At 35.3% G+C, this 101,319-nt stretch overlaps 5 protein-coding genes across 7 annotated transcripts; 3 read left to right on the top strand and 2 right to left on the bottom strand.

Moving 5' to 3' along the window:
- Positions 1-22,020: 22,020 nt before the first annotated feature.
- Positions 22,021-45,798, bottom strand: LOC117316867. The gene is made up of 11 exons (XM_033871653.1): positions 45,691-45,798; positions 40,261-40,302; positions 38,900-38,989; positions 37,238-37,285; positions 36,546-36,612; positions 34,949-35,008; positions 33,561-33,638; positions 27,698-27,928; positions 26,617-26,783; positions 25,146-25,271; positions 22,021-24,263 (listed from the first exon to the last, which is right to left on the bottom strand). Exons 3-11 carry the CDS (start codon positions 38,951-38,953, stop codon positions 24,159-24,161), a joined length of 936 nt encoding a protein of 311 aa, XP_033727544.1. The 5' UTR covers positions 38,954-38,989; positions 40,261-40,302; positions 45,691-45,798; the 3' UTR covers positions 22,021-24,158.
- A 2,237-nt stretch (positions 45,799-48,035) lies between these two features.
- On the top strand, positions 48,036-52,616 carry LOC117316865 (tubulin alpha chain-like). The gene is made up of 3 exons (XM_033871649.1): positions 48,036-48,147; positions 48,617-48,839; positions 50,851-52,616. The coding sequence occupies exons 1-3, from the start codon at positions 48,145-48,147 to the stop codon at positions 51,966-51,968; spliced, it is 1,344 nt and encodes a 447-aa protein (XP_033727540.1). The 5' UTR covers positions 48,036-48,144; the 3' UTR covers positions 51,969-52,616.
- A 529-nt stretch (positions 52,617-53,145) lies between these two features.
- Positions 53,146-67,768, top strand: LOC117316866. 2 transcript variants are annotated; one of them, XM_033871651.1, is made up of 3 exons: positions 53,146-54,384; positions 64,987-65,148; positions 66,027-67,768. In XM_033871651.1, the coding sequence occupies exons 1-3, from the start codon at positions 54,135-54,137 to the stop codon at positions 66,293-66,295; spliced, it is 681 nt and encodes a 226-aa protein (XP_033727542.1). In that variant the 5' UTR covers positions 53,146-54,134; the 3' UTR covers positions 66,296-67,768. The 2 variants fall into 2 exon arrangements, with proteins under 2 accessions (XP_033727542.1, XP_033727541.1); XM_033871650.1 differs by having other exon boundaries at positions 66,024-67,768.
- Positions 67,769-71,168: 3,400 nt separating this feature from the next.
- LOC117316863 (signal transducing adapter molecule 1-like) lies at positions 71,169-92,594 on the bottom strand. 2 transcript variants are annotated; one of them, XM_033871647.1, is made up of 17 exons: positions 92,501-92,594; positions 90,141-90,225; positions 89,609-89,684; positions 87,248-87,346; positions 85,506-85,591; positions 84,641-84,707; positions 83,388-83,399; positions 81,841-81,913; positions 81,407-81,540; positions 80,862-80,947; positions 80,602-80,696; positions 78,727-78,812; positions 77,698-77,788; positions 76,532-76,586; positions 75,966-76,140; positions 75,573-75,778; positions 71,169-75,167 (listed from the first exon to the last, which is right to left on the bottom strand). In XM_033871647.1, exons 1-17 carry the CDS (start codon positions 92,541-92,543, stop codon positions 74,951-74,953), a joined length of 1,686 nt encoding a protein of 561 aa, XP_033727538.1. In that variant the 5' UTR covers positions 92,544-92,594; the 3' UTR covers positions 71,169-74,950. The 2 variants fall into 2 exon arrangements, with proteins under 2 accessions (XP_033727538.1, XP_033727539.1); XM_033871648.1 differs by lacking the exon at positions 83,388-83,399.
- A 5,925-nt stretch (positions 92,595-98,519) lies between these two features.
- Positions 98,520-101,173, top strand: LOC117316240 (mucin-2-like). The gene is made up of 2 exons (XM_033870778.1): positions 98,520-98,733; positions 99,339-101,173. The coding sequence occupies exons 1-2, from the start codon at positions 98,520-98,522 to the stop codon at positions 101,171-101,173; spliced, it is 2,049 nt and encodes a 682-aa protein (XP_033726669.1).
- The last annotated feature ends 146 nt before the right edge of the window (positions 101,174-101,319 follow it).

Below are 101,319 nucleotides of genomic sequence, written 5' to 3'. Positions count from 1 at the left end.
ACGTAGACGAATTAACACAGTCATACTTATATCAACCTTTGCTCTTTCAATCCTAGAAGTAAACAGGCTCTCTACCATCAAGATTTGTCTCGGAAATGCTGTGAGTACAGGTGGTAACCTATCCATGTTATGGGTTTTGTTTTTACGTTGTGCATGTTTTATATCGCCGGAACAGTAAATGTCAAATAAAGACGAACGTCCAGAGAGACCAATAAACACAAATATGGCAAGACATATATGCATACAAAACAATATGGTCGACAGGTCGAGTTTAAACACCTGCTTTGAAAGAAACGATATAATATAATTATCCAGAGGCCCAAACGTCCATCTGAACAATTTCTAAAGTACGTACATGCGGCAGGGTCAAGAATTTAGCCGACGAAGTGTATTCATGATCGATTGAAAACCAAGAACAGTTTGTTGTGTAAATTTGATACAATGCCAGAAGTAACTTTTAAAGCGTTTACCACCCTCCAAAAAGTCTAAGTTTCCTTTTTTATCTTGTGAATAAATAATCGTCCTCCGCCGTGGCGTTCGGTCCCATACGCGATCAATAAGACACTGGTATTGTTTTTCACTCTATTAGTTGGTGTTGATAAGATGTGTTTATATTTCTATAACCTGGGTGTCATTTGATGCTCTTTTTATTTTCAAACCGATGGCCATTGTCTAAAATTATGTCTTAGCCTGAAATTGACAGCAATAGTGCTCAGTAGTAAAAATCTCAATACTTTATTTCCGATCTTTTGGATAAATGAAACAAGCATTGACTGTTTTAATGTCTTAATTTTGCTGCATTTCAAATTACGAGAAAAGTCATATCCTCACCTGACATTTATAAGGAACTGTTATGTTGTCATTTGTATTTTTTCACTTACTGGCATATAGGGATTGTTGAACGGTGTTTTTATTGCGCTTGTGGTTGTATGAACGCAATATTCTATATGTAGCGAGTTACTCTATATATTGAATATGTCTGTATTTCATTGTGTTCATACCACCGTTAACGCAATGAAAACACCGTTCAATACATATATTTACCTTAAAAAATAAGTTGAAATACCGCACGAAGGAAAAAAAAGTCGTGATGTGTTGCGACGTTGATAATTATACGGTAGTCGATGTTGCTTAGATGATATGGTTCCAGTGAATCTACGTGAAGACACCAGTATTGTTCACCAAATTTAAAAAACAACTTAACATTTTTTATTAATACATTTTACATTTTCAATTAATTGATATTTTCACAATCCCCAAGTTCCGTATCGCATTAACTATGCTTGTCAAGCACAGCGGGTATTGACACGGATATATTAGTGACGTGGTCGATTGTACGCTCCAGCCATTTGTTGTTAGCTTACCTCGTGGAGAAGTTAAATATTCACTTATTTCCGCAATCTTCAGTTTAGGTTTTGACAAAACACTCACTTTACATTAGCTTTTTGTACAGATACCATCGGGTTACAGGAGAAATACTAAAATTGCGTTGATTGTTGACGGAAATGGTAAGACAATGTAAATATAAGCATGGAACAGTGGTTTTGATGTTGTTATCGTCGATATGGCAGCAAGATGTATGGTATGCCCACCATACATATTGCTGCCATATCGACTATAACAACATTAACACCACTGTTCATTGCTTAAATACTAGTGTCCTGTGTAGTAACACAATGATATATAGTTATGGTGTTATAGCATGTTTATTGCCTGTTTCAATTTACACCTGTATGTTGATGAAAAATCATTAAACTGCGACTGATATTTTTTTTTTCGGCATAGCCGTATAATATTCTTTTGGCGCCGGATATGATGCGACAGGTGGCGTTACTGGTCAAGATGCAGTATGTCATTGGTCAATGTAGCATTAAATGGAAAATGCAGATATGCAGTTAAAACGAAACAAAGTTAAGATTGAATGCAAGCTGAATAAGTGGATGTATCTTTTCAAATGACACATTAATAAAATTACATTCCAGATTCAAATGCAGTCTTATTATCACCAAAAATGATTCAAACTGATATAATTTTGTTATCTGTGCTGAAACACATTACTTCGTTGGTTTATTTCACCAGCAGTTTTACATTATAACCATCAGCATTAAAACTATGCCGTTTATCTTTTTTAAAGATATTTCTTGGTTTTTTTTGTTTGTTTGTTTGTTGTTGTTTTTTTTTTAAATATGATGTTTTAATCTCGATCTGAATATTACGTCAATTATACACAGTATTAAACAACTGTCAACCGCTTTCAATATATGTATATTCATACAAAACCGTCAAAGCATTATGATGCAAAATTAAACAAATATTAGCAGGACTAGACTTATTGAATTATTTACTAGTTCATCTTGGTCTACCAAGCTATGGACACAGCGAGCGACTGGCCGATTGGACGACATCTTGCTCCAGCGGTCCAATATATCTTGATGTTCTAGGAATGATGCAATGCATTGTGTAGGTCAACCCAGCTCCATTAAACTTCTTTGCAGCTCTGACCTAAGTTTTGGTGGTCAGATAAATCATTTATTTTATTTCCTTCTCTCAAAAGTAGGAAGGGCACGAATTGTGTCTGTTGTCTTCATTTTATGATTTGTAATACCGTATGTGGTTACATAGGATGACCATTTTCATTAACCCTGTCGTACATTTGTCCTTTGATCTCAACGGTTCTTCTCTGCGAGGAAGGTATCGACTTCTATCCTCTCGCCGAGACACCCATAAGTAATAAAAACAAATCTGTAAGCGATGCTTTCTGCTGGACGCTCACCAATGAAAGAGGGACAAAGGGAAATATAACGGACCATATCCTGCTGTCAATACAGTGGACCAAGAGTGATGACCTCTATGTGAATTGGCACAATAGAATTACCTGTGCTTTAGGTTTGCCCCATTCAAGTACCGTCCTGAATGACTTAATTTTGTTGAACATTATCTAATACTAAGATCGATACCTATGATACATGAGCAACGCCAGAATTTATTTAAGCATTGGACTGTTACCAAATGGCAGTATACAGTCGATATGAATACAATTTGGGTGACAGATAAATAGCATGTCGCCCTTATATTTACATTCATAAAGATTATTTTATTTAATGTAGATTATGACGCGTTTGAATTTGCCGCTTACCCTATCACTGACGTCATATAGTTCAAATACCGGAACAGCCGAAATTTCCAGAAGAAATTATATAGTCCCTCGTGTCGTTATTAATAGCAATCACATACAATGGTTTTGCACAAATTTGACTTTATTTTCTATTTCATATACGTTTGTAGATATCGTGAAATTATTCACAATTGCATAATTTCTGATTGTTTAAAATCCAAGCCGTTTTTCGGCGCAATGCTACACGGTTAGCATTTAGAAATGATGCGGCTTTGAACGCCCTGTGTGTGTGACGACATTGACAATTTGATTACTTCGTATAGATCAAGAATATCGCTTATAATAATTTTGTGTCGACTTCATTTTTTTAATATTAAATTTTACTCTCATAACTTGTGTTGCTTTACTTTTTTTGTGGTGGTTTATGTAGATAAATGCCAGCATTCGAAAGCTCTCTAGGCCGAATGTAACTGGCGGCCATTGTTTTAACCTACAACACCTGAAGCAGTATTCCTACACTGACCGAATCACTGTAAATTGTAGTATACAGTCTTATGAATACAATTTGGTTTACTAACGAGATATAGGCAAATGCAACACAAAATCTAAATATACAAACAATAAATACAATTTAACACTGGTATAGTTAACGAAATGGCGACAATAATGACAAGATATCAAACAATTATAAACAAAACTTGGTAATAGCATACCATTTCCTCTCAAACATCAGTGTCCCTCGCTGACATTCTCACAAGCATCTGAACTATTACAGACAAGATACATGTACAATGTACATGCCATTTCTTTAACCTCTAAACAATTTCCAAAAAAAAAACGAGACGTTTTGTTGTAACATTTAATTAGCTAAATTTATAACTTTTTTCATAGTATCAGATTGTTCTTTATAGATGCTTCTTGTAGATTAAAACGTTACGTACACCCCGTTTACTACCATAACCACCTAAACCTACACTGTAAAAATTGAAGCCATGATTTTGAGAAATTTCCAAAAACAAAGCCACCTTCTTTGCGTATTTGTAAAGTAACAATGTAGTTCCTTTGTAATATGAAACATCTATCGCTGATCTAGTGATCCTGAATGAATATTTTCTAAATTATGAAATAAGAATGATATCGGTATTTTCCGACTTCCTTACAATTAATTTAGACTTTAGTGTAACGAAGTTTGTTCGTATTACAAAATCAATTTAGTGCTATTAACCTTTAGTGTAACCACCAAACATATTTCATTTGTTAGAAAAACTGTTATTGAAAAAAAAAACAGAGCGTAAAACATCTTTAATTTTTTTAATTTTTTTTTTTTTTAGAGTAACAAAATATCTCAGCGGAACAAAAATCTTCCTATGATAAAACATTTATATACGTCTCTGCTAAGAGTGAGGAAAACCACAATTAATATCCATAGTGTAACGAGTAACATTTAAAACCACGAAAAATAATGTTACACAAAACCTCACTCTAACGAAAACCATTGTGTAACAAAAGTTAAAGTCTTTTAGATATCAGGAACCACAGTGGGTAAAGAAATACTTCGTGTAATATACAGTCAAGGTTAATGGACAAGGGTAGATGTTTTGGTGGGTGGGTGAAAAGATGAAGGGTTTATGAAATATTTGTATATACAAGAATGTATATACTTGTAGAGAGAGGTGATGGATGTTTCTGTAGGATTGAATGTATAGTATCCTTTCATCGACGTGGATTTGAGGTTGAGTGAAATGCTTGATGAGCCAGGAAGGTTAAAAGAGAGGATGCTTTGATATGAGCTGAAGTTATACCAGGTGTTGTGGGACAGGACGTGGTAAGATATGTGTAGATTTAAACAAGAGACACGTGTGAGAAGGCCGAGTTAAGTAACTTAACTAGTATCGTAGATCGAGATCAGAGCAGGGTACAATGCATCCGTCCCTTACTGTGCGATCTTGTGAGCACAGTTTTTTTTTAACTTTAAACACCAGCTGAAAGTTACTGAAAAACATTTAAATGAACGTGATTAAGTATATGAAATAATGCTATGTTTGTAAATAAACTATATGGTGAAAGTCGACGATAAACTACATAGAGATGTAACGTAATAATATATACACCGTCAATATGGGACAGGCACGACATTTGATAAGAAGAAAACTGCACTTACCCTAATATCAGCTAATTGTCACATTTGGTGATGGAAAGTATACACAAGCTCGGGCTTACAAGCTAAAACACTCTGCCAATAATCCCTGTGTATCACTGCTCGCGAGCGTCAGACCTGCCGTGTAGCGAGACCCGGTAAGATGTAACATTTATATTATATATAAAGCACGTTCGATTATATATCCTTAAAATTTCCAATTAGTGCGAGCGAGGATAACAGTGATGCTCAGAAACAAGTGCGTCCATTTTACAAAGCCATGTAAAGCATATAGGAATTCCTGCAATGAGAATATATATATATATATATATATATATATAGACCGATATAATGTATCATATATAGAAACAGCTCTAGATGATTGTGCTAACGACATACATGATATTAGCACATTTCAACATAATTCGAGAGTTAGATACCGTAGAGCCAAAAAGAATAACATGATAGCATACTGCTGCTCCGTCCTTCTAGGACTCGTCATATATGTTTTGACATCATACAGCTGTTTCGTCCTTCTAGGACTTGTCAGTGATGCTAGAGACATCATACAGCTGTTTCGTCCTTCTAGGACTTGTCAGTGATGTTAGGGACACCATACAGCTGTTTTGTCCTTCTAGTATTCGTCCGTGATGTTAGGGACATCACACAGCTGTTTCGTCCTTCTAGGACTCGTCAGATATGCTAGGGACATCATACAGCTGTTTCGTCCTTCTAGGATTCATTAGTGATGCTAGGGACATCATACAGCTGTTTTGTCCTTCTAGGATTCATTAGTGATGCTAGGGACATCATACAGCAGCTTTTGTCCTTCTGGGACTTGCCAGTGATTCTATGGGCATCTAGGACTCAGAAGTGATGATAGGGACATCATACAGCTGTTTTGTCCTTCGAGAACTCGTCACTGATGCTGCAGGGACATCATATTATTGTTTCGTCCTTCTAGGACCCGTCAGTGATGCTAGGGACATCATACAGCTGTTTCCTTCTTCTAGGACCCGTCAGTGATGCTAGGGACATCATACAGCTGTTTTGTCCTTCTAAGACTTGTTAGTGATACTAAGGACCTAAAAGGACCATAAGACGCGACTGAGGAAACGAAAATACCTATGGGTCACGTGTCAAAATCAAAATGGGGAGGCCCAATAAGTCACATGGTTATATTGTAATGAAATAAATGATAAATCCATACTTTATTCAATAGTTGTAATTAATTTGTTTTTAGAAGTAAACTATAAGATTGACATCAACCAAAGTAATCGAACTAATGCGATTTGCTTGTTCGATTATCTCCCTTCCTTTATTTCACTGAAATGGTTATCACGAAAAATAATCAAACAAAATAACAACAAAAAACAAAACAAAAACAAGCAAACAAACAAGAAATCTGGACATGAATTTCGTTTTACACTTTCCGCCATCATACAATTTTGATCTGTGGTGATCACTGATGTCTGAAGGATTTATTTCAGCACCAAATTAATGTAAAAAAAACGTAAACACCATTATTATACTGTTAATTACAAACATTCTATCAATCGTAAAAATATGTAAATATAAATGTTAATTACAATTTGATCGAGTTAAGACAAAATATTGTATCAAGATAAGATAAAACACGTACATATATATATGTAAATCTAAGTCGAACGTGCGTAATGGTGTATGAGACAATAAAGTTGTAAGGACGCTAACGATACAGAAACGCCGATTATAATCATCACACTTGGAAATGGAATGATTTTTTAGGATTGTACGAAATTGAAAATATATTTACATCTTGCACTATCTGTTGCAGGTTAGATACAGTGAAAAGCTCAAAACTCAATCCGGTCACACAGATCATCATTTTTGCACGGATGGTAGCATTAAAATTGGTTGCTGTACCTATAAATATTCAGGCTACTTTGATTGGCTCGTTCGCATTATTTATACACTGTGATTGGTCACATGCTGTCTGTGATGTCACCATTGTAGAGGTACCATTGGGGAATTATTTGAAAACAAAATGTATTGATAAAACCAAAGAGATCCGAATGTTCAAATAGGATTATTGGACATTGTTCTGTTATTGCACGCGCGGTGACGCTGCTGTTTGGTATTAGACAAAAATCGATAAAATCACAGAGATGAAAGTCCACATTACCACCTGACATCTAGCAGGTTAACTGTTCATGAATGCACTTAACACTAAATCATATCTCTTATAAATAGATTGTCAGGATAACTATGCAAGCTCCAATATACATGTACTAATAAATAATACTGTTGAAAGCCCTCTAAGCTTTTTGGGAAACTCTGGTACGTTACATTATGGCCATGTTCATGACACAAACGCAACTGGCTAAATTTTGCTATAGCCGAGTGTTCCGAAAGTCAACCAAACTAAGATGGCTGCGCTCATCGCCATCCACTTCACGCCCGACCGATACATTTAGTTGACATAGTATGCGTAATTTGTAGATATTCATTTGTTATAACGGACACTAACCCGGAGGGGGATTAAGAAAGTGGCAAAAACCGGACCGATCATGACCTCATTTACGTTTTAAACACTGTTTCGATAGTCCCTTCAATTAGCATTCACATGTCGAGCATACATATGTCGAACACGCTGTTCCTGCCATTCAAACTCTCGAATGTCTATCACTACCCGTGCCACTGATGTCTTTCCCCGTTGTTTCTTGCTGTTCTTTCTGGAATAATCTATCACAAAACTCTGTCGCCTGGGTCAGGACAGACCACTATATACTTTGTTATTGAAAAAAACAATTCTTACTAAAATCTGTTAGTATTTTTTTTATAAATTGTTGGGTGGATTGGCAAATCGTTTGGTTTTGTTTTTTTGGATAACTCAGAATGTTTAAAGAGCAGAAGGTGGAGGTCTAGCGGGATACAATTATTAAGCTCATGATACAATTGTAAAAGTTTGTCGGCATAATTGTTACATACGAAAAAGAAATGATGTGCATCTTCAATAGGATGTCCAAATTGACAGTGTTTGTTTAGGGTACTAGATCTGTTTCTGAATCTTGCATGCATAATGTTCTGTTTTCTGTCACCAATTTGATAGTAGAAGGGAACTTGTGTGTCTGTAAAATTTTGAAGAGAATGTTTAAAGGCCGAGTACGTAACACTTTGTCGGATTTCGTTATCTAAATGATTCCATAGTTGGATAGTAGAGGGAAAGAAAGATGAATTAGTAAGATGTAAACGGTAATTTGGTATTGAGTAATTATTGGCATTTCTAAGGTTATATTGAGAATTTTCTGATACTAAAGGTGGAAGAAGTGATGTTAGGTAATTTGGAGATAATTTATGTTTAATTTTATAAAAAAAATAAAAGCTGCAATTTTTGCCTAGAGCGTCTGATAGCAAGAGGTTCTAAACCACTTTCAGAATATAATGACTGTATACTAGTGTAAAATGGTAATCCCGTAATCACACGTGCAGCTTCTAGTTGAAGTTTTTCTAGTTTGTCTGAGTCACCGAGACTACACCCATTCCATACCTCACAACAATATTCTAATAATGGTATAATATACGAAGTATATATTCTATATAAAGAATGGCGATTAAATATATATTTAAGTTTACGCAAAACACTTATCTGTTTCGATACCTTTTTACAAATACCATCAATATGACTAGTCCATTTACAATTTCCGTCCAATATAACTCCCAAGTGCCTATGATTCTCTACGAAGTTCACACTAACATTATCAAATTTAATATCAATTACATAATCTAGCTCAGAATTATGGATAAGCAATGCCTCTGTTTTGGAAGGATTAAACTTTACTAACCATTTATTTGCCCAATTTTGAATGTGCTCTAAATCGTTGTTGATTACAGATTCAACATTATGAGGGGATGGATTGAATATGATAATGACGTATCGTCTGCAAACAACTTTGAAAGACTTTGTAGATTATCGGAAATGTCATTAATGTATAAAATAAATAACAAGGGACCAAGTACAGAACCTTGTGGAAAGCCAGCGTTAGTAGTTTTAACAAGTGATTTAGAGTCACCCACACAAACTTGTTGTTTCCTTTCACTTATATAATTTAAAAGCCAATTTAAAGTTTGCCGCTAATACCATAGTTTGCTAGTTTCACTTCTAGTCCCTTGTGCCACACACGATCAAAAGCTTTCGATATATCACAGAAAACTAAACAAGTAGGATGTCTTTTTTCTAGATTTTCACATAAAGTGTGATAAATTTCAATAAGTTGATGAACTGTCGAATGGCAAGGTTGAAAACCAGACTGAAACTTATATATTAATGAATTATCTAGCAAGTAATTATTTAAATATTTAACAATTAACCTTTCAAAAACTTTCCGAACCGTACTGAGTAGTGAAATTGGCCTGTAATTTGAAAAAAATATGTTTGTCCCCAGATTTAAATAAAGGTGTAACTAATGCATGTTTCCACAATTTAGGAAAAACTCCAGTTTCCAGAGAAGCTCTAAAAATAAGACTCAATGGTAAAGCTACTGAATTTGCTGTATTTTTTAACATATTGTGACTGATTGTATCATTCCCAACAGCTTTATTTATATTTAATGATTTCAGTATGTCAGTTATGTCACTCGTTTCAAATTGTATGTCAGATATAGTGGAGTCGGTCCGTAATTCAACTGTCGGTACTTCAAAATTATTGTCGTCAAAAGTAGAAATTGAAACAAAGTAATCATTTAAAATATTAGCTTTATTATCATCAGACATTTCAATGTTACCGTGTATATCTCTAATAGGTGGGATAATGTTCGAATCATGAGGTGTTTTTATTAATTTACGAATAATTTTCCAAAAATTTCTAGGATTTGAACTTGAATATCTATCTAAGATACCATTTATATCAACATAAAAAAGTTCTTTTGTTCGTTTCGTGTGTTTATAATTGATCAAATTCGCATGAAATAAGTCATTATTGAGAGTGATTGATCTGTTCCTCAATCTTGCATGCAAGATATTATATCTTCTGTCAACATTTAGATAGTAGGAATTTAGAAAGGATTTTGAAGATTTATAAAACTACGAAGGGAACGTTGAAGGGCCGAATATGATAAACTTTGTCGGATACCATGGTCTAAATGGTTCCATAGTGGGATAGTAGATGGAAAGAAGGAGGACCTTGTAAGTTGTAAACGATAATAAGGTAAGGAGTAGTTATTGGCATTCCGAAGGTTATAACGAGAATTATCTTAGACTAAAGGTGGAAGAAAGGCTGTTAGGTAATTTGATGTTAGATTGTTGTTAATTTTGTAAAAAAAAAAAAAAAAAAGCTGAAATTTTCTTTATCGCCTGTTTGCAAGTGGTTCTAATCCACTTTGAGAATATAAAGAATCTCTGCTCGTGTAAGACGGTAATCCCTTATTCTTGGTCGCGAAATTATATACCTAGCGTATATTGGGCATGCATTTATAAACAAATTTCTAAATGTGTTTACCTGTTAATTGCTAAGTTTTGTCTTTCGACAGAGTGTACTACAGATAAGTTTGGTGATAATTAAAATGAATTCAAATGGTTTCTTGATTTGCGATTAAAACGTCATAAAATACTTAGAGCTACGTGATTTTAACTTTCCCCATTATTCACAGTGTTCTATTTTACCCGCTCAAGATTAATACACCCTAACCCTGCCTTGGGGGTGTGATAAATAAATTAAAAAGGTTAAGATTTCTTTGTCACACACCCTAGGTACATGTAGGGAATGATTAATTTTCATTCACCACTTTGAAAATTGCATATTCCACCGGTGATCAGGTTCTGTTTGTAAACAAATGCACATGAATATCATTGAAAGAAGAATCCGTCACAAACAAATGCAAACCAATATCATTACATCACAAAGCATAGGTCTAAAATTAATTCACAATATTTATGCAAAGACACAAAAATAAGGTATCAGTGATATCATTCTGATGTTAACAACAGTACACCTTGTCATTTCATAAAAAATATGTCTTACGCATGTATTACATTAAATATCAACGAGGGAGATATAGTGACATCACTCAAAAAGTAGTTCTAGAAGTATTTCCTGTTCAGAAGGTTAGCGCGTGCAATCTGTCATACCCTAGTGGTTGACAGAGAAATATCTCATGTTTAGAACTGGAGATAACCCGGTAAACGGAGGGAGAAACTGTTAATTTATTTCGACACAAACTCTGATAAAACATCTCTTTGCCATCAACAAAAGATTTTTGGATTTGGTTCTCTCTTTAGACTCTTTGAATACATTACAATATAGATATCTTGATAAAAGACTAAACATGTCCTACTAAAGAACATTTGGTGAAATCGACCGACAATTATTCCAGACTTGCCATTGTTACTAGTGACATTTTACCAATGTATATGTGTATGTATAATTCATATGCCATATCACTCTCATGCAGGATTCAATTTATTATCGTCAACTTCCGGTTTCAGGTTACCTATATTTTACGCAAAGTACATATATAATAATACGAAACGCAGTTACTCTTGACATTGCAGTACATGTATACGAGGTTACTTTTTAAGTGATTGATAGTATGCAATATACGTCACTGTTACCTATTATAACAAACTGTAGTTCTAGAATTTTAAACAGCTGCGTCTATTCGCGAACAATTCATTCAATTAATGATTCATTCAATTAATGATTCATTCAAAGTGCACGTATTATATATCCGTTTTATATGGTATATGCTATAGCATCGCTTTATCTTAACACGTGTCGCTTTTGATAAAAAGAAACAAAAGTGTAACAGAAAACAGATCACATTATGTTTTAACTGGTATACCAAGAGTACCTACAACTTGTCAAAGTGCTGAATGATTTACTGAGATATCATCAATATCAAAATCTTCTACAGTGAGAGCAATCGATGGGTAAAATTGTTACGAAACATAATGAAAAACGAGGTGATACAAACAAACAAAAACACTTAAGAATGGGATATTGCTGTCAAAGGGTGTTAGTTGGACCTGAGCATACAACACAAGGGAAGAGTCTATCGTAAACTAAGCATCCCTGCAACATACTTTTCAATCGAATAACTTCGCCAGAAGACATCTCCAAATTCAATTCAGGCCTGTCTGCGAGGAAATGATGGATACAAATTCACATACGAGACGACTAGTTTGTCTTCTGCTTTTTCTACATCTTAGAACTCGAGAAAAAAGTAATACTATCAATGGGTTTGATGTATGTTAGTTCAACCTTTAGACTATTCAGCACACTGTATTACCGAGTAGCAGTGTGGAGCGTCATGTCAGTACTTTAACTTGCCGGTACTGTTTATTACAATTCTCGATTTCTGCTTGTCTGGTTGATAGACTGGGCTATACACATACATTAATTAACATGTTGTTCCAAGGGTTAAAATCCCCTGACCCACTCCCGAATAGATGAATAATCATTTTACTTTATCCTTTTTACCCTCGTTTGAATCCCATACCCCCTCCCCACACAACTCTTAAAACAATGTATATTATAATCTTATATTATATAAAATTTACTTCTTTTAAAAAGGATTTTGCCACAGATTCCAATTCAAGAAATGTTGTCATTTCTGATGACTTTGATAGTCGTATATGAACCAAGTGCCATTTTGTTGATTATGACGTCAGAGATGTAAACAGCCAATCTAGATCACCGGGATATACATATATTGATTGACCTGAAATGTACATCAATACCGAGATTAAGGAGATATCAGAAAAAAATCCGATAATTGAAATTTCTTCTGTCGTGTCTTTGATCTGTACTTATAGACCGTCATGATGAAACCATTCTCAATTGAAAAATCCTTACATTCCGGAGTTTATTCTTTTTATATAGAACGACTTAGGTGTTAAGGCTTTCCAGTACATACACTCGGCAGGTTGGTGGTCGCTATTGACATACCGATATGCAGATCAGTAGCGCCCGTAAACTCAGTATTCTTAATCAACTTGTATTGATTTGCCACGGGAAGATGTCAACAACTTATTCTGATTAATCTTGGAAAAATATCATTGTGTGTATTTTGTCGGAGATACCGTGCGCAAACCAGGAGGATGTAGCCATTTCTTAACAAATACTATAAATAATTTTCCTGTGACCTTGATCTAAGTATATTGCTCACTGGCAGTGCTGCTGTACGGAGTACGGATGATATATCATTAATAATGTGATGCTGGAATGGCGCAGTGGTAAGCGCTCTGGCATTTTAACAATAAGGCTCGGTTCAATGTCGCGCGTTACATATCGTTTCACTCATATTCGGGGCCTCCACCATTTATTATGACCAGAAAAGCTTTGCATAAATGTTAATATGCTTAATTTCCAATACAAAATGAAATCAGATTGGTATCATCTTGTATCTAGTTTCAGTTTTAATCGACATTCTACGGTGTTCCCCAAGGGCCAAATTTCCAATATCGCTCCTTCGACCTAAACGCGAATGAGCAAATGAGCGAAAACACGATGGCAAAGGCGCGAAGGAACGAAGGAGCGAAGGAGCGAAGAAGCGAAGGAACGAAGGAGCGAAGGAGCGAACACACGCCATCGTAGTTTCGCTCCTTCGCTTTTTCGCTCCTTCACTGTTTCGCTCTTTCGCTGTTTCGCTCCTTCGCCATTGTGTTTTGGCTCCTTCGCCCTCGTGTTTTTGCTCCTTCGCGTTTAGGTCGAAGGAGCGACACCATAACATTCAGAGGAGATTCTTTTTAAAATTCAATCATCTAACTGAAGTTCGAGTTTTCGTGGTAGATATCTCACTGTCAGCTTGCAGACCTGGGTTCGGTTACCAGACTGGACGTGAACGGCTGGGGTTCACCTGGCCGACCCCCAGGGTTGTCTCTAGCTACTCCTACTTTGTTCATACATCAAGATATTTTCCGTGCTTCTATCCGAGTTCAAGCTGATTAAAAGCATCTGTCCATGGTCCATTCAGGCGTAGTGACATAGTTACGAAGCTATGGACAGATTATTAATCAGACTAATTAATGCAAGTTTATGGCTATTACATAATTGTTGTTAGAAAAAAAAGTTTAAAAACAATAGTTACAAAATTGATCTTCCCTGTATTGTTTGCTATGTGATAATGTTTTTGTCCTGTATGGGGAGCAGGTAGTCTAGCGATCTTCCGTTTCTCATTTCCCCCGTGTAATATAATAATATAATGATATAATAATATGCGTCGACAAAGAGATGGATGACGGGCAATTTTGCGTGGCGTTGGTCGGTAAGCACGAGGCTTACTCTCGGGTTGAGATATCCTTGTGAACGGAAAAGACACAATTAAGATTATATTAATCCCGTGCATTACCGGTCTGGATAAAAACATAAACATAAATTAATTGGTTATATTACGGATACTGTGCATATTTATCACGAACAAGGTTTTGATATTTGATTTTTATCTGTTATACACATCTATTAAAAGTAAAAAGAAAATGCTACTTAGACGAGCAGAGCCATTAGGGTCCTAGGAATTATAAGTAAACATCCGATAATTAACTTAAAAAATCACGATATGATCCTTCGAAGTCTTATAGGACTAGGCAAAACATGGCTTTGATGCCCATGTTTAAAAAGACTACTTGATATGGCAATCAGACTGTTGAAATTTCAACGGGAGGGGAATGCCTTGAATTTATAGTGACAGGGTCTTTCATTTATTGTGATACAGATTTTTTTTCTTTTTTCTTTTTGTGGGGTTGGGGTTTGGGGTTGGTTTTTGTTTGATGGTTTTTTTTTTCTTTTTTTGGGGGGGGGCGGGGGGGGGGGGGGGTTGTAGCTCGGAGTTATTTCCCTTTCCATACTTAACATAACATATTATACAATATGACACCAACTTTGATATCTAAGAATTATAGTTTCCTTTTAATGTGGGCATTCATTGTTTCCCTGTTGTTAAGTGTATATATATATATATAAATATATCGTTGATAATATTATCTGATAAAATTGTCTACTGATCAAGGATCACTATTGGAGAAAGTCCTGCATATCCACATGTATGTACAATATTGCGTAAACCAATAAAATCATTTACTGCAAAACCTATAGCCAAACCGCCAAATCTGAATCTGTCGAGACTCAGCTGGCCCTTACTGGAAACCAAGTACCAGACAACCATGTGTTAGCGCATTAAGCCGAAATTGGTCGACCGCTGTTCTGACTGACTTGATTGACAATATCGGCTTCCACTACATGAATGTCTTGGCCTTTCAACGGAAAGTCATATTTCAAAAAATTAGTGATATGATCAGGACAGTGAAAATATCCCACAGCCATCAAGGAAACAATCTATCGGGTCTGATACCAAGTAAACATCCATCATTGTCCACGTAAGTTATTTAGACCTACCGATAATCGATGTAAAGACCGCTGTGTTTTGACAAGAACGCCAGTATCTAATCAACACAGTAGGGCATGAGAAGGATGCGCCATCAGTCAACCGACTTGTGATGTCACGTGGTATGATCGAGACGGAGGCTCTCCGATTAGGCTGCTGGAGTCACTTGTAACTCAATAGAATTTATTTATGAATGTCCCTGACGAATTAGTTCATTGACAGTTTGTGTCGTCAGCATTTTTTCGCGTAATTTGTCAATGACGTATTTATTTAATTATTTCGTTATTTCAGCTTAACGGCTAGATAAATACGTTATCTTACATGGTGGAATGTATATACCAATGCTTATTTCATGCAAAACATCATTTGTTCTGTGTTTTTAGGGGAAGGTCAGGTGTTCAAAATTGTATTAATAAACTGACGATGGTCATTCAATTTCAATTTCTTTATTAACATAACAGATGTTCATGCCAAATGGAAATGTAGGAGAAGCCTGTCAAATCACCGATATAAGGGAGATTACTTTTGTTCAGGAAATCAACTCTTCAGAATTGTAACTAGTTCATGAACCTAGGTACCCTAACCTAATTCAAAAACATGGCCCGGTTTCACCAGCGTTCATGAACGTAAGGAAATTCATTCATATAAAAATCGTCCATAGTAAAAGCATTTTTGGATTTGAGGGATGAATCTTAGTTAAGAAGCCTTCCTTCATTACGATAATACTTTCATATAGGGGAAATATATGTTTAGGAATTTCTTCAAGTTCAAGAGTATTGGTGAAGACTTACGTAATTCAGAATATAGTATATCCGCTGCAGCTGATGGTGTCAACCATTAGCATTAAGCCAGGAATTTCTCCGTAGAGATATAGCGTTAATCAATCTCTTCAACATCATAAAAAGAATATGTCGAAAATCGTTTTATTACATTTTTACCTGTGAAATATCGAAAATTATTCATTCAATAAAAGTGATATTTTTTTTATGATTTGCATATATTTACATATCTCCCTTCTTCTGCTTATAAGATCTGACTCCGTTAAAATTGGCGTAAAGCAGTGAAAGAAGGCTCTGGATTATTAAGCGCGGGAACCGGTAACATAATCATGACGTCGTCCCTTTGTGAACTAGACGGCGTCATTTTCAAAGGACTGATCTACGCCATTTTAGCGTATTCTCCTGTTACCCGATGACTTCTGTACAAAAAGCTAATGTCAAGTGAGTGTTTTGTCAAAATCTAAACTGAAGATTGCGGAAATTAGTGGATATTTAACTTCTCCACGATGTAAGCTAACAACAAATGGCTGAAGAGTACAGTTCATATAGAACAATCGACCACGCCACTACTAAATCTGTGTCAATACCCGCTCTGCTTGACAACCATAGTTAATGTGATACGGAAAATGTGGATTGTGAATATATTAATGAATTGAAAACGTAAAGTCTATTAAACAAAAATGTTGAGTTGTTTATTTTAATTTTGTTAACAATACTGGTGTCTTTACGTGGATTCACTGGAGTTATATCATCTTAGCAACCACGACTGCCATAGTTACCAACGTCGCAACACATAACGACATTTATTTTCTTCGTACGGTATTTCTACCAATTTGTTTGATGTAAATATATCCATTGAATGTCTGTTTTCCATTGCGTTCATACCACTGTTAACGCAATGAAACACCGTGATCCGTTGACGGGAAACCGCAATGAATTCTGGTAGAAATTGAGGTGCCTCGATATATTTTGCTATAAAATGTAATAAACAGAATATCTAACAGTATCTTAAGACACTGTTAAATATCCTCGATGTATTTCATGGGGAAATAAGCAATCAAACACCCATGTTGGAAATCAAAGCAAAAAAAACAACAACAACAAAACCAAAAATACCCGGATGTGGGTTAATACAAATTACAGATTCACAAATTATATACATATCCAGAACACATTGCTTTGCTGTATATGACAGAAATGGTTCGACAATCTTATAAATTTATCATATGCAATTCAATCTCTAACCGCGGTGTGGATTTGATTGTCGTAAATGTTTCCCCCTTGCATTGGATTAAGAGGATAAACAATTCACTTGCACGAAAATCTTTTAATCGCATTTCAGATGTAAACGAACTATAAAGGGAATAATTTTTCCAATGTTTGTAATCCGCAAAGAAATTAGACATTCACTCTACCTTCAACTGAAAGGCGTATGTTTTGGTTTCAGCGTGCGTGCTGGAATATCGTTATTCCAGAGACGTTGAATGATTGGCTCACTTCTGTTATTTTTAGTATCTTTAGTATATACTGTATCATACTTACCCGTATAACAATAGATTGTAGGTCATATCGATCAGAAGTGTCAGAAAATTATCAAACATCAAATAATGTTTATCGCTTATAATACAATATATCATTTGTTAACACGCTAATCTTTCGTCTATCACCGTTAATATGGGTCACTGGTATGTGTGTAATATAGATTGATTGGGAATTATTATCCCAGGAACATTGACATCATACCAGCAACTTTAGCAACAATGGGTTTATATTATCTCGTATATTTCTGCATACAAAATGACTAATGCATATCTTTTTGCAGTAACAATGGAACCAAAAACCCTTTGTTTTCCTATTGAAAGTTTGGAGAGATTCATTTTGTCTCCCAATTTACTTGTTCAACATTTGTCTGTTACCCCATAGGATGTGATGTCTCTGTCAGCCCCTAGGATGTGATTTCTCTGTCACCCCTAGGATGTGATTTCTCTGTCACCCCCTAGGATGTGATTTCTCTTGTCACCCCGTAGGATGTGATTTCTCTGTCACCCCTAGGATGTGATTTCTCTGTCACCCCCTAGGATGTTATTTCTCTGTCACCCCCTAGGATGTGATTTTTCTGTCAACCCCTGGGATGTGATTTCTCTGTCACCACCTAGGATGTGATTTCTCTGTCACCCCCTAGGATATGATTTCTCTGTCACCCCCTAGGATGTGATTTCTCTGTCACCCCTATGATGTGATTTCTCTGTCACCCCCTACGATGTGATTTCTCTGTCACCCCTAGGATGTGATTTCTCTGTCACCCCCTAGGATGTGATTTCTCTGTCACCCCCTAGGATGTGATTTCTCTTGTCACCCCTAGGATGTGATTTCTCTGTCACCCCCTAGGATGTGATTTCTCTGTCACCCCTAGGATGTGATTTCTCTGTCACCCCCTAGGATGTGATTTCTCTGTCACCCCCTAGGATGTGATTTCTCTGTCACCCCCTAGGATGCGATTTTTCTGTCAACCCCTAGGATGTGATTTGTCTGTCACCCCCTAGGATGTGATGTCTCTGTCACCCCCTAGGATGTGATTTCTCTGTCACCCTATAGGATCTGATTTCTCTGTCACCCCCTAGGATGTGATTTCTCTGTCACCTCTAGGATATGATTTCTCTGTCAACCCCTGGAATATGACAGATCGAATGTTCTTGAATTAATTCAATCACGTCATTCCGACATTGTGTTGCATTTCAACATTGTTTTTTTTTCAATATTGGAATTACTAGACAATGCGTTATTTAAATAGTCTGTTGAGAGATAAATAATCACCCCCTACCATGAGGACGTGACAGATAAATCTTCAACCCTCGGGGTGATATTCTTGATTGTCGAATCCTCGACAGAACCTCGGGTTAGACACCTTAATTATCTATCGGGTTGGAGATTTCTTGATGACATCCTCAAGGTAGGAAAATATTCTATTTATCTCCACAAAGAGGGGCGGTAGTCAGGCTTGTCTAACCCTCGACAGAGCCGCAGGTTAAACAAACTAAAATATCATCTCTCGTTTTTTTTCACACTCTAAATGTAGGAGGTGATTCTATTAGTCTTTCTCGTCTATAATTTCAAATCACGTATGTTCCTGTGGTTACTAGGTAACCGACTACCAGATTACATCAATGTACCGTAGGCAGTAAAAAGATCTGATTTGTGTTACAAGGCCGACATGTTGTGATAATCGTTCTATTCAATACATGTAAAGAAATTAGGAACAAGCGGAGAGAGTGTATACTATATATTACTTTGTGCAGTTTTGACAATGTAAAATATTAATATCCTACAAAGGGTAGTTCCAAAAATATTACACGTACATTCACATATATTCATCTGTCTTTCCGTCGGGGAATTATCTGTCTGATGTTTTTCATCCACTCTGTACGTGTGGCAAATTTTGTTTGTCAGATTAATGTTCTCCTCTCAAGCTGGTTGTGTGTATGTCCTATAAATGGAGTTATAGCCCTTTAATCATGTTTTTTCTAATACCCTGCCTTGGTTTGATGTAATCTGTAACCATACATACACAGGTTCTTGACGTTCCTTTTGAAATTCATTATTGAAAGCCAATATTATGAAATATTGAATTGTGGGGCTATTTAAGCATTGAAATGTTTTCAGTTGGCAGTAATGGGCTGATAATGCCAACTGGATATAGCCAATTTGCCTTTGCCCAGTTGCATATCAGCCAATACCTGCCACCTGAAAGCAGTTTTATGGCTATATTTACCACTTGCGACTTAAAAAAAAACAGAATTCAAGTCCCTCCTCCATTCTCGGCTGTGAGCCTGTTTACAGCTATACCATGCTGTTCCGCGTAAAAGAATAACGCGTAAGATAAGAGAAAACCAGACAAGAATAGCCAATGTAATACAAATATTTAATGTAAATTTACATTGTGAAAATGATAAACTGTCCGTCTAGTTTTTCAAAAGGAACATGTGCATTTGATATTCTTTTCCGCAACTGCCGTGTGCTTTACTCGTCACATTATTAATGCGCCGGTTGGCAGTTTCTGAGATAGGTTTTTTAACAATGTTGGTAAGGTTACATAGTGACAATGTCATAGAGTGGAAATTATTCCAACTTCCCGTTTAAATTTTGACTCGTCTTTCGGCCTAGTAAAGTTTCCTCAGTCGCCCCTTAGGTATAAACACCTTCGGCTCTTAGATACTGACGCGTCCTAGTAGGACGAACAAGCTGTATCAAGACGGTAATATCTTATGGGTCTTTTGTAGGGAACAACCAACCAATTGAAAAAATGGATTTTTGAAACATCCCCTGTGTATAGAAAGTTGAGCCAAGGATATGTCTGGCAGTCACTGATTGGCCAGTATGTTATGCAGTAATAAAATAGATATGTAGCCTGATAAGTAACTATCAATAAGTCCGATTGATTTTTTCCCAAAAGTTCGGGTAATAATAATTAACAGGTAAACATTTCAGATTTTTGAGAAATTTTACTGCGAAATTCACCCATTTTCAAAATGGCTCCCCTGGAGAAAATTTGATCTGAAGGACCCAACTTTCTTTTTTTTGATTATGTGTTATATGAGACCCTAAACGTTTGTTATAAACCATAATTGTCATATTGAATTCAAGAATTTGAAAGCAATACTCCAAAACGTTAACACTAAAGTCTATGGAAAAACGATTGGTTGGTTGGTTGGTCCCTTGTACATACAAAAATGTAGTTTTGGGTATCCAACGACCCCACGTTGATTCTTCTGTTGTCAATGCATATCATTTCTGCTAGGCGACCAACGCCATAATCTCTGTAATTCGACAAATGTCAAAAGCCATTTCGGTATTTGCCGGATGAGAAACGTAAGTCGGAAATATCCGGTTCTCTTCTTCAAAATTTCAATTTAACGTCAAGGTATGATTGGACTGTATTATGACGAAAAAAATTCCAAAAATGCTATTAATATTTTTGCTTGTGATACATTACTTGACATTTTCAGGCTATCAAATGTATACAAATTATCTTGATATATTCTATAGTAATTCCTTAACGAACCTTACACTGTTTTTCCGTTACGCCTTATGATTGGACGGGGATTGAGAAGATATCAGACATGATGTAATCCAGATCCGTGATTACTCTATGAACGAGATATCAGACTCCCTACAACAAGAGTAGAATTCGTAGTCGTCAGTTCCGTTGACCTAACCAAATCTTACATTACACATGGGATCGAGCCCGCTCCCTCATTATCACGGCAAGAAACACACAAAGCAAACTCAATGTGATTTAAATGTCCATTTACACCAATTATTCTATTTAATCCGATTTCGATAGAAAATTCGACGATTTTTGTAAGAATGGGAGGATTTTTTATTTATCCGTAGAGAAAATGAACTGTGTCGTTGTCGCCTGTTTTTACAAAGCGATTTTTAAAACCACTATCATAAATTGTTTAATAGGCTTTGATTTCCATCCGCACGCTCAGAACGTTATTTTAAGAATTGATTTAAATGTTTTCAACGCAAACACAACGCAGATCGATAGAAAGGTCACATGTCCTATAGTCAACGGAATACTAGTTTTCAGTTTTAGATAATTATTTAACAAATTAACAAATACCTCTGTCGACTTCATTGGTGCATGTTTAATACAAAAAAACCGTTATCAAAGATTAATTCGGTGAAACACATCTATACATTACCCAATCAGACTAAAATCCTCTGTTCAAAGCTTCGTGGCAATGTACATATTCTTGTATCTTTAGTCACATGTCCAAACAAATTCTACAATTGCAAGGAAGACGTGTGACGTCCACTAACATGCAGGGCAATTAACTCGCAAAAGCATTACATATTCTGACTCATCCTGTATGACAGCCCATTAATTTGTAAGATATATCACTATAATGCAGTTTATCCTATATCTAACCCTTGCATATATTTACGTGTTCTCCGTATTTCCCCATAGACACAATGCTAAGACGTAGTGGTCAGCATACGCCTCTAACATCCAGTGGATGCAGGAATACAGACGGTTTTTTTATGTAAACAAACAATATGGCGGCCAATAAGGACGTCTCGTGTGATTGTGATTTACATAAATACTATTTTGTATCGGATTAAAATTGCAGTAAAATGTGTTTATGGTTAATCATACTGGAAATGTTTTTCCGAGATTCCATTCTGTCGTCTGATAGACACAGAAATGGACGCGGTTATTGAGTCTTAAAGTAAAAGTTCTTTAAATTGACGAAAATTGTAAAGTCAATGTAGATATAAGTATTGATCAGTGGCTTAAATGTTGTTATAGTCGGTATGGCAGCAAGGTTTATGGTGGGCAAATATCAAGGGAACTCGTTATATAGACTATAACAGCATTAACGCCACTGTTCATTGCTTAAATGTCACGACAAAATATCCTGTCTCCGATGGGAGTTGAACTAGCGACTTCTCACTACTTAAGAGGACATTCCACCGTTGGTACATTGTACTAAAGGAAAAGTCTCACTAGTTTGCCTTAATATGTCATAATACGGTCGGCAGTACGGCTGAATATATATGTTCTTGCCATAGTCACAAGGCACACGTGTCACAGTACATATCATAAGACATGGACAGGCGTAAGGAAAATACCAACGAAAAGTTACAAGTACATGTAGTTGATATATTACTTTTTTCGTATTGAACAATCTGAACAATAGTTGTTTATAAATATGTCCATTAACTCTGCATGTCACTATAAAACCTTTCAAAACAAAATAGAAAGTTATCAGACCATACTTCCCTCATTAGTCCCATGGGTGTAGTGATATGAAGACCAATGTTTTGTTTGGCATCACTATATTAAATGCATTTGTGACGAAAATTGATCCTTACCTGATTTAAAACAAACCCAATGGATCAATGTAACTTTTGATATTGTTATGTTCTCTAAAAGGTGAATATCCACACAGTGGAATGTTTTGATTAAAATGTCGAAGTTAGGTTGATGATTTTGTGTTTATTTCGACGAACTATATATTTATGTTACGGGAACGACCGCCAGTAGCCTTGATGATACAAGAACAGGTCCAATTGAAAGCACGATATTTGATGACAACACTGTTACATATTGAAGTTCAGAAATACTTCAATTCAAAAAGGAAATATAAGTATAAACTGCCTTCTTTTGAAATAATGGTCCTATGATTCTTAAAGAATTAAAGGCAAACTAATCACAATGCGCCTTATACAAATTGTCTGCAATCCTGTGCGAATTATGAGACAATAACTTTCTCCAAAATGTCTGTTTAATGATGAAAAATAATATACTAGTAAAGACGTATTTCAAGTTTTTAAAATTATTCACCTTTAGGATTAATAAATCTGAATCGATTATGGGGTTAACAACCACCTTCATGGTAAAATACGCGGGTGTTTTGGTACATATTTAGCTATAAATATCCAGACCAGACAAATATGTACAAGATGGAGTATTGAGTGAATTGATTGATTCAATATGGCGCAAATATGTGTTGCCCGAAGTGACGTGAACATAATAAATTCAATTTCATTTCTGCCGTTAGAGTATGTCATAAACCAATCGTGGACTATCTACATGTAACAATATGATATTTCTACAAGTGAATAACAGTATTAGAAAAGCTTCCATTTACTTTGATTGATGTAAGCCTATATTAAAAACGGAGGCAACAAACATATTTTTTCAATAATTTATCAAATTTAGATTCCCAGATTATATACATGATGTCACGTGACAATGGTTACCACATGATGCGATAGTAACTTCCCGCGTTCTGTCTTGCGTCAGTACTTCCGGTTAGGATATTGAAAATCTGAGGGGTGTGACCGCATAACTGTGCTGCCATCTGCAGGAGTAAAACCAAATAGGAAAACAATTTAAACAAATTGTATTTGATTGAAATATATGACATACAATTTTGTTATATTTTTGTATTGATATCTTTTTGTTTATATTTATTTCCTGGAACAATGTCCATGCAGTATTTATTCAAATTGCAATATAGAGCTTTTTATTCCATAGAAAGACCCCAATTATCCCATAGAAACACCATAACTATCCCATAGAAAAACATCACAACTGTCCATAGAAACACCACAATTATCCCATAGAAACACAAAAGTTATCCCATAAACACACTACACGTATCCTAAAAAATACTACAATTATCCTATAGAAACGCCACAATTATCCCATAGAATCACTACACGTATCCCATAGAAACACCATAATTCTCCCATATAAACACTACTATATCCCATAGAAACACCACATATATCCCATATAAACACTACACTTATCCTATATAAACACTATATTTGTAAAAGATCACTATCACTTAGAATAAATGTTTCATGCGAATATCAATTAATTTCCAACCAATTATTGTAGATAATCACTCATCAACGCCGTGTCTTATTATACGCTTATTCACGTGTATAAACAATACAATAATGAAACAATTCTTGAAAACTTGTTTGTAGAAAGACAGTGTAGAGAGGAAAAAAGGAAAGATTGAAGATCCCTTGTGTTGCTATAAGGCCTTAAGCGTGGTGTCTCCAATGTCCCCTGAACAGATGATAAAGGAGAAACCACCTCCGACCTGCAATGGAGTGTTATTCGCCTCTTACGAAATTGCTTTCCCCACTCATGCACGAGTGTCAGCATTCCTATAAAATAACAACTGGCAAATTATTAGCAACAGAGAATTCTGAGAGCTGAAATTTACCTTGAACCCGTTGGGGAGACATTCCAACAGTACACCGCTAAGAGAAGTACCGTCCATGACATAATTGCCGAGCAGAAAGGTGGAAATTGGACTAAACCTGGGTATGCTTTCACAGTTACCTAAAACCTGCAAAGCATAATAATGGCATACAGTACGTCCGTCCTAGAGACATTTAACATTCATATTTGCCAAGTGTACTTCCCTTTTCTACAGTTTTACAGTTCTTTTTCCTTATTTAGTATATATTGTATCTCTTGATAATTGATTTTTCCAATGTTTGCATGCAGAATGCAGCTTTCTAATTAGTTTAGCATTTCTTTAAATACCTCTTTGGAAAAAAAATAGCATGAAAAAAGAGACATCACAATACGGCCATTAACGTTGCGCATTGATTTCCTCAAAATAATTCCTTATTAAATAAGTAAAATTGTATATAAAACGTGGTGATGTAAACTCGAAATACAGATGTCAATATTTTTTTTAATTTCATGGGGATATAAACAAAATTCATACCCTTATGAAAATAGAATTATTGACATCAATGCTTAAATGAAGCCATATGTTTGGATATTAGTGCTTTTGCACAGTCGTTATGTTATGATAGGGCAGACAGACAGGGAACTAAAGTGAGGTATCAATTCGTTGGTATATAGATGTAAGGATGAGTGTTCTTTCATATTGTAAACAATTAATATATCTTAGGAGTTTATTGGAATGAACCTTGATATCAGTGACTAATGCTAAATAGGCGGTGCACAATATAGGCTTCATGTCCACCTTCTCATAAAGCGTTATGACAGGTTGACTTGTTCAATATGAATATAGGTTTCATTGAAAGTTTTTGTTGTTATCCATATTTGATTGGAGAAAATATCTTGCATAATGCATGTCTACATTATGGGCTGTCATGAAACATACAAAATATTTTGTGATACAGTTAAGAAAGATTGTGCCAAATACACAAACGAAACAGCATCTAAACATATATATTTAGCAATAGATACATGGTACAACTGATGCTGAGTTAAAAAAGGGAAATAGATGTTGAACCAATCAAACAATAACAGACAATACCAATGTTAAATACGAACAAATCTTGATTTTATTTAAAATTCAAAGGAAAATAAGCCCAGGCATTACGACAGGATGAGCGTCTTCTATTTCATCGACTGCCAATCTCATTAAAATTAGACATAATTTAATGTAAGGCAATGAAAACGGATCATGGAACGCCATTATTAAACCTATCGATTGCAGTGTATCGTAGAATAGCGGAAATTGTAAGTCTAATTTTATATAGAATGTTCGACGGTCACCAACCATGCAAATCTAGGTTAAATCCGGGTTTAGTACCAGTATACCTGTATTCAAAGCGTCTTTGAGATGATGAGTATAATTCATAGCTCCATTGCCGTTCTTTAATTACCTTTCTGTGTTAACATGACGTACAGTAATGTCAAACTAAGCTTACCTGTTGGCCTTGACGCCATTGCCCTGGGGCTTTAGCGCTACACGCTTGTAGTACCAAAGCTTCTGATTCGCTCCTTGTTCCGTCGGCACAAAACCCAGCCAAAGGATGGGTGACCACAGCAGTTTTAGCTAAATCCGAAACTAGTGCCAGTTGATCACATGCTGCCTCTAAATATATATAAAAACAAATGAGTGACATTGCAATCCCATCCTCTACTCACTTTCTTCACTGTATCCTTGGAATATGTCATGGCAAAATCACAAGACTAGCTATTTGGTTGGTGTCAGAATAGAAACTTAAAAACGCCACGAGATGCACTTCCTAGTTTAAAGCCTGCCAATTCATCGGTATTGTGACATCGATATTCTTTGTTTGCTCTCAGGTATCACACTAGTCTTATTGTTTTATCCACAAGGTTGCGATGACTGATCCCTCGATTTTGCCATGATATATTCGAAGGGTTTTAAGAGGAGCGAAAGTGTGGTGACAAATACAATACAACATGTATATTGATAAATTAAAATTCTGAATTACAATGTCAATCTGACACAATATCAGTCAATACAAGAAAATCGACATTTCATGCATCCAGATTTTAACATTTCTTCCGACATACTTAGTATTTCGAGATTTTTGTCGCCTTCTATGATCTGCACTTCAGGCTTTTAGTATCACTAACGAGACTTGATAACAAAACTGATGTATGATGAAGTAGTTTGACTCGTCTGTATCTTACTCACAAAACCTCCCAAAACACACATACACAACAGCATGCATCTCGCACACAGGGGAGGCCGTCCTTAAATTGTCTAAGCTGTTGATTGGACGTTTAACGATAAAAACACAACACCAAACCAAGCGTTGACATTATCCAACGACCCTCTCACTAAAAACAACATCATTATTTTGGCAAAAGTTGCCGAGGCTGTTTATCTGAAGACATGTACTTTCAATTAATGCATCCCAGTTTGCAATTTTCATTTTGATTGGACTATTGATTGATTTGGTCTTGAGGAAACTTATGATACATATAATAAATGTAATGATCTATATCATGGTACATATATACATATATACTTACGTTGTAGTGCAACTGGTTTTGTTGTCGTTTTTACAGGAGCACGCGTTGTTGGGGCATGTGTTGGTGCATGCGTTATTGGAGCATGGGTAACTGGAGCATGCGTGGTCGGCTTAGGAGTATGAACAATAGGCTCGGATGTAGTAGGCGCATGCGTGTGATGATGATGCGGCCGATGAGTAGGCTTAGGTGTTGTCGTCATTGGTGGTGCCATCGAAGAAATATGTTCATATCCTGTTCGAAAGATATATTATAATCATTTATATAACAGCGTGTTTTATTAGCCGAGAACGATCGACTGTGGTCGTGACGTCACAAGAACCGGTCCAATTGACAGCGCAGAATTTGACAGGTGTGATATAAGAAAACATCAATTCATAACGGAAATTTAAGTATTACTCTGTCTTCTTCACAGGATTACAGACAAATGGAATGACACCCGTTCGCGTTCCAAAGTAGGCAGCTTTAATGCTGAAATAAAGTTGATGAATATTTATAATACAACTTAGCGTTTGATTTGTTTAGAATACCGTTGTTCTTGGCACAAATTCAATATTGAAAATTGACCAGATAAAACTAATGTAAATCTTATCGAGGAGGTCGAATATGCCTACCAAATGGTTAAAATGAAATATTCTAATATGTGTCCACATAGATCCAGAAATGAACTTCAGTTAACAGGAAACAGTGACAGACTATCGCGTAATACGGTTTTATGCATAACTAGATAACCTGCTTAACTTGACCTCTCATAATTTCTAGAACTTGTAATATATTTCTTATAATTACTCGGTCATTGTTGGGATTAACTGTACATATGGTAGTCCAAAACTTCTCTATTTTCAAGAATTTGAGGTTACGTATTTTCTTTCGTTCGCCATTGTATTTTATTAGCTTTTATGAAATGAGAGATAAACGGGTTTAATACCAGTGAATGCATTTATTTAAGTTTTTGTATATTAGGTTAATCATACTAGGTGCAGGTATCCTTAAGATTAGTTTTTCAGTAGCAGTGGAATGCACCCCACCGTATTTCGAATCTTACTTCCGGTTTCCGGTACCATCATCTTCATTCAGAATTTTTTTCTTAACGACATTTTAGTTTATCCACGATCATCTTGTTTCGTTGACTTTATCGAGAGCTGCTATTAGATTATAAGTTTGTAGCAGATATTTGTTTGCTCATTTGAGTGAACTTGGCTAGCTAGCATGCCGCCGAAACCACGCCGTCGCTCTTCAGCAAGGGCTGCAGATGAAAAACCGAGGAAGAGACAGGCGACTACTGTATCATCGGAGAACATAGCAGCATCGACAAGAAAAAGGACAAGGAACGTCAGTTCGGACTCTGAGGCTGACGGTGAGCCAAATCGGCCTGGGGCCTCTGACGGGGACAACAAAATAGGACCGGTGAGAACATTGATTTTCCCCAAATACCGAGTGGCCCTCAGTTATTAGGGGACCGTCACCTGTCACTAGTGTATTTGACCATGTTGGTTTCAATATACCCGTTAAAATCAGGTGGGAAATATGAGACGGAGAGTTCATGGACCTCGGGGTCCTTCTTAAATCAGTGCGGGAAATGGAGGCAGGTTGTGAGACGTCTGGGGAACTGTCCGTTAATAAGGATGGAAAATTATTAATTGAGAAACCCTCCAATTTTGGAAAGCAAATTACATTACATCGTGGACTTCAGCTTTTATCATATACTCGAGTGTAATGTTAGAGAAATATCCCGGAAAAAGTCAAGAACTCCTCAAGTATTTGCACGACATCCGCTTGGCGGCTTCTAGGTCTGGTCATTTAGGTTGGGTTTCCATATGATGAGCAATACAGGCTACGCAAGTTAAGGAATCCATGCTCATCGTGGGGGTCATTGACACAGAGTTGTAACTTATGTATAACTCGCCTAGCCAGTTAAACAATTCTAATATAAATACAGAAGAACCATCTTCAGCCCCGAAGCTGCCCGGTCAGCTGTCCCTAGCTCTGGGTGCTGTTTTTATTTCAACAAAGGGACAACTTGCAAATGTGGAGCGAAATGTCGTTATTGGCATGCATGCAGTACCTGTTGGGGGTCACAACCAAACTTCAAATGTAAACAATGGCTCGACAATAAATGCTCCAATTTGACTGTAGGTAAGGATATCACAGACTCATGTACACTTCAGAGTGCTCTTTATAGCCTAGGAAGTATTTACACGAACATCCTTTTACTGACATTAGGGATTATATTGATAAAGGATTTAAGGAGGATTTTTCTCTCGAGTATGTTGGTCCTCGCAGCGCTCGTGAGGCTGCTAATTTATCTAGCACAAAGCAGGCCCCTGAAAAATTAAAAAACAAAATAGACAAAGAGGTCGAAACTGATCGGATAGCTGGCCCATTTGTATACCCCCTTTGCCTTCATCACAAGTGTCGCCAGTAGGACTTGTTCCAAAAAAGGGCGGTGATTATAGGGTGATAATCATCTATCATATCCGGATCAGAATTCAATAAATTATTTTATTCCATCAGAGCTACGAGCATATCCTATACACCATTGATGACGCAGCTGAGATGTATTAGTAAAGTCAGATATAAAAACTGTATTCCGTTTACTACCAATATCTCCTTGTGATTTTGATTTGCCGGGCATAAAGTTTGATGGACATTATTATTTCGATAAATGTTAACCAATGAGGGCCTCGATAAGTTGTGCGATGTTTGAGAAATTTTCAACTTTTCTTAATTGGATAGTAGTTAACAAATCTTGTAACCAGAAAAAAACTGTAGGTCCTACATCATGTTTGGGTTTTCTGAGATTTTGAATTTGATACAGTTGAATTGGAGATGAGATTACCGAGAGACAAAATCGACGAGTAATGTAAACAGCTGCAGTGTTTGTCAGTAACAAAGGTCACCCTAGTTCCGCTTCAGTCAGTTCTGGGTTTGTTGAACTATGCATGCCGAGTTATCTCCCCTGATCGTGCATTTTGTCGACGTCTCATTGATACTACTGTTGGTGTGAATTTGCCGCATCATAGAATAAGTGTTAATGCTGCAACGAAGGCAGTTATCATTCTTAGAAACGTATAATGGTGTGACTGTAATTTCTGATAGGCAATGGAAAAGTTCAAGATCTCTAGAATTATACACTGATGGTGCAGGTGGTCAGGAAAATGCGTTTGGTGTGTACTTTCAAGGTGCATGGGCGTTTGGATCCTGGCCTACAGCTTGGTTAAGTAGGGGCTTCCTTAGTGATATAACCTTTTTAGAGTTATTTCCAATTTAGGTATCTATCAGTTTATGGGTCTGTATGATGAGAAATCAAAAAGTCTTGTGACAATGAGGCTGTGGTGACAATTATCAATAAAGAAACTTCAAAATCAAAATATATAATGTCTATCATTTGGCCTTTAGTTTTGTTGACCTTAGAGCTAAATTTAAATATCAGGACCGAACATATTTCTGGTAAATACACTATTATAGCTGATGCAATTTATTGCCAACAGTGGGCCAGATTTCGTCGAGCAGCTCCAGCAGCGGAACCCCTACCCACCCCTTTACCTGCCCATCTATGGGAGATATAAAGACAGAAGCTAATAGATTGCTTAAAATGCGATGACTGATAATACATGGAAAGCGTACGCCTCTGCAATGCAGTGCTTCCAAACATTCAGGTCCTCGAATGATTTGTCCTGTGCATGTCCTTGTCCCCCAGACCAGTTAATACAATATATATCCTATATGTTACTACAAGGATACTCAGCATCTACAATTTCCACATACATGAGTGGAATAGCCCATGAACACAAGGTCAGCAGGATTCTACAATTTTTTATTGTTAAAAAAGGGCGTCTCCCTATAACCCTACCCCTGCTCAGGCAATTGGTTACCTCCCTTCCATTTGTCAGTATATCTAAATTTGAATCAGACCTGTTCACTGCGGTATTTACTTTAGCATTTTTTATTTCTGAGGGTTGGTGAATTTTCAGCCTCTAGTAGCAATGGATATGATGCACGCCCATTGTCTATATCGGATATTATTATAGCTAACTCTCCATCAAGACACTTAAAAGTAGTTATTCGGGAATCTAAGACAAGCATCAAATCAGCAATCATTCATACAAAGGAATGGTTCACCTGTGACTCGTTACCAAGTATAAGCTATGTTGCAGAAAGCTTTAACATTTCCTCGTGTCCCTGTGGCCCGATACAGGACTCACTCCTTTCGAATAGGTGCTGCGACTGAGGCAGCTTCCCGAGGGATCTCCGAGCGGAAAATCCAAGCGTGGGGTCGATGGAAATCAAAAGTGAATTCTCATTATATAAGAATTCCAGTGGAGACAAGGTCTAACTAAAGTGTAGAGTAAGTGTCACATTCGTCCCAATATATACCTTTTAGCTTACCCATCATGGCGTTATAGATAGTAATACCCCCTTATTTTAAATTCAAGGTATTTACCTGATATACCCGACTTTCACTCTGTTATATATATACTAATCAAATCACAATAAACCCAACCACTAATTGTTAATTTTGAATGTCCTAGGGCACTTATTAGGTCACATACGGTAATTCTGAATTTCATTTTCTAAAACATCTTAAGATATTTTCAGGTCAATTATCCCATATATGGGTCATAGGATCTTCATTCCATATTGGGGTATGAAGGAGTCGGCTAGGAGACCAAGTGGTATTCACCTTAACCTTGACAAAAAGGGCTACTCCATTCATTGGAAGACACGTAGAGGGATGGCCTAGAGTGAATTTGATCCCCTAGTACAGAAGGAAGTAGAAAAACACCCTCCCCAGAGATGATCCTGGTTCAACTCGGGTCTAATGATGTGGTCAACATTAATGAAAAAGATTTGATAGAAACAATTAAGTGTTCATTCTTAAGGTTTGCTGCATTATCTCCCCTTACTACCATAATTTGGTCTGAAATAATACCACGGGGTTTTTGGCATGGGGCTCGCTCGTATGCTAGTATAGAAAGAAAGAGGAAGCGCATAAATTATGCTATTAAGAAACAATTAGTACAGTCAGGGGGCAAAATTTTACGCAATCCCACTATCCAAACATCACTGACTGCTTTATACCGTCCAGATGGAACTCATATTTCTATAACAGGTATTGGTATTTTGCTCAACAACTACCAAAGGGGGTGGGGGTTAGAATATTTCTTGGATAATTACTCAGGTTATACTTTCCCAATTCAAATTCGGGATTAAGGGGCCCGGGGGGTTGGGTTATATAGGCAGTGTAGGATTAAATTAGGGGATATATATATGCAGTATGGATGTGAGGGGGATGAAAACCCCTCATGTGGCGGAACCCAGAGGGAGACGGAGATGGACATGGGTTCATCCGACTAAATACATACCAGCTTTGCTTTACCGCAGGCTGTCGGTTATTTGACATTAAGAATGGGGTTTCTGACGGTACCACAGGGCCCCCTCCCTCCGTGGTACCATGGAGGGAGGTATTTACCGAGGTGGGCTGGGGGTAATATTGGCTTGTCTATACAGATACATAGGTTTTTGGTAAACGGATGGGGGTCTCATTGTCCAGTTCGCCCTCAGAAATTCTAACCTATGGGAACAGGTCACTCGTGGTACCATGGGTGACACTGGTATGCTCACTGGCTACCAGTTATCCTTCTGGGCAAGATTTCTTCCAATTATCTGTGTAGATTATTTGAATAAATTCAAATGAACAGTAAGTTTCTAGTTGAGTTTTGTATGCAAGAAGTCTGTGTATTAATCCCTTTCCATACAATGCATTACTCCGCGATTTGTAACAAAACGTACTGCTATACAGACCATGTTCGCTTTTTTTGTCACTTATTGACTGATTCTCAATTTTTCAATTGATTCAACTTACTTTCAATTAGATGTAGAATGTCCATGCGACACATTGAATTCATGTTTCCTGCTCTGACAAGATGTTCCAGATGGGCAACTGAAATGAAAAGATAATAAATGATAGCCACTCGCTAGATACATTCCACACGACGTAAGTTTTAATATCAACGGATGTATTCAAGATTGAAAAAAAAAAATCATTTTATGATTATGGATTTATATATACTCATGTGCAGTCATAGTTCTTCAAAATCTGCACATTCATTTATAAGTTATATCTACAATTTATAATTTAGAATGACTACTAAGCGTAATTAATGAAATAATAAGTCAAGCAATGTCCCTTATCAAAGCCAAAAGCGTTCTTTCAGAGTTGTTATCTGTATATGGTTAACCAGCTGCCGACTAAGTTTGAAGTAATAAATGTTGTTTTAAAAATACTAAGGAAGCCTCAATTAGTTGTAAAAATGACCGAGTAAAATGTTTCTGAAATTATTCAGCTTATTGTGACACGTATGAAATGAACGAACGTATTATTCACTACATAATGGCAACACAATGCAACATGCGTTGCTGCTAACAAGGCTCCATATTTACAATTAGTTTGTAGGTGCAAGATTTCGCGCAACACCGACTTGTTAATATTCTGTAGTAAATATTTCCATACATGTGTGTCTATTTTCATTTATTAATATTGATCTGGTATTTATTTTCGCAAATAAAGTGGAAATAAATCCCCCGCGAATATTAACAACTTTACAGTATACATAACGGGGATAACTATGTCTAACGAGTGAAAACATTGTACGTTATTAATGTACGAAAATAGTAGATATGAAATTAATTATATAAATAAGAATTGTACGTTATAAGTGTACGAAAATAGTAGATATGAAATCAACCATATGAATAAGAACTGTACGTTATTAATGTACGAAAATAGTAGGTATGAAATTAATTATATAAATAAGAATTGTACGTTATTAGTGTACGAAAATAGTAGATATGAAATTAATTATGTAAATAAGAATTGTACGTTATTAGTGTACGAAAATAGTAGATATGAAATTAATTATATAAATAAGAATTGTACGTTATAAGTGTACGAAAATAGTAGATATGAAATTAAGTATATGAATAAGAATTGTACGTTATTAATGTACGAAAATAGTAGATATGAAATTAAGTATATGAATAAGAATTGTACGTTATTAATGTACGAAAATAGTAGATATGAAATTAATTATATAAATAAGAATTATCTGTAAGTCACTATTCCCTCAATAGTTTGAATGTTAAGTATCCTACATGTGGATATTTTGCTTCTTCATTGGCCATGCTATCAACTTAGCTTATGATTTAAAACAAGCATTGGCATTTAGTTGGAATCAATAAAACCAATCTTACTATCTGGTGTTGAATCATGATTAGTGTATGCTTCGTCGTGGGTGCTAGCTCGGCGAGAGTCTAAAGCAAAACAAAAGCTATAATTAACAACAACGAAGTATTCAAGGATATAATTAGATCAGGTTAATTGATGCTTCATGCCCTCAAGTCTCCAGTTTTTGACATGATTTGGCAGTTTATTTCAGCAAATATGTCTCCAATGCATTACATATCTCACATGTTTTATTATAAGTAGATTACTGAATAGTACACGACGTTGTTATAAATGTTAAACGGGATTGACTGGTTGATTTAATAAATCGAATGTTTTTAGTTTTGAATAACTTCCAAATCTAGAGTTTATTGTTCTTTCAGGCGTGTCATTTGATACTAAAATCTACCTTTCTCTCATTGCAGTCTTGGCAACAAAATCGAGCCATATCAGTGATATCCATTTCTATAGACCTAATATGTGACATCCAAATCGACTAATATTAACAGTTACTATTCCTTTAGCCCAGACATGTGACATCGAAATCCACCAATGTTAACAGTTACCATTCCTTCGGACCAGATATGTAACATCAAAATCGACCAATATTAACAGTTACCATTCCTTCAGACCAGATATGTGATATCAAAATCGACCAATATTAACAGTTACTATTCCTTCAGACCAGATATGTGACATCAAAATCGACCAATATTAACGGTTACTATTCCTTCAGACCAGATATGTGATATCAAAATCGACCAATATTAACAGTTACTATTCCTTCAGACCAGATATGTGATATCAAAATCGACCAATATTAACAGTTACCTATTCCTTCAGACCAGATATGTGATATCAAAATCGACCAATATTAACAGTTACTATTCCTTCAGACTGATATGTGACATCAAAATCGAGCAATATAAACAGTTATCATTCTTTCAGACCAGATGTGTGACATCAAAACCGACCAATATGTTAAGTTACCATTCCTTCAGACCTTATATGTGACATGAAAATCAAGCAATAGTGATTCCATTCCTTCAGACCAGTTATGTCAAAATCTAGCAGCCCTTTTCTGTATTATCCGAGATCGTTAAAGCTGCATCCAAGTAGACATTACAATTAATTATTTAAAACTCGGACATTTAAGATGAATCGCCCACAAGGCATAGTTTTCGTTTGTTTAGGGCTCGACAGTGATGCCAAAAGTATGAACATTCGGATGGAAAGGGCGCAAATCAACGTAACAACTGTGAACGGTTAGTACTATTTGTGAGGGGATACAATGATATCAACTAGTAATGATAAGGCTCTTTGTGATAATAATGACAGGTAGTTTGGTTTAGTTTGCTTTATTTTATCTAACGTACGCGTCCTATGTAGAACAATGGTCATTTAAGGGCGTGCCAGGTTTTGGAGGTGGAGGAAAGCCGGAGTACTTGGAAAAAAACACCGGCCTACAGTCAGTACCAGACAACTTCCCCCACGTGGGTTTCGAACTCGCAGCCCAGAGGTGGAGGGCAAGTGATATAATATCGGAACACCTTAACCACCTGACTAGGAAGGAATATAACGCTATGAATGGGTTATGATAAAGACATGTGTGAGGTTAATACTTACGGGGGAGGGTACCAGCGCTGCCTTCCATATCAATCAATGCAACGTCAGAGTAAAACTTCTTAAAAGGCTTAAAGAAAGTACAATAACCACAAAAATAAACGTGTCGACACGAAACGTAAAATAAAGAGAAATGAATGTGATATTTCTATGACGGATGTCCTTATTTACAATTAGATATAGGATTAAGAACAAATATAACACTTTCAATCTTTAAGCTATTATTTGCATTGATGTGTTCCAGAACATAACATGTAAACGACTAGCGATATAAAATAGTGTATCTACTGAAATGCTAATCAGCCTAGAATTTGTATGCGAGCCAACAACACAGATTTCGTGTTTAGAGTTACATGTGGTGCAGGTGTTCGATTCCTGCCCGACCAATGTTTTTTTTCACAGTATGACCCCTCGAGTACTTCCATACGGGCCAACAAAATTGATAAATATAAGTAATTTGATTTCCAGTTATTGTAAATTCAAACTTTAGTTCCTTCTTTTTGGAAGCATATGTACTGTGCTATATATCTGAGATGTAGTGTTTGGCGTGAGGGGTTTTACTAATGGAGGAAACCGGAATATCCGGAGTATCCCCACTTGGTCGGACAGGTGACCCCATACATATTCATGTCTTATCTGAGAGTCGGACCCCGGACGGTATAATAACATGGTGTAGACTTAAGTATTATACAAACCATCAGATTCATGATGGTAATGCCAGTCTGTGAGGAGCCTGATGACATCTACAAAAAGTAATATGTATAGATATTTATATAATAAATGCATAAATATGTAATAATGTATATATGCTTAATCAATTAGTTTAATCTGAATACTCATTTGAAAATTATCAAACATATAACACAACGTCCCAGGCAACATTTATAACGATATAGATCTTAAAATGTTATATTTATATCTGAAATGCATGAAATGAAGAGCCCTTAATGAATTAATTTTATATGGGATTTTAAACTGGTTAGAGGATAACTGCAGAATTAAACACCGAACACTGTATACATATGTGTATCGACTACATAACACTACGAAATAAACCACAAGACTGCATAAAAACATGAGCAGCAACGGGGATATATCTTTAAGTATAAAATTATCATTTTGATAGAACGATTTGCGTGGTAGGCAAAGTTGATGATGCAGAAGACGTTGAGCTTGAGGAACACCTGGTCTAAGTTTCATTGTATTCTATCAAATGTCTTCACGCGAATCTATATTGTTGACAGTTTGCTTCAATGTTTCAAGAGATCCAGGTTTTGAAGACCATGGGGAAGTTTTCGGGTCAACATATAGACCATGATCTTATTTGGCAATATTCTATTTCCTTTTACGATATGAAAAAAAGAGGCATTTGATGTTTGTTGATGTATCTAGTTGTATCCGTTGTTACTACCCTAACTCCTGTATGTTACCTAGATTAGTATAGCTGGTGTCGTCGATTAACAAACTACGCTTTCTCCTTTGGAGCACAGGTCCTATTCTCCATGAAAATGATTTATATGTTATTGAAAATATTTTGTCCTTCAATCGATTTTGAGTTTGAGCTATGGTTTTGTTATTATGTTGAAATATTTTGTTATTTTTGCCCCTCCCCCATCCACCCACATTTTATCAATTTTAGAACTACGATGTCGTTTACCGGTAAATATTCTTCGTTAACCTTTAATAACCATTGGTCACTTCATCATAAGAACCATTATACGAAAAGTAGCTAGTAGCAATATCGTATTGCATTGTTAAGAATCATTAAGATCATTTATAGTCAAATGCCGCTCACAACTACTTGCACATGTATACAAATATTTGGTGAGAAATACGAGAAATACTGTATTTTTGCTTAATACAGAAAAGAAAAAAGTCATTATTCGAAGTAAAAAAAACCCCGTATTTGTGGGTTTTTGTACGCAATTAAGATACGTTTCATGGTATTCAATATAAGGAAGAAAAAATTCAACTTATTTAATTGTATATATACATGTTTTTAAATACATAAATTAAATTAATTAAATTTCATGTAATAATAAATATATCATGTTTGTAAATTACATAAAACATAAAAGAAATAGCACATGAATAAAATCATTATCAAAGTATAAAAAAGATCATTCAAAATGTACAATAACACGCGGGATTTTATCTACTGCCAACCTGAAATGAAATATCAAAAGTAATGCCCCGAAAAGTAACGTAAAAAGATAGACATTTAAACTGCACTAGCACACATCAAGATTTTAAAACGCACTACGGAAATAATTCTTTCCAAGGACAACGTGATTATAAAACTTCTCCTAAACAATCTGTATTTCTCGAGATTCTTAAATGACAAACATAAAACTTACGATCTCTCTCGTCTTTATTGTCACAGCCACTGTCAGGAACCATTCCATTATCATGATGGTGTTGGCTATACCAGTTGATAATTGAACCAACTAGAAAACGAAACCAAAATATTGGTCGTAAAAAGTATATGTTGATATATGTACTGTACTTAAATGATCAAAAGCAAGATTAAAGTCGAGACGCCGTGAACATAGAAAAACATTTTTTTTTTTTTTACGTAATATAAGGGCAGGTTTTAATTACGCAGTATAATGTATTATAAACAGACAGAAACTATGTATTCTAAAAAGACAATATAGGTACTGTACTGTGGTTCATTCCTTTTCAGCTTTGCGAATGCAGTTGAATTTAATTAAAAATGAAATGCACGGAATCTACATTGTTATTATCAAAAGTTATGTGTTTAGTAAAAAGAAACTGTTGTGAAGACTAAAGAGCGTTTTCCCTCACACTTGTTAGGGATGGTATTATTATTATCAGCTGCTTTTAGGGGAACATTCCTAAGTTCCCAAACAAGTTGTGTCGTGGAGTGTTGAGACCCCTTGAACTCCCAAGGGGGTAAATGGTTACTTTACTGTTACCCTTTTAAAAGTCGGTAAATGCTATTTACTTATTCATCGAATACATTTTTATTGTGATGAGACAAATCGAATGGAATTTTGGATCGCCTTTGAAATAGATCTTCTCCAGAAGACTTTGCAGTCCTTTCAATAACCCCTGTGTTTCATGCCATTTCAAGATAATTGATAAAGAACGTACTTCCATCACGCTTTGTGGCAAATTCAAGGTAGATACAACTAACCAAATGAAAGTCAACACATTTTGCTTCAAAATGGTATACGACTCCTTACCCTAAATACACCACACGTATCTGTAGCAATAAAAATATGATTGGAAGTGACGACTTAAGGCCCTAGTACGTTAGGCTCTTGTTACCAATTTAGCATATAAATGATCATTGTCATCAATGTATATCGTCTGATTATTTATATGAACACATTTGAGAGGCAGCAGCCTTGTCTCCTCGACAGTGTTAGTACTGTATGTTTTGTAATATTTGCGGGACATTTATTTCTATTATATTCGCGGTTATTAAATACATTGAAAATTAATACCCAGCGAATATCAATATATACACTGAAACGTGAATGAGCAATAATATCAACATTGATGAATTAATGAATATGACCTCGAATTATGTTTGGTCCCTTGTTTTCAAGCATAACGCAATAAGCACGCGAATTTAGAAAATATATAAAGTGATATGGCACTGATAACAGCCGAATGATGTGGACACACTGAATAGCAATTGCATGCTGAAGAGATATGTTAGTACAATTATACAGTTTTAAATACTTACGATCAAAACCAGCACAAACAGCTTCTTGCACCAAAATGCAAGCTGAAAGTAGAATAAAAAAAATCGTATCGTAAAAATGACAAACAGAAACATTGCGTTTGGGCACAATCGTTTTCAAACAATACAAATATATTCATCAATCAGCAAAATGTATACCTAAATCAAGGTTCTCGTTGGTATTGAAACTGTTCAACCGTATTTTGTTCTATTTGCAGTTCATAATATTGCTCAGCACGTCATAAGATTACTTTTCATATGATGTTAAACTCGCCTCGATATGTGTAGTATAGTTAAATTAGAATTGTCTTTATGTAATACTTAAATATAATGCTTCCGGTTCCGGTGTTGGCACTTTTTTATGACGACAACGACGATCACCTAGGACACCTACATGTAGTGTATAAAATATCTCCCAGACAACGTGTCGGAGAGTGTACAAAGGGCGATAAGGCACATGTGTTGAGGAAGTAGAACCATTGAATAATGATTTAGCAATAGCGAATGCCGAATAATGAATACAAAACTACATACTTAAGCCATTCCATCCTTCAATGGCTCGTCCGCGATGTAACTGGGTCAAAAGTGTTGAAATCCAGAAGGGAAGTGGGTAAATTCAACTAACAATAATTGAATAAGCCTGGAAAGTCATTATTACAGTTGTTTCTGTGTCAACCCTTCATTCTTTAAACTAGCTTCACTTCCTTTCTTCAAATAGCTTTTCCTATTTCTTTAAACTAGTTTTTTTTCTTTCCTTAGACTATTTTTTCTTTTATAAACAAGCTTTTCTTCTTTCTTTAAACAAGAGTTTCTTCTTTCTTTTAACTAGCTTTTCTTCTTTCTTTAAACTAGCTTAACTCATGCATAAAACAGCAATTTCAAAGAAAAATATAAATGTTGAAAATAATATCTCACTTCAAATCTTTCCGAAATTTCTTCAAATCATTGAAAAAATATCAGATCAGATATGAGATGTTACCAAAAGTAATTGAACCGGAGTACACATTGTGTATTCGAACATAAGTACGGATTTTTTCTTGTATTTTGTAAGGTTCTCCATTTTAATTCCAATCTAATATCACTTATTGGGATATATACTTATTCTTTAATCTCAAATAAAATTCTTGCGTTACTCATCGCCACCAAATTTTTGAAAACTAGATGAATCAACATTCTTTGATGGAGTGAATTAGAAATGTCGTTCTGGATATAACAAATTGAATGTTACGTTAATTTAGTAAGAAATCTACGTTTTTGTGTAAAATGAAGATTTGATATTTATTAATGTATCTAGCAAATGGTCACATTAACAAAACATTACTTTAACTGTACTGTTTAGTAAATGGATGCTTTAACAAAGTATTACTCGAATTGTCTATTACGTAAATGGACACATTAAAATTGATCACAGTGAATATCTTAATTGCAGCAGACAAGCGGTTTGATTAAATGACACACAGACAAAACTTATATTAGAAAACAATATACGGAAACTATAGTAAGTGATATAATAATTTGGCGGAAAGCGATAAAATAATATTACCGCTAAAATAGAAATGTTTTTTATAATATATAGTTTGGGTTTTATGTCAGAATTTTGCACTGAACGACCTAACCTTGGTTCCAAACCTATAATCAGCCATAGATATCTTGGTCACATGCCACTGTGCGTTTGCTATCAGACCGAAGTCGGTAACCTGGCCTATATTCAGGACTGTTGTACCTGTTCTGTGCATTGCTATTGTCTCTTGTTTACCGTCAACTACTTTCAAGAAAAACAATAATAATGGGATCAATTTATCTTGATAGTATCTTTAGCAATATAATCATTGTATTTTTATTTTATTTGTTCTTCTTCTTTTTAAATGTTGCAAGATCACTATCCTTCTCCCGGTATTTAATCTAAAGCAATAAAGTTGTTTGAATTAACCCAATAATATATATCAAAATTTTTAAATCTGGAAATTCATTTACAATCAATAACATTCCAATTGTATTTTATTATTATCATTTATATCATTTAATGCCCAGTCATCGGAATAATATCGGACGAATACGGTGAGAAAAGTTGTAGAAATTCAGTTTCGTCAGACGATACAATGATTTCTAAGAAAGTGCTGATTATGCAAGATCCGTTAAATCTTTTGTTGCTAATTATTCTCACACTGATAATCTTTTAATTATCATAGGTCACACAGTAAATGCAGCTGTGGAAATGATAATAGTATTAGGTGTTTGTTTTGATGTCAGAAGTTGTTTATATAATTGACAAAATGTTTTCTATAATCTAACATCGATATCATATTAACAAAATTCCATTTAAAAACTTAAATCGAGGTTTAAATATAGATTTCCAAAAAACTGCGTTTATTTTTTGCAAAAGTTTTTTTCTGTTAATGCTTAAATGGAAACAGGAAAGTCACGCGATAGAGGATGTGGTCGAGCAAAGCTATAACCTCACTGAAATATTTCATTAAAAATAAAATCAGTAGGGAATCACAGTATGACGAGTGTATTTTTAACCACCATCTCTTTATATTTTTACAGATAATTAAACATGCTATTTGAACAAATATATAATAATTTTAAACTAAATGTTATATAGTAAGATATTTATATCATAAAGAAAATTAAAATTAAAATCATTCGATTTTACAGCAAAATGATAGATCGAGCATTACTTTCATTTCTGTTTTCCGCTACGTTATTTATTTTTTTTATTTATTTTTTTTTAACTTTAAATGATACACGATTCTCTCCATAACCTGTTTCCATGTGAATATTGTCAGTCAATGTCAGGCTGATAGTGTGACTTTGTTTAATCTATTTGGGACATGCGTCGTATAGGTTAACATTTATGTTATACTCTGTTTGTTGTAGTATCTACCTAAACAAAAGAATGTTTGAGTTTGTTTACATTTAGATTTGTTCTTATTGTTCCAGTATCTACATAAATTTACTATTGTAATGCGCTGCTTATTAGATAGGATGGTCCAAACTGTGTGGGTGTGAGTCATACAAGGGTCAAAGATAATGTCTCGAAATGATCACACAAGATCAAAAGAAAATAGACCGACCTTGACAAACGGGGACGTCAGTAGAGAGCTAAAAATGGTAACTATAGTTTATCGACCTTTGAAACTGCTGTCTGCAAAATTTTTGCAAAAAGTTTTTGCTCTACCGTATCTAAAACCTTGTTTGTATCGAAATATGCTAATACTTTGTGTGTCTTTTAGTACAACCTTTTGACCTGTCACCATGCAGAGAAAACAGCACCTGGACCAGGGTAACTTTATCAGTCATTTTCTCTCACGTTATTTTCATCCCTTGTCTATCTTCCATACCTTCGTCTTTTTGGAAAGGATCTCCAAACAGAGAGCAGTAAACGCGTGTTCCAAATTTAAGGACCTTGTTTTTTTCTTTAGCACGTGACACAACTCAGTTTTTGTTTGTTTGTTGTTTGTTGGGTTTTTTTTTTTTTTTTTTTGTTTTTTTTTTTTTTTGAAGAATGCGTATAATAGCGCCAAGTTCTATATAGCATTATGTAGATAGGAGGGAGGGATATTAAGAGGGCGGCACTAGCGTTGCACTGGCTTCAGTAAACTAATCTTCCTAAAATAGAGGGATTAAATGATACCACATCAATCGCCCCTTTAGGTGACCACAGACAAAAACTAAATCGAATGTCATATACTGTATAGCAACAAAGAATACCAACAAAACAGCGAAACCATAATTCCATCTCAAAATAAATTATAAACAGATTAGGAATAAACATATAGATTTGTAATGGAGACCTTTGAAATAGTACATGATAAAAAAGACCAGGTATCCCAGTAGAGTAACCGTCTTCTACCTCATCGACAACCGCCATACAAATCTAGGTCACGACGACACCCGCCATACAAATCTAGGTCACGACGACACCCGCCATACAAAATCTTAGGTCACGACGACACCCGCCATACAAATCTAGGTCTAATCCAGGTTAAGTCACATGACGACGGAAGCGCCGGAGATATCAACAAATATCGAACACGTCGGACTTCATATCGCATAAGAGACAAATGAAAGCATGACCTTCACTTTCCCACGGTCTCCATCATCCTGGATCTCTTAAAACATTAAGGTGTTCATTTCTCTACGAGAAGTCGAAATCTGTCACGGAAATAGTGATAATGGGAATGCAAGCCTTACTTTATCGAATCAACTGTGACATATATAAACGCCGTATGTATGGGAAGTAGGGCTGTTACTATCAAGAAATGGAAAATTGAAATACCTACGCTTATTATACAACCACGTTGTAAGCTATCCCTGGTGGTTACATGGTAAAACATCATGGTAAGGGAGTTAAGAACACTATCATATAAGAGATCCAATCAATCAATCAATCTTATGATTAACATATGCACATAACTTCCACTACGTGTGTATTTGGTAAATCCGTAACACCACGATAACAATGCCAAATACCTAGTGTATTATTAAGTACAATAAGGTCATGACCAACATTCATTTATTTGGAGACAATCCCGTTTTGATACAACAGAATTGTCATACAGCCCAGTATGTATACAGTAAAACTTTAATATACAGCCCAGTATGTATACAGTAAAACTTTAATATACAGCCCAGTATGTATACCGTAAAACTTTAATATACTGCCCAGTTTTTAAAAAGTAAAATGCTAATATACAGCCCGGTATGTATACAGTAAAACTTTAATATACAGCCCAGTATGTATACAGTAAAACGTCAATATACAGTCCAGTATGTATATAGTAAAACTTTAATATACAGCCCAGTATGTATACAGTAAAACTTTGATATACAGCCCAGTATGTATACAGTAAAATGTTAATATACAGCCCAGTATGTATACAGTAAAACGTCAATATACAGCCCAGTATGTATATAGTAAAACTTTAATATACAGCCCAGTATGTATACAGTAAAACTTTGATATACAGCCCAGCATGTATACAGTAAAATGTTAATATACAGCCCAGTATGTATATCAGTAAAACTTTTATTTACAGCCCGGTATGTATACAGTAAAACTTTAATATACAGCCCAGTATGTATACAGTAAAACGTCAATATACAGCCCAGTATGTATATAGTAAAACTTTAATATACAGCCCAGTATGTATATAGTAAAACTTTGATATACAGCCCAGTATGTATATAGTAAAACTTTAATATACAGCCCGGTATGTATACAGTAAAACTTTGATATACAGCCCAGTATGTATACAGTAAAATGTTAATATACAGCCCAGTTATATATATGTGTGGAATATACATGAGATGTCTAAATATGTCGACACAATGTTCATTCCGTCAATTATCTAGATTTATTTTAATTCTTTTTAATCATAGTATTTAACATGCAATAAAATCAACTTTCTATAATATCAATAAACTCACCTAAGACGAAAATGATCAGATTATTCATGATGATATTGGTAAAATCAGTCACAAACGTCTAGCACTGAAGTCAAGAGACCAAATTTTCCCCAGAGTACTTGCCTTATAGACGTAGTAAGGCTGTTTATAATGTCCGAGGCGATAATTCAGTCACGTTTTCCAAGATAAGGAATTTTCCTAGGACGATATGACGTTTCAGAACCACCATAGCCTAAAATCACAATAAATATACATTTGTGTGTGGATTTAATAAAGTAGAATGCATGAGTAATGAGCTGCATTGTGTTTGGCAATACTTGTCGTGTTCCGTTCCTTTTTTTCGGGGTATCAGGTTTTCTAGAAATATTAACAAACAAATCAGCTACTACACTATCGCCCAGACTTCAATAAACTACGACATAATTTTTTAAAGTATATATTTCTGGTCTGCCTTTGTGCAAAGAAGTAAATCGCAGTAAGCAATAACATTTTTGATATGTTATCAAATGTTACGTCATTAGAAACCTGTGATGATGTATTATGTAAATATGGTTTGCATTTTGATTTTATCAATTTTCCATTTCTAGATAGCAACACCTTGCTTTCCCCAGCTTATGATGTAAACTTGCCGCATTTGACTCAATATTCGAGGGCCTGTTCAAAAAATATCAGGATTTCTTTGAGAGGAGTTGCTTACAAAATCAACTTGGACTGAGAGACACAGGTTCATGACAAGTTTTACAATATTTACGGAGCATCTAGTCTCTCCATGTAAACCTATATTCAGTACATATCGATTTTTAGGAGTACAATTACTTTTGTGTTCACATGGCAGTATTATCTTCTTAAATTAACGAAAATGTGTCCAAGTTTAGGTTGAAATGTTTGTCGAATGTTAGTTATCGAAGTTAGCCATCCCCATATTAAGTCTATCTCGTGCGAAGAGTGGCATCGGTTAATTATATAGTATATACACATGAAGTGTGTACTAATGTACAAATTTAAAGTTATCAAACTAAGTAGAATGCACCTAAGCTATCCAATAACTAAATGCTCTAAATTTATCCAATGACTAAATTGTGATGAATATTGAACTACATCGAAGATTTGTCATATTTTTATTTAATAGAAATGGAACGTTATGACAAGGTAAACATTGGTATATGGTGTAATATTCAAAATTGTACTAAATATCCAAACGGGTACAGTATATTGACGTTTTACTGTATACAAACGGTGGCTGTATATTGACGTTTTACTGTATATAAACCGGGCTGTATATTAAAGTTTTACTGTTTATATACGGGGTTTTATATTGACGGTTTACTGTATACAAACGGTGGCTGTATATTGACGTTTTACTGTATACAAACGGGTCAGTATATTGACGTTTTACTGTATATAAACCGGGCTGTATATTAAAGTTTTACTGTTTATATACGGGGTTTTATATTGACGGTTTACTGTATACAAACGGTGGCTGTATATTGACGTTTTACTGTATACAAACGGGTCAGTATATTGACGTTGTACTGTATGTAAACGGATCAATATATTGACGTTTTACTGTATACAAACGAGTCAGTATATTGACGTTGTACTGTATACAAACGGAGGCAGTTTATTGACATGTTTACTCTATACAAACAGAGCCAGTATATTGACGTTGTACTGCATGTAAACGGGTCAATATATTGACGTTTTACTGTATATAAACGGGTCAGTATATTGACGTTTTACTGTATATAAACGGGTCAGTATATTGACGTTTTACTGTATACAAACGGGGACAGTATATTGACGTTTTACTGTATACAAACGGGTCAGTATATTGACGTTTTACTGTATACAAACGGGGACAGTATATTGACGTTTTACTGTATACAAACGGGTCAGTATATTCACGTTTTCCCGATAACTAACAGAGCAATATACTGAGGCTTTATGCGCGATCACGACCGGATGATGTTACTGCCAATATATAACTAGGGTTTTATTCTACACAGAGCAGTTTACAGACCATACGACGTTTCATTGTATACAAATGGGACAGTGCACCGATACTTTACGTCTTTGCAACTTGTGCAGCATTGTTGAACTATGATTGCTTAATATCATGTTCATATACATATTTATTTAGTATGGTATCATCGACATTACAGAGTCCATTAGATTGGTTAATGTGCGTGATAAGTATGTTATCGCTTAGATTATATTCATATCTAAATTTGCATTAGTATCTTCATGACTGAGCCTACCTGAATTATGCATCACATATGTCGTTATCACTTCAACATTACAATATCTGTTCTTCAAATACAAGTGCGAAGTGTGTATACTTTGTACGTTTTCTTATGATGCATAAATACCACACGATATGTGACGTCACTTCACAGAACTTTCCAGGCTCTTTAAACGTCTGTGAGAGGCGAGAAGATTTAATTAATAGCATATATCAATTCATTTATCAACAAAATGGTAAGTTTTTTTCTGAACGTTTCTAAACTTCTTAATTTTAGACTGTCTCACTGAGGAACTTGTTTATCAATTATTAACCTCTGGTGAGGTCAATACGGTGATATACTAACCAGGTAGATTCAAATATTAACCGAGAGTGAAGCCCGGGCTCGTCAATATTTTAGATTCTATCATGTCTTTTTGAAACCAATCCATAACATTTTCGGGTGAACTTGCTGGGATACCAATCCGTTACGTAAACAAAATCGTTTTCCTTTGTTATTGTAAGTATTATAGGGTTGTGAGAGTAAACATCATATTGCTTCAAAGCGAATGTCATCAGAGAGACTTTCTGACAATAAGGATAAACGTCAGACTGTTTTTGATAATTCAATTTTCTTAATTCGTTTCTCTGTTTGGTACCTGGTGGGAATTTTAATAATGTCTATTTCTGCTGATCGTCGTTTTAAACGTTTTATTTTCCTTACAGCGTGAATGCATCAGTATCCACGTCGGACAGGCGGGAGTCCAGATAGGAAACGCCTGCTGGGAGTTGTACTGTCTGGAACACGGACTCCAGCCAAATGGTCAGTTGGCCGGTGACAAGAAAAAGGGACAGACTGATGACTCATTTGATACCTTCTTCAGTGAGACCTCATCTGGTAAACACGTGCCTCGGGCTGTGTTTGTTGATCTTGAACCTACAGTGGTTGGTAAGTTTTCATAGTTGCTGGTTGGATAGGGGAAATGCATATGCATTATTTGTATAATATTTGTCACGTGAAAGTCCGTTTACTTCAAAATAAAGTGTTTCCCTATTTGACACACCGAGTAGGCGTATATAAGGTGTTACCTATCAAATATGAGATAAGGTATTTCGATTATATCACATATACAGCAAGTAACTTTACAAATTATTTTTAACGCAAAAACTGATAGATGAGGCAAACTAGGAAGAATAGGAATTATTAAATGTTTTCAAGAGGACAAGCGCCGGTCATTCTTATTAAAATCCAGTTTAACTTTACAATGAGACAGGCGCCGGGCAGCCTCATTGAAATCCTGATTTACTTTACAATGAGACAGGCGCCGGGCAGCCTCATTGAATCCTGATTTACTTTACAATGAGACAGGCGCCGGGCAGCCTCATTGAAATCCTGGTTAATTTTACAATGAGACAGGCGCCGGGCAGCTTCATTGAAATCCTGGTTAATTTTACAATAAGACAGTCGCCGGGCAGCCTCATTCAAAACCTGGTTAACTTTACAATAAGACAGTCGCCGGGCAGCCTCATTCAAAACCTGGTTAACTTTACAAATAGACATACAGGCGCTGGTAATTCTCATTCAGAACTTAGTTAACCTTATTATTTGAGACAAGTGCCGGCCAGACCGATTCAAATCCTGATTAAATTGACAAAGAGACAGGCGCCGGTCAGTGCCATTCAAATTCTGGTTAACTTCACAAAGAAGGGGTGGGTTAAGATTTTCTTCTACTGCTACAGATGGCTTCATAATCTGTGGCCTTTCATCGAAAATGCTATCTTACAGGTGTTCGTTTAACATCGATAATTTTCTACTGTTGAAATGAACTTCAAAATAGTGATAATAAGTACATGGGTTTACGTTAAGGCGTCTTGATACAATATACCAATTTAAAAGACTCAATTTTGTATGGGTTGTTTAAGGCCAACACTCGTCTTAACACACGCTCTCTCGTTTAAACATATCCCAACTGAAGTGTTGGTGACGTGGCGTTAGAGCACCTGTTATCAATACATTTACCGGCTATTGATATGATACTTGTCGTATGAAGTTTGTAATCAGTTTTTAACTAAACTGACCTTCTACATATGATATCACTACGGGACTTGTTCAGGTGTGTACGGAGATGTACGCTTAAATCAGACTTTGATTCGGAATGATCTCTGAATGTAACTCGAAGTCAATTTTAGAATTTAAAAAAAAAAATCACAGTAAAACATTTACAGGCATATGAACTGTAAAATTACTTCTTTTAATCAATATTGATTGGCAAAATTAAAATAGTACAAGTTCCATCAATATAATAACAACATTAAGATGAATAGAAACGATAAAATGACCGCTAATTCATTTTCTATACAAAATTTTCGTTATTTATAAATATTTTTTCAAATTCATTAGTTATACTCAAGTTTCATTATCTATTCAAAAAAATCATTATTTATGCAAAAAAATCATTGTATATACGAAAATTCCTTATCAGTACTAATTTTAATTCCTGTTTCGTAAAGCTATATCGTGAAAGACAATTCATGAATAAGAGATGACACGTAAATTCTACAGACAAAACACTTCATAGTTAAGTTCCCATCAAAGACGAGCGTTTTTATTGGTTAGCATTTTATGTTCAAATGACAAATAATTCTACACGATTTCGTCAATGCAAACAGATCACTTTTACTGTATTATTATAAATGTGACGCTGATCAACCGTATAAAATTGGGAGTAGAAATGTATGCGGGCTACCAGCATAGCCACGTCAGCAGTATTTGGGTATTCTGGATTCTCCACATCAAGCAACCGGCTTTATAACAACATGGTTAATACGTGGGATTTACATAAATTTGGGAAAAAACTATTTGCAACTGTTGCGAAAACAAATCTGGATGAAAATGATCATAAAACCCATTTGCAGCTTCCAAATGCATATTGACTAAAAGGTAAACATCTTACTTTTAGATGAAGTCCGAACAGGAAAGTACCGCCAGCTGTTCCATCCGGAATACCTCTTAACTGGAAAGGAGGATGCAGCGAACAACTACGCCAGAGGCCACTACACTATTGGAAAGGAGTATGCTGATCCCGTCTTGGATTTGGTCCGGAAGTTAGCAGATAACTGTTCCGGACTTCAAGGTTTCCTGATCTTTCACAGTTTCGGGGGAGGAACTGGCTCAGGTTTCGCGTCTTTGTTAATGGAACGGCTGAGCGTTGATTACGGAAAAAAGTCAAAGTTAGAGTTCGCTGTATACCCAGCGCCGCAGGTATCCACTTCCGTTGTTGAGCCGTACAACTCAATCCTGACGACCCATACAACACTGGAACATTCTGACTGCGCATTCATGGTTGATAATGAAGCAATCTACGATATTTGCAAACGTAATCTTGATATTGAAAGTCCATCTTATATCAACTTGAACAGAATAATCAGCCAGATTGTCAGCTCCATAACAGCCTCCCTTCGATTCGATGGAGCCCTGAATGTGGACCTTAACGAATTCCAGACCAATCTTGTTCCGTATCCGCGTATCCACTTTCCGTTAGCAACTTACGCTCCTATCATTTCCGCAGAGAAAGCGTATAACGAACAGTTAGGAGTAGGTGAAATCACTTCAGCTTGTTTTGAGCCATCGAACCAAATGGTGAAATGTGACCCACGAAACGGAAAATATATGGCTGTCTGCTTGCTATACCGAGGTGATGTGGTTCCGAAGGATGTCAACAAAGCTATTGGAACCATCAAAACCAAGCGATCGATTCAGTTTGTAGATTGGTGCCCAACAGGTTTCAAGGTCGGGATCAACTACCAGCCTCCCACTGTCATCCCTGGAGGCGATCTTGCTAAAGTTCAAAGAGCTGTCTGTATGTTGAGTAACACTACTGCTATTGCCGAAGCCTGGGCTCGTCTTGATCATAAGTTTGACCTGATGTACGCACGCCGTGCCTTCGTCCATTGGTACGTTGGGGAGGGGATGGAGGAAGGAGAGTTTTCCGAGGCGAGAGAAGATTTGGCTGCACTTGAGAAGGACTATGAAGAAGTTGCAGCCTGCGATGAAGTGGACGATCAGGAAGAATATTGATTTGATGAAACCATTCAGAATATCTTACTTTTATAACGTCATATTCTATACCAACTCAGAGGATTTTTGAAAATAAAAAATATGTGAAATTTAAGCAGCCTTCATGGCGGGGAAAAAACAGCAACTCAGAAGATTGCAAGAAAATCCCAGTGAACAAACTTTGAAAATAAGAAATATGTGAAATTTAAGCAGCCTTGACGTCGGGGAAAAAACAGCATCTCAGAGGATTGCAAGAAGATCCCAGTAAACAACTTTTGAAAATAAGAAATATGTAAAATTTAAGCAGCCTTAATGGCGGGAAAAAAACAGCAAGGGGTGATTTTCATGTTTTCTATGGATAAGTAAATGTATCCGATCACACAAGAAATAAAGCTACAATCGAGTATTTCGAAAGTCATTCAAAACAAAGCAAAGCTGTTCATAAATAAAAGCTCTCGTGGATTTTTTTCGGGAATCAATATCAACGGAATTAGCCTCTCCCTGTATATGTAAAGATACATTTACCTACTACATATATCATACTAGTGATGATAAGCTTGTAGGTATCCTTATAAGTATTCTAATGAAATGACCGAGACACACATTGTAATGTTCTTTTCTATTGTTCTTATAAGCAAGAAACAGATTAAATGTAAAAGCAAGAGTAAATTGTTTTTATTTATAATCAATGGATTAATGTTGATATTAAGTACAATAAATGTTATTATTTTATTAAAAAGACGCATGGTTTAAGGTTATATGCTACAATGTAACTTTCATAACGTTTTTATTAATACAGGCTTACTGAATACCAATAAATATATATAACTACATGTATATATAAATCGTATTATTGAAATTAAAAAGAAACTCTTTAGTGCTTAAACGCTTCATATCAGGCAATATATTATGAAATGTACATATTAAGCATACTGCATAACACGAAATGTTCGAATTCGTGTGCACTTTGTTTCGTGGTTTGAATCTTCCAAATTAGTTCGTGGGTAACAAAAATGGCTGTTAGCTGGTAACTTGTAACAGTTAAATACATACAGAAATATTTTGTTTGTATTTGCGTGTTTAAATCGTTGGTCTAAGCGACAACCAAAATGGCAGAAGCGTTACAAGGCGTGTTTGTGCGAGTATAAAATGCAACAAGCAAGATTAAATAATTTCATTATTTTATATAGAAAATAACAACAAAACTTGCTATAAAGGTAGACGTTTCTTTTCTTATTAGTTTAGGAACTACTTTACATTCAAATAAGTAGTTTAGTATATTATAAGATTTGCTCTAAAAGTTTGACAATTTAAGAGCAAGAGAAGAGTGGTTCAATATGGTGCAATAAACTTGTTAGACTTCGTAATGACCTGACAACAGTGGAGTACCCTTGTACTCACTATCAGTGACCAGGGAGATTATAGATTAATGAATACTCCATATAACAGATAATACGTCTGTACGAATACCGGATATAGGCTACTACAGTAGATAAAGGCCGTCATGTTTAAGTTCAGGGCTCTGCCTCACAGAGAAACAATGGCTGATTGACCTTTAGCCTATGGTTGAAAAGCATGGCGTTCTTGACGTTTCAAAAATAAATAGGTACTGACATGTTTTGTTCGCTAAGCTCTATCAAATCTCAATTACATCTTTTATTTTTATTTTAAACAGTTGTGTGGCCGGGGGAAATCCGGATACCGTGCTGGAAAAGTTTTTTTCTATTAATATAAACTAAACAATTTAGGGGGAATTAAGCTGGTCTCGCATAACTTCGTCTATTTGAATGAAGTAGAAATCAGTATGGTGCTTCGTTACATCTCATAACCCATTTGATACCATACCACTGTGTAAGTTAGATCGATCGCGAGAATATCTGAAATATTGCCAGTGGAGGATTGTTCCAGTCATAGAAGCGATCCGTTTTTATACGGAATATCCTGGTTAAAATTGTAAATTAATACATCTGGCAATTTTCCGGATTTTTATTTTCGACAGACATGGTGATTTGAGGAAAAGAAATCTAAAGCGATAGAGGATATTTCTGCGTCAGTGGACATAAGGAGCGGATTAGTTAAGTTTTATTTAGGGACCGCGGCGTTTTAGGATGCACAACTAATATCTTATTTTTTATTTAAATCATTTAAATTTCTCGATTCGGATATACGAAAGCCACTTAATTATTTATGACAATGTGTTGTAAATCTTTCAAAAAGCTAATTTTAGAATCGAAAATACTAATCACAGTGACTGGATTAGCGCTGTGTTTGGCGAATATACTACAAGTAGTTGGCATTGTGTCTCCGGAATGGGATATTTTTGACACACCGTATTTTGGATCCCGAATTAGACTGTACCAGAATCTGTGGACGGTTCATGATGAAATAAAGGATAAAGATATCCGGGAGGGATTGCTTCCAAAAATACTGCACAATGGTAAGAATGTAAAACAGTAAAAAAAATAAATAAACAGCAAAAACAAACAACAACAAAAACAAAACAAAAACGATAACAACTACATGTAGATATATATGTATAATTAAGCATTCAAGTTATACCAGATAATATCTTAGAAATCAAAATAACAAGAATGATATTCTATTGAAATATATTCCAACTTTTACACCTTGCGATGAATACTTACGTAATGAACAATACAAACCCGTATCATTTCTTACTTTTTAACAATAATCACTTTTTATAGAAGTTTTGCAGAGAGCACTTTGTGATGGCAAATAGTTAAATAAATTCCCATTGCCTTTTTAATCAAACGTACAACTCATGTAACTTCTTCTGCAAAATGACTAATACAGCTAATTCACAATATGGAAAACACTCGTAATGTCGTAATTTCACCAAATAGTTGATTAACCAAATACAAATATAAGAACATAACTTATTTATTATCTAAGTAGTATTATCTTACTAAGGATTTATATAGTGGTCTATCTGTATTGATGAAGATGACTATTATGTCGTAAATTAGGTCTGGTTTTGACAAAGACCATAAGACGGTTACACTTGGGGAACCCTTGGTCTTAGTATAATTGCGCGTTTTCAATAGTCTGTGTGTACATTTATTTGGGTTATTTTTTGCCGTCGTTTTATATAGAAAATAGCTGTTTGTTTACAATTGGTTTTCTCTTTTTGTTTCTACATGGGTCCTATTAACATATCTGGAATACGTATTCATTCTTTATCATAGTATACATTATTATATCTATGTGTTTTAGTTGTTTTTATTAACAGGAAATAATGATAGATACTAAAATAGGTTGATACACATTTTCTAAAACTGTGATAAATAGCGTTGCCTACATTAACTAGATGATATTAGATAATGTATGTGCTTCATACTAGATAATACATGTTTCCTATACTAGATTATACTTCATAATGCATGTTTTCTACGTCAGAAATTACATACTAGATGATATAAGATAATGTATGTACTCTATATCAAATAATACTAGATGATATTAGTACTTTATGCTAAAATAATGCATGCTTTATGTACTAGATCATACTTCACAATGCATGTTTTCTATATAAGATAAAACTAGATATAAGAAAATGCATGCTTTCTATACCAGAAAATATATCCGTTTTACCTCGGTATTAAATCGGACTATTTATGATAGATACTGTCTACAAAGGACTTTATCATAACCAATTTATAGCGTTATATCCTTCCCATTCAGAGGCCGAAGTGGCCGAGTGGTTTAGGTTTCCTGACATTCTCCAATATCTATACTCTAAACTAAAGTATCCTATATCTCTATACCCCCATATCTATACTCTAAACTAAAGTATCCTTACTCTCTATACCCCCATATCTATACTCTAAACTAAAGTATCCCTACTCTCTATACCTCCATATCTATACTCTAAACTAAAGTATCCTTACTCTCTATACCCCCATATCTATACTCTAAACTAAAGTATCCTTACTCTCTATACCCCCATATCTATACTCTAAACTAAAGTATCCTATATCTCTATACCCCCATATCTATACTCTAAACTAAAGTATCCTATATCTCTATACCCCCATATCTATACTCTAAACTAAAGTATCCTTACTCTATATACCCTCATATCTATATTCTAAACTAAAGTATCCTTACTCTCTATACCCCCATATCTATACTCTAAACTAAAGTACCCTTACTCTCTATACCCCCATATCTACACTCTAAACTAAAGTACCCTTACTCTCTATACCCCCATATCTATACTCTAAACTAAAGTACCCTTACTCTCTATACCCCCATATCTATACTCTAAACAAAAGTATCCTTACTCTCTATACCCCCAAAACTATACTCTAAACTAAAGTATCCTTACTCTCTATACCCCCATATCTATACTCTAAACTAAAGTATCCTTACTCTCTATACCCCCATATCTATACTCTAAACCAAAGTATCCTATATCTCTATACCCCCATATCTATACTCTAAACCAAAGTATCCTAACTCTCTATAACCCCATATCTATACTCTAAACTATAGTATCCTTACTCTCTATACCCCCCCATATCTATACTCTAAACTATAGTATCCTTACTCTCTATACCCCAATATCTATATTCTAAACTAAAGTATCCTTACTCTCTATACCCCCATATCTATACTCTAAACTAAAGTATCCTTACTCTCTATACCCCGATATCTATACTCTAAACTAAGGTATCCTATATCTCTATATCCCAATATCTATACTCTAAACTAAAGTATTCTTACTCTCTATACCCCCATATCTATACTGTAAACTAAAGTATCCTTACTCTCTATACCCCCATATCTATACTCTAAACTAATGTATCCTCACTCTCTATACCCCCATATCTATACTCTAAACTCAAGTATCCTTACTCTCTATACCCCATATCTATACTCTAAACTAAAGTATCATTACTCTCTATACCCCCATATCTATACTCTAAACTAAAGTATCCTCACTCTCTATACCCCCGTATTTATACTATAAACTAAAGTATCCTTACTCTCTATACCCCCATATCTATACTCTAAACTAAAGTATCCTTACTCTCTATACCCCCATATCTATACTCTAAACTAAAGTATCCCTACTCTCTATACCCCCATATCTATACTCTAAACTAAAGTATCCCTACTCTCTATACCCCCATATCTATACTCTAAACTAAAGTATCCTTGCCCTCTATACCCCCATATCTATACTCTAAACTCAAGTATCCTTACTCCCTATACCCCATATCTATACTCTAAACTAAAGTATCCTTACTCTCTATACCCCCATATCTATACTCTAAACTAAAGTATCCTTACTCTCTATACCCCCATATCTATACTCTAAACTAAAGTATCATTACTCTCTATATCCCCATATCTATACTCTAAACTAAAGTATCCTTACTCTATATACCCCCATATCTATACTCTAAACTAAAGTATCCTTACTCTCTATACCCCCATATCTATACTCTAAACTAAAGTATCCTTACTCTCTATAACCCCATATCTATACTCTAAACTAAAGTATCCTATATCTCTATACCCCCATATCTATACTCTAAACTAAAGTATCCTTACTATCTATACCCCCATATCTATACTCTAAACTAAAGTATCCTTACTCTATATACCCCCATACCTATACTCTAAACTAAAGAATCCTCACTCTCTATACCTCCATATCTATATTCTAAACTAAAGCATCCTTACTCTCTATACCCCCATATCTATACTCTAAACTAAAGCATCCTTACTCTCTATACCTCCATATCTACACTGTAAACTAAAGTATCCTTACTCTCTATACCCCCATATCTATACTCTAAACTAAAGTATCCTTACTCTCTATACCTCCATATCTATACTCTAAACTAAAGTATCCTATATCTCTATACCCCCATATCTATACTCTAAACCAAAGTATCCTTACTCTCTATACCTCCATATCTATACTCTAAACTAAAGTATCCCTACTCTCTATACCCCCATATCTATACTCTAAACTAAAGTACCCTTACTCTCTATACCCCCATATCTATACTCTAAACTAAGGTATCCTTACTCTCTATACCCCCATATCTACACTGTAAACTAAAGTATCCTTACTCTCTATACCCCCATATCTATACTCTAAACTAAAGTATCCTTACTCTCTATACCCCCATATCTATACTATAAACTAAAGTATCCTTACTCTCTATAACCCCATATCTATAGTCTAAACTATAGTATCCTTACTCTCTATACCCCCATATCTATACTCTAAACTAAAGTATCCTTACTCTCTATACCCCCATATCTATACTCTAAACTAAAGTATCCTTACTCTCTATAACCTCATATCTATACTCTAAACTAAAGTATCCTTACTCTCTATACCCCCATATCTATACTCTAAACTAAAGTATCCTATATCTCTATACCCCCATATCTATACTCTAAATTAATGTATCCTTACTCTCTATAACCTCATATCTATACTCTAAAATAAAGTATCCTTACTCTCTATACCCCCATATCTATACTCTAAACTAAAGTATCCTATATCTCTATACCCCCATATCTATACTCTAAACTAAAGTACCTTTACTCTCTATACCCCCATATCTATACTCTAAACTATAGTACCCTTACTCTCTATACCCCCATATCTATACTCTAAACTAACGTATCCTTACTCTCTATATCCCCATATCTATACTCTAAACTAAAGTAACATTACTCTCTATACCCCCATATCTATACTCTAAACTAAAGTATCCTCACTCTCTATACCCCCATATATATACTCTAAACTAAAGTATCCTTACTCTCTATACCCCCATATCTATACTCTAAACTAAAGTATCCTTACTCTCTATACCCCCATATCTATACTGTAAACTAAAGTATCCTTACTCTCTATACCCCCATATCTATACTCTAAACTAAAGTATCCTTACTCTCTATACCCCCATATCTATACTCTAAACTAAAGTATCCCTACTCTCTATACCCCCATATCTATACTCTAAACTAAAGTATCCTTGCCCTCTATACCCCGATATCTATACTCTAAACTCAAGTATCCTTACTCTCTATACCCCATATCTATACTCTAAATTAAAGTATCCTTACTCTCTATACCCCATATCTATACTCTAAACTAAAGTATCATTACTCTCTATATCCCCATATCTATACTCTAAACTAAAGTATCCTTACTCTCTATACCCCAATATCTATACTCTGAACTAAAGTATCCTATATCTCTATACCCCCATATCTATACTCTAAACTATAGTATCCTTACTGTCTATACCCCCATATCTATACTCTAAACTAAAGTATCCTTACTCTCTATACCCCCATATCTATACTCTAAACTAAAGTATCCTTACTCTCTATAACCCCATATCTATACTCTAAACTAAAGTATCCTATATCTCTATACCCCCATATCTATACTCTAAACTAAAGTATTCTTACTCTCTATACCCCCATATCTATACTCTAAACTAAAGTATCCTTACTCTCTATACCCCCATATCTATACTCTAAACGAAAGTATCCTATATCTCTATACCCCCATATCTATACTCTAAACTCAAGTATCATTACTCTCTATACCTCCATATCTATACTCTAAACTAAAGTATCATTACTCTCTATACCTCCATATCTATACTCTAAACTAAAGTATCATTACTCTCTATACCTCCATATCTATACTCTAAAGTAAAGTATCCTATATCTCTATACCCCCATATCTATACTCTAAACTAAAGTATCATTACTCTCTATACCTCCATATCTATACTCTAAACTAAAGTATCATTACTCTCTATACCTCCATATCTATACTCTAAAGTAAAGTATCCTATATCTCTATACCCCCATATATATACTCTAAACTAAAGTATCCTTACTCTCTATACCCCCCATATCTATACTCTAAACTAAAGTATCCTTACTCTCTATACCCCATATCTATACTCTAAACTAAAGTATCCTTACTCTCTATACCCCCATATCTATACTCTCAACTAAAGTACCCTTACTCTCTATACCCCCATATCTATACTCTAAACTAAAGTATCCTTACTCTCTATACCCCCACATCTATACTCTAAACTAAAGTAGCCATACTCTCTATACCCCCATATCTATACTCTAAACTAAAGTATCCTTACTCTCTATACCCCCATATCTATTCTCTATACTAAAGTATCCTTACTCTCTATACCCCCATATCTATACTCTAAACTAAAGTATCCTTACTCTCTATACCCCCATATCTATACTCTAAACTAAAGTACCCTTACTCTCTATACCCCCATATCTATACTCTAAACTAAAGTATCCTTACTCTCTATACCCTCATATCTATACTCTAAACTAAAGTATCCTAACTCTCTATACCCCATATATATACTCTAAACTAAAGTATCCTAACTCTCTATACCCCCATATCTATACTCTAAACTAAAGTATCAGTACTCTCTATACCCCCATATCTATACTCTAAACTAAAGTATCCTTACTCTCTACACCCCCATATCTATACTCTAAACCAAAGTATCCTTACTCTCTATACCCCCATATCTATACTGTAAACTAAAGTATCCTATATCTCTATACCCCATATCTATACTCTAAACTAAAGTATCCTTACTCTCTATACCCCCATATCTATACTCTAAACTAAAGTATCCTTACTCTCTATACCCCCATATCTATACTCTAAACTAAAGTATCCTTACTCTCTATACCCCCATATCTATACTCTAAACTAAAATATCCTTACTCTCTATACCCCCCATATCTATACTCTAAACTAAAGTATCCTTACTCTCTATGCCCCCATATCTATACTCTAAACCAAAGTATCCTTACTCTCTATAACCCCATATCTATACTTTAAACTAAAGTATACTTACTCTCTATACCCCGATATCTATACTGTAAACCAAAGTATCCTTACTCTCTATATCCCCATATCTATACTCTAAACTAAAGTATCCCATATCTCTATACCCCAATATCTATACTATAAACTAAAGTATCCTTACTCTCTATACCCCCATATCTATACTCTAAACTAAAATATCCTTACAACTCTCTATAACCCCATATCTATACTCTAAACTAAAGTATCCTTACTCTCTATACCCCCATATCTATACTTTAAACTAAAGTATCCTTACTCTCTATACCCCCATATCTATACTCTAAACTAAAGTATCCTATATCTCTAAACCCCTATATCTATACTCTAAACTAAAGTATCCTTACTCTCTATACCCCCATATCTATACGCTAAACTGAAGTATCCCATATCTCTATACCCCCATATCTATACTCTAAACCAAAGTATCCTTACTCTCTATATCCCCATATCTATACTCTAAACTAAAGTATCCTTACTCTCTATACCCCCATATCTATACTCTAAACTAAAGTATCCTTACTCTCTATACCCCCATATCTATACTCTAAACTAAAGTATCCTATATCTCTATACCCCCATATCAATACTCTAAACCAAAGTATCCTTACTCTCTATACCCCCATATCTATACTCTAAACTAAAGTATCCTATATCTCTTTACCCCCACATCTATACTCTAAACTAAAGTATCCTTACTCTCTATACCTCCATATCTATACTCTAAACTAAAGTATCCTTACTCTCCATACCCCCATATCTATACTCTAAACTAAAGTATCCTTACTCTCCATACCTCCATATCTATACTATAAACTAAAGTATCCTTACTCTCTATACCCCCATATCTATACTCTAAACTAAAGTAGCCTTACTCTCTATACCCCCATATCTATACTCTAAACTAAAGTATCCTTACTCTATATACCCCCATATCTATACTCTAAACTAAAGTATCCTTACTCTCTATATCCCCATATCTATTCTCTAAACTAAAGTAGCCTTACTCTATATACCCCCATATCTATACTCTAAAGTATCCTTACTCTCTATAACCCCACATCTATACTCTAAACTAAAGTATCCTATATCTCTATACCCCCATATCTATACTCTAAACTAAAGTATCCTATATCTCTATAACCTCATATATATTCTCTAAACCAAAGTATCCGTTCTCTGCATATCGTCGATTCTATTCTCTAAACTGAACTATCCTTTCATATGCTCTATTGCAAATCATTTTTACTCTCCGTACTCTGTTGTTTTTCTCTAAATTACACTGTAATTGATTTCACTCTTCACACACACATATTAATTCTCTAAATTACACTGTAATTGATTTCACTCTTCACACACACATATTAATTCTCTAAATTACACTGTAATTGATTTCACTCTTCACACACACATATTAGTTCTCTAAATTACACTGTAATTGATTTCACTCTTCACACACACATATTAGTTCTCTAAATTACACTGTAATTGATTTCACTCTTCACACACACATATTAGTTCTCTAAATTACACTGTAATTGATTTCACTCTTCACACACACATATTAGTTCTCTAAATTACACTGTAATTGATTTCGCTCTTCACACACACATATTAGTTCTCTAAATTACACTGTAATTGATTTCGCTCTTCACACACACATATTAGTTCTCTAAATTACACTGTAATTGATTTCACTCTTCACACACACATATTAGTTCTCTAAATTACACTGTAATTGATTTCACTCTTCACACACACATATTAGTTCTCTAAATTACACTGTAATTGATTTCACTCTTCACACACACATATTAGTTCTCTAAATTACACTGTAATTGATTTCACTCTTCACACACACATATTAGTTCTCTAAATTACACTGTAATTGATTTCACTCTTCACACACACATATTAGTTCTCTAAATTACACTGTAATTGATTTCGCTCTTCACACACACATATTAATTCTCTAAATTACACTGTAATTGATTTCACTCTTCACACACACATATTAATTCTCTAAATTACACTGTAATTGATTTCACTCTTCACACACACACATTAATTCTCTAAATTACACTGTAATTGATTTCACTCTTCACACACACATATTAGTTCTCTAAATTACACTGTAATTGATTTCACTCTTCACACACACATATTAATTCTCTAAATTACACTGTAATTGATTTCACTCTTCACACACACATATTAATTCTCTAAATTACACTGTAATTGATTTCACTCTTCACACACACATATTAATTCTCTAAATTACACTGTAATTGATTTCACTCTTCACACACACATATATTAATTCTCTAAATTACACTGTAATTGATTTCACTCTTCACACACACACATATTAATTCTCTAAATTACACTGTAATTGATTTCACTCTTCACACACACATATATTAATTCTCTAAATTACACTGTAATTGATTTCACTCTTCACACACACACATATTAATTCTCTAAATTACACTGTAATTGATTTCACTCTTCACACACACACATATTAATTCTCTAAATTACACTGTAATTGATTTCACTCTTCACACACACATATTAATTCTCTAAATTACACTGTAATTGATTTCACTCTTCACACACACACATATTAATTCTCTAAATTACACTGTAATTGATTTCACTCTTCACACACACACATATTAATTCTCTAAATTACACTGTAATTGATTTCACTCTTCACACACACATATATTAATTCTCTAAATTACACTGTAATTGATTTCACTCTTCACACACACACATATTAATTCTCTAAATTACACTGTAATTGATTTCACTCTTCACACACACATATATTAATTCTCTAAATTACACTGTAATTGATTTCACTCTTCACACACACACATTAATTCTCTAAATTACACTGTAATTGATTTCACTCTTCACACACACATATTAGTTCTCTAAATTACACTGTAATTGATTTCACTCTTCACACACACACATATTAATTCTCTAAATTACACTGTAATTGATTTCACTCTTCACACACACATATTAGTTCTCTAAATTACACTGTAATTGATTTCACTCTTCACACACACACATATTAATTCTCTAAATTACACTGTAATTGATTTCACTCTTCACACACACACATATTAATTCTCTAAATTACACTGTAATTGATTTCACTCTTCACACACACATATTAGTTCTCTAAATTACACTGTAATTGATTTCACTCTTCACACACACATATATTAATTCTCTAAATTACACTGTAATTGATTTCACTCTTCACACACACATATTAATTCTCTAAATTACACTGTAATTGATTTCACTCTTCACACACACACATATATTAATTCTCTAAATTACACTGTAATTGATTTCACTCTTCACACACACATATTAATTCTCTAAATTACACTGTAATTGATTTCACTCTTCACACACACATATTAATTCTCTAAATTCATGTTGCTCTTCCTATCCTCATATCTGCTCTCTCTATTAAATCATTCTTCCTCTCCTTAAATCATTCTTCCTCTCCTAACTTATCTATACTATGAACTGAATAGTTTTTGCTCTGCATCCCTTCATATCTATTCTCTGAACTAAATCAACACCATATTCTCATACTTATTGATCTAAATAAATATGTTTTGCTCTCCGTACTTTCGTTATTATTTTCTTAATCAAATCAAATCTCCAATCATTCATACCTTTTCTCTTAACTAAATCATTTTTTCTCTCCAACCTCTTCTTTTTCCCAAACTAAAATATGTTCTCGCCATAATCTCGTATCTATATCCTATACTGAATGATTCTTGCTGTCCTTAAGTGTCTGTTCTCTAAACTGAATATTATTTTTGTTCTCCAAGCTCAAGTATCTATTCTTTAAACTAAATCCTCTGTTCCCTGAACTAAATTATTTTTCTTTGCAACCTCTCGTATTTCATTGTTGTTTTCCATACTCCCAGATCTGTTTCTACGCTTCATCATCCTTGTTCTCCATTCATATTTGTTCTCGTAACTAAACTATTATATACTAAATCAAACTTTAAAGTATGTACACCACATAAAGGCTATATCATGTAATCTCTAATTCTACTTGAATTACAGGGTGGAAGGCTATTATTGTGAGAATGGAACTCAGTGCCCTGGGAACTGGTGTGCTTGCTCTTTTTCTGGTCATCGCTACAGCCTCCGTTAAAGTGTTGTCAAGGAGACGGGCCCTTCTGGTCACGTGTTATGTTCTAGCAGTTCTGCTTACGTGTTCCTCTGGTAGGTCATGTCCGGTCTTGGTCATTTGTTAAAACATAGATGACACTTTTGAATGTTTGTTAAAAGTTACAGATACTTTGATTTATATAATGTCAGAACAATGCTTATTACAGACAAGATTGAATTTCCATTGGCAGGAACATTCCTGTTATCAGCCATTAATGTTAAAGACATTGCCGTTTGTAACGTCGCTTTAGATTGGATGATACAGCGGCGCAATGATTTCTGAGAGAAAAGAGTCCGTGAATAAATGTGAATTTCCATAGGGATGGTGTACAGTAGATTAAGTTATAAGGATTAATTTGTATATATATTGTAATTCATTTAGATTTCGCGAACTAACCCCTTGAGACATGTTTGCGAAAACATGATTTCGTGAAAACTGATCTAGAAATGACTTCTAATTAGCGAATGATTCCTATATCGTTGACCGACGCGGGTTATTAAGGGTACTTTTTTTGTTATATAATCTCCACAACATATAGAATATATTCATTTTTATCCTTAAATAAAGAGGGTTTTATGCATTTCCTAAGAACAAAACACTACCTTCGCCTGATAGCTGTGACTTTACAATGGCGGATCAAAATGAAGTTTTCTGAGGGGATTATATTGCTTGTAAAACTATAGATTGTCACCATTTATCTATTACTATTTCTGTGTGATAACATGTCTCGTAATACAAGTGGGTGCCAACTTAATGTCAGAAGGAACTGCCGAGGAGATAGGAGATATTCGTTACCAAGAGATAAAATCCGGAACTACGGGAGCTCATTTCCTTACACTATGGAGCTGTCCTTTACTAAAGACCTGTGGTTACTCTATTATTTAAACTATACAACTTTATAACTCCACTGTATTTATTTCCCTTTCAGCAGTTACAACTATTTTTGGCGCCCAGACCTACAAAAAGAACTATAAGAGTATTCTAAGCGTTGAAGCATTCAACCCTAAGAACATGATCCCAGTAGAGAAGTACGTGCTGTCCTGGGGGTTGCACGTGTGTTACGCGAGTGGCACTTTCTACATATTATCGTCAGTTCTAATCATCACCAACATCATTAAAGACGTGACATTAATACCCAAGTCTGCTGTGTCGCCATCAACTTCTAGGAATGAACAAACTCCAAACTTAGGCGAAGTGTGAAAAACTAATGAGTCTAGAGAATGCAAGCAGACTTTGCAATTAGAGGGAAGTCTATGACCAACAACAATGAAGAGCAAAACACGACAATGGGGAAGATCTGGTTACTACCATCATCATTTTGGATCGGGTACGTACCAAGGTACAAAATACACAACTATGAACCAACGAGAATATAAGGAATATGAACAAATCCAGGATTTAGGAAAATGATTATGAACTACTTGCAGGACTGTGAACAACTCTCAGAACTATCAACATACAGGACTTTGAACAACTCTCGGGATTATAACCTGACGGGACTGTCAGCAACTCTCAACTTACGGGACTTTGAACAGCTCTCGGGATTATAACCTGACGGGACTGTCAGCAACTCTCAACTTACGGGACTTTGAACAGCTCTCGGGATTATAACCTGACGGGACTGTCAGCAACTCTCAACTTACGGGACTTTGAACAGCTCTCGGGATTATAACCTGACGGGACTCTCAGCAACTCTCGGGATTATAAACTTACGGGACTTTGAACAACTCTCGGGATTATAACCTGACGGGACTCTCAGCAACTCTCAGGACTTTCAACTTACGGGACTTTGAACAGCTCTCGGGATTATAAACTAACGGGACTCTCAGCAACTGACAGGACTTTGAACAGCTCTCGGGATTATAAACTAACGGGACTCTCAGCAACTGACAGGACTTTGAACAGCTCTCGGGATTATAACCTGACGGGACTCTCAGCAACTCTCAGCTTACGGGACTTTGAACAACTCTCGGGATTATAACCTTGAGGGACTCTCAGCAACTCTCAACTGACAGGACTTTGAACAGCTCTCGGGATTATAACCTGACGGGACTCTCAGCAACTCTCAACTTACGGGACTTTGAACAACTCTCGGGATTATAACCTTGAGGGACTCTCAGCAACTCTCAACTGACAGGACTTTGAACAGCTCTCGGGATTATAACCTGACGGGACTGTCAGCAACTCTCAACTGACAGGACTTTGAACAGCTCTCGGGATTATAACCTGACGGGACTCTCAGCAACTCTCAGCAACTTTCAACTGACAGGACTTTGAACAGCTCTCGGGATTATAACCTGACGGGACTCTCAGCATCTCTCAGGACTATCAACTTACGGGACTTTGAACAACGCTAGGTCTCAGGATTATAAACTTACGGGACTAGTTAAAAGGTAACATATACGAGGACTGTTAACAATCTACGAGAATTGGGATGCGAGTGAATATTACAGTAATTAGGAACAATTAAACTGCAGGAATGAACAATTTCAGGACCAGAATGTAAAACCGTCTCCATGAAAGTAATTTGAAATTCGGGTTACATTAGTTTGAAAATATAGAGAAAAAAAGTAATTTGTATTTGCAACATAAAGGATTGGATAAAGAGTGAAGATCAAGATTGTACATATGCAGATAGACTACAGGAAATGAGATAAAGAAAATTGCAAATCATATCATATAAAATGCTGGATTACTAATCCATGGTTCTTGTCGGGAAGATTTTGCAAGTTGTGGTTTACAAATTATTTTTTGGGTTTACGAATGTTAGTTTAGAATAGTTTAACGTATACAAATGTATTTTTCTAGTCGCCATTAAACGGATTTGCTAACTGCAGTATATCATAGAATTGGATTTTCATCAAGTATTTGGAAGGGGTAAAAGCAATCCAGTTGGAAGAGCTAACTTAATCGTAGAGATGGATTCCAGGTGGAAGGGTTCTGCGAAGTCTTTAGTTAGACTGATGAAAATCAACTCGACTTGTTTAAGCACTGACCCCTGTAATAACCTCAGAGGAAGAAGAGAGAGCAAAAATTTTGATAGCATATTTTAATTTGTCTAGATAATGTAGTGATTCTGATTTAGCTGTTGTCTGTACACACAATACATTATTATATACACAGAATAAACTTCACGTATCATTATAAAGGACATGAAATAGTCGTGATTCATAAATACAACAATTAATGTACAACGCAAATTTATCAGATACAATTAACGTAAAAATAGTGTACAAATATTGTACAAAATGCAACATATTCAGTAAAGAGAACCATAGATGAGGATTTTTAACCTTTAAGCTTATATTACCATCACGAAAGACATATATCTTCAATTTCAAGCTGATTAAGATTGTTTGGTTAAATCAGAAAAAAACACATTGAACACGTCAGTAACATACTATCATCCTAAGTCAAAGAAAATCAACAAGTCATTAATTCAAATGAATATGAAAAACTAGATTTCCTATTTAGAATGAAAATGGAAACGATTTCCCAAATGAGGATTATCTAATACCAATAACAATGTCATAATACTTATAGCTCATGTTTTCGTTATCACACAAGATGAGGTCAGGGGAAACTTGTTTTTAGCATTAAGAAGCTGTACTAGATAGTTTTTGCCAATAAATAAGCTATTTAGCTTTATTATTTTATTATAACTATGGGTATTTTAAAAATGTTCTGCCTTGTACCCAATAAGGAAAGTGTTGTTTTTTTAAATAAGAAGCTTCAATACAAAAACGTATTGCAGTGAGATTTGCAACAAGTGGTAAATGTACCGCTCAAAATCTCAAAGCATGCAGAAATTAGTGTCATTTGTTATACGGTTCAACGGTTGCCGTCAAGGCCTCTTGAACTTGTGGATAGACCTATAGCAAGATCTGGGCTCATTCTCCTATAAATTACCTTACCTGCCTACCGGATTTCACTTCTTCAGTACAAGATATGATAAGTGTTCAATGTAGAAAGTGTTACCACAACCTGTGTCATAGTATTTGTAAACATTAAAGCTAAAGAGAAAAACTGACGGAGAAGTGCTGAAATACACAGCAGTTTAATTATCAAATAAATTAGGACGTTCAAGCACACGCGTGTATGAAGTTAATGCAGTGTGCATCCTCTAATACTGCTCTGACCAAACTTCCTCCAATACTGATCGATATAGGAAGTCCAAACTTCACTAAATACCGCTTTGATACTGTACACAGAGTCTGACTTCGATGAATAAAACTCCGATACACTGTAAACTTCGTTAAATACTTCTCGGTACAGTACAGTCCAAACTTCGCTGAATACTTCTCAGTACAGTACACAGTCCAAACTTCGCTAAATACTTCTCAGTACAGTACACAGTTCAAACTTCGCTGAATACTTCTCGGTACAGTACACAGTTCAAACTTCGCTGAATACTTCACAGTACAGTACACAGTCCAAACTTCGCTGAATACTTCTCAGTACAGTACACGGTCCAAACTTCGCTGAATACTTCTCAGTACAGTACACGGTCCAAACTTCGCTAAATACTTCTCAGTACAGTACACGGTCCAAACTTCGCTGAATACTTCTCAGTACAGTACACATTTTAAACTTCGCTGAATACTTCTCAGTACAGTACACGGTCCAAACTTCGCTGAATACTTCTCAGTACAGTACACAGTCCAAACTTCGCTGAATACTTCTCAGTACAGTACACAGTCCAAACTTCGCTGAATACTTCTCAGTACAGTACACGGTCCAAACTTCGCTAAATACTTCTCAGTACAGTACACGGTCCAAACTTCGCTGAATACTTCTCAGTACAGTACACATTTTAAACTTCGCTGAATACTTCTCAGTACAGTACACGGTCCAAACTTCGCTGAATACTTCTCAGTACAGTACAGAGTCCAAACTTCGCTGAATACTTCTCAGAACAGTACAGTCCAAACTTCGCTGAATACTTCTCAGTACACAGTCCAAACTTCGCTGAATACTTCTCAGTACGGTACACAGTTCAAACTTCGCTGAATACTTCTCAGTACAGTACAGTCCAAACTTCGCTGAATACTTCTCAGTAGGGTACACAGTCCAAACTTCGCTGAATACTTCTCAGTACAGTTCACAGTTCAAACTTCGCTGAATACTTCTCAGTACAGTACACAGTCCAAACTTCGCTGAATACTTCTCAGTACAGTACACAGTTCAAACTTCGCCGAATACTTCTAAGTACAGTACACAGTTCAAACTTCGCTAAATACTTCTCAGTACAGTACACAGTTCAAACTTCGCTGAATACCACTACGATACATAGTCTGAACTTCATACATAAACGCCGCTGAATACTGCTCTGGTACACTATACAGATTCAGAATTTCAACAGGAAATGAAATATCGCTACCTTTGAGCTATACAGGGGAAAATTAAAGTGGAGGTTTGAAGCCATCTCCCGACACTGATGGTATCATAACGGAACTGGTGTCGGTATTCTAATGGTTGTAACATCTAACAAGAATGCCCTATTTCAAATTTTACACCAAACTATTAGAAATCTACCGCCATGGTCAGAATATTACTACCCGGTCATGGTCAGAATATTACTGCCAGGCCATGGTCAGAATATTACTACCAGGCCAGGGTCAGAATATTACTACACGGTCATGGTCAGAATATTACTACCCGGCCATGGTCAGAATATTACTACCTGGTCATGGTTAGAATATTACTACCAGGCCACAGTCAGAATATTACTACCAGGCCACAGTCAGAATATTACTACCAGGCCATGGTCAGAATATTACTACCTGGTCATGGTCAGAATATTACTACCAGGCCACAGTCAGAATATTACTACCAGGCCATGATCAGAATATTACTACCAGACCATGATCAGAATATTACTACCAGACCATGATCAGAAATACTGTGAACACTCGCTGGACAACATGCTGTGGAGTAGTAAGAGGAAAAACAGTGTTGAGCACACAAGGCAGTCATATTTTAGTGGTGTAATGAATCACGGCAGTAAACATGTTCATGATAAAAATGGATGAGTTTAAATCAACTAAACTCATAAAAAGTCTCAAACTTGATGTGGCAATTACAAAGATTTTATATAATGTTATCATATTCTTATGATCTTGTACAACATCACAATGATAAATTTAACATTACAGATAATTAAATGATATTGTCTTAGTGCATTGATAGAAATTTGTTTTATTTCCTTCATCTAATACGGTAACCTCACTTCACCTTAAGCATTAAAAGAAACTGAACCGATTTCATCATAATAAATAAAGATACATATATCACGGAACATATCAACACATATAATAACATTTGCCTGGCCTATCAAGGGTAAACCTGTATCATAGCAGGCCAAGAGTATAAAGGGCTACAGAGTAATACAGTCATATACATTTATATATCACAGCAAATGAAATCTCCCATGCTCATTCATCCATTTCTTACACAAATCATGTATCATGCCTTCTCTCAATCTTAATGAAATTTGAAATTCAAAATGATAATGTATAGTTTTCTGCCGAAGTTTTTATAGGAAATTCCTGTTTTTAACAACTAAAATATATATGTATTACATATAGCAATGATAAATTTCCATACTCTGATGACTTAAAACAATTTGTCTGCATGCTGTACATAGAAAATACAATAAGATGACACATTGAATAATAAATGCAGTCCTTCATACATTATACAAACATATCTCAAGCTTTTAGACAGAAGTGAAATGCCCATGTCTTTAACACTGAAACACAACACCAACCAGAGGCCTTGAGGGTGTACCTCTCCAAAATCTCCACAATCCAGCATAGGGTTTCAAACAACACCCTCTCCAAAATCTCTACAATCCAGCATAGGGTTTCAAACAACACCCTCTCCCAAAATCTCCAAAATCCAGAATAGGGTTTCAAACAAGATCTTAAGTCCTGTAGTAGGATAGATTCACTGGAAAAGTGTTCCAGATTAATATGGACTCATGATCATTGTCTGAATAAAAACTGTGGAGTTATATTTTTATTTCCGTTATTTCCCTTTGTTTAGTTTGCACTGATCAACTAGACACTACATACATGAAAAACGTTTCACTTAATAGTCACAAGATGTCATAAAAAAACATTAAATTGTGTTGAATATTTCTGTAAAAATCTCAGACTGGTGGACATTTCCCTTCAAGTCTAGTATAAGGAGTTGAGAGTGAGAGGACACCATCTCCAATGTGGGTATTTTTCATTACTTCTTCTTAAAACAATTCAACGACAGACTACCCAATTTCGTTAAAGATGCAAATATAAGACTAAAGATTAGATTTTACTGCAATGTGCACTGTGCTTAATTTTTCGGATGAAAATACCATATTTAAATAATATGTAAACAGCTTCAAACAGCAGAACAGAGTGAACTGTAAATAGACTTACACAAACATGGTAATGGCAATTTAAATACATGTAATTTACTTCAGAAAGGAGGAATAGACAACTTTTATGAAACTTGTTCAACTTTTAAGAATGGTATATCGTTTTACAGAAAGACTAAGTATTATAGCACTTCTTGAGAGATTCCGAAATTACATATTTCATATTATACACAAATACTGCATTAAACACAAACTGCTCGGGAAACATGATTTGATACAATTCAGCATAACACAACAGTAAATACCATTGTCTGAAGATATCAGTCATTCACTTGTAGTTTTATAATCAGTACCATTCATGTAACATAAATTGGTTTTAAACATGATTGCAATATTTTCACACAAAACAACAAGATAAAAGCAGGACAGCACACCCATCAAACATTCTCCAAAAATATTGTAACTGCAGAGCAAAAGAGTGCATGCCCATCATGGACCAAATTGTCAAACATTCTCCAAAAATCACAAATACCATAATTAGAATGGTTCATTGTTATTAAGTTTTTTTTGTTTTTTTGTTTTTTGTTTTATACAGTTTGAAAGTTCATTGGTTTGTTTATCTACTCAAGATATTGGACAGATAATTATAATGCCAATAACCAAATTATCAAGGGCCATAACTCCAAAATCAATAGTCAAATACAATAGATTATGTTATATTTACATGTCTTTGATTTTAAGGTAATTAAGCTTCTCATAAAGTTTGAATGTAAATACTCCAGATGTTGAGCGGACTTTGGCCTGCCTGCCTGCCTGCCTGTCCTTGCACTCACATGAAATAGCATACTTTTGTTTTTGACAGGATTATAATATCAAGAAATCTAGGTCTTCCAATTATTTTACAAATTCAAAGTAGAATGAAAAAGTAAGTCTCATTCTAGTCCATAGCAATTTGTACATGTGAAGATAAAGCATTTCCTTGTTTTCCCTTTAAAAAATTCACATAAAATAAACACCTTTCTCCAAAAAATGTTGTCCAAATGTCATAAGTCAACACGAAGGGACAGATAAATGGAAATTTGAAAAAGAATTCTTGATTTGTTTTGCTTTTATCTTGATGAATACTTTTGAAATCTTTGAAGAATAGGATTTTTGTATGAAAGCATCCATGACTTGAACTGTCAAGCAAGAAAATTTAATTCTATAAATGATTTGAAGTGAAATGTCGAACCACTCAAAGAATACATAATTTGTTGGATTAAACAAATGTTCAGATAATTGATTCCATTATCGGTATGAGTGTTGAAGAGGAAAAAAATTGTATTAAACTTAGTTGAATACTATCAACATACAACAAAAATTGCTGAAGGATAAAAAATGAAATCATCATTTCCTAATGAACAAACTTTCTAGTACTACTTTATTCACGTCGACACATTGCACATCTCCGTTTTTAGTGTCCAGTTATTAGTGTTAATGGCGGTCGTTGGCAACCTCATACAAATAGACCTCAGCAATCTCACACTTACAAGTCGACCACAGCCACGTTCTATCTACACGTCCAACATTGCAACAGTGTTGGATCACTTTGAAATAGTTATTTTTCAACCCCCATTATTCAAAAGCCTACATGATTTGGTAAATTTACATACACAAATATTCACTTCTATGTTATGCAGATTTATGTAAAGAGGTCAAAATTCATCCTTTAAATCAAATATACTTAAAACTACAAACTGTGTTTTTTACTATCCGGAAAGAAAATATCTAATTTCTAAGTTTATCTTCAACACACATTATTTTAAACTTCCATTTAACAATTCAGTTTTGATTGTTTCTGAAAAAAAAAATCTTGCAAGTGCCACAAATTTTGGTATAATGTAGTTTTTGTCCAAATTACTTCAAAACAATTATCTACATCCACAAATAATACTGTAAGTTATGCTTAAACCAGTATAACCAGCTTGAAAAATAAATCAGGATAAATTTGGATTTTCCAGATTAACGTATAACAACTATTTATATGGCAAACCTAATTCAATTCACTGATGAATGATGAATACAATTTTATACATGAAATGAAAAAATATGTTAATAAGAAATCGTCAAAGTTGTTAATCAGTCAAATATTAAAGGTAATTGTAAAACCCCTACAATGCTGACATTGTACAATGGCTTTGTGTTAACTGGTCTGAACTAATACGTTTTCATTAAATTGCTTCCACTTTAATGTCTCGGAACTATGTCATAACTTTCTGGCAAACTTTCATAAACTTTGATCTAATCTACATCTTTCAAATCTGTAAGCATACATACCACCATTATCTACCTTTGAAAATGGAACTTCTCACTAACTTTCTCTGCATTTCGATTCAATGCTTTTTTCATTGAATCGCAGCCTCTTTCAAACTGCTTTTACAAAATATGTTCACAGGATATAACTTATAATGAAATTGTCCATTTAAAAAAAAATTTAAAAGTCTCCTCCATCATGTTCATAGTAGGGGTTGTTGTTGCGGTGGCTGTTGGTAAAATTGGGGTGCGCCTGGTGCCCCGAGGGGCGGGGGAGGGGGGTAATTGTTCTGAATGCTAGACTGCTGCGTCTGGGGGGGAACTGTGTTTTGTGACATACTCTGCAAGGAACTGTGCGAAGGATTAGTAGTGACACCAGCTGATGACGTATAATCTGTGGCGTCTGTTCCACTAACAACACTGTAATAGAAAAGATTTTATTACATTAAAACAAACACCAATTCTTTAATGCTTCATGATCAGTTGCTTATGAAATTACAATTTTCACAATTTTTTTTATTCAGAACTTTCAAACTTTCATCTATTCAAATTATAATTCAATTTATTCTCTATGTACCCGTATAATAAAATCCAAAAGGTTTTCTTACAAAACAGATGAAGTGTGTAAATTATCGTATTCAAAGGTGATTCTGAAGTCACATTCAACTTCAAACAAAAAAAAGAAATATGTCAGTAAAACATTAATCGTATCCACAAATTAAGATTGACATGAATTCAAAAGTATTCTTAATGCTTAAAACTTGACAACCATTTATAAACAGCTTTTGAAAATGATTCATGAAATATCACAACTAATTTACATACTTTGAAAAACTTTGACTGCTTGATGGCACATAAACTTGTGATGGAGGGCCAACAACCATCTGTGGCATTTGTCCTTGACCCTGCGGCATTTGACCTTGACCTTGCTGTGCTACCTGTCCTTGACCTTGGGGAGGCATCTGCATCTGATTTTGCATTGGCATTTGAACTTGTCCAGGCATGAATTGCTGTTGACCATTGTACATCGACTACAGGTATTATAAGGTAAGAAATGTGGAAAATTAAGGTAAGGGTACATGAAACAAGTCACCAAATCGTTATTTCATTCGAACTTCATCAAATCCATCAGCTCAGTAAATTAACCTTTAAACTTAATAAAACCTAAACATAGGCATGAAATCTCATAAGTCAGAACATTTAAGACCAATGTCTTACCTGACTAGATATTGGTTGTGTCATTGACATATTCGGGTGCGAGAAATTCATCGGCCCTGGGGGCACCCCACCCTTAAACGTGGCGTAGGGATTGGGATCCTCTTTCATCAAGTTGTGGTACATCTGTAGAGCGTCAACGACCTTGGAATTGATCTCGCACAGGCTAGCATGCTTTCTGCCGTACGTAAAAGAGGTATACATTAGAATAGAATATGAGACCTGTTGTGTGTCAGACAGTGTATCTTTCCTGTAAGCCCATAGTGAATGTTGACCTTGACATGAGCAACTTTTAAAATCACGGATCTGTTTATCAGTAAACCACCATGATGTGAAATTTCAGAAAGGTTGGCCCTCTGTAAGGGCCTTAACTGATTTGACAGTATATTTTCGGTTCTATTCATTAACTGATTTATACACATGCAAAAATAATCTTTCAATCAAGTGATTTATTTATCTATAGAAATAATGTTTCAAAACATATGACGAAATTGTGAAGAATTGTAAGGAAACAAAATTTGTAACATTATGGAACTCATTAATGAATTTTCCCAAGTATTATTTATTACCTATCAATTTTCTCAAGTTCTGTGTCAATGAGTGGACCCATTCCTTTACATGTCTCTGAAAAGAAAATGAAAATACATTTTTAACTTAAATGAACACATTTAGAAAAGTAATTAATTCTAAAAGGTGTTCTTTTTAGCATAGAAGCCTTGAATTGACAGTACAAAGGGAGGCTATTCTAAGTCAAAAAACAATTTTTTTTTAAACATCTCTCAAAAGTAGTCGTCAAGATCCCCCGCCCATGGAAATATTGTATTCAAAGAAATTAAAGTGGGCAACACACATAAAAACATGAAACACATGACATAGCATTTAGAATCATTACATGTATTTGTGTTCCGTCATCAAGTTCATGTGAAAGTAATCAACATAATTAGTAAAAAGTCTACCAAGCGAGTTTCATCAAAATCATTTCTTACAAAGCTATCGTGAGAAAAACAATCAGACAATCAGTTTACAGCAGCCTCATTAAATATGCGCAGAATATGCTGATAATCAAACTTGAGTGAGGGGTTTAGGTAATAAATCTACCAAGCAAGTATCATCAAAATACGAGCATTCCTTCAAAAGATATTGTGGAAAAAGCAATCAGACAATCAGATCTCAGCAGCCTCATTAAATATGCGCAGAATATGCGGATAATTGAACTTGAGCAAGGGATTTAGGTAATAAGTCTACCAAGCAAGTTTCATCAAAATCTGATCATTCCTTCAAAAGATAGCATGCTGAAAGCGAATCCGGACGAACGGAAAGATAGACGGAACCCTTCATTGGGCGGGGGATACAAAAATGTTTGTCCAGAAGTACACCAGAAATAAATAAATTTAATGTATGGCTTCGAGAATATGGCTTTTATTGCACTCACTGCTTGAATTAAATTCTGCTTGAATTGAATAACTTCTTCGGGTTCATACAAGGACTAACATAGTGTCTTTCCTTTTGGTAGATATTTTATTTGAAAAGTCGCGAGATTTTAATGGCTACAGATTAAATACATTCTAGTTTGAGTTTTTTTTAATCTTGCACAAACATTGTCTCTCTTTTGGACAAACATGCAGTTCTTCCATAAAGTAGATAATTTACTTGAATAGCCACAAGATTACAATGGCTATAGGAGTATATTTTAGATCGTAATTTTAAACTTTACAAACATTGTCACTGTACCAACCTTCTAGTCTCAGCATTTCCTCCGAGTCTGGCTGAGTCTCACCAGTAGGGTCTGCATTCTGTATCAGCTGTAGTACTTTGTCTATCTTTTCCTGAAATCATAAAATATTATTCAGATCAAATATTTTCATGAAATATGTTTATCGCTACTATTAGTGTTTTCATGCCAGATCCTTTTTTCTTTTTATTCGACAATAAAATGTTTAAACTTAACTCAAGGTTTCTACTTTATTTAAAGGGGACTGCGATAGCTCAGTCTGTTACAGCGCTGGCCACCTAACGTCAGATGGTGCTTGGTTTAGCGCTCCCTACCAGTGTGAGTTTGTTTTTTCTCAGGATGCTGAGAAACAGACCAGTTTGTGATGTTGTCATCTTTTCCTTGGGCAAGACACATTACCCTTATTGATCTGGATGGCATGCGATGGGCCTCCCGTATGTTGTTCAATGAGGTAGTCACAGACTACTACAAGGAGACCCTGCCTCAAAATGACCATGGCTGTTTACAGAGTGATAAATCCAGCAAGCAAGCAAACAAACAATTTCTTTATCATCTAGCATGATGAATTACCTTATAAAATTCTACTCATTATACAGGCACATGAATCTTAAAAGAGGCCAAATGGATCTGTATCATCCATCGATAATTTATCTTACTAGTTACTAATGAATCGTAAAAGAGGCCAAATGGATCTGTATCATCCATCGATAATTTATCTTACTAGTTACTAATGAATCGTAAAAGAGGCCAAACGGATCTGTATCATCCATCGATAATTTATCTTACTAGTTACTAATGAATCGTAAAAGAGGCCAAATGGATCTGTATCATCCATCGATAATTTATCTTACTAGTTACTATTGTAACAACTATGAAAATAAAATCCATTAAAATTGGCTTCATATAATTAATTTACAAATTATGGATTTACTTTTGATTTTCTTCTTACAATTTCGGAATGCTGGATATTTGCTAGATTTTAACGTGACCTGCTGTTGATCAAAAACAACTCAAGTGTCTACATGAATATACCTCGTTGATGTCAACTTCCTCTGGGGGAACATCCACGGCTTTCACTTCCACTTCCTCACTAAACTTCACCTTCTTCTTCTCTTTAGCTGTTAACACAAAAACATATGGCAAGTTCTAAACAAACAAGCAAACTCACTGGGTACTCATAAAGCAATACATATCCCCTACCCGCATTGAAATATAATAAATTATTTTAGAATTTACTTGATTTCAAATTAGATAAATGAATGTCATTTCATTCAATACTATACCGTCATAATATTTAGTATAAGTATCTAGCCTTCACCACAATTTCTTTCGTTATTTTAATTTTTTGTTTTACAATAATCTAAACATGTTATAGTTTTCTTACTTTTCAATAATTTATGACAAAGAGACGAATGAAATATAATAAATTATTTTAGAATTTAGTTAAAAATATATATCAGATTTTATATCCAAAACTGTTCCTAGGTCTGTCTATATTACACATATTTGCCCTTTGGCACCAACTCTGTTTACCTGTTGATGTAGTTGATCTGATATTAACAGAACATGTTGTACATGGTTATCTAATATTGTCTCAGGCTATATGACAGACGTCTTCTGTATTATCATGTATCAATCAATCATACTCATCCCTAGGACTACCTAGGACTATATAAGATTAGATATTATTGTACCATTTAGTCGGTTTTCAAGGACTGGACTGAGCAGTTCTACACACTTAAATAAACCAAGATACAACGACTTGGACTCCGTCTTCCTCTCTTACACCATACACAACATTTCTACAAGTGGCTACAAAACCTTGTAGTTCACAGCATTCAATAAGAATAACAGAAGTGACCTTGACCCAAAAGCCTGAAACTTGAACTTGTCCAAGATATAATGGTCTATCATTGTGGGAAATTTTATCAATATCCCTCACAGAATGAAGCCGGTTGACCGCTGATAAACCTTGGTGTTACATTCATGTATGTGCACAAATGCATACAAGATGGACGGAGAGGAAACCTATAAACCTTTAGTCCCCCACCCTAATAAAACATTTACAAAAATCTGTTCAATTATTGTCATTGTAATAAAACTCTAGATGTAAATCTATCCATGGCACAAGCATATTTCTCAGTGTATCATCTCAGACAACTGATATCATCAACATCTCTCAAACATCACTCTTGTAATTAGTTTTGGCAGGAAACACCAGTAGGCAACAGTAGAAAATAGAGAGATTATTCAAGTCTAATTTTGGAAGGTTTTTAAATAATTCTTGTTTGCAAAAATAACAGGTGCTAAATGTTGGACCAATGACAGGTTCAACTTTTAATTATTTGGTGTTTTTCACATTTTTTCCCCGTCTTCTTTAAAACTCATATATCAAGCTCCACCAATGGGCATATCCAGCATGAGTGTGCGAGCATCTTTTCACATTCAAGAGGATTCTTTTATTTAAAATTTGGCCATGTTAGCCAGTATTGTATATGTTAAATCAGTATACAAGATTTATATCAAAGTACTCACTAATTGAATTGTTTATAACTATCTATAGCTAATATATATATATGTGTGTTCACTGGGACAGAGCTTTTCTAAAAAAAAACTTTTAATTTTGTTTTTTTTTTTAATTTTGTTGAAGACCCTTGAGAGCATGGTTTTGACTCCCAAAAATCAGATTTCACTCCTGAGTTTGAAGGAACATGCCAAGTTGAGATATGTTGTGACCGTTCAGAATTCTGATCTCATTTGAGAAGAAGTAATTTTACTTCAGAACTTAAAGTCAAGGGTCAACTTTAGGTGCCCTGGATAAATCTTCCTAAAAATTTAGTAACCTGTTCATTTTTATTCGAATTATTATGTGATTTGATCCCAGTTGCAGGATATTGTACTACTTACAATCTTCTGGTTCGACAGAGAGATCAGCTGTGACAAAGTTAGCAGGGAACAGCCCTTCTCCACGCTGGTTAAAACCTTTCCACCAATTCACATCACTGAAGAAAACAAACCAATACATAGATGGGTGATTCTCACGGTGTTAAAGCTGATATCTGAAGGAGATATATCAATAGTATACTTTGTCCAATACCAACCAATCAAATTCCATGTTACATCTCGAATGAAATAGAATCCAGGCAGTACTAGTGTAGTTTACTAACCTATCGTCTGTAACGCTGATGAGCTCTCCTGATTTGAAGGTAAGTTCATTATCCTCTGCTGCCTCAAAGTCATACAGAGCTCGTACCTAAATAGACATAATACATTACAGATTATAGTGTGATATGAGAATGACTATCAAAATCAAAGCAAAGCCAACATTAGATTTATCAAGATGAAAAATAGAAAATGAATTTTTTTTTTTTTTAATATCTTTTTTATTCAGGCAAAACATGTTAATATATTACAAATATGTCCTCTCACAGGAGGGCTTGCACACGTCATTCATTTTTTTTTTTCACAATGAAATTAATGGGAATCCTAAGTTTCTAAATATATTAACCCTATTTCTGGATTCCGAGCTTTCTAAAATTATTTATCATATTTCTGGAGCCCAAACTTTCTAAAATTATGAATCCTATTTCTAGAGTTCTAACATTCTAAAAATATGAATCATATTTCTAGAGTTCTATCATTCTAAAATTATGAATCCTATTTTTGCTGTCCTAGCTTTCTAAAATTATAAATCCTAATTCTGGGGTCCTACCTTTCTGACCTCCCTAGGTTTAGAGATGCTGGCATATGTGGCCGATTCCGAGGACAGGGAGTACCCTGTAGGGTAAAGAGTTGTCGTCTTCTGTGAAGAGTTTTTGTCTGACTCCTGTAGGGACAGTGCAATAGCTGCCAAAGAAAAAGCTTGATTATTTATTCACATAACATTAATTAAAACATCACATGAAGTTTTTTTTTATAGAAAACAAGTCTGTCAATCAACAGTGATTTGTCAATCCTTCCCAAATTTAACATGGTATTAATTTTATCAAAACAATCAGGCAGTCAGAAAAAGGTCATGTTTTAACATAGGTATTTTTTGCACTGTTCCTTTTTCATCACCCGTAACAGCCGATGTCAATGAAAAAAATTTGTAGTAAATGAAACTGGTCAGTCAAGGGAGACAACTGTAGTAAAAATGAAACTAACCTTTGGCAATGTCGTCTTCCTCCTGTTGATTACTGACGACATTAGGATCTGTACTGACTACTACTCTTTTAGGCTACAAGTCAGAATACATCATATTACTGAATCATCAATCTATTTACCCAATGATGAGAAGTCAAGCTATTGTTTTAAAAAGTTTATCTCTGACAGTTTTTTTTATTCCCAGTACGTATACAAACTAATGAAACATTTAACTCTCCGAAGTCCAAATGATTGCTTTATTTCATTTTTAATCTGTGAGTGACAAATATATGTCTTTCCATTGATTCATGACATAAATACTTGTTCAATTATTTACTTCTCGATGAAAGGTTTGCTGAATTTTCTTACTAAATTTTTTTTAACTCACTGGTTTTAATGTTAAATACATTTTATACATTTATTTATGTTTGTTATCAATGATGAATTGATTCAAACAGCCACTATTGCACTAATCAAATCAGAGCAAGTTACTATTTTAGTATTGATCAGTTGAACTATGAATTGATAAATTGGGCTTAAATAATTTTTAAATCAGGTCAATGTATATTGTCTCATAGTGTAAATTATGTGCAATTTACAAATTAAAAATCATATGTAAGATATTCTAAATCCTGATTAGTAAATATATATTTACTGGCAAAGTATTACGGTATATATAGCAGCTATTATTATAATCGGAATCTTCAATAAATTTTAATCTACAGTAAGAAGAAAAGACAATTTGATGAAAACAGGAAGCTGGAAGGTACTACAGTATACTGTGCCATAAAGTGTAGGCACTATCAGAAGATTACACAAAAGGGTAGTGTAATCAAATCGATTATTAAATGGTGGTGATAAATGTATTACACATAAGAAAGAAAATATATTAATTTCTTTTGTAACAATGGTGTTCTCACTCATGTTTGATAGTAATGCAAGGATATATATCGATTCGTAATTTCTAAAGGATTTTAATTAATTGAGATCGATTATAATATGGCATTCCTGTTTGTCAGACATTTGTTGAACATACATTCAACTTTACTCTAGACTTTGTCCTCGTATAAATTACCATATTTTCTCAAATAGTGACCTTGAACAGCATGTGACATCGTCCAGTGTAATGCATATATGACATTGTACGTATATGTATGTGTGTAATTTCATTCAGGCATCGACAGTAATGACATAAGTCCTGGGACAAATTGTTAATTGCATATATTTGACATTTATTATTATAGACCTTGAACTGTGACCTTGACCTTATAAAATTATAGCCTAAAGATTCTGAGGACCTGAATTTTTGTTTGGACTGCTTTTGCTTTTGATTGGATACAACAATGTAAAGGATAAAGTAAAGAAGAACAAAATTCAGGTGTGAAGAAAGAAGTAATTTTAACAAGACGAACAAAATTCAGGTGTGAAGAAAGAAGTAATTTTAACAAGACAGACAATCGACTAAGAATATATTGTGATCAGAATTTGTTTCCATTATACAATGTTAGTCATAGATTCACACACTTCTACAGAAATCTGAAGGTTTATAGTATTTCTGTGTATTATACCTCAGCTTTAATCTGAAATATAATTTTTGCTATAAAGTATTTCTTACAACCATCACTCCATGCAATCTTAAAGATATACAATATAACAATAAATGTAATATAGCAGGTTTTACATTTTTCCTGCTTTTGTTTTTTACTGCTTACTACCATGTTTTGCTTGTTTTTGTATCACTAATATTTTTCCTGTGTGTTTTTCTTTTTTTTAAATTTTGTTACTGTTTACTACCATGTATTGCTTGTTTTTGTATCACTAATATTTTTCCTGGTTTTTTTTTTTAATTTTGTTTACTGCTTACTACCATGTATTGCTTGTTTTTGTATCACTAATATTTTTCCTGTGTGTTTTTCTTTTTTTTAAATTTTGTTACTGCTTACTACCATGTATTGCTTGTTTTTGTATCACTAATATTTTTCCTGTTTTTTTATCATTATTATTTTTACAGCTTACTACCATATATTGCTTGTCTTTGTATCACTAATATTTTTCCTGTTGTTTTTTTATTATTATTTTTTTTACAGCTTACTATATAGCTACCATATATTGCTTGTTTTTGTATCACTAATAGCTAGGGTATCTAGCACCATTTCCTATGCTAGGTACATATAGGTATTTTTTACCATCATTACTTCAGATAGCAAATTTCACACAGCATTGTTATTCATCTATGCACTATACCCATATATATTTCCATGTCCTATTTTGCTGTTAAATGTATAATCTGTTTTCGTTAGAATTTAACACACGACAGTACAAACTAATACAAACATCAAAACATATAACAAGGCCCTAGACAGATAGGATACTCACAACTACTCTACTGACCCCCCACCCCTTCCCAGAAAAAAAATACAGGGTAGGTATGATGGAGGAAAAAGCCTGTAGTTAAGTGAGATCAGGTTATTTCAGTGTCGGCCGGATTCTGTATTATAAATCAAAATTCCAGTTTTCATATGACAGTTACTATTTTGGTGCAAAAAATGAACCGAGATAATTTGCTATCACAGTTGTGATAAGTAGTGTTTTTTTTCTATTCCTGAGACTTCACCATTCACCATTCACTAAGTAAGTTATACTGTCTCGTGATTCCACGTGAGATTCATGAATAAAACACATGTACAGTCATATCTAGTGTTTAAACCACCTAATATATCTATGCCTTCACCTCTCACAAAGTATACCACAGTATATGCCTAAAATAAAAAAAAATTGAATCAACAAACTTAATCTATGTTTTGTTTCAGAGTTTACATACCTGTCCATCTTGATCCGAAAAATCGTGACCATCACTTTTTAAACTATCGTAAAATGATGGAATCAAGCTGCAAAATGATTATAATATATATCAATCACCTAATTTCAAAAACCAAACCATGCATATTTTAGTCTAATTAAGACTATGCTAAATTTTAATACAAATTTTGTCATATAGTGCTCTTCTACACAAGATGCTATAATAATACAATTCTACAATATTGTAAGCTTCATATATATATCTGCAATTCAAATTTTCATTAGTGATGGGAATATACGTGATTTTTAAAATTGATAACCAGTAACTCAACATCAATTAATTATCAATTATAATCCGAAATTTAACACAGAATTGCACTTTTGTAAAAAATGTATGTATGTACATATAAAGTACATTTATTACATAACTTAGCCTTTATAATCAATGTTTTCAATACTTACATGTAACACAAACAAAGCATTCAATGGTTGTAATACAATTGCCTTATCACTTGTAAATGCCCAATAATATATTGGTAAGATACAAGATCAGATCAGAACACTTTCAGAAATTTCCCATTTATTGCCTTTTCAAAATCATCATCGATAATCCGTTTTATTTTTGTTTTCATCTAATTTTCGACTATATTCGATCATTGGCCAACTTTTCATTGATTTAATTAGATTGAAACTGAAGAAGTAGGTCACAGTGTAATTGAAAAATCATTATTCTGTTCATTGTGAATACCTAAAATGCACTTTTGTGAAAAAAAGTGATCAAAATATAATGATGAAAATTCAATAGTAAGACGACACAAGATCATGCCAGCCTTAATATCTATAACTGTCTGTCGAATATCATTACATATCTGTAATGTTCTATATACCTTAAAGACGGATCATTTTTAAATTCCTTGGATTCTGCCCACTTCTTTATCAAACCTTTTAATTTCTCCGATACTTTAGGATGAGCCTACAAAAGAATCAGTTGTTGTATTATTTCAGAAAACTCCAGGGTACATCATAAATACCCATCACAAAGTTTGTGGTCTTAAGGGGCATCTAAACAGCAAATCCAGCCAAAAAACAGTTGATATTTTACAAGGCTATACATCCCTACTAGGGTGCAATTTAACAGAAGTAACTTGATAACATTTTGAATATGTATCATGTCAAACTGTGAGCCTTGCTGTTGACATTTAATTAGTTCAGTAGTTCGTAAATTTCAACAAAACATGAGAAAAATGCATGTTTCAGGGGGACATAATTAACTCATTTGTATCTCATTTATTGTGCAAACAGTCATGTCGTTTTGCTCACAAGGTTCTAAAGCACAAAATAGGAGCATTGGTTTGACTAGATTGGACTTTATGATATGTATTAACACTGATTTTATTTAGACCTTGAAATGCAAATGGCGGTTGTGAATAAGATCAGACAATTATGGCATATAAGAAGGTATTTCAAACGTCAAAAATGCTCATATTAGATACTATAGAGAACTCTAGACATGGCAGGAAGACTGTTTTTAGGAAAAAATGGTCATCCGTAGAGTTTGGGGTAAAAGATATATATTTCTGAAAAAGGCCCAAAACTCACCAGTTTGACAATTTGTCTTAAAATGGTCATTCTTACTATAATCAGATGTCTTAAATGTATGATATTGGAGCATTTTTAATGGCTGAAATGCCTCCCTTTATGCCATATTTGTGTAATATCATCTACAGCCGCCATTTGCATTTCAAGGTCAAAACTAAATATGTGTTTATACCTACATAAAGTCAAATCCGGTCAAACAAATGCTCCTACCCTGTGCTATAGACACCTGTGAGCATGACAGCTGGGCTATTTTTCAGGTTTGGTTATTTTTGTGGCTTAGAATTATTCCATGCTACAACTTACCACAAAGTAACTCTATAGAAGATATTGTTAGCATCTACATCAAATTATTTGTGATTTTAAGACACTACATGTCCAAACAAACATTTTGGTATATTACATGACTATTTTTGTGCAATTTTTAAGCTATTTATTCGTGTTTGAAATTCAACATTATTCTGCTATATAGATGACCCTTAAATTTTTATATAGCTGTGTGTGTTGTCAGACAATTTTTTACCACAAAAATAGTACAATGATGAAACAGACTCAAACAGTACACTATCTCTCGATAGGATGACTAATGATGTGGTTATAAAGAATAACATGAAAAATGTATTCCACTTATTATAATAGAGACTTACGTATGCCTCTGCTTGGACATTTGAGTGTAAATTCTGTTTTCAAACTTTATGGTCATGTATACCAATGGTTTATACGTGGAAACTGACCCTTACATATTTACTTGTTGACGTTTATACCGCATCTACGCCAACTTATGCATGTTCTACACAGAATGCAGGTTATGCTTTCAACAACCACAAGCTTAAGCATTTACGATGTAGGACTTCCAATATCCTGCAGCACACAAGGGTTAAAATGTCCCAAGTCACAACCAGTAGTTCTCACTTAAATTCCTATTTGATTTGTGCTATACATGTATATATACATGTGTATATGATAAATATATCAGTTCTTGTATTCTCTCATATCATGATTTTTTAAAAACTTTCTCTGACAATGTATTCACCTTCTGACCGATGAGCGTTCTACATTCAGAAATGAAATCTCGGGATGAAATCTCCAGATGAAACGGTCGCCCACAGTTGTTGACTGCAGCGTCTAGCAACTGAAATTGATAATTTGAAGACATCATTTAATGTGCAGTCAATTAACAAGAGATCCCAGAGGGATCTTGGCGCCCACCATTGAATGTTCTTCATAGGTTCCATGTCAGATTGATCTTTTCTCTACTTTTCTCTTCTTCTAAGTCTTACTAATCTGTGTAAATTCAGAAGAAACCTCTAGTACTTTTCAAACAAGGGAAACCTTTATATGAAATTTAAGATTTAGGCACCAAGGGGAACCTATATATGGAATTTGAGAAAGATCCCTTCAGTACTTTCTCAGAAATAGCGATAACAAACTTCAATGGTCAAAATCCAAGATGGCTGCCTGTCGGCCATGTTGTTTTCCGATCGATCCCAAAATGCAATATGCATAACTAGGCACCAAGGGAAACCAACATATGAAATTTAAGAAAGATCCCTTCAGTACTTTCTCAGAAATAGCGATAACAAACTTCAATGGTCAAAATCCAAGATGGCTGCCTGTCGGCCATGTTGTTTTCCGATCGGTCCCAAAATGCAATATGCATAACTAGGCACCAAGGGGAACCTACATATGAAATTTGAGAAAGATCCCTTCAGTACTTTCTCAGAAATAGCGATAACAAACTTCAATGGTCAAAATCCAAGATGGCTGCCTGTCGGCCATGTTGTTTTCCGATCGGTCCCAAAATGCAATATGCATAACTAGGCACCAAGGGGAACCTACATATGGAATTTGAGAAAGATCCCTTCAGTACTTTCTCAGAAATAGCGATAACAAACTTCAATGGTCAAAATCCAAGATGGCTGCCTGTCGGCCATCTTGTTTTTCGATCGGTCCCAAAATGCAATATGCATAACTAGGCACCAAGGGAAACCAACATATGAAATTTGAGAAAGATCCCTTCAGTACTTTCTCAGAAATAGCGATAACAAACTTCAATGGTCAAAATCCAAGATGGCTGCCTGTCGGCCATGTTGTTTTCCGATCGGTCCCAAAATGCAATATGTATAACTAGGCACCAAGGGGAACCTACATATGGAATTTGAGAAAGATCCCTTCAGCACTTTCTCAGAAATAGCGATAACAAACTTCAATGGTCAAAATCCAAGATGGCTGCCTGTCGGCCATCTTGTTTTTCGATCGGTCCCAAAATGCAATATGCATAACTAGGCACCAAGGGAAACCAACATATGAAATTTGAGAAAGATCCCTTCAGTACTTTCTCAGAAATAGCGATAACAAACTTCAATGGTCAAAATCCAAGATGGCTGCCTGTCGGCCATGTTGCTTTCCGATCGGTCCCAAAATGCAATATGCATAACTAGGCACCAAGGGGAACCTACATATGAAATTTGAGAAAGATCCCTTCTGTACTTTCTCAGAAATAGCGATAACAAACTTCAATGGTCAAAATCCAAGATGGCTGCCTGTCGGCCATCTTGTTTTCCGATCGGTCCCAAAATGCAATATGCATAACTAGGCACCAAGGGGAACCTACATATGAAGTTTGAGAAAGATCCCTTCAGTACTTTCTGAGGATTAGCGATAACAAGAATTGTTTACGGACGGACGGACGGACCACGGACCACGGACGCAGGGCGATTTGAATAGCCCACCATCTGATGATGGTGGGCTAAAAATCCAAAGAATCCTGCAATTTTTTCACTTTTACAGCAACAGTTGGATTGAGCAAAATTCAATACAGTATAACAATAGACTTTACATTGATTTTGATGTGTATTTCAAATTCCTGATGAAATAGGTTGGCATTAAAACGATTTGTGGAAAATGTTCACTTATTACCAAAGAACATTTTCATTTGCTCTATCTTTTAGGTGTAAATAAAAATAATTTCATATTAGATCAAAATTGAAATACATCAAACATATATATAACAGTAACTACTACTCAGGTAACTCAGAGTCATCAACTATTACTCGGGCAATTTTATCATGTTCATGATCATTACTCGTTTTAACAACTTCGCATTCAATATTTGTCTTCTTGCTAATTACTGGTAGGTCATGATTTAATTGGCCAAAATTTAAAAACTAATGAAAATGACTTTCTTGATTTCTGACGGTTCCAAACTGAAATTGCCATTTTTATCCTGTAATAAGTCCAGGGGGTCCCAAAATGACATAGTAAAGAAAAGGGACGGCTTTAACATAGGTTCATGTTTTTTTCTCATTCCATGGTTCTGCTATGTAAATGGGGGGGATTTATAACCACATAGGCTAATTGCCAGATAAATGCATTATATAGTATATTTACTTACTGTCAATGCCTGCATAGATACTATTGGGACAATATGGTTCAAACGCTTCACTATAGATCTCAGACAATCCCTAGGGCTGGAAAAGAAGGCGATAAATTAATTTGATGGCATAACATATAATGCCCCTCATTCTGTTTTAAATTTCATCTAAATGACGGAAAAATTTTATAACTAACATTATATTACATTTTTTACCAATAAATATCAAAATTATTCTATGTGATATTTCACGTGTGCTTCACTTTTGTGAAAAATATCAAAATATTAGCCACACTCATGAAATATATTTGGTATATTTTACTGAGGCACTGTTAGATAACCCATATATATATTGACAGAACTAGAGCTTGAATAATGATTATTTAAAGACAGGTGTTTGACGAAGATAAATGATTCAAAATTACATTGAATTGTGAGAAATATAAATTGTTAAATACGGGTATACCATATAGTATCCACTAAAACATGAAAGAAACGGGGCTTGATTTAATTTGACCCCTGATTATATATAATTACGTATATATATACTTACCCATTAGGTTTCGTGTTCACTTGATCAACTATATCCATAATCAAACCCCAGTCTTCAGTAGTATTCATCTCACTAGTCACCTTTTCTGGAAAACAGAGATAGAAAAAAATGGATTTACATTTCAGTGAAAAAAATAAAGAAACTGATGAAGTTAAAAAAATCTTATATTAACTAACCAGGTTAATTTGTACCCCCTGTTTTACAGTTTTCTAATTGTAAGATTATTTAGAAATCACATGTAAATTCATTAGATTATTTCTCTTCACTGTATATTGTATATCACTCCAAGAAGATCTATAGCTAGATCTCCATGTTTAAGAAAACTAGGAAAGTGAATAGCGTCTTTAATTTTAATCCTGACAAGTGTTAAATCCTAAGTGTAACACAAAAATGCATTAATATTATTCTTATCATATATACAAATATACACTTGATGGAAAAGAACTCGCATACAAAGGAAACAAAATATTCAGGTCTCACTATATATAGCTATCACCTCAGAATTTTTATGCATATCACAAATTTTACACCCGAAGCTGAAAATACAGAGATTTGCATACAAAGGAACATTAACATCAAAACAACATGAAAATAGAACAAACCTATGAAATAAATACATCCACAACTAGAATACTGTAGTACTATCTGGGACCAATGGCAAAAGCATAACAGAACAAGTGCTGTTAGGTACACTTATAATAATTACAACTACGTATATATACACTGACAAGTTACACATCAGGACCATTGAATAAACCACTATATGCTTTGTATATATACTTAGCAGTAGAAAACAATAAATTCTTAATTCTCTAGATCTGCAGAAACCTTTGACCAAGAACTATCATTGTGTGTGCAGGGCATCCAGTTGACCCTTGTCTATTAGCAATTTCAGAAGTCAAATCAACATTTCTCAGAAATATGAAAGGTCAAAACATTATGTCAAATAGACATGCTCCTTCAAAGTCAAGAGTCAAATCTGATTTTGGAGAGTCATAAACATACTCTCAAGGGTCTAAGATCTGGAATAATCTACCACTATGTGTCACACAAAGTCCTGACATAACATCATTTAAATCAGGACTTGCACAAAGACATTTATGCAGGATGCTTGCCTTGAGAACGAGAGGTCGGAAGTTCGAGCCCCAGCCGGGGCAGGGTATTTTTCATTACTCATTCCTATTACAGATTTGGTGCCATTGACCACTCCAAATGAAAGCTATAGGAGATTGAGAGGCTTCATTGGAGATAAAGAACCTGGGTAATGCATATGGTTGTCTTCAGGGCAAACACTTCATGAAGGAGGGAGTAGTGTAAAGTAGAGAGTATAAGGCCACCTAACTAGCTCAGACTAGAGGGAATTTCCTTTTATATATATAACACGCCTAGTGGTAGGATGTTTGCCTCGATAGCGAGAGGTCTCTAGTTCAAGTCCCAGCGTAGGCAGATTATTTCTCATTACTCCTTCCTATAAAAACAGTACCTTAATATACATCCAGGCCAGTCATCTTATATATATCTTGCCCTTGGATGTAGTTTAAAATGCTGGTTAACAGTAAATAATAATTAATATCAAATTTTGATTGTCTGATCTGTCTCTCTGTGTGTTACTTCGTTTTTGCATATATCTGTTAATTTTTCCAAGAAAAACTGTTGAGCTTGTCTTATGTAAAATCAGAGAAGTGTAAAACCAGAGAAGTATTATATATATCAGAGATATGTACGTCTCTGGTAAAATGTAACAGAGATATTTACTCTATTCATCTAGCGTATACCTGATAAGTTGTGTTGAAATTTCACATTTCAGATGATAACGTGATTATATACCGGTATAATAAAATTATACGATACAAAATAGTCTTTCTTGAAAAAGAGGAAGTGAGAATTCCTAAATATTCTATGGTTATTTTGATGAATTGATAAACTATTTTTGTTAATATTTAAGGTCACTGCTTTTACATGGCATCGCCTAATTTAATAAACAATGGAAGTACATAAATTTCGCCATACCATGTGCTAATATGACGGGCATTGTGTCTAGAAAATGCGTGATAGTCTATAAATATAGGTAAGTATAGCTTGAAAATAGATTTGGGCTATAAATAGTAAACTTCTGTTATCTTGAAATATCCACTGCTGAATATTATATAATTTACCTTTATCAACATTAACAAGGGATGAATAACAGAATAACAATCGAATACAAAGATACAGACATTTTGTCATTTTTCACACCAATGTTGACATGTCATCTTCTGTGACTAGCAGTAGTACGAACATTTCCACACGATTTCCTGTAAATCATTCAGACTTATGCATTATTTATGATATGAATATATCCTTAAGTGCATCATTCTTACCGACATCTTTGTCGAAAGGCGTTGAACTAGCAAACAATGGCATTTTTGTGCTTTTTATCAGCTGTTGTCGTCGTCTTTTCACTCGACCATAATATAACAGGAAGTCTAAAATGTGGCGCATGCGCAATACTGATGATGTCATGTTTTCTTCCGGCTCTCTATCCACGTGAGGATGATTTGTCAGGTCAAGTTGGAGAACTCGTGCGTGTTTCGTCTTACAAATTTCAAAAAATAGGCATTGCTCACGGTTTGCTGTGAATTATTTGGAAATGACAAACACTATTTTGCGTCTTCGTGTTACATACTTAACACATTTGTTTAAGAAGCCTTTTTTAAATCTACTTAAAAATCATATTACAGCTATTTAGTAATTTATGATAATCATTTTCAACAATCCGAAGATGTCCGTCCTGGTTGACTATTCTTTTTTAACCAAGCGAGTCTCGAACTATCACATTAAATTTAAAGAAAATATTTTGGATGAACTTTCGTAATTACTAATTGTTTAATTAAATGGATACGTGATTGGAACCGTGTAAATTTACTCTGATATGGAATTTAACTAATGTGACATTCCAATGAAAAAAAGGGAAGGTATGTGGGCGTAAATATCAGAAAACTATTTATACCTCAAAATATATTCTCATATACTACGTACGAGTTAGTCACATCTTCATCAGGCGTGCTGGAGTTGCTATATATACGGGTACCCGCACGCATATGTATAGTTTACAGATAATGTATTGCCTCTGTATTAACCCCCCACCCCCCCCCCACTTATCTTCTAAAACATTTGATAATTGGACAAAGAGTAAGTCTAATTCAAACAGGGTGATTATCATAGTTGTGATGTGTAATTTACAATTTTTTTTGGAAAAAAATCTGTAGTTCAGAAAGTCAATACAGTGTATATAATCATTGCAATATAATAATTGTAAGATTTTACCGGAAATATAAAAGATGTCATACGCATATTAACTCATTTTGTTTCATTTAATAAACAAGACTTCATGACACTTGACCCGATTCGTGTCAGTATTATTCGCTGCTAAATAAGAAAAAAAATCCTTCTAAGATTTGGTAAGCTTTCCAAAAGGTAAGCTTATATATCATATTATAAGTTCATGTAATTGTTTAAACAGAGAGGCAGACAGCTTACAAGGAATAGATACCTGCTCACTGGCCTGTAACATCATGTGATGGTCTATTTTAATATATGTCCAATATTTATTCATTTCTTGTATATTTTCACAGCAATGAAATAATATCTTATTTAATAACATGCCTTACGCCAATGTTAATACAACGTTAATAGCTCGATCGCATTATGCATCGTCGGATACCCTGGTCGATTGCACTACACTTAAAGTTGTAACACGCAATCGTGAGTATCCGACAATGATATTATGCGACGCTAAATCAAATATAGTTTCTTGTACCTCGTATAGAAAATCACAATTCCACCATATTAATAAAGATGGCATGTTTTTCCTCCCCGCCGTCTGCAGCTATCCGTCTGTCTGTCTCTCCTTGACCCTTTTCACCAACGTTAAGGCTCAAAGAATTTCCTAAATTTAAATTTCACACAGGAAAACTGGATTCGAGAGGAATGTTAGAGAAATTTTCCTTAACATCTGTAATGCTGTCCTATGGGAAATGCTTTTGGTTTGGTTTGTTTTTGCTTAACGTCCTATTAAAAGCCATGGTCATTTAAGGATTAAGGTTTGGAGGTGGAGGAAAGCCGGAGTACCCGGAGAAAAACCACCGGCCTACGGTCAGTACCTGGCAACTACCCCACGTAGGTTTCGAACTCGCAACGCAGAGGTGGAGGGCTAGTGATAAAGTGTCGGGACACCTTAGGTAGCACACCACAGTAAGACAGCCTGGCCATGGGCAATTTTTTTGTTAAGCAAATAACTCCTGTATTATGATATGTATAAAAAATGAAAAAATAAATGTACACTATAATTGGTATATCCAGTATGAAGTAGTACATACAGGCTTCACATTTATTAAAACAAAAATCAATAAATTGGTTCCGGATTTTAAATATCCGGATTTTCCGAACGTGTGTTTACACAGGAAATTTAGTTTCGCCTACAGCGCAAAATGGAAGCCCACAGAAAAGGTAAGATAGCGGAAAAACTTAATTTACAACATATGTCCAAACAAGATTAATTCTGTCTTTGGGATAGAGATATTTAATTTTAAATAGGTTTCAGAAAAAAAATTGTGTAGAGAATTGTGCCATTTTGGGTCAAATATCATAATATTTTGCAATTTTTGAGAATTTTTTAAGCTGTTACCATGGTATTCACAGCTCTAAAAATCACAGAAAATATCAGTTTACTTATCCTTCAGAGCTCTATTAAAATTGCAAATGTTGTACAGATTTCAAATATATATACTTTATTAGAGGTTATATGTAAGGTTAACTGGCAATGTTTACATATCTAAAGCATGTGCCATATTTTTCAGAATTTGGCATTTTTACTGTACACTGCTACCTTAACCACTCGGCCACCGCGGCCCCCTTGGGAAATGCTAAGTGAAGGAATAGTGATTAGCTGTGACCTAACATGTTTTCCGAATGTTTCGTTACTTTTTCGGATAATAAGATGAAATAAAATCAGTATATGCCTCTGTAACAACAGCTTACACGTCGACTTTACACCCCTTACTGTGTAGATTCTGGAGGGGGTCGCGATAGCTCAGTCGGTTAGAGCGCCGCCACGTAATATGGGTGAAGATCAGGGGTGCGTAGTTCGACGCTCCCTGATACAAAAGTTGACCTTGACATTTGATCCGATGACCTTGACCTATGATCAAGTTTTTCCTTGTTCAATACATTTATTACCTTAAAACGTACGGTTTATCAGTACAAATATATAGAATTCAGACCAGCTTTGCTTCATAACAACCTGTTCACCAATAAAGTTATAAAACGTTTGGTATTAATGACCTTGACATTTAATTTGATTTTTGAACTGGCATGCTTGTGAACTGACCGTTGGTACGTTTACTTTTAGACCAACTTTGCTTCATATTGTCATGATAAAATGCTTACCAGTTTACTCTTAGCCCAGTGTCATTGACCTCTTTGATCCAGTGCGACCTTAACCTTATAAGTCAGTTAATTTCTTGCTTTTCCCTCCGACCAACGTTGTTTCATCATGTTATAACAAAATGCTTATTAGTAAAAAGATACAAAAAAATGACTTAGATATAATATTAATGACCTTGACCTTTGATTTTGAACAAGATGTATTGAATTGAATTGAACATATTTTATTGTTTGAAACAAATGGATCGGGCACAAGTTATAACAACTTAGAAAAGCTCTCTCCACAAATATATATTACAGAAAATGTGATAACGACACAAAATAATTACATTACTGTATAAAGAAAGAAAAGCAAATAGCTGGAAGGAAAAAAGGACAGATGTAGAGATATAAGGGAGAGAAGATGAAAATTACTACTTTTACCAATAATACTAAATTAAAGGTTCATGAATAATGTACACAATATATATATATATATTAAGCAAAAGTAATTAGAAATAATACGTGGCACTTTCTAGCTACAAAACACGTCACTTATCAATTACTCGTAGTAAACACAGTCCAGAATCATTCTCTTAGTCAAACGTTTTCTTCCTAGGTTTCTTGTCCGTGTGCCACGCATTCGAATATAATTATACTTGTGAATTAACCTATTTAGCATATGAACCTTTTACAATATAAACATAATCAAATTACACATTCTAAGAGAGACATAGGTAAAATATAATAAACATTGAGTTATATCTGTTCACACGAATGTATTAATTAGAAACGGTCACTAAATTGAATACAATTTTGTACTGTTCGAAAGATGAATTCATTTTCAGCCGTAGTCAAGTCTTCATTTCCACACAACAATAAATGCATGCGTATAGGCTGATGTTGCAACATTTGATCAGACATTACACGTCTAATATTGTGTAATTTGGACATTGAAAAAATAGTGAAAAGAGTTTTCACATGGGTTACCACAAGCACATGATGGAGATTCTACAAGATGAACACGATACAGGTCATAATTAAGTTAGCTACAATTGTGTTTCGAGGCCCGTGACTAAAGAAACTTGGAGTATTATTTAGATTATTTTAATCTTGGGTTATAGCACTTTTAAAACGTTTAGCTGGTGTCTGATTTCTGGTACTTTCATGAAGGTTATTCCACATTTCTGTGGTTGCTGGTATAAACGATGATCTAGTGTTGGTGAGATTGTAGTTCTGCGTTGTGTAGTTATTATTGTTTCTTAGAGGATATGGAGTTCTGTCACCTACTAATCGTGGAAATAATGTATATAAATTTATAAAGAGTTTGCTTGTTATGCATTTTATAAAATGATGTTAATTTTCTCCGTTTTCGTCTTGTTTCTAATATTCCCAAGCCTGTTTCAGAATATTGAGAGTGTTTACTAGCGTATACTAGTAAACCCCATACCACCCTGCATGTACTCAAACTGACCAAATATCATGACAGATAGCCTTTTGATTATTGGGAGTAAGTCATCTAAAAGATGACACATTTGACCCTTGACCTTGAAAGTAGCCAAGGTTTTATTTCAAATAACACACTTGACCCTTGATCTTGAAAGTAGGTCAAGGTCATTCCTTTGAACAAACTCTGTAGCCCTTCATCCTAAATGGAAAGTAGGAAGACAGACTAATGACATTGATACTTATTTTATCAGATAAAAAAATGTCTTACGGAAATTTTATCACATTCCTAGTCGCGATTAACGCTCTTTCGTGAATATAAAACATTTATTTTACAAGTCCTGTAATACTCTTGCAAATTATGGGATGTATGTGTACGATTTGGGTATTGAATGTTAAAGAAGGCGTAAAGGAAAGTTGTCCGTATTAATATTGTTACCGGACTTCCATCATATGTCCGTTTTGATGATTTTTATTATGAATCAGACTTGGAAACTCTTTCTAGTCGTAGAAAATTTAGGGAAGATGCTATATATACATGTATTATGCACAGCAAATTTTCTTCTGACTTCCTGAATCATCTACTGCCACTTATGATTGGTAAAAACAAACTCTATGCTTTGGTAAACAATAAAAACTACAAAATCTTCGAATTAGACTCCCTCTTTAATCACCAGGTCTTTTTTTTATACCTTCTACTTTTCAAAGTTGGCACAGAATCGTATCATTGTAAATTTACACAGGCGCTTATTTCATGTTAGTATTTCAAGAAAAAAAACCCCATAAGCCCCCACTCCTAATATATCACATTTATATAGAAGAAGTGGGAGCGAATATTTTTCTAGAAATACTAACCTGAAGCAGACGCCTGTGGTCTCACTGTTATTGAATTCATCATTGTGATCATGGTCAGAGCTAGAAATGTTTGTTTTGTGGTCCCCTGGTACGAAGACGGTTTTGTGAACCAAATGCAATTGAATCATATCTGTCACGATTTGTTTGCCCTTTTTAGGGTCGGAATGTCATGATAAATCACTGTCCACATTTCTAATATACACCCGTACATGGATTTGACGCTTGCGCACTGCTCGTCTACCTATAGTCTAAACTTTACGAACGAGAAATGTGCTAAATTAACCGTGCAAGTGAATGGGGCCGATATTTATTGTTGGCAACCCCTGATGATAAAAAATTAGGTCCTGACCCTTGAAAACAAAGCTGGACTCGGTCAAAACAAGGGGTCATATGCGTAAAGATAGTTTCGCGTCATTTCTCACAATTTGCATCACCAGGCATCTCCGGAACAGATTTGTCTAAGATGCACCAAGCAGACGTGTGACGTATACACCAATACAGCCTGTGACCTGATTTCAGTTGATTTCATGACGTCGTTGAAAGCCTCTGTGATACTATACTGTCATTTCTTCTTAATGTGCACTTGTTTGTGGGGTGGTGCAGACAGCAGATATGTATTATCACGGACATATACCTGTACATTCATACCACATCTTTAAACAGTAAGTTTGCCCAATGTCTGCATATGTCTCGTTAAAGTTCAGAATTGGAGACTTTAACACCAGCACACGCACCATTACGCCCTCACAATCACACACCCTCAACATCACACCCTCACAACCACACATCCTCAACATCACACCCTCACAACCACACATCCTCAACATCACACCCTCACCACCACACACACTCACCAACACACCCTCAACAGGCCACATCACCCTGACCAGCACCAACCCGCACCAGAACACCTCATGATCCACCACACATGCAACACACAACCCGATCACCACCCCACACACCCTCACCAACCAAACCATCACACAACCCTCACATCCAAACACACTTCACATCCACACAGCACACCCACAACCACACACACTCACCAACACACCCTCACATCCACACACCTTCAACATCACACCCTCACAACCACACACCCTCACAACCACACACCCTCAACATCACACCCTCACAACCACACACACTCACCAACACACCCTCACATCCACACACCCTCACCATCACACACCATCACCATCACACCCTCATAACCACAACCCATCACCAACACACCATCACACTCTGACAACCACACACCCTCACACTCTCACAACCACACACCCTCACCAACACACCCTCACAACCACACACCCTCACCATCACACCCTCATAACCACACACCCACACCATCACACCCCCACAACCACACACCCTCACCAACACACCCTCACAACCACACACCCTCACCAAACCACCCTCACCAACACAACACCGCACAACACCGCACAACCAAACTACCGCAAAACTAAACACAACCAAACACACACCCAGCACCAACATCACCCGCACAACACAACACCGCACCAAAAACACCCGCACAACCACACAAACCGGCACCAGCACACACACCAACCAGACACCCCACCACCCACCCGCACAACACACACCCGCACCAACAACACCCGCAACCAACACACCCCACAGACACCCCGCACAACCACACCCGCACCACCAGTCAAACACAACCCTCAAACCAACACCCTCACAACAACACAACACCACCACAACCGCAACACACCACACCCAATACAACACACACAAACAAAACCCTCACAACCACACACCCGTCACAACAAACAACCCACAACCACCAGCAAGCCCTCACACACCACCCTACAAACCACACACCGCACCCACACACCGCACAACGACACAAGCTCACAACAAGACAATCCGACAACCACACACACCGCACAACCACACACCGCACCACCAAAAGCACACTAACACCAACACCGCACCCCAACACACCCCCACAACCACACACCCTCACAACCACACCCTCACAACTACACACTCTCACCAACACACCTCACAACCACACACCCCACAACCACACACCCTCACCATCACACCCTCACAACCACACACCCTCACCAACACACCCTCACAACCACACACCCTCACCAACACACCCTCATAGCCACACACCCTCACAACCACACCCTCACAACCACACACTCACAACCACATCATTACACTCTCACAACCACACACCCTCACACTCTCACGACACACCCTCACAACCACACCATCACAACCACACACCCTCACCAACACACCCTCACAACCACACACCCTCACCACCACACACCCTCACAACCACACACCCACAACCACACACCCTCACCAACCACCACACCCACCACCAACACAACACCCAGCAACCACACACCCTCACACCAACCAACCACAAAAAAACTACAACGAACACCACCACAACAACAACCATACACAAAAACACTAACTCGCAAACAACACACAACCAACAAACACCACAACAACAAAACCACAACCACAACACTCAGAACCAAAACACGACACAAGGACACCAACACCCCACAACCACAACCAGAACACAACCCAACACAAAACGGCACACCAAACACCCACAACCACACACGCCGAACAAACCACACACCAGACTTACCACACGACCACAACAGACAACCCACACCCGCACGACCATCCCCACACACACCACCGCCCAGCACACCGGGAAGAACCACACACCCGCACAACACACACCGCACACCAAGCACACACCAGCACACCCGCACATCACAACAGAATACCAAAACCACACCACCACCGCTACACCAAAACCCGCACAACACACCTCAACATCACAACCCAAGAACACACACCCCACAACCAAACACCCATCACACCCCAAACCTCACCACACACCCTCACAACCACACCCTCACAACTACACACCCTCACCAACACACCTCACAACCACACACCCTCACAACCACACACCCTCACAACCACACACCCTCACCCACACCCTCACAACCATACACCCTCACAACCACAACCTCACAACCACATACCCTCACCAACACACCCTCACAACCACACCCCCACAACCACACACCATCACCAACACACCATCAGACTCTCACAACCACACACCCTCACACTCTCACAGCCACACAACCATAGACCATCATCAACACACCACCACACTCTCACAACCACACACCCTCACCATCGCACCCCACAACCACACACCCTCACCACCACACCCTCATAACCACACACCCTCACAACACACCCTCATAACCCACCCCCCCCCCCCCGTGTTTAGACTTTTATAACAGTTTCTGTAAAAGAAGGAAGAAAGTGCTTCATTTGCTCTCGAACGCCATCGCAAACCATTAAATTCCAGTTAGGAGTTTTGTTCAAATGATCCGATATCTAGTCCCACTTTTCCCTTAGTTTTGTTATGCCTCTCGCCATAATT

Source organism: Pecten maximus, chromosome 18 (assembly GCF_902652985.1).
Source record: "Pecten maximus chromosome 18, xPecMax1.1, whole genome shotgun sequence".
In the NCBI taxonomy this organism is placed as follows: Eukaryota; Metazoa; Mollusca; class Bivalvia; order Pectinida; family Pectinidae; genus Pecten; species Pecten maximus.
This window is presented reverse-complemented; position numbering and strand designations above follow the sequence as displayed.

What these genes read in the sequence shown, in the direction of transcription:
- LOC117316867 (XM_033871653.1), bottom strand. Translation starts at nt 38,953, where the DNA reads ATGATAATGGAATGGTTCCTGACAGTGGCTGTGACAATAAAGACGAGA. An exon ending in CAGCGCTGGTACCCTCCCCC is followed by an intron (nt 35,009 to 36,545) that starts GTAAGTATTAAC and finishes GTTTTGCTTTAG; the next exon opens with ACTCTCGCCGAGCTAGCACC. An exon ending in CATTCTACATCTAATTGAAA is followed by an intron (nt 27,929 to 33,560) that starts GTAAGTTGAATC and finishes TCTTTCGAACAG; the next exon opens with GATATGAACATATTTCTTCG.
- LOC117316865 (XM_033871649.1), top strand. An exon ending in TCTTGAACCTACAGTGGTTG is followed by an intron (nt 48,840 to 50,850) that starts GTAAGTTTTCAT and finishes TCTTACTTTTAG; the next exon opens with ATGAAGTCCGAACAGGAAAG.
- LOC117316866 (XM_033871650.1), top strand. Translation starts at nt 54,135, where the DNA reads ATGACAATGTGTTGTAAATCTTTCAAAAAGCTAATTTTAGAATCGAAA. An exon ending in TCCAAAAATACTGCACAATG is followed by an intron (nt 54,385 to 64,986) that starts GTAAGAATGTAA and finishes CTTGAATTACAG; the next exon opens with GGTGGAAGGCTATTATTGTG. An exon ending in TCTGCTTACGTGTTCCTCTG is followed by an intron (nt 65,149 to 66,023) that starts GTAGGTCATGTC and finishes TTTCCCTTTCAG; the next exon opens with CAGTTACAACTATTTTTGGC.
- LOC117316863 (XM_033871647.1), bottom strand. Translation starts at nt 92,543, where the DNA reads ATGCCATTGTTTGCTAGTTCAACGCCTTTCGACAAAGATGTCG. An exon ending in GGAAATGCTGAGACTAGAAG is followed by an intron (nt 76,587 to 77,697) that starts GTTGGTACAGTG and finishes TTTTCTTTTCAG; the next exon opens with AGACATGTAAAGGAATGGGT. An exon ending in GAACTTGAGAAAATTGATAG is followed by an intron (nt 76,141 to 76,531) that starts GTAATAAATAAT and finishes TACGTACGGCAG; the next exon opens with AAAGCATGCTAGCCTGTGCG.
- LOC117316240 (XM_033870778.1), top strand. Translation starts at nt 98,520, where the DNA reads ATGTCTGCATATGTCTCGTTAAAGTTCAGAATTGGAGACTTTAACACC. An exon ending in AGGCCACATCACCCTGACCA is followed by an intron (nt 98,734 to 99,338) that starts GCACCAACCCGC and finishes ACACACACCCAG; the next exon opens with CACCAACATCACCCGCACAA.